Source organism: Zootoca vivipara, chromosome 7, assembly GCF_963506605.1.
Source record: "Zootoca vivipara chromosome 7, rZooViv1.1, whole genome shotgun sequence".
Lineage (NCBI taxonomy): Eukaryota > Metazoa > Chordata > Lepidosauria > Squamata > Lacertidae > Zootoca > Zootoca vivipara.
The window spans coordinates 47,991,790-48,135,542 of record NC_083282.1 but is presented as its reverse complement, the minus strand read 5'-3'; the positions used below and the strand labels follow the sequence as shown (position 1 = coordinate 48,135,542).

Sequence of the window (143,753 nt, the reverse complement as noted above, 5' to 3'; positions counted from 1 at the left end):
CATTTGTACGTTACATACCGATCTTACAGCATGGAGGATATTACCAACACTTGCAAAACGTCATGTTGCGGAATCCATGGGACCAAACGATACTCTCCAAGAACCGCCTTCTGGAGACGGCTATACAAGTATGAGCAGATTCACTGGAAAGTAGTGCCCTTCACTTTCAACTCCAGAAGGATACAGTGGTTGATGGTATCACAGCAATTAAATCAAGAACGCCAAACATAAGGATAGTGAGATATTAAAGACATGGAAAGAGAGTATCACTGCAATGTTAAAAAGAGTCACTGACATCATGGGTCATATCCTAACACATTGCACTTCAATGGAATCTCATGATCTGATGTCAGAGGTGAACTTTGACACCTACAGATTCCTCATTCATCTGGTCACAAAACAGTAAAAGGAGGAAGTAGGAGTGCAAATAAGTTTGCTTTTTCCCCGCTAGGGAGAAAGAAGCCAGCCATGTTTATAAATCATATCATTTACTTTACAACTATGAGACACTTCTGGCCAAGTCCGACACCCATTTAATCTGCAAGAGGGATGTGGTTTATTAGAAGAGTGCCACCTTCTGTCAGTGCTGGTCATTTCTTAGTGCCTTATAATGACAGGATGAACACTGTGAGTCTGCTGATAAAAATAGGAGGAGCAATTTAGAGACAGATATTGGCTTGGCATTCTAGACATGGAGCAAATGGAGAACTGAACCTTTCACAAAGCCACAGAGATGGGAAGGCAACCCAGATAAAGGTAGAAAGGAATTTGGAGGAATTGGAGTGTCTTGGATGAATTAACCTCTCCTCCAAGAAGAAGCCTTTTTCCTTCCAATTACGAATTTATTCATTATGCATCAGCAAAGGCAACACCAAAACAGGGGGGGGGGGAGTCGAGACAAAGCAGTCCAGCCATTTTTAAAGCACTCTGCAGCAAAAAGGCCTACCATTTCAGAGGATATGCACAAGATGTAGCAAAGTTCTGAACAGTGCAAGGGCACAAGGCAGGAAGTGTTGAAAAGCAGGGTGTTTGGGTGTCATGTGTCATACTCAGACTGTGAAAGAATTGACCACAGCAATGGATGGCCAGTTTTTTCACATGATTATTTCCCCCACCCACCCACCCACCCACATTTTGTAAATACAAAGACCGTCCCTGGAAAATAAACTGACTTATTTATGGGGCAAATGTCCTTTTCAAAATAGATTTAGGAGCTGATATCACAGTTAATTTTGAAGGAGGGCCTGTGCAGGATTCCAGACCTTGGGTGCTTTACAACACAAACAAGGTATGAAGAAGAGCATATTTTGTTCTCTCTCTGTGCGATATGAGGTCATTGCCCAGACAATTTGCTCAGTCATGGAGCACGGCCAGAAAAAGGAGGACTACTGGGAAATGTAGACTATTAAAAGGTGATCTTGTGGACATAGTTTTAACTGAGGATGTGTGCCAAATGGACTTTTTTGGAGCAGAATGATGTTTCCACTAGAAAATACGTTTGTAATATTTTTATTTTTTAAATGATAAGATCAAATGAAATGTTGAATAATGCAGAGGTTACATTTGCATGGCAGGTGTTAGAATGCCGACAAGTCAGTGCGCTGAAGAGCAGCAGTCAGGGCCAGATGCAGCCAAGGTACGCAATTCAGGTCAAAGCCAGCAGTCAGGGTCAGATAAAGCCGAAGTACACAGTCCAGGTCAGTCAGATATGCTTAGAATAGAACCAACAAGTTATCGGATAGATACTCAAATTAAGGAAGATGGAAGTGAACAAAAATATAAATATAATATATTTGAGGGATATATAATTACTAAAAAGAATCATATTGAGGAAGAAACACAATGGAAGTTTCTTTTTATTGTGTGATATTTTCTTTTTTCTTCATTGTACTTCGAATTTGTACTTTCTTTTCTTTCTTTTTTCTTTTCTCCTTTTTTTCCCTTTGTATTTTGTATGTTTTGTGCTTTTGATTTGCTTGTTATCATTTTACCTTTTTGCTTTTTGATTTTGACCATTATATGTAAATTATTGTTATCTTATACATTATCATTTGTATGACTTTTTAAAAGAAGAAATAAAGATGTTTTTAAAAAATTTTTAAAAAACAATATTGTTCGTAATAATATCTTAGGCTCTGAACTTAAGGTCTTTTGTTCTCAAAGTGTTACTAATAGCTTTCTATATTTGATTCCTGAAACTTCTTGCATAAATCCTTTCTAGCTTTCTCACACATCTAATAAAACTCAGATTATTATTTTTTCAACCATTTAACCATTTTAAGTCATGCTTATATTATTCCTGGGGTTTGATGCCATTGTGAACCCATTTTCCTGCAATCCAGAAGTCTTAATGTATCCTGTTAAGTTTTTCTAATAGGAAAAATTGTACTCTTCCCTAGAAATTTCATTTTGTAAAACTCTTGCAAAGTTTTTTTTTTAAAGCATGCTGGACATGGTTTTTAGGGCCTGTAACCAAACCATGGTGGTCACCAACCTTGAGGGCCCATGTGGAATTCTGAGAAAGTGCAATGGGCACCATCACCAAATGGCTGCCAAGTGGGCGTGGCATATCTCAAAATGGCTGCCACATGTAAATCATAAAGCAAAGTCCTGGTATACTTAACTGCAAAAGTGTAAAAACCAACAGGGAAATAATATGTACGTGTTTATATGGCTGCCTTTCTGTGTGCTCCCTCTGTATGTATGAGCAAGTGGGAAATGCCACAGAGTGGGGAGTAGCCAGGCTGAAAATCCCTGTACAGTGGTACCTCTAGTTATGAACTTATTTCGTTCTGGTGGTCCGTTCTTAACCTGAAATTGTTCTTAACTAGAGGCGTGCTTTTGCTAAGGGGGCCTCTTGCTGCCGCTGCGTCGCTAGGACACAATTTCTGTTCTTATCCTGGGGCAAAGTTAGCAGAGGTTAGCAGAGTTTGTAACCTGAGGCGTTTGTAACTCGAGATACCACTGTATGCATGTATGTAGCCATCATTATGCACAATGGTTACCTGGAGAGAGAGAGAGTTAAGAAGAAGACCAAGGCAGTTGTGTCAGTTAGATTTCCACTGAGATGCGCCCCCCCCCATATCTATGGGGTAAGACTGTGTTCAATATAGCACTTTCTGAAGAGTTACGGTTATGTTGTATCCACAAAGGAAATTTTGAGAAACAATGCCACATGATAGTTGAGACACCTCATGCAGTAAGTTTCATGAGAAGGTGGAGGGGAAAAACAGAGACATGTTGTTATTTATAGCTCAGTCATTGGGCTATCTGTGCCCATAAATAGAAAACGCAGCAAGTTCTAGTTTATGGAAGCGTTTCCTATACAGCTGTGACCTGTAGGCATAAGAGTGGGATTAGAGTCACTGTGGTCATGAAGGAGAATTTGACGTGACTTTGTCATGTGTCTGGAAGACACCACAGAGAAGCTAATTTAGAGTGGTTTTCATGACCACATGGGTGTTAATCTTTGCATGTTTTTAGATCACTATAGCACCCATTTCCTTGGGGCTGTTGAACAAGATCATCAGGTGACATACAGTATGCTGACTCTTCACAAAGTATGGTTACCGCATGATGTGATAGGAAGCATCAAAGCCACAATGGAGATTCCTTTGCTGTTAGGAATGTGACTTAGATAGGTTTCCTTTTAATGGAAACCTATCTAATTCACAGTTCCAGAAATAATATACAAACAAAAAACTCAGCTAACCTTGAAGCTTCACACTTCTCTGAATTTTGCGATGCAATTCTCCAACCAAAAATGTTCACAAAATTAGGTATGCTACGGGAAAGTGTGCATAAAAAATGTATCTATCAGTGAAAATATACAAATGCATTATTTTAGGGACAATTGCTTGCTAGAATGTGCGTATTTAGAGACATGCACACTAAAATATTGACAAATTCTTCTGAGGGCCTTTTAAAACAAACAAATAAATCACAAACTGATGCGAGAATGTGGCAAATTGAATTGGATTAGTCCTCTCCCATCTGCTATGCTCATTTTGTTCAGAGCACTTCAGATGGAACTGCCCAAATTTGGCAACAGCATCTAGGTACCCTGAGACCTGTTCCTCCATGCCTTCTGCAAGAAGGGAGAGAGGTCACTTCCTCCCCGGTATTTTTTCATTGCTCCACAATAGGACCTGCCCACACAACTATTGCATTTGGACACTGGTGTTTTTTGCTGCCCAAGGAGAGATATGGCCTACTTATTGCCCAGCACAGAAAGCCCAATACTCCCTCCAGCCAAGATATACTATTTCCAGATGACTGGCAGGTGTGGAAGGCACCTTTCCCCTTCTGGCCTGGTCTTGTTAACTCATAGGAGTGCTGATCACAACACAAACACTCCCAAGAACTTTCTGTAGCACAGCTCCAGGCCACCACATATGCCACCAACCCTGAATGTTCTCCATTTAGATAGAATGCAGGCAACTCCCTGAGTTACAAAACCTCCTGGTTTTTGGCAGAGGGAAGCAGCAAGTATAATATTCTAGGTCTTTGCTCAGTAGCATCTAATGGAAGCAATGGGTGCATATGACACTGTGGCACCCAAAAGAGGAAGAGAGAACAAAGACTAGACAAAAGCATGAAAGGGTAGCGATCCCAAACTCATAGCCTGGGTCTGCTTTTTACAGCAAGTATGCCAACAAAACAAGTCCCATCTTGTATCTGCCATAGAATCAGAAGGAATCCCTATTGTATTATTGTAACTCACTCTACGTGCCCTTGAGACGGACCCAGAAATTCCAGCAGGTGCAGAATGCTGCAGCAAGACTCTTTACGGGGTCCTCACCGCGGGATCACATTCACCTGGTGCTATACCAGCTGCACTGGCTCCTGGTGGAGTACAGGATCTGGTTTAATGTGCTGGTTTTAACCTTTAAAGCCCTATACGGCCTAGGACCCTTGTACCTGCAGGCAGGGCCGGCTCTACATAGACCCCCGGTGGCGCAGTGCACCACGGCGGGGGGCTGGCAAGCTGGGCGCCGGCCTGGCAAGGAGGGCGCCGCACGGCGAAGCCACGCAGAAACCAATTACGCCCTGCGAGGGCGGGGCGGGCGGCGGAGCGATCTCCGCCCCTCAGCACCAGGGCGCGCGATCTGCTCAAGACGGCCCTGCCTGCAGGACTGCCTCTCCTGGTATGTCTCAAGGAGGACCTTACTGTCTTCAAATAAAAACATATTGGAGATCCTGGACCACAGGGAGGTTAGGCTGGCCTCGACCAGAGCCAGGGCCTTTTTAGCCGTGGCCCCGATCTGGTGGAATGCTCTGTCACAAGAGACCAGGCCGGGCCCTGCGGAACTTGGACATCTTTCCACAGGGCCTGCAAGACGGAGCTGTTCTACCAGGCCTTTGGCCAAGGTACAGTATGACCCCCTCTCTCCTTCTGTAATCCTCATAGAACTCTAGCCCTATGGTTGCCATTAATTTGATTCTGAATTGATTTTAGAATGTATTTTAATTAATTGACTGTGTGATTTTATGTACACTATGCTATTTTTACTTGCTGTTAGCCGCTCTGAGCACAGCTTTGGCCGGGAGGGCGGGATATAAAGAAAAAAATATTGTTATGGTTATCGTTGTTGTTATTGTTATTGTTATTATTACCAATGTAATCATTATCCTTCTCCTTCCAAGGTAGTCAGATGCTTTGGAATAGGATATGTGCACTGCTTTAGCAACATTTCCCTAGGCTCCGTGCCCAGCTACTAGCTGTCGGATCTTATTCCCTCACTGTTCATGATATGTAGGTGGAATGTGGGAGGTGGAATTCCCCGTTTAATATCTTTGTAACAAATATCTTCCTATATGCCAGAGGAACTCTGCTTCCTGCAGCACCTACTCACTGCTGTGTTGTAAGTTCCCTGTGATGAGCAAGTCAATTGCCTAGGGTCAAGTCTAGGAGGAAGAAGAATAGTTTGAAACCACAATGGTTTTGCGAGAGAGAGAAAAACATCAGTTTCCGAACTCAGCATTTCTGCACTTTGGTGTGCCTTTAATTCATTTGTATAATAGCTTCTTCTTTCACAGTATTGGGAGTTTCACAGACCATGGAATGATCTTGCAGGAACTATACTGGTGAAGGGACTCAGAGGGGCAGAGGCGGACTTGGAAACAAACTTGACCTTGCTAGATCCTGCACATTCCCTTAACAAGCAAAGAGTTAAGTCATTAGATGCATCAAAAACTCGGTTTTAGCACTCTGCTAAAGAAGTGGGTTTTATACATATCTGCTCAGGTGGAGTTCATTGTTGGAGTGTATGGAAATGCATCCCATTGCTTAAGGATTCATTTTTTCCTGGACTTCAATATAAGTTAGCACAGCATCACAGTTATATACAAATGCCCAACTCCTCCAGGAAATATGTTCAAATGATACCACATCTATACTGTATGTTTAAATCAGTATCATTACACAGATGGTCACAGCTTCCCGCAAAGTATTCTGGGATCTGTAGTTTGTTAAGGAGACCCCTATTCCCCTCACAAAGCTGCTGTTCCCAGAGTTCCCTGGGAAGAGGAATTGACTCTTAAACCACCCGGGAACTGTAGCTCCGTGAGGGGTATAGGGGCATCCTAACAACTCTTAGCACCTTAACAAACCACAGTTTCCAGGTTTATTTAGGGGAAGTCATGACTGTTTATAAAGTGCTCTGATAGGGCTTTAAATGTAGCCTATACTGAGTCTGATACTGCAGCACAAACTGAGCCTCCACTTTATACATCTCCTTCTCTGAGGCTGGTGACTTCATCACAGCTGTTAGATACGGGTGAGGAGGAGCTGCAGGGTGGAGTTTCTCTTAAAAATCTGGCTTAACTCCTCAGGGTGGGAATTGGCTTCAGAACAGATTGTTGTTCAGTTCTAATAGACCAAGATTTAAAGCGCTCAGGGAACATACGGGGATGGAAATATCTTGGCACCTGTTATGATAACAGGAAGAGAAACCCTTAATGGAATGACGGTGCTTAATATCACCCTCTTTACCAGACTGTAAACACTGACATAACTCACCCTAAGCCTTTGGGGAAGCTGGACTACGGTATCAGTATAGACATTTTAAACAAGTCTGCTAGGCTCATGTGTTCTAGCTGGCAATTTCCCAGCTCTGGATTTGGAATTTGCATACTGTTGCTTCACAGCCTGTCTCAGGTTATCAAATTCTGATATAAGTACACAACAATTCCTCAGCAGCACAGAGGGGGCTTTTCCAGACTGCACACAGAAGTCACAAACTGCTTTGTACGTCTTGGTTTTGATGTGAACTCTGTGCAGCTGCTGATTTTTTAAATGCATTAATGCTTTTTACTTTATGATGATCTTGCAAGTTACCTTAAGGACTCAAGTCCAAAGGCAGGAGAGATATCTTCTAATTGTATTACCAACCACCTATTTAGTCTTGTGTGCCTAGCCCAAGGTCCTCTGGTTACAGCCAGAGATGTACTGAATGGGGCAGAGACGGGGAAGGTGACTAAATCATACAGATGCCGCTGTGTTCGCCTTGTCCGGCCACAGCACTGGGAGCAGGAGGCCAGACCCTGGGCATGGTGCAGATGGCTGATATAAACAGCATTGTTTGCAAATAAACAAGCAGCTCTGGAAAACAGTTTGTCTTTGTTTGGATGCTATCTAAGCCAGCAAAGTGCCCTGGAGAGCTTATTCCTCCAAGTTGTGCTCTAGGCTCCATTTCAAGGAAGGGTGGGATATAAGAATAAATTACCACTATCATCACCTCGATCCTAGTCCACTCCCTGCTTACAGCTCAACAGCCTCATGTATGAAGCCGTCCGAATATATTTCACTGCCCATGGCAAGGAACAAGATGTCACCCCCAATTCCATGTAGAGAAGCTGATTGGGCTGGCAGTTGGATGAGTTGTGAGGCACCTTGCTGAACTTCTGAAAGCAGGATTCTGCATGAGAGGATCCTGCGCTGGCACATCACTCAGCCCCATCCTGACCCGAATAGTGCAATCACACCAATTCCATCCTCGGTGTTCCACAAGCTCCAGGCATAAACTTAAGGGAGCCACATCTGAAGAGATTCTTCACCACTGCAATAAAGGGAAAAGACATTTAAAGGAGAGACCTAAAGATAACTGACTTTCCAAAGAGTGCATCCTGATATCTGGCTGCAAAGCGTGAAAGCATAATGTGTTTTCTGCAGCAGCAGCAGCATCAAAGCATGAAGAGAATACGAAAACAGCTGGTGGAACATCATGAGGGAGGCAATTAGTTTTTATAGTGAAAGGCCTGAAGATATTTCATCTTTGCCTTTGGATCAGGTGTGCCCCTCTCTGCTCCCCACACCTTTTCAATGGTTGCATGACAGACAGAAAGCAACAGGGCAACTCCATCAGCAAAAATGAAAATGCAGATCTGCATTTATTTATTAGATTGCTGCCTGCCATACTGTCTTGGCGGAGGGGGGACAGGGACTACAGCACCTTTAGCAGAAAAGAAAGAAAGAAAGAAAGATGACAACTCTTCCTTGAACTGCTCTATTTCCTCCCTTGACATAGTTCACTGGCTTGCATGTGAAACTCTGTCAATCTTCCCATTGCCCTTTAATCGTAGTAACATATAGGAAAGTTGGTAGAGAAAGCAACACAACATAGTAACCAGTCTTGGCTTCCTCATTTTTGCAGAGTACCATCAAGGGCTCCCTTGCAGCTTCTGCTTTTAATGGGATGTGGAGGTCATCACAAATGACCTCACTGAACAGCTACTGAGGAATCCTTTAGAAGGCAAGCAGAACATGGTTTCCTGGACAGCAGACATATGCACAAGCTGATAGACTTCCCCTGATTCATAGTCACGCTTCTCTTTTCATATATTTTCCCCTGTTTTACATGGTTGTGTCAAGAGGTCAACCTTAGTAACAGGAGCTGCAATGTTTAGCCAAATAAATGAATGGATTATTACTTATTTTTTATTTATTAAATTTCTACACTGCTCTTCATCCGAAGATTACCGGGCAGTTACAATATAAAAACACAAAAATAAATCCCATATTAACAAACAAAAACAACACACCCACCCAACATGTCCCTTCATTAACATCTAAAAGAGAGAGAAAATCAAGTACTTAGAAAAATTGTATGTGGTAGGCACTACCTTAGAAGAAGACATTCCCATTTCTCTCCTACATATTAGGGCATATTTCTCCAAAGATGGGGCCTGATGTGACATGAACATCCTAAAACAAATTCCCACCCACCTTGTGAACTATTTTATGTATTAACTGGTTGATTAAAAAGTCATTTAATCAACCAACCAAGGTTTCTTAAACCAGCTGACAGCCATAGCTCATAGCTATATATAATGATAACTCTCCCCACTACACACACACAGCAGGCCAGAGATGTCTTAGGATGTGGTGCTTATTGGGGATGTGAACATAAAACATAAGAGAAGGCCTTCTAGGTGAAATGCTGGATCCATGTAATCCAAACTTCCCCAACCTGGTGGCCTCCAGAGATGTTTTGAACAAGCTGCCATCAGCCCCAACCATGGCCATGCTAGCTGGGACTGATGGGAATCATATTCCAAAAGAATCTAGAAGGCACCAGAGTGGGGAAGGTATATTTAGTCCAGCATCCTATTACCAACCATACCCAGCCAGGTGCTTCCAGAAAGCCCACAAGTTGGACAAAGGCAACTGCCCTCCCACATTGTTTGTCACTCACCAACTGGTATCTGGGGTTTTTCATTTAGCTATCATAAAGCATAGGTTCCAAAACTGTGATCTGTGAATCAACAGAGGTCTGCAGACTTCATTTAGGTGGTCCACAGTGTGTCTGTGGATTTGTGTTTGAAGATGGGAGACAGCAGCACATCCACCACATTGAATATTTTCATTTTTATTCTTGCAGTTTTATTCTTATTGCTTCTTTCATTTATGTTGCATTTTATGGTATATATTCTATGGAAGTACAATTTCTACATAAGGCAGAAAAATCATTACATGGTCTGCCAAGGCAGCAGATGGTTGCAGAGTCTCATAGCTCCACCTGTATGGGCAGCAGAAAAGCACAAAGGTTGTACAGGTTATTTTTTTTCTGAGGAAGAAGGGGATCCCACATAATCTTTGTTAATGTAGATAAATATAAATTTTAAAGTTAGCATTCTAAATATTTCCGGAGGGACCTGCCATCAGATTTTCTTCTTTGGCTCGCCAAAATCGTAGTTTGATTTCCTTAACATTAAAGTCGGCCCAGCTATTTTCATGCCCTGATGCATGACATTTCCTATTATTTTCCTCAAAACATCTGACATTTTAGGAAACAAAACATTTCCTGTCATATCTCTGCCTGTCAATGTTATCTTTATTCAGCATTCAATGTCTTGACTCAATGGAAGTTGCTGGCCTTGATAACATCTTGTGGCAGTGGGTTCCACAAGCAAGTATCCGAACAAATAGGTTCATTCTTTCCCGTACCCTTTCATTGAAAAGCCTCCTTGTATTCCTGCACTGCATGCCTTAAAAGCAGAAAGTGCGTAGGAGGACTCATTTCATTAATGAGTTCCCTTCCTTCCTCCCCTCCCCTCTTTTTGCTGCGTTAATGTGGGAGCTCAGCATGACTTAGCACTGAGCTATTTCTGGAATGGTTCATGCAGCCTCCGAAAGCTGCCGAGGCTTCTCTGTTCAGAAATAACTCGCGCTTAAGAGCTAGCAGGTCTCAGTGCTGTCATTGTTTTGCACTAGTGAGCACAGATTTGCCAGGATGGCTGCGTCAGTTTTGCAGAGGAAGGGTGTTTAATTTTACTACCCATGCTGCTAAGTGCATGAAGAGGCAACTGACAGGCAATCCTATGGAAGGCTGCAATGCAAACAGGCCTATGCGAAAGATAAAAAATCCATTCTGAGGATATCTAATATTGATTTCTCTCCCCGGTTTGTCTCAAAAATATCTGCACTAAATATTTGTGCGTTGACTTTTTCAGCCAATCAACACATGGTGACGTCACAATGCCACATAGCCAATCAGATACAGCATTGTGACACTATTGAGGGCAAATGCAGCCAGTTCGGAGTGAGGGCAATGCTTCCCATATCACATTGCCCTCATTTTGCAGGGATGTTTCAAGAGAGTTTATTGGTGATGATTTCAGGCAGGATAGAGAGGGAATTTCCTCGTAGGTATGTTGAGCAAAACTTCACATGCCCTAGTACAGGCCTCTCACCGAATCATAGTATAGGCCTCTTCTCACCAAGCCCTTTTTGCTGTCATAACTGATTGAGTTCAGCCCTAAATCTTTTAGGGAAAGGGAAAGGGACCTCTGACCGTTAGGTCCAGTCGTGACTGATTCTGGGGTTGCGGCACTCATCTCGTGTTATTGGCCGAGGGAGCCGGTGTACAGCTTCCAGGTCATGTGGCCAGCATGACAAAGCCGCTTCTGGCGAACCAGAGCTGCGCAATCTTTTACCCCGACCTATAAAAGACAAAACATTTATCAGTTTTTATAAGATAGATAGATGATAGATAGATAGATGATAGATAGCAGTTGTAATTGTTATATTTTGCTTGCTTACAGGTACCAGGTGGAAACATTCCTCTTTTCTCAGGTCTTTGGCTAATTAAACAATGTATGTAATGGCTTTTTAAACTGGGGTGTGTGTTGTTGTTGTTGTTTTGTTTGTTATTATGTTATATATTTTTGTGTTTTCATATTGTAAACTGTCATGTGATCCACAGTGGTGGAGGAAGCCGCTCGGGCACCCAGAGCGGCAAACATGATGTGCACCCTGGGGTGGGGCGTTGCAACATAGCGCACATGTGCGTCGTCGCTACGTACAACGCATGCGCAGTACGTGGCAACGCTACACAAGCGCGCTACGTAGTGGTTTGCCAGTGGTGCAGTGCTGGGATCCTATGATTGTGGCTGCAGCCGCGAACGGAGGATCCTCTACATGCAGCTGCGGCGGCATGATGGCTGCTTGCGCCACTGCGACGGAGCACCACCTTGTCACCGCCGGAGATGTGGCACCAGGAGTGCACTGCCCCCCCCGCCCCCCCGTTGTGACGCCACTGGTGATCCATGGAAAAGGACGGTATATAAATTAAATAAATAAAGCAAGCAAATTATAATATAATATAATATAATATAATATAATATAATATAATATAATATAATAATACCGGGTATAATATATAATATTCACTGCTATGATTTACAATCCCAGGGCATGGAAGCTGGGCAGACCTTCGGAATGTGGGAGCTGAGGGAAACTAGCAAGCTGAGATCAGTGGCCGTGGTTTTTTTTATGTGCTCTCTGCGGCGAGCAAGGGTGTCAAAAAGCAAGGGACTGTAACCTTTTCCTCAAGGTTCAATGGGGTTTTTGTGGGTGCCAACTACAAAAATTACCTTCTTCCCGTTAGCTTTGATGTATGTTTCTTTTTTAGTTTCCACATTGATGTCATTTGTGCTAGATAAATAGTGTGGAACACATCGTTTACTTTGAGGGGACATTACGAAGCACTTAGCATTTTGTCAACTATAGACACTAGAAGCACTATTTAGATTAGAATAACAGAATTGTAGAGTTGAGACCCAAAGGGTCACCCAGTTCAACTCCCTGCAGTGTAGGAGCCGCAGCTAAAGAATCTCTGACAGATGGCCACCCAACCTCTTCTGGAGGCAAGGTGCCACTGCAGAGTAATTTTCTTCGGCAATTGCCACAGGAAAAGGTTTAGGAAGGGTGAGAGGTCAGGCCTTAAGGGAAGAATCCTTCCTGTTTGAGTAGTGGAAAAGGCTTACAACCAGAAGACCTGTGAGAAAAGAAGAGAAGGAAGCTCTGCCAGACCGGGGTTGGGATTTGGAGGAGCTACCGTACTCAGGCGAAATACAACCTTGTCCCGATTCCGTGTAAGGGAATACGTCCCCATCATTCTGCTTCATCCTAGGTGAAGGAGGAGCTGCACAGAATCAGTTATAGCCTGTGCAGGCAACAATCCTCACATATGGTCCCCAGCTTTTTACACATGCATGGACCCTTGTAGCGGGTAGCAGCAGCAGGGCCTCCAATATCATACCTCCAGCAGATCCCATAAACCTCCTGGGTGGCTCTGCAAAGCTGGCCACAAGGGGGGCAGGCACCAAAAGCCGTCCTGGCCCAGGGCACTATTTATTATAGGGTCAGCGCTGTAAGTAAGGTCTGAAGGAACGTGAAACAACAGGCTTGCTGGAGCTAAGCAGCTCCTGAGTTTTTTCAGTGCCTAGGTGGGCGACTGCTTGACAATCATATATGTACCCCACCTTGAGTTCCATGATGGAAGAAAGGTAAAGATGAAATGCTTGTATAACATACAAATTTCACTCCATGAGATGTGCTGATTAGGTTTCGGCAAGTATATCTAGGTATTCCTGTGACATCGAGACAGATCTTCCATGTTCAGAAGTAGTCTACCTCTGAATACCAGATGTTCAGGACACATCAGCAGAGAGCTGTTAGCTTCCCAGAGACATCTTGCTGGGTGACCACTGTTGAAAGCAGGATACTCAGATTTCATCAAGGAGGGTGTTTTATGTCTTCATATTTAAAGAGTAGAATATACTCAAGACATATTCAGCACTAATTAGTGTCAGCTCTGCAGGTTATTTTGCATTTTTTAAGGGTGCTGTTGATCCAGAGGACTAACTTTAAAGAAAAACAAACAAAAAACACTGCAGCATTTCAGAAGGACATCCTGTGCCTGCATTGCAAAGGGTTATTTGTGTTATTCACACTGTCCTTTGGGATGTGTGGTTGTGCCTAAGAGGAATGTATGGTCATTAAAACAGAAAGTATATTCAATGGGGAAAATACTTATGTTAGCACAAGGTTATAGCATAAAGTTAATATAATTCACATAGCCCGCAGCAAGGAAATGCAAAATTGATACAAAATTGAGCAATTGCTGAATGATTTCATTTTGCTCTGAAAAACCCTCCATATGTAACATATATGACTGATAAATCATTACATAACATTATTGTTTAAATCAAGGCGGGAACAGTATCCACCCCTCTCTTCAAGAGCATTGGCTATTCTTCTACAGTTCTCCACAACATATTTTTGTGAAGAGGGATTTTCAACTCTGACAAATATGAAAGATCAGAAAAGAGAAAGGGTTTTTTGTGTTGATGAGGAGATGAGAGCTTGTTTGTCTCAAATTAGACACAGTGTAAATGAGATTGCCCAGAAAAAGCAAGCTCACACCTCTCACTGAGTTTGTACACATACTTACGGTAGGGTACATATGTAAGAGGCTTGTTTGTAATTATATTTTGAGAATGATTCATGTTCTTCTGTAGCTGCATTGTTTTATACTTTTAGGATGTCCCATGATCATATTATAAAGTAGTTGTGCTTTATGTTATAAATCAAGCACTGCTAGGAGTATACAGTAAAGGGACCCCTGACCATTAGGTCCAGTCGTGGACGGCTCTGGGGTTGCGGCGCTCATCTCGCTTTACTGGCCGAGGGAGCCGGAGTACAGCTTCCAGATCATGTGGCCAGCATGACTAAGCCGCTTCTGGCGAAGCAGAGCAGCACACGGAAACGCTGTTTACCTTCCCGCCGGAGCGGTACCTATTTATCTACTTGCACTTTGACGTGCTTTCGAACTGCTAGGTTGGCAGGAGCTGGGACCGAGTATTTTAATGGCAGATTCCTAGCTCAGTTACACATGTTTGTACAAGTTACAGGTAGGTAGCCGTGTTGGTCTGCCGTAGTTGAAACAAAATAAAAAAAATCCTTCCAGTAGCACCTTGGAGACCAACTAAGTTTGTCATTGGTATGAGCTTTCGTGTGCTTCTTCGTGTGTATCTGAAGAAGTGTGCATGCACATGAAAGCTCATACCAATGACAAACTTAATTGGTCTCTAAGGTGCTACTGGAAGGAATTTTTTTATTTTGTTTCAACCTGTTTGTACAGTCTTCTACAGCAAGATCCTTTCCACTTCATGGTCTTCTTGCATCTTGCATCACTAAACAGAGTCAGAATTTCTCAGACATGCATAGGTGGTACACAGAAAGGTCTACAGGCATATGCATTGGCAAACTATAGGACCTTGTTGTCCAATGCATCTTTCAAGATACAAGAAAAAAAATGACATGTTAGGTAAGGAGACCTTAAGAGCATGAGTGCAATAAGACTGGGGAGATAGGGACTAAGGACTCTAGGAGGGCAATACTGGCTGATTCTCCTCCCTGATGGCTCCACCAGATCACATGCCAGGACAAGGAGCTGTAGTACTGGCTGTCCCAGGAAGGTGCCTTGTACCCCTGGCTCAGCAAATGCCTTTCTCTAAACAATAAGCGGAAAAGGAACTGATGGAAACCAGGAATGTCAAAATAAACATGGCCAGTCCAAGAGAACAGCAGGCTTGGGATGGCTGAGGCAATACCCTAGTGAGAAAGTGGCTTCTTTGGATTTGCATGGCTGATTTTCACGCTGCCAGCAAATATATATTAGGGAGAGCACACAACTCACTGAGGCAAATCCCTGAGAGACAGGGCATTTAGATGGTGTAACTTCCATCCATTCTTGAGACGCACATTGTGGGTTTGGAGATCTGGGCGAAAGGTACACTCGGCAAACCCCATCATTACGCCTCTACGCTTCTCATTCCCGTCTAGGATAAATGCCAAGGCAGCATAAGAAACCACTGGCGGAACAGGGCCCCTTTGCACAGTAAGTGCCTTGCGGTTGGTAGGCTATCTCAATCTTTTTGGAGCAACAACTCGTAAGGACAAGATGACAGAGCCAGAGGCTAATTTCTTTCTCATTTTTTCTTAAAGGTGTTGAGACTCAAGCTTCATCCACATTTAAGGCAGTATCATCTGCTGAGAGGTGCAGAAGGGCTGCCTAGTGGTCCAGGAACTGATGTTGCAGCCTTGCACCTGCTCCCCCCCCTCCCCACACACAGAGAGAACATGGTGTGCACGGTAAGTGGGACAGATGTGAATGGCCTCTCTAGCTGCCTGTTGTCTAAGCCTCTGCCTCTTAAATTCAGTTAAAGAGTTAGTATGAAGAGTAGAATGCTGTAAGGACAGGAAGTAGTAGGAAATGACAACAGAATAAAAGTCCCATATATGGGGCAATTCAGTGCCGGATTTACACTTAAACTAAACAAGCTATAGCTTAGGACCCCACTCTCTTGGAGGGCCCCCAAAAAAATTAAAGGAAAAAAAACCTGGATGTACATTTCCAAAATATAAGATAAAAAAACAAATAAAATAAAACCTACATACAGCAAAAATGTTTTGTGTTGTGTAGGTTCCTATGATGTAAGTAATGGCCCCTGCCTGCTAGCCTGCCCCCTAAAATATCACTGGTTTGCTCATTTCTATATATAGGGTGCCTACATTCTGCATGGACTGGTTGCATGGCAACATGTGCAAATGGCTTTAGATATGGTACCTATTAAGTCAATAAATTACCATATAGCATATATTCCACACACAAAAATAGTGACATGTTGACAAAGGACAGCTGGACATATATAAAGGGCCCCATTACCTTCAGTAGCTTAGGGCCTTGTCAAACCTAAATCCGGCCCCGAACAATTGCAGATTGCCCTTTGATGGCAGGAATATCTTTGAGCTGCTGGACAGAGGCAGTGGGCTCGTGGGTCAGAGCAGTTGCTACCCTGAGTCCTTTCCAATGCTCTGACTAGCCACATGACTCATTAGTTAGTGGTAATGCAAGTCTTGTGTTCTAACTACTGATTACCGTTTTCCAACAGCTGTGGGTCATAGCACTGTTTTATGCACCGCAGATGTCTGTAAAAGGCAGCATCCTGACCGTACCACGGGATGGAATTGGTTTCTCTGGGGGCATACTAAGAATGCAATTTCTATAAAAAACAAAACCACGTGATTTATGGCTATTAGTCTCATTTCCTCTCTTTGACTTAACTTTGCCAGCTCTTTGGAGGGCTGCTATCCTGACCCAGGGGATTTCTCTGACTGCTCATCAAGAGCCGCGACACGCCCTTCAGCCTGCTCCTGCAAAGAATGAAAACTACCACTGTTGCTCTGTGGGTATCGAATGCTCTCTAGGGATAGGCACAATGGGCACGAATGTACCCTGAAGGCTTGCTTGGTCACATTGCAAGCCTCTAGCACGGTAATTGTGTGCTTTCTCTTGCTTACAGAGAGATTTTGCTTATAAATCTTGCCTGGTCTTGCCCAGGAATTGTGACCTAAACCCACTTACTTAGCTAATAGAACCTATTCCCAAAGATGCTTGTTTACAGATGTGCCTCTAGGAGAGGAATTAAAAACAGACAAGCCGAAATGTACCACAAACATTGATTGTAGGCCTTTTCTTTCTTTCTAATGCGAAAATACAGGAATGTATTCGATGTAAACTTTAAATTGATTGACAGCCCAGTCTGTGGAGTCACTTCAACAGCTGTGGTGCAAGATGGGGCTGAAGTGGCATCCTGTTCAATGCAAAGGAGAAAGGACCTAAAGCTTTGTTTCACTTGCCTCACATTCCTTAAAAATCCCCCTTTCCTGTTAGAACTATAAACTGCACTGACCGCAGAGTTCACTGGGGTACTCCAACAGCCCTTCAGCCCCATGTAAGGATTATCAAACATCAGCTGCATGTAGGAATGGGGGAGAAATTCTATCCAACCCACATTTAAACTCCAATCTACCTAATCCTCACTTTCTGAAACAATACATGAAGAGAAATACAGACATCCTTTCTTCAGCCAATTCATGTGTACAAAATTGCATATACTGTACAAAGGGAAAGTTGGCACAAAAATCACATCTTTTTTAAAAGAGCAATAAAAATGCATTATATTACAAAACATGTGCGTTACAAAAATGTGTTTATCAGGTGAGATGGCATACAATAATGTGCTCGTGTGGAGAAATTCGCACTAATGAAATTTCATGAGCACTTAAAAAAAAAAAGCAACACACCCCACAAACTAATGTGGAAATATGGACAGCCAAATTTCAGACTGACAAAACCAAAAATGACAAGTTACCCATGTCACTTAAAACTGTTTCTTAGAAAGAAAATAGAAAACAAAACATACACATTGATACATGCTTAGCTGTATACAAAGGTTTCCCTATGAACAGCTGTTTTTAAAAACATTTTTAGACAAAGCTATCGTTTAAACTTGGGGCTTCTAACATGGCACCTTCAGACAACCCCCATGGTACCTTTCCATTTTCTTTTACAATGAATTTGAAGGGGGTGGCTGTTTAATTGCAGCTGTATGCCTGTTTTATTTTTATTTGTGTTTCATTTGTCTTGGAGTACGTGTCAGTTTTTTGCCTGTTGTTTGGAGGGGGGGCAGAAGAGACTTCTGAGCATTGTCTGTTTTACTTCTGTGAAATGGCGGCCATTATAGCTTCTAAGATTTCAAAATGTGCCCCTGCCCCACCAAAAAAAAAAAAGTTTAAACAATTTCCATCAACCAAACAAACAGACAACATTTACCATTTTTTGCAAAGCTGTTCTCAGTTCTTTCAGACACACAGTTGACCTACAGATAACCACCTTCCCTATTCTTCCTCGCTGCTGGCAAACACAGGTAGGCATTTCCTTCACCTTTGCCAGCTCCCACCAAGTATCTCCTTGCTTAGTCAATTCTGAGCTTCCCTTCGCTGACATTGGTACGGTTAAGCTTCAGAGGATCAAATCTGACTTCCAGAAAGAACAAGCTTCAGTACTTGAAGTCTTGTCATTACCATTTGCTCCCTGTACCACCTGAAACTCAAGAGCAGCTGAATAGTCACATTTCACAGGGCTGTCTATCCCCAGCAAAGTTAGGGGGATTTTTGGTGACTTTGTAATGGTGGATTGGCAAATTTTGAAAATTCTGTCTTATCTTTGAATTTTATTTAAAAGTTCTATTCGATTAAATTTACACCCTGCACCCTCCTCAAAAGGAGCCCAGGGTGGCACTACAATGTGGATATGTTGAGTGTCTCTTCTTTCCCCTCCCTCCCTCTTCAAAAGCCTTGCCGCTGTTTTAAGTGGCATCTTGGCTGTTCTTATCACCCCAGGCACATTTTCAGCCCCCCTCTCCCCGGGTATCTCATCCCCCCACTTTTTTTTTTAATAGGAAGTGGGCATCTCAATTCCTGCTCTCTTCAGACAAGTCAGAATGGACCCTGCACACACCTTAAAAATTCATCCAAGAAGTCTTTTCTTTTTGACATCCTGCATCTCCAGGCATCTGGGAGAGTAAAACTGGACTTTCCAGAGCACACAGACTGATTTTTTTCCCCTCCCTTCCCCACTCTACCAAGTAATATATGCCCTCTCCCTTCTGTTTTGGAGGATATACCGTAAGTGTTTTAATATCTACTTTTGCCATTTGATCCCCCTACATTAGTAGTTATCCAGCAACCAGCATGAGCCCAGTTTCTACATTTTCTTCCCTCTTTCTTTTAAGCTTTAAAAAAAAATCAAGTACGCCATGTGCTGCCTTAGCCCTGTATATCCCAGGTTAAGTGAGGGGTTTTGGATCACGATTTGAGTGAGCAAGTGTCTGCCGGATCCGACTCCAGGGTGGGAGAGCACCATTTGCAATCCTGAAGTTTGTGGGGCTCTCTTGAGATTGGGAGGAGCGATTAACTCTCCACCCACAGCTTCTCCAACTCAAATTTCCCTCCCCCCCCCAATGGATTAGAACATCTCCTCCAGAAAGTCCCTTTGCAGGCAATGCAAATGCGCTCCTCCCTCTGCTTGTAACTTCAAAAGCAGTTATGATTTTTCTTGTAGCCAAACAATCCAGAATGAAAGAGCTGCACACAAAAACCTACCAGGAACAGCCACCTACTGGGATGGGCTGAGCTGAGCTTCAAATGAACAGGAAGTGAACTGGGAGGATATAATGAATTAAGTCTCTACCTGTGACATGGGTGGGGGAACTTTTACAACCCGCCGGCTGCGTTCTGTTCTGGGCAGCCATCCAATGGCCACAGCCAGTGGTGGGCAGAACAACAAATGTAAAATTTTAACTTTGTACGGTAGGCTGCTTTCTACACACACCTTTCTATCCTCTATCTAGGGAAGTAAGAGGTACTGTTAAGGGGTCCAGGCTGGGGAAAGCATTCAGAAAGGGTACAGAGCAAAGTGTGGCCTGGGGAGACTCCGGAGAACCAGGCGGAGAGACTTGGGGGGGCCACATTTGGTGCCCAATGGGAATGGTATCATGGCACCCTCCCTACAAGCCATTCGGGGGGGGGGGGGGAGAGATGGCTGCCTGCACTGGCCATAATGGGCATTTCTTTCCCAGACATAGGTCTGGGCTGCAAACCACAGATTGAAACAATGGCCGAGGTGGCTTGTTTTTGTTGTTAAAAATAAAACACTCACATATTTAAAGGTAAAACAAGCATTCTCAAAACTCACCCCGTCCCAAACAAGAAGATTAATCCAATATCTGGTAGTGTTTTTCCCCTCCATCCTTCCTGAAATTTGCAAATAATAATAATAATGTTGGAATGAATGCTTCAGCTCAGTCTTGCAACATCTTAATTTAAATCACAGTTTGCTATTGTGGCACCTGTGCCTTCAGAGGCTTTGGATAGCACCCACAGGGCCCCCTAGCCCACTGAAATTTTTCTTGAAAGAAGCATTCCATTGTAGCCAACAGGATGTCGTGGTGTGTGCTCGGTTGCAATGTGCCCAGTTCCCATCGCAGTTTCTTCTGTTTAAATGGGCGCTAAAAGGTCACTGAGCCTTGGCATCAAAGATTTTGCTGTTGCTTTCTGTTTGGGTTATCTCCTGCTTCAGCACTAATTGCAAGCAAATATTCTGTTCTCTGTTGATAAAACTTGTACTCATACTCTTTTCCTAATGGGAGAAACATGCAGTGCAAAATATTTTCAGTTGCCTCCTCACCACAAATGCATGTTGAAAATTGAAAGCTGGGTTGCACTTGTCTAAAACAGCGGAGGGGTGGTTTTTTTAAAAAAAGAAAAATGTAACAAATCCACTAATCTTCTCAAAGAACACTTTGCAATTTTCCAGAGCATGCTGAAATGTTGCCAGTACCAGAGTCCTGCATTATTACTTGGCAATAAATATAACTATCTCTGCACCAACACATTCCTTAGCGAATTTCCAAATTGAAAGCTATTAACTTAGTTCCAATGAACAAATTTATAGGGAGAATGCAGTTGGTTCAAATGAACTGCTTTCTGGCAGCAGACAATCAATCTGGGGAATTTTGATTGAAATTGTTCACATACACATAACCCCAAGAACTGTGGAAATGTTGAGGATGGTAGGAGAGGATATGTTGATTAAATATTATCCTTCCTCACTCATGCTACAGAGCTTGTAGTAGAGCACATTTCCTTGTACATAGCAGGAAGGTAGATGATAGATTTGTTAGAACCATTTGAGTTAAGCAATCCAATCTGGCTTGTCCAGATTGAATTGTTCCTGGTAAATCTCCTTTAAAAGGTAAAGAGACCCCTGACCATTAGGTCCAGTCGTGACCGACTATGGGGTTGTGCGCTCATCTCGCATTATTGGCCGAGGGAGCCGGCATACAGCTTCCAGGTCATGTGGCCAGCATGACAAAGCCGCTTCTGGCGAACCAGAGCAGCACACGGAAACGCTGTTTACCTTCCCGCTATAGCGGTACCTATTTATCTACTTGCACTTTGACGTGCTTTCGAGCTGCTAGGTTGCTAGGAGCTGGGACCGAGCAACGGGAGCTCACCCCGTTGCGGGGATTCGAACTGCCAACCTTCTGATCAGCAAGCCCTAGGCTCAGTGGTTTAACCCACAGCGTCACCCGCATCCCTAAATCTCCTTTAGTTCCCTCTAAAAACAATAATGACACAACAGTCTTATTTTAGAAAGTAATAATAAGGGTTACTTACATTCAGTTCACAGTATGGTCCCGAAGGCAGGCTTTAGCTTGTAGTTACAGATACAGAGAAAAGTGTGAGTTCATCTTCTTGTGCGGGATGAGCCCATGTGCTGCTGGCTGAGAGCCAGCACACAGTAAAAGCATCAAGATGGAATAAGGTGAAAAAGCAAAAGAAGAAGAGGAGGATGGCTGCGTGACCAGCCCTTTTATGGGGTCTCCCGGGGTCATGCCCATCTACCTGGTCACACACAGGGGGAGGATGCTCCAGACCAGGTGTGACAGGAAGTCCTCTTGGCTGGAGCAACACTCCCCTTTGTGTCTAATCTGGGCAAACAGGAAATGTTGTATTTGACTGCTTCAGTGATGTTACATCCCACAAGACAGTCTGTGGGCAGGTAGGATCTCAGCCTGAGTACCAGATGGAGCTGGTAGACAGCTGCCCTGGACACAGAATTGACCTGCACCTCCATGGACAGCTGTAAGTCCAAAATTACTCCCAGGCTGCGCACCTGGTCCTTCAGGGGCACAGTTGCCCCATTCAGGACCAGGGAGTCCTCCGCACCAGCCCACCCCCTGTCCCCCATGAACAGTACTTCTGTCTTGTCAGGATTCAACCTCAATCTGTTAGCCACCATCCATCCTCCAACCGCCTCCAGACACTCACACAGGACCTTCACCACCTTCACTAGTTCCAATTTGAAAGAGAGGTATATCTGGGTATCATCCACATATTGATGAACACCCAGCCCAAACCTCCTGATGATCTCTCCCAGCGGCTTCATTAAAAAGTGTGGGGGAGAGGACGGAAGCCTGAGGCACCCCATGAGTGAGAGCCCAGGGGTCTGAGCACTCATCCCCCACCCCTACTTTCTGGACACGGCCCAGGAGGAAGGAGTGGAACCACTGTATAACAGTGCCCCCAGCTCCCAGCTCCTCCAGACGGTCCAGAAGGATGTTATGGTTGATGGTGTCAAAGACCGCTGAGAGATCCAGCAGAATTAGGAAACGCAAAAGGCATTCTAGAGAAAGGAATCAGAAGAGGGTGAAGCAATAGCAGCTCGAGGCCTGTACTTTGCTTTCCAGTGCACCAAAGTTATTATAAAATTTGAATGTTCAGAGGAGCCCATGCAGGAAGAGTAGGAGATGTCCAGGAACATCACTGGAAACCACAGCCATAAATCAACTGCCTTGGAGCTCTTCTGAGACTGATTGATTAGAAAAGGATGTCCCAAAGGACAAACATTGAAAATTGAGCAATGGAATATCTCCAGAGAAAACGGGACTCTTTGTATTGCACTTCCTCAATTACAGAATTACATTAATGCACTTGCCAGGAGACAGGCTTCTTCTTCCTTCTTTGGAGTAGTGGCACTGCCATTGAATTGATGGATTATTGTGGCACAGGTACTCCATGTTCCGGGAGCATTAGATCCACTCAACAAGGTGACTTTCGGTTTCCAAACATACGTCACCTGCTCTCAAAGCCCAGGCATACTGTTTGGGAATCACTAAGACTGAGTGGTTGTGTATGATCTCAAGAAGCGAACTGGCTATTTCTGTCTATGTGTTAATTTGTATACATTCCTGCTTCTCAGTATACACACATGTGTGTGTCCACACCATTTGAAGATTTAACAATGGGTGAACTGACCCCTTTGTAGAGGGTTGATGTAAGATTTTTGTTCTGTAAACCTGGATGCAGTCTCTCCTTTTTTCTGAACTTTCCTAATCATGGCTGAATGTTAGTGCTAGTGCACTGAGGACATAATGGACGGGAATACCTAACACACCCCATCAGCAGAAATTCTGTGCAAGGTTTTCCACTTGCAGAACAAGGCCCCTAAGTTGGCTAATGGAGGGGGGTCCTCAAGAAAAAAACCCAGAACAGCTCGGGGGGAGAGAGAGAGAAGAGGGGCAATTGTTCCATCTGGCAAGCTACAATCCTTGTGCAAATGCAATGTTCACAATAGTGTGACATTGAATTCCACGCAGTGGGTTTGATGTCGTGTCCTTTTTCCACCCCAGAATTTTATGATGCAACATTCTCTCCCTAGCTATAGCCACATCTATTTTGTTAACAAATGATTGACATGGAGCCACAGGCATCAATTTAGAGGGAACAAATGGCAGAGGAAGCAACCACAAGTCGCCTGCAATAAGGCGCAGTTCTGATAACAATTTTGGCACCTCAGAATCAGGGCTTATCATACATGCAAATATTGTCTAGATTTGTAAAGTGGATAGACAAATGAACTTTTGTGGCTTCACAGCTTAAGACAGACAGTTCTTACATTCCATCAATGTGTATTCATTGGTCCATGTCATTTTAGGATACGGTCCAGATTTAAGTGTCCTCCAGCTACAGGTCCCATCGTAAGTCACTTGCAGTGAGAGCTGCTTAGTCAGAGTTCCCAAGATAGACAAGTTCATCATTTCAGTATTTCTCTCCGTTTGTGAATCTGGACACATCTCTCTCCCCCCCCTCCCTTTTCCTGCCATCACATCATCAACTCAGCTGATAGTGAGTGGAAAAAGTTGATAGCAAATGAACCTACACCCTCCCTAGTAACCTTCACCAGAAAACCCACGAAGTCCACTCACACTGGAAAAGAAGACCACAGCAAACAACCCTTTCCCCTAACAACCAATCACATGGGTGTAGGCAGCGGATGCCTGGTCACTGGCAGTGATTTTGACAACTGGATGAGTGTTGTGCTGTGTGTGTGTGTGTGTGTGTGTGTGTGTGTAAGGAGTGGGCAGCAGGGTGTGGAAGACTCAGAAATCGCACAACCGTTGCCAAGGCAGAGCTGAGAATCTTTCTGACCTTTACAGTACATGCCCTCTTGACCTCAATACTATGATTGTGTTGATCACTGGTGCTGAGCTCTGTGTGCCACTGTTTATTTATTAAGATTTATACCCCACCCTTCAAGAACATAGCATCATAGAATTGTAGAGCTGGAAGGGACCACAAGGATCATCTTGTCCAACCCCCTGCAATGCAGGATTTTTTTGCCCAATGTAGGGTTCGAACCCATGACCCTGAGATTAAGAATTTCATGCTCTACTGGCTGACATAATCAGGGCAGCTTAATGTTTTGTTTTTTTGTTTTGTTTGTTTATAGTATAAAATAATGCATAAAAGAAGCTAAAATTGTATGATCTATAACATTATCATAAAATTAATATCATAGTATAAGACATTGTCAAAGTTTGAATGCTGATGGCGGGAAGTTTCTGCTCTTTCAGATTGTGTGCCAAATTATTTCATTATTATTATTATTATTAGTAGTAGTAGTAGTAATAGTAGTATTGCAGAAAGGGTAGCTAGTGTTAGTTTGCCTTCTATAGAGACGCTTATGCTGTCCGAGCGAGGAAAGAGAACAGAGGGAATTGTCGCAGATCCTTTGCATCCTGGTCATCATCTGTTTGATTTACTTCCATTTGGACGTTGCTACAGGACTCTATACACAAAAACGGCTAGGCACAGAAACAGTTTTTTCCCTTGTGCCATCAAGTTGTTAAATTTGTAGTTGTGTAGCGGAAGGTGAGGCTAGTTATGGGTGGGGTTCCTTTGCTGTGCTATTGTATTGTGAGTGGAACAGTGTTTGTATAAGGTACATTTACATTGCATAATTCCAAGTATGTTTGGTACTTAGCCAATAAATTATTCCCTATTATTATTATTATTACCAGTATTATTATTATTATTCTCCTGCCAACCTAGCAGTTCGAAAGCACGTCAAAGTGCAAGTAGATGAAAAGGTACCGCTTCAGCGGGAAGATAAACGGTGTTTCCGTGTGCTGCTCTGGTTCTCCAGAAGCGGCTTTGTCATGCTGGCCACATGACCTGGAAGCTGTACGCCGGCTCCCTTGGCCAATAAAGCGAGATGAGCGCGCAACCCCAGAGTCGGGGGGGGGGTGGAAAGAAGGTGGAAAATTTGTTTATGAAAGTGTTTCTTTTATATATGTTTTTTTTTGTAATCTGTAAAATCAATAAAAATTATATTATAAAAAACGACTGGACCTAATGGTCAGGGGTCCTTTGCCTTTACCTATTATTATTATTATTATTATTATTATTATTATTATTATTATTATTATTACCATCATCATCTCACCCTTCCTCCCAAAGGAGACCAAGGGTGGCATACACAGCATTGATAAAGCATTTCAAACCACAATGTCCTTCCTTTTTACCCCCTTTCACTTCACTCACTTTTTTCAACTGTGAGCCTAGGGGCAGGCAATTGTCCTTTAAAATGCATTGTGGAAAGCCTGGTAATTTCCCAAAGCCTTATAAATTAAAGGGAATGGCAATTATGAGAATACGTAACCAAGGAGATGAAAAACTCTATGATCCACAACCAGTTTATGGTTCTAGGAACATAGGAAGCTGCCTTTTACCAAGGGCAGACCATTGTTCAATAGAGCTCAGTACTGTTGGCATCGGAGATCTTCTGCAATGAAAAGCAGCTGCTCTACCACTAAGATGTGGCCTTTCTGATAATCTTGGAATATTACTTAATAAAGCTTATGAGTTCAGCAGTACTGGCCCTTTAAGACTGCAGAAAGGAGAGGGCTGCATTGAGCTTTTGTAGATCAATTTGGAATGTTCAGGCAGCTGAGTAATTTGAATGATTGAATCCAGGCGCTCAAAGTGGGAGGGTGGAAAGAAGCATAAGAGTTCTATGTAAATTCCAACACCTGCCCCATATACTGTCTTTCAGGGCCCACACCTTTCAGTGCCTCTTCAATTGTTGTTGTTGTTGGGGTGGGGTGGGGGGTGATTCCGAATCTTTCAATGTGTTGGATGGTTAAAAAAATATTATGTTAGATGCCACTTAAATTACTGTTTAAAAATGAAAGTAAATAAAAAGCATGCAAAGCTTTCTGATTCAAAGGAGAGTTATTTAGATCGACAACATGAAAACACTTGCAACATACAAAAGGATTACCTATAGATGCAGACTTTGGACAAACATTTTGATCTCTGGAATGAGTTTATACAAAATGTATTAGGTTATTCACTGCAGGAGGCAGTGGAAGACAGGAGTGCCTGGCGTGCTCTGGTCCATGGAGTTACGAAGAGTCGGACACGACTAAACAACAACAACAAGTAGGTTATTAGCAACCGTATCTATATGAGGATAATAATATCACATATCTATACAATCCATAGAAAGGAAATTGATTTTATTTACTGTATTACACTGTACTTTTCACATGGTTTTTCTTTTTTCTTCTCTTTTTCACATTTCTTTTTTTCTTTTATCACATTATTCCTTCATAAAAGAAAACTTTTCAATAAAATATCAAAAAATAAATAAAAGACTTGTAAATATTTTTTGATTGAAATGAGAGTTATTTAGATCCCCATTTTTATGACATGATATGAAAACTCTGCTGTGATTTTAAAAGCTGCTGACTTCACACACACACACACACGCGTATCACATACTCCATCTTTCCTTGTTCTATGTTCAGGCTGCAGAGCTACAATTTCATAGGGGTTGATACAGAAGACATTAACAATGCAATCTTAACTATTTTTCCTCAGAGGTTCCATTGAAATTGATGGGACCAGCGGCAGAGGAAGCTGCTCAGGCACCTGGGGCAGTGTACCCAGTGGTGGGGCAAGCCGCCCATAGGGGCGGGGCCCTCTGGAGTCCAGGGCAGTCTTGAGCAGCTTGGCCGCCCTGGCGCTGAGGGGCGGAGATCGCTCCAGCGCCCCCACCCTCGCAGGGCGCAGCATGGTTTCCGCGCGGCGCCCTGCCTACTGGCGCACCGCGCCACCGGGGGTCTACCTAGAGCCGGCCCTGCTGGAGTCTGCATCCCTCCTCTCACTCAGCCACCCTACAGCTGGGGGGAGGCAGCGGGCGGACTGTTTGGGCAGCGCAGAGCCTGTACGCGCCCAAGCCACCACATCTCTCCTGGGCGCGCTGCCTAGAGACGGCCCTGCTTCAGAGCAGGGGAATTTCGTGTGAGAGAGTTTAGGGGGTTCATTTAGAGGCTGCAGCCGCCGCCGCAGAGTCGTTGGGCCCGCTGGCCCTGTAGCCCCGCCCACATTCCCACTTTGCGGCCCCTCCCCTCCCGTGCCTTGGCCCCGCCCCTGAATGACCATGGCTTGCCCCCCCCCCCTAGTTTTGATCCTGGGTACGCCCATGGGCCCCGCGATGAGTGCCACCCAACATTTTGTCACCCCCTCAGTGGTGACACCTGGGGCGGCCCACACCCACCGCAACCCCTTCCTCTGCCCCTGGATGGGGCTTACTCCCAGGTAAGTAGAGGAGAACTGCAGTCGTAAGTCATAGCATTTTTCTCTCCCCTGACTTTATATTGTAGGTGACAATGGTGTACTAGAAATGCTGCTTTAGTGGTCATTTTGCCTCTCTGCCCATGTTCAGATGGACTGCCAACTTTTTTTTAAAAAAAAGTGCTACATATACATTCATTCATTCATCTATTTTTGCAAAACTTTGTTTATAAAAGCGTGATCATTTGTTAAAAATTATTGTGAAAGCACTTGAAAGATTACTGGGAGGTGGGTGCATCACAGCCACAAACCAGTCAGACAACTAGCTTCTGCAGCTAATTGGTTCAAAGGGATCTCCCCCACCCCACCCCGAGTTCAACTCCATTTTATTAAAGCTAGAATTCAATCTGTCAAATAACATTACCTACAGGACTGCAATCCTATTTGTCTCCCTACATTCTGTAAAATTTCCACACGTATGGAAACACGAAATGCAGAACAACCCCCACCCACACACCATCGTGCATGCATTCCATTCACTCTTGTAAGCAGTACGTCCATTGCAAAAGCACACTCGTGCACCACACCAGATTCTCCAAAACTCAAACTGGATTTTGTGTAGGAGTTTTGCCAATGTCAAAAATGAAAAGAACAATTGTGACACTCCTATTATAGTGCATAAGTGTTGTGGTGTTGTCAGCACTAAAATGGAGAACACAGATTTCATCTCATCTTGCCATCACTGCCCTTCAGTAGTGGGCCTTATTTGCTTCTGCTGTATATAAAAGGATGTAAATTGTAAGGAACTGACAATTGTCTATTTGGCTACAAGGAAAGTATGTGTACCGTAAGGTAAAGGACCCCTGGATGGTTAAGTCCAGTCAAAGGTGACTATGGGGTTGCAGCACTCATCTCGCTTTCAGGCCGAGGGAGCCAGCATTTGTCCACAGACAGCTTTCCGGGTCATGTGGCCAGCATGACTAAACTGCTTCTGGCGCAACGGAACTCCGTGACGGAAACCAGAGTGCATGGAAACACCATTTACCTTCCTGCCGCAGTGGTACCTATTCATCTACTTGCACTGGTGTGCTTTTGAACTGCTAGGTTGGCAGGAACTGGGACAGAGGAATGGGAGTTCACTCCATTGCACGGATTTGAACCACTGACCTTCTGATCAGCAAACCCAAGAGGCTCACCACAGCGCCACCCACGTGCTGAAAGTACATGTAGAAGTACAAGATAAATATAGCGGCATAAGATGATTTCAGCTGGTGAGAAGTGGACCACTAGAAGCTTACTTATCTTTTTGCTTTTAACAAATGTAGTTGAAATTGACATTGCTAAAAAGATTCATAATACACCTCCATCTCATTCTTCCAATATTTACTATACAGGAAATGATTGGGTGTAGAATAGACAGGTGCAACAGGTGGAGAAGGTCAGCGATATATCAACCAGCACATTGGACCTCCATCAAATTAGCTGATGTGCAGCTACTCTTTGTAAAGGTATTAATATGACTGCTGTTTTCTAAATCTGTACAATTTGTTCAAGACAACTTTTGCTTCATTTTGTTTTAAACAGATTTGAAATTTCTTATTTATACATAATAAATACAGGCCCTAAATAACCCCCCTACACTCTGCGGGAATCTTCTGCACAGTGAATTTATTGAACACATAGAGGGCTTCACTATAAATGGATGCAACATATCTGCTGGAAATTCCCAGACCTGTTTCCTTCCTGCAACTGGAATTTTAATATGGGGACCAACCACCACATGTCATTGTTTCCACAACACGAATCAAGTGGCAGATGCCCATCTTGACCCATTTTCTGACTTTTGGTTTTGAAGTGCTTGCATTTCATAGTGTATGACATATGGCTGCCCTGCAGTTTCTCAGCTGGAAATAGAACCCCGCTTTTTATGTTTAACAGCACAAACTGCCCCTCTTTGTCTCTGCCTTCAAGGGCTATAGAAGTGCCTGTCGTGTTTCTGGTTTAGAAGATGGGCAAGCGCAGCTTGGATGGCACAGCAGCTGGCAGTTGGTGGCAGAGGGGCTCAGGAACATGGGATGGGTCCCTGACACTCACCCAATGATCACCTGCGCTTTTTAAAAAATGACAAAAGTGAAGTGTGTGAGAGAGTGACTTACATCCAATGCTTGTGTTACGCCAGATTAAAAAAAAAAACCAATAACGCCGGCATGCAAAAAAACAAATATATCAGAAAAGACAAAACCATTACTCAAAGACATGTGCATTTAATCCAACATGGCCCAAGGTGTTACTTTGACAAGACTTGCTATTAACCCTTCTCTGTGCGGTAGGTAGGCCACTATTACCCTCCTTTTACAGGTGAGGTTGCAGGAGCGTGGCCTTAACTAAACGGTTATCGGGCTGCAGCCACCGGCCTCTCTGGGAGCAAGCCCCATTGAACTCAATGGGACTTACCTATTGGATTGCGTGGGGAAAGTCTCCACTGCAGCAATTCGGGATATACGGATGGGGCTTGGCAACTTCTTGTTCCCACGAGAGAGGAGATGTCTTTGCCAGACTCGGGACGTCTGGGTTAGTTAGGGATAGGAAGGAAATTCCCAGGTGAACACACCCACCCGGGCATCGCGATGCGGAGGAGGCCCGTAGTCTGGAGAGGCGAGAGGGGTCGAGCAGAGGCTTCTTTAAGCGCTTCGGGTGATTTCGCAGTGACAAATCTGGGGAGGGGACTAGAACAGCGCAGGGGAAAAAAGAGAGGTTTTTGTGTGTGTGTGTGTGTGTGTTTTTTTACAAAGTGGGGGAGGGCCCGTCGAGAGGAGGGAGCGTGGCGCCGATCCAAGGTGGTTTCCCGTAAACCACATGTTCCGGAGGGAGCGCTTTATAAGGCCGACGAGCCAGGCAGGCAGCACTGCGCGGACGGAGGCAGCATTTCCTGGGCTTCGCGCGAACTGAAAGCACACAGTCCCAACCCCCTTCGCCGGCCGCCGCCGCCGCCGCTGCAAACGGGATTAGCCTGCAAGAGGGGGAAAGAAGGCGCCTCCGCCGACGCTGTTTTCTCGTCAACCCGGATCTTAAGGCGGCGGATTGGGGCGTTTTCGGAGCGGGCTGCGTGCAGGGCCAAGGTAAGGAGGGAGCCAGACACCCCTATTCGCGGAAAAGCGGAGCCCGTCCGGAGCGGACTGCCTGGGTCTCTCCTCTCTCTCCCTCCTACAAAAATATATTCGAGTTGATAAGACTAGCAAGATGGGCAGCAGCGCGAGCCCCCCCCCCCCCGCGCCGAAGTAAGGGGTTCTGCCGGTCTGGAGTTGCCAAGGGCGCAGATTCCAACCCCCCCCCCCATTGCGTTTGGGAGACGGGAGTGGCGGGCGTGCTTCCTCGCGAGTAAGTTCGTGACTGCATTTTCAGCCGCGCAGCCTGCTCCTCCGAGGCGTGTGGGCTCGGCGTGTTTACGCGGCGGTTTACTCCGCAGCAAACACGAGGAGGGCCGCAGGGCTTGGCGCAAAGTTTGCAGCCAGGTATTCCGCTTCGGCTGGAGAGGGCTGCTGACGTACAAAGCCCTGCTTCTGATCCGTGTGTGAGAAACTTTTCTCATCCAAGCGTCTCGGGGCGAAGGGGTCTCCCCCCCCCAACAAAAAGTTGTATGGGTGAGCCCCGTCATGTGATCGATTATGCAGGGTGGAACTTACCTGCCCCCCCCAAATATTTTATTCAAGTTGGCACCCTTGGCATAGGGCGACTCGGTTTTGCTTTGCGCCCACCCGCTGCTTGGATCCAAATATTGAGGCTTCCCTTTCCCTGCGTTGTGCGCCGCCGCCTCCCCACCTCCCTTTCACGCCCTCCTGTCATTCTGCGCGGCCGAGGCTGCAAGCTGGTTAAGAAGGCTTCGGAGGCGGACGGGGTGGAGGTCTGACCCTGCCGTGCAACTCGGACACGTGTTCTCTCGGAAGTAAGGCCCGCGGCGTTTTAGATGCTTCAGTTGAGATTCCTGCTTTGCAGGGGGTTGGCCTAGATGACCCTCGGGGTCCCTTGCAGCTCCACGATTCTATGATTCTACTCCCCGAGCAAGCACAGGGCTGAATAGCCTTGCGTAGTTACAGTGCAATCCTATCCATGCCTACTCGGAAGTCAGCCCCAGTGAATTCAATGGAGCTTACTATCCGGTAAGTGTGGTTGCGATTGCAGCCTTAGTTGCCTCTGGCATGATATTTCAACTTGCCGCACTGTCAATACCTCAGGTTCCTGTATCATTGCCATCTGCCATGAGACATTGACAGTGCAAATATTGGCTGGAGTGGAGCTGCCCACATGATCCTTGTGGATTACTGTTCTCTGGTAACAAGTGTGCTGGCTTTGCAGCTCTGCCTTTCTATGCTCTAGCTGCAGAAAAAGCTTTATGATGCTCATATGAGGGTGGGTTTCACTGAGATCTGGGTGTGAAGCTGGGCTCGGCCTCCTGCAACACAGAAGCACCAGGTGCCCTCTAAGCATGTGCAGATTGTTTTCCCTTGCTGCAGATTAATAGCCATCTCCACTTCTTTGGAGTGAGAGGAAGGGGCATTTGGTTCAGAGGGTGAGACTCCTAGGAAGACTTGGCTTCCAGTATCCCCCAATGCAATTAAGTGCTCCCTCTTGGTTTTTAGGCTGAACAAGCAGGGTCAGCCCTACCAGTGGGCAGAGTGAGGCAACTGGCAGCAGATGTTGAGTCGCACTGAAGTGTTCGAGGGCAGAGCTGTGTGTGTCATACACGTAGCATCATCTGTGCCCTTAGATGCAATTGAGGTTAAGATCCTAGCGATGAAGAAGATTCAGGTATCAGTCTGGTCAGCATCTATGCAGAGTGTGTGTGTGGGGAGCAGAATATTGTCCTTCTTCCCTGATAGCAAAATGTCTTGACTCTGAGCAAGATGAGGATTACAGTCTTTCGTTTTACACTGAAATACTGGGGGAAGTCCTAATGTGCTCTGCATGTACTCACCTGCTGAAGGGATAGAAACTTTAATCTCCAGAGCTTTCTGTGACTGGGCAAGGTTAAATAAACAAAGCATGGCTCTGAAGCCTTTTCCAAACCTTATGTGTGATGTTTTCATTATTCCCTCCTCCCCTCCTTTTATGTTTCCTGTTTTCTGTGCCCAGCGACTGGACCAGCAGCTAGGTGCATTTGAGGGACTTTCCCAGTAATGCTTTCTTGCTGATGGATGTCATGGCATAGAAGGAGTCTCATGTGAGCTTGGGAGCAAAGTTTCTTTTGTAAACTGTGGAATGGAAGAAGCCAAGGAAAACAGTGGGTGGACATGCAAGGACATGTCAGGGAGAGACTATGTGCTTGAGAAGGAAGGAAGGAAGAATGAAATGCCTGGGCCAGCCTTTCCTACCCCTGTGCCCTCCAGTTGGCTGGGGCTGATGGGAGCTGCAGTCCAGAACACCTGGAGGACATCGAGTTGGAGAAGGCTGGCCTGGACTAGCTGAAATGAGAGGAGACTAGGCAGAAGGTGGGTGTAGCGATCAGCATCGAGTTAGGCCGGGTTAGTAAGGGTTAACAAAATAGAACAGGGAGTGGGCTCTGGCTGGGTATAAAAACCCACCCCTGGAGGGTAGTCCGTTGGTCATTGGTTGTTAGTTGAGAGTTAGAGATAGGGCTGGTTTAAATACTGAGGGGAGGCATAGGTGGTGAGTTAGTAAGAGTTAGAGATAGGGCTGGTTTAAATCCTGAGGGGAGGCATAGGTGGTGAGTTATTGAGAAGTCAGGTTAGACTCGTTAGAGAGTTTGAGTGCTTTTACTTACAGAAACATTTAGTTGACTTGAGTGGTATTAGGCCGGTAATATTCATAATATAGGAAACATCTGTTATATGGAACGTTAATAAGAGTATTACTGAAACCATTACGCATATGTACCTACAATAAAGCAGCATATTTTTATTTCAAACAACATCCTGGTCTGAAGTGATTAACAAGTGCCAGTTAGAATACTGGCAGCAGGTATTCCACTTGTCGTTGGCGCAGTCATCAATAGACCGTTAAACGTCCGGGGGTGCTGTGCAGGTCAGGGTGACCGTGACAGTGGGTTTAGTGTCTCACTAAGGTGGCACCAGAAGCTTCACAGCTGTTGCTGGAACACAAAGTACAATTGCTTGAGAAGTGACAGGGAGGCAGATGTAGGGGGGGGGGGAAACCCATCTGCTAGTCTCTTATATCACACACATCCTGACTCTCTCTCTCTCTCTGTGTGTGTGTGTGTGTGTGTGTGTGTGTTGCACCCAAATTGGGCTGGACAACTGGTTTTGTTCTGTGCTGGATACAATCCACAGTATTAAAAGTTCTACCTGGAGTACACCTGTTTAATGGACCTTTGTTAGTCATGTCCATTATTTTTTCTGGGTTTGTAGTTCTGCGTAGAACAAACAATGGTTGCAACCCCCTTTAGCTATGGAGATCTTGTCTGAGTTTTCCCCTGGAAGTTATTTGCAAATAACTCTCCTTGCAACAGAACCACAAGGAAGCTGGAGAAGGTTACAAACTAGCCCCTTCTGCCTGCCATAGGATACCCACCACATTGTCCCAGGCAAAGCCTTCCTCGGGAGGGAATTCCAGAGACTGGTTGTCTCTGTCTTGCCGCAGACAATGAGCAGGACCTCGGAGGCCAGTATCAACATCACGTGGGCGAAGGCAGTTAGCACTCTGGTTAGCAGACTGCTGAGTATCATCCAAGTGCCCAGCTGTCCAAGGGAGCTCCTGGAGATGAGCTGCCAGAAGTTCCCTTTGGCGGGGAGAGAAATAGCGAAACAGAGGCAAAGTTCCATCTATGGCAGTGGCCAGTGTCGGCTGCTTTGGGGGAAGAAGGAACAAAGCACGTGACACTTACATAAAATGACCTCAAGGAAGTTGGTGGATGCTTGAACCCAAGTTAGACTACAGCCCTCCACCCTAGTTTTGCCCTCTGTCTGAAACAGTTGCACAGCCTGTTAACGTGAGCACTGAAGTGTCTCCTGGCACTGAGCTCCAGAACTGAATGCATTATGGAAGGAAGAAGAGATAAATGCTTCTTCAAAAAAAGAAAAGGAAAATGCCTTCATGATCTGACGGAATGGCCAAAGAGGCAAAGGGGGCAATTCCAGGTGGGAAGGCTAAAAGGTGACAAATGAGACTTTCTCTCTTCCAGTGGCACCTTATTTCAGGCCATATGACCCTTGCTTAGAAAAATTGAAATTGGTGCTATGGAAGAAAAGAGGATTGGGACAAAGACAGCAATGAAGGGAGGATAAGATAATTTGGAAGAGGAAAGGAAGGCTGATTAATCGTGAGAGAATTTGAGCAATAAAATCTCAACACATTGTGGAAAACCAAGAGCTGTTTTTGTTTCCTTCCTAGGGGGAAAAAGCCAGTGCTGTCACAGACTGGCAAAGCCATATTTATCTGAATGTGCAGAATCCAGCTGAGGCCTAAGAACTGGGAAATTCCCAGCTTGGCTACAGCTGACCTCTCCTTCTCCTAATAAGAAAGAGGAAAAGGCGGTGGGGTGTGGGGAGGAATGGGAAAGGAATGCTTGCAGGCCAGATTTAACTCTTCCGAAGCTGCTGGGAAGGGTCCTCTTTCTGTTTTTATTCTTGCACACAACGGGAGCATCCGTGGCGTAATAGGACACCTCTGTGGTGCAGACCCCATACATAAATAGATGCCCAAGGGTAGCGCTTTCTGCAGGTCACCATGGGTGGCAGAAGGAAACGGTTATCTTTGGAGGCACGCCCAAAGTGTGGAATTGTCATGTAGTTATTTATTTTATATAATGGCAGAGTCCCAGCACCAAAAAGCCTAGTGGGAAAGTGCAAAGCGTACAAGTCTCGGAAGGAAGTAACAAGATGGTAGTTAAAGCCTCATCTCTCTTCATTTAAAAAATGTGAGGTGCAGTCATAGCTATAAAGTCTCCATCCAGAAGATGTTAATAATTCCTATATGTAGCAATTAACTCAAATCCCCTATAGTAAGATGTCTTGGCTAGATATTCGCAGTGGCCGGGGGGGGGGGCGCAAGAGTGAGAGGACAGAGTTGGGGGAAGTGACTGATTCTCCAGCAACTTGTGGCTTGGAAGGATAATGTGTGGCAGACCACACTGCAGGGGAGAAAGCGCTGGGTGCTCTTGTAAAAAGAGTTAAGTAAATTCTGCAACACTGTATTATATCTAAAAATAGCAAAATAGGCACATCCCTGGGCTAGCCAGACATAAATGCTTTGGGGTGCGTTTTTGCAGTGTAGTATGGATTTATGCTGAGCAGAAACAGAATTTGAATGAGAGAGGAGAAAGCAGATAGTGTTTTCTTTCCCTTCTCATAGTGCTAGAACAAAGGCCAGCCAACAAATCTGAATGTTGGTAGTATCATAGAATTGTAGAGTTGGAAGGGATCCTGAGGTTCATCTAGTCCAACCCCCGGCAATGCAGGAATATGCAGCCGCCCCATATGGGGATCGAATTTCCAACTGTGGCAGTTCCAGCACCATGCTGAGCTATCTACGTTGACAGGAACCCTATGGCCCTTAGCATTCCCAGGCGGTCTTCCATCCAAGTACTAACCAGGCCTGACCCTGCTTAGCTTCCAAGATCAGATGAGATTGGGCGAGTAGATTCATGACAGGGAAAACTACGGTACTTCTTCCCTTAGTGCATATGTTAAATCATGGGATTTGCTCCTGCAAGATGCAGTGATGGCTGTCAATCTGGATGGTTTAAAAAGGGTTTGGACAAATTCATGGGATGTGAGGTTGGCTCCTAAGCATGGTTGCCCTGTTCTACCTCCATTATGGGAAGTGGTATGCCTCTTAATACAGTTTGCTGGGGAGCAACTATGGGGTGAAAGGGCTTGCACTCGGATCCTGGTTCTGGGCTTCCTATAGGCATCTGGTTGGCCCCTGTGTGTGGTGGGAGGATGCTGGACTAGATGAGCCTTGGGTCTCATCCAGCAGGGCTGGATTCGTATTTTCGTATTTTCTTAGGTTTATGTTTATGTCCACGAGGCTAGAGGGTGCACGAAGGTGCAGGCTTCTCCCATGTTTAATCCTGACACTGTCTCATTTGTTGCACAGAAAAAGATGATCTCCCATATTGCAGCGGCCTTTCTCCTCCTTGCGGCCTGCGCGATCCATGGAACAGAGCAGAAGGACAGAAGTTGCAGCCGCTTAATCCATGATGTTCACCTCAATCGCCTGCTGGACCTGGTGAGTTGCTTTGCAATTAGTACAGCAAAGGTGGCAGGAAAGAATGGGTCAGAAGATGAATCACCTGGTTCTTACCCTGGGCAGAGGCACCTCTCCAGACAAGCCACAAACCATAGCCAAGGGGGAGACAAACTACAAGCCTGGGTTCAGGCCCAAAACAAAATATACATAGATCTCGTGGTGATGGCATAAAGTTACCATCTCCTTTGGTCAACAGAAGACAATGCCCCTGCTGTTTGTTACTTCAGCCTGACTTGGGATGCTGGATGATCTTGTTCAGTTTGCCTTTTTAAGCAAATGCATGAAAACTTCTAAAAATCAACAGGAAATATATTAATCCATCAGTGCCTGGAACTGTTTGTTTCTTCGTTCGCAAGCTGTTCTTGCCCTAAGGGCAGAAGTTGAGAAAGGGGAAGGTAGAAAATGAAAGTAGAGAAGAGATAGTGGAAGGAAATGGAATGACTGCTTTTAATTGGGGATAAATAGTGCCATTTTAATTGGGGATAAATGGAGCCAATATTGTGAGGAGGGAGTGTTAACACTGAGCATGCTACTAAGGAGGAGGTTCAGCTGGATGCAGCCTGGACTGTGCTGTGATTCTGCAGGCTAAAGAGCTTTTAGTGCAGCTGTGTGCATGCGTGCGCACTCTCACACACCCATTTCAGCGCTTCCCCTGTTGAAGACATTTAGTAGCTAAAAAGGGAGGTGCGGCATGGGGACCACTCCACAGATGCTTAGGAGGGTAATAAAGCATAGCTCCAGCAGGAAGTGCTAGTGCAATGATAGAATGGTAGAGTTGGAATGCACCATTCTAGTCATGGGGAGAGCAGGTTGGGGTGATTCAGAACCACAACATTCTGGGAACAAGTGCCTGGAATTTTCCCGACTTGATCCTGCCTGGATCACTGGGGAACTGCTGGGAGGTCTCTGCCAGTGGTTAACTGTCAAAGGTCCTGGCTTTGATCTTGCCTATAAGGAATTCTGTGGGCTTCAAGCAAGATTCTTTTCCATTGTCAGTCACAAGTGATTGTTGCAGCAAAGCATGATAGTTGGTTAGGAGAACTAGAAGCAACCAGGAAAAGAAAGTTTCACAGGACCAACTCAAGGGCTTAAACATTGGGAGACTGTGGCTCTCTGTGGCATCCCGATTAAGGATTGATAACTTGAGAAAAGTGTGTGGAGGTTCTGGCAGTTATGGGAATGGGACCTGCTGGCAGTTTACTTCCTGCAGAAGGTTAGGAAGACCTCAGATCCTCCATCCCCTTATCAAAATACCCTCATAAGCAGGCATCCCCAAACTTCGGCCCTCCAGATGTTTTGGACTACAATTCCCATCATCCCTGACCACTGGTCCTGTTAGCTAGGGATCATGGGAGTTGTAGGCCAAAACATCTGGAGGGCCGCAGTTTGGGGATGCCTGCTCATAAGCCTTGCTGCCCACCAAGGCAGTGCGTGGTATCTGATAATTGGTGTAACTATATTGAGAGAAGGCTGGAGTGGCTTGGGATCAAAGCTTACAGTTCTTGTACCTGCAGCATTACATAGAATTCTCTAGTTGAACCCTCTTCCATTTCCTAGGTTTGCATAACAGCTTGCTCCTTCTGTAGCCCAGACATGCATTAGGCACTAAGTTAATAGCCTTGGTTCCAAAGATGCTGATCGAGAGCATCTCCCTCTTCCCTCAAAACTGCATAGAGTGGCACAAAAGCCTGAGTTGGTCCTCCAAAAAGATCCTCTCTCTGAAGTCTTTTCACCTGCCACAATTTCTTGATTTGTGCCACCTTGACATCCATGTGGCTAACAAAGTGCAACTCTTGAACTGCTTCATGCTTAGTAAGACATTAGTCAGCTACCTTAAAAACCTTTTCTTGTGTTTATGGAGAAATTCAGAAATTAAATGGCGAGATAAAATTAAATGCTTATATGCTGTCCCCATCCTTTTGCCTTTGGGAGATGCCTTCTGCAAAACTTGTTGCTATGAGTTGCTAGTACATGCAGGTCCCACTACACAAACACTTGTTACAGAAAATTCGCTTATCCAAACGTGAGGAATTAGTACCCAAACCTTGCTATACATAATGCAGATTCAGATACCCCAACAGCTGGACCTGTGTGAAGTACTGTAAACAAATTAGTAGTAGTAGTAGTAGTAGTAAGGTAGTAGAAATCCCATCTGACTTCATTGCCCCAGCCACTCTGGGCAGCTTCTAACAAATTAAAACATTAAACACAGTAAAACATCAAACATTAAAAACTTCTTGTACAAGGCTGCCTTCAGATGTCTTCTAAAATTAAGATAGTTGTTTGTTTTCCTGACATCTGACAGGAGGGCGTTCCACAGGGCAAGCATGAAGGCCCTCTGCCTGGTTCCATGTAACCTCACTTCTTGCGATGAGGGAACAGCCAGAAGGTCCTCAGAGGTGGACCTCAGTATCTGGGCTGGATGATGGGGGTGGAGACACTCCTTCAGGTATACAAGGCTGAAGCCATTTAAACAAGCCTTTAACTTTTTGTGTTTTGCCGGTCAGTGACAGCTGTTTTGCCAGAAACCATGATGGGAGGGAGGGAGGGACAGAGGGAGATCAGACAATTAAGAGAGCATTTTGTTTCCTTCCTTGTTTGCCTTTTGCAAGGTTTCCCTGGTTTTGTTTTTTTTTCATCATTTGGGTGTCGAAATTCTGTGGTTGGGAACACCTTAGAAATTCCTCCACAGGAGTCAGTGGAAATCTTCCGCTTCTTATGTAAATGCTCGCTTCACAAACAAATTCCTGAGAATGCATTATGCTTGAATAGCGAGACCTGTATGTATTCTCACTTTCCAGGATTCAGCTCTCTCCCCTGGAAAGCTAATTTCTGGCTGTTTAGATGGGCACATTCTGTCTCTAGTACACAAGTTGAGGAATGCTAAAGCACCATGCAGCGCACAGCTTGCCACTTAACCCACTTCAGCTGCTGAGGTATATCAAAGAGTAACTATGCATTTCAAGTACATTTTTTAGGTTATAGCAAATCGCTCTCTTGCCATTTCCAAGCAGTGGAGGTGGTCAGCTTCATTGCAGAGTAATTAAGGGGTTTTTACTGCCATCTACAATGTGTAATAGTCAGGGTGTGGGGTTGAAGCTGAGTTTTGGTGTGAGATTAGGGGTCTTAAAATCATGCCACTAATTTCCCCTCTGAAGATGCTGGAGGAGAAAGCTCTAAAGCCTTAACATTACTTAAATTACTATGTAGAATCGAAGACACAATTGGTACTAATTATCTCTTGTTTGAGAGTGATAACACAGTGTCTGACTTGTACAAATAAACTTCTCTTCACAAAGTCTCTTCTGGGCTAAAAGTAATTTGATATATTTGGTCAAAGTTAACATTTGATCACTGCTCTATGATTGAGATTCTTACTTAGCTGTAATTTGGGCTTGCAACCACCAACCATTAAATGATTTCCTCTTTAAAAAAAAGAAGCTGAAAAAAGTAACTCGGTTTTTTGAAAAGCTTTTTTTTTTTACTTTTGGTGTGGTTTGCTTATCTTAAAGGGGCAATAAACTTTAATTAGGAGACTAATGAATGAAGACCTAGATATCTTGTAGTTCATGAGGTGAAATGAAAATAGTCTGTTCAGATTTTAGAAAATGCTCAGGAGAGAGCTCTGCTGTAAAATATGTGGTCTGGATTGCAAAGTGCTGGAATTTTTCTTTTTCTTTAAGTTTCTGCTGCTGCCCCTTTAAGTTTCTATGCAAGAAGCCAGGATGCAAATCAAAATGTTGTACTGCCTGCCAAGGATTAGGTTGTTTAACTAGCTGTTGCTGTGCTGACCCCGGAACTGTTCTTCTTGGTTCTATAGAATCCAAAATCCTGTGATCTCTTGGCCAAATGGAAATGGGATCACCTTTGTACAGTAAAACCAAAACTGAAAGTGAGATGCTCCTACTGCTGCATATGCCTCCCTCGTCTTTTAGGGCAGTGAACCTAAACTTTGCTCCCCCCCCCCACATTATGCTTGCTTCTGCCTGGGCTTCTCTGTGATGAATAAATGTTGCTGGCGGCTGCTCTCTCCAGATAATGAAGCAATTGTTTCCAGTTCGACATGCCCTCCTGGCAGTCCCATCTCGCCTTGGCCTGGCGCAGAAGCTCCAAATCATTCCCTGGTGTTTTTCCCTGACGGCACTGAGCTGAGATCGCTGGAGAAGGTGTTCTAAAGTGCTGAGTCAGCACTTGACTTGGAAGGCACAGGGTGGTAGACTCTTGACTTCTGCCTCTGGGCAAAGAGAGCCAGCTGTTTGCTTTGGTAAGGATTAGCATAGCTCAGAGCTGGCTCAATGGCCACCACATGGTTCTTGCTGGTTTGTAGCATGCCCCTGGTGCACTGACACCGGTCAGGGCAGAATATGCTTGTGCACATGCTACCACTACTGCTCTAATGTGCAGTGTATGTTTTCTAACAAATTGCAGTTCAGAAAATAGCAGGGTTCACATTGCAGGTGTCCTCTGTGATCTAAACTATATGCGCTCTGCTGAGTAGATGTGATGGGGGGAGCCCCCACTGCCTCAGCTGCTTAGTCAGACGAGATGCTGCAAATTTACCCAGAAACTTTTGGGGAGAGTTTTTTTGTTTTTTTAAAGAAGCTTAGGTATATTTGCAGCATCTTAGCTGGCCAAGTAGCCACGGCAGTGGATTGATTCCCAGCAAAGTGATGCAGCTGGCTGACAGAGTTGGCACTTGGATTATCAGTCCTGCAAAACCGTAAAAAGAAGAGGGTTCTTAGATACTCAAGCACACATTTCTAAATCGTGTCATACTGTCACTACTTGGCTGCCCCTAATCTCCGTAAACTACTTCAGTGCAGAAGGTAGAAGACTGTAGTCTGGCCCTTTGCGGTAAGCAGAGGGATGTCATCCTATACCTCCAGAATCGTCCCCCCTCTTCCTCACCCCAACCTCCCAGCCCAATAAAATATTCCTAGCAGTGTAGCCTGGTGGGGATATTCCTTCCTAGATGAAGGAAACTAAAAGTCCACTAAAGTTGCTTTGACTTGACTGTGCCTTTTTGTTACAGGTTGATAGCCAGATGATGAAGCCCTCTTGTGAGCTGTCCTTTGAGTATGTGGATGAGAGAAAGCTGGTGAGTTGGAATTGTGAGACATGCATCTGATGTGCTGCTGACACCCCTGTGGGACTTGGTGTGTGTTTGCCAAGGAATGCCTCGTGTTTAGACGGGGGGGGGCATTTTTCATCCCTGTTGGGCAATGTTCTGAGGACCACATACCACTGCTGGGGGTGGGAAAAGTGGGAAGGGCTAGACATACATCACTCTCCATCTTCTATCAAGGTAGTTGCATTTTAAGGCCACATTGCAGCCAAGTAGCATCCCTGGAGGAGGAGAACAGAGCAGGACAGCGAGGGATTGTGGCCTGGGCTGGCTCCCCACCCCCAATTGAGAACAGTGGCTTTGAACATCATACCTTCAGGGGACACCGTGCGCTATTGCACTGTTTGTGTTTTTAATACTATACTATGCTTTGAACATTATGAGCCTGTAAAAGCCTTAGGTTCATGTGCTTTCCCTTCACTCCCCACCTACATACACACCTCCCTCCTTCTTGTACGGTCACAAGTACCTTGGAAGTTTTCATCTCTGGTTGCAAACCAACCACTTTTATGTTGAAACCCAGGGGAATTGTGGTGTGGTGAAGATCCTGACTTATGTTCAAGATCTTAAGAATCAAATGATGGCTTATGATCCTAGTTGGTTGTCTATTCGTTGCTTAAACTAAGCAGACTTCCCCTGAATTTGGATATAAAAGAGGAACTTTGGTCTGGAATCAGGTGCTTCCAATCTCTTCCTTGGCCATTCCAGGTGAGGAGGAACTGTGCAAACACAAGCACATAAAACACTAAACCATACTTCAACTGTTGAACTGGGCCACTAGCTTAGCTGAGGAACCCCTGTGTATCTGCCAAATAATTTCATTTTGTTGTAGATTATTCTGGGCCATATCCTGGAACAGACACTCTTTTCCTGTGGGATTCTGGCTGGGGCCTGTTGAGATTTAAACACATGCCTGTGCTGTAGTAGCACAGCTTGTTGTGGTGGAAATTTGGTAATGGCAGAAGATGTGTTGCCTTTCCAGCAACTTGTCTCTCACTCCTGATCTTTGATGAAGCTTCTGAGGAACCCTGAGTTCACTGATTTAGAGAATGTGTGAGCTAAAATCCTGCATAGATGACCTTGTGGCTAAGTCACCAGTCATGGATTTGGTAGTCATGGAGTATTTCATCCTGAAGGACACTTGGAGAAATTTCTCTGCTGGCTTCAGGCTTTGGGGGAATTGTTTTACAGCAACCCTTGTTTGGGGGTTCCTCAAAGCTGCTAATGCCCATTCTCTTGGCCTGTTCTTCTGGACCCAATCCAATTACTCAGAGGGAGAAGCTGCTCCTCTTTTTCACTCTAACCACCATTCACTTGTTGGGAGAGGGAAGGGGGAATCTGCAGCACCAACAAGGAGAAGAAGCAACTGCCTCTGGGGGCTGATGATGGCAGATGCCGTGCATTGCTGATCTTTGACACCAGCCATGAGTCTTTCTATGATGGACACCTGTCCCTGTTGCCTTCTAGGACGACCCCAAATGCTTTCTCAGAGCAGCATACTCGCCTCTAAGAAACATCCTCGAAAGTATTGAATTCAAGCGCAATACTCCAAACTCTAACACAATGAAGGATGTAAAGGACTGGCACTTAGAAGTTGGAGACTGCATGGACATTAATAGCAGTGATGAAGAAGAGAGCAAGGTAACCTCTTACTTATCAGACTTGTCATTCTCACAGATGCTAACAGATCTGTGGTGAGACTTAGGAGACTAAATGGCAGCTGAAACGTGTGCTCTATGATAATACTTGTGTGACGTATGCACTTGCTCTACTGGCTAGGGTAGAGAACCCTCTGGCCCTTTTGATGTTGCTGGACTACAGCTCCCATCATTCCTGGCAGTTGCCTATGCTGGCTGGAGCTGATGGGAGTTGGGAGTTCCACAACATCTGGAGGGCCACAGCTTCCTCATCCCTGAGCTAGAGCACTCTCTTTGAAAACAGCAGTCTGTTAGGGCTGCTCTACACATGATGCTACTCACTTCTTTAGCTCTGGGGTGCATGGTTTAAAAAATAATAGCTGGTGCAGGACTCCTTGAGTCAGATCATAACCATGATGTAGGGGAGGAGTTTTAATCCATGATGCCTCCATTCAAATTACTGAGCCATTATGGTGTTGTGGGTGAAGTGTTGAAGTAGGACCTGGGAGACTAGAGTTCAAGTCCCCATTTGGGCATGAAGCTCACTGGGTGACTTTGGGCCAGTCACTGCCTCATAGCCTAATCTACTTTACAGGGTTATTGTGGGGATTAAAGGAGGGGAGAGAACCATGTACACACTTTTGAGATCCTTGGAGAGAAGGTGGGATATAAATGCAGTAACAAAAATTAGGCAGCACCTATGCTGGTTATCTGCAGCTGGAGGAAAACTGTTGACGGTTCTAGCAGCATCACAAGTGATGCAAGTTCTTCTCTGCACTACTGGGACCTCTTAGAACTCTTACACTGCTGAGTTCTCTCCAAATGGGGTTCAGAATCCATCGCTGAGAATTCAGAGGTGCTGGAAGCCTGCTTCGTGTAGTCAGATAGCCTTTGCTGGGTCACAGTGACTGCCTCTTGCTGCATATGCTGCCTTGGATATTTTTTTATGGTGGCTGTTTGGTTCTGGTAGATTCAGATAGTGGCTCATTGATTTCCACACACACACACACCTTTCTCTTTGTCTCTTACAGCACTGCACCAAGCCGTTCTCCCAGACTGCAAGGCAGATGCTGAAGCTGGTGCACGAGTACTTCAGCAAAGCTAAGGAAATCTTGTCCGAAGGAAATTTCAGCCATGATTGCAGCAGTGTCTTTGAGAAATGTTCCGACTCAGAAGGGAAGAGTGCAACATCTCCAGGTAACAGAAAATTCTGGGAGGTTTTGCATCTCCTGGCAGCTGCTGGGGAGCATTTGAGGAGCAGGAGGCTTCTAAGTTAAGTTGGCTTTTCCCAAACTGGCGCTGTCCAGATGTTTTGGGCTACAGCTGCCATTAGTCAGCCCTAGCCATCTGGGGGGTGTCGCTGCATGGGCAAAGGCTGAGGTACATGGAGCATTCCAGGCTGGGAGGGTATCCCAGAGCTGCTATTTGTGCGCATTTGTTTGTGTGCTTCTCTGTGTATTTACACTTGTTTGTGCGGTTACTAACTGCTAAAGCCTTAAGTCAACAGAAGTTCCATGTTTTTGAAATGAGCATTATCTCTTTGATCTGTGGCAAGGGCAAAACTGACTATGTTAAGAGTACAACAATCAATTCACGGCTCTCTGCATGCTCATCAGGACACAGTGGGACTTTTAGCATAGAATGTGGTGGTGCTTTCTCATACTTCAAAGCTGCAATGGACAGCTTTCACACACACACCCCAGTAAAATAGGTATTTCCCCCACATGGCTTAAGAGAAAATTTGAAATGTGTTGACAAAGGCTGTTCAAAGATCCCTTCCGAAGGGTTTCTTCTAACCTTGGAAGTTCTTTGCTCATGCAAAGTACCCTCTTGATGTACCCTGACCTTTACCAATAAAAGTCTTGTCTGCTTGTGGAAATCCCAGAAGTGGCTTGGCATACCATGTCTGTATGTGACCTGCAGAAATGGGATCTTCTGATGTTAAGGCCAGGGCAGAGATTTGGAGATGTCAGGCTTGTGGTGGCCCTCAAAACAGATTGGCCAGGCAGGGAGGCGCTGGGCTACGCAGACAAAGTTGAGAAGACACTGCATTGCTGTTGATGTTCTTATGCACATACATGCAACTCTCAGAAACAGCCTTAAGAAAAAGCCACCCTACTGCCCCGCCTTTTAGAAGATGCTCACATGGTCAGGCTTACTGCTTTGGCCTCAAGTGAACCACTTCCTAGCTTGGTTTGCCTGCTCATCCAGTCCAACCAATAGGCACAAGGACGCTGCCTGTTCTCTGAGTGGTGCTTGGTTGTGCCGGTGTGGAAAATGCCTGTCTTCCCCTTGAGTCCATATTCTATGTTCTGTCCCTGTGTGCACATGGCCTGCAATGCTGGGAAGGACAGTGAAGTAGGAGCACCATGCTCCCTCCCTTGATTCTTGCTTGATCAGCTGCTTCTTGCTTGACCAGCTTGCTCCTTCTGCTGTTCTGCTCATGGAGGCATGTGCAGAAGCTGTGGTTGCCCTTGCTTTGGCTTGCTGACCAGCTAAATCTTGAGCTGATGCCGTTCTTCCAGGGTTGGTTCTCTGGCCTCTTTGGTATCCTGTGTGCTCTCGGTAATCTTGGGCTGCATGTGATGCTCTGGGGAGTTGCTGTTCCTAGCTGACCTTGCAGTGTCTCGTTCCATCCATTGGTCCCTTGGAAGCCTTGTGGGTGCCTTGCTCCCTCTGCTTCATTTACTTGTTTTGTTGCTTTTTTGGCACTGGTCTGCCCCGCCTTAGCATGCTGGCTTTTGAGGGAAGGGGCTGATCTCGGCTTGAAGCATCCATTCTGTTCTTCTTGCTGGTTACTCTATGGCCATTCTCTTCTCTTTATCTGGATCTTTCAGGTGTGGTGACTGACCAGGATTGCCCGTGTCCAGCCACAAGCCCCATGAGTGGCAGAGGCTCAGCTTCTCTCCTTCCAACCTTTGAGCCCTCCTCTTCCATTGCAGACCGGCTGGACAGCAAAGAGGCAGCTGCCAGCACTTTCCAGCTCTTTATGCAGCCTGGCACCATGCAGACTCAAGGCGGGTCACAGGGTAGCACCAGGCCCAGGATGCCTAGGAGCACCCAAAGGGGCCAAGCAGCTGCAGAGCCCACGGATTTCGTAGCTAGCACTGAGGCTGTCATGTCCTCGCCGCCAGAAGAACTAGCGTTGGCAGCTCTGTCCACGAACATTGCATCCTTCCTGGACTCAGCCGTAACCCTTGATTCCTGGTCCCCCAGGCTCAAAAACATTTCTCCTCCTCCTTCTAGCCAACAAAGCATTGCGCCTATGGGGACAGGGTCTCCTCTCCCCGGTTCTGTTGCTGGCAGCAGCCAGACATGGCCCCATGAATTCCCTTCCCATTCTTCTCCTTTCTCTGGCTCAACCAAACCCTCCCTCAGAAAGCAGTGGCTTCGATCAACTGAAATGGATGTATCTGGTTGGGCTGTGACTGACACAGGCAGCACATCTGGCCTAACTTTGGCGTCTCTTGCCGGTTTGGACTCTGCAGAGAGCTCAGGGGTGCCCTCCAGTGGCAGTGGGGCAACCCTCTCGCCCAGGGACCCCCCACTCTTCCCTGTCTCTGAGGATCCTCTCTCTGCTGCACAACAGCTTTCTAGATTGGCGGTCACCACAAACAGTCCATCATCTCACAGGCAGGTACCCCCAGAAAGCTACTCCTGGGGGGCGGAGGGCAGCCGAGGTAGAGCCCCAGGAGTACTGCACAGCACCCAGCTCCGAGAGAGACGAGCGGAACAAGAAGAGGGCCCAGCCAAGGGCAGGGAGCCGGAGGATAGCATGGCAGGTCCCAGCTCTGATCTGAGCTTCATTCCTCCGAACACAGACAAGCACAGTGAGAAGCCAGAAGCCAGAGATACCCAAGGGATGGCTGTGACTTATGTGGTGGTGCCCAGTGTCCTGGGAATCCTGTTGGCCGTGGGTGGCCTGCTCTTCTACTTCCATAAATCCAGGGTAAGGTCCAGTCCTGACTTAAAACTGTTCTCCTTTATACTCTTTGGGTTGCAAATGTGGGGCATAGTGATACCTTGTGAATACGTCAATGTAGAAGGCGGAAGTGGCTGAACTCAAAGTTAACTCCCTCCGCTCAGGGTAGAACATTATTGGATGTGAGCAATCATCTCTCTGCATTTCTTTTATTGGGATGAGGGAAAGATTAGCCAGCTAGGTCTTAAGGGGCATGCGTGTCCCGGTGCATTCTTCCCCTGTCGCTGTGCCCTGCAACTGGATGTAATCCCAGACAATCCAAGCAGTTCTACAGCCACAAGTTAGATCTGTTTTTGTTTTTGTTTGATGGAGAAAACTCTCCTGTGGCTCTGCACCACAAAGTCTGGAAGAGTTCTTGGCAGTGAGAGCCTAGTGCTGGGGGTGAATGCTGCTGTCCTTGCTGGGTGATGTTGAGCGGATGAGTTCTCCTTCCTATGACATAGTTCTCTCATCTGTCTAAAGTAACAATGGTCACATTTTCCAGCCTAAATGGACTGAAAGTCTTCTAGGAGTTGAAAGTGATGCCTTTCCCAACAGGAACCAAATGGATATGTAGCAGTGGACCAGCGAGGTCCATTGTACTTCATCTTGGCAGTGGTGACTGACCACCTCTTCTGGTTCTGCACAGGGCTTAACCATTCTCACGCACACGCTTGATTCATGCCCTCTGCTTAAGAAGTCCTATAGGAAACTGAGAGCATCTCTTGATTTGTGGAGCTGCCTTGCAGTCAATCGATCAATAAGCTTTATTTGCATAGCTGACAGCCATAGCAACAGAATACACGCAATATACAATTAAAAACAACATGGATAAAAGGACCAGTCTTATGACTATGATTATCGATTAAAAGATAGCCCTTAGTCTGTGTATCGTTTAAAAGATAGCCCTTAGTAAGTGTATATGTTCAGAAGGTCGACTTATCGCTAATGTTAGGAGAGGGGATGTAGTTGTTTCTTGCATGCTAAAATATTTGTTATGCTTTCAGGCAGGTAGTCCTAATGGCAGCTTTCTTTTAATGCTGTCTTTATTGTTCACCATCTGCGGTGAGATCCCCGTCTCATGTAACGGCAGAGGGAACATGAGAGATTTTTTTTTTTTTTAAGTGTAGGAAGAGTGTGGTTGAGATGGCGTTCATGGAACTCTTATGGGGAAAAGTAGATTTAAAAGGCAAAGTGTTAAAAATGGTATGGGAAGACAGGGCAGGAACCTGGTGGCATATCCTCACCTGTGCCTATGACGCCAGTTCTATGGGTGCTAATGGCATTGGCATAAATAATAAAAATAATTTTATTTGTATTCTGCCCATCTGACGAGGTTGCCCCAAGGAAATTCCAGTTATGCTTGGGTTTGGGCTTTGGGGCTTGGGGTGGGCCTTTACCAGCAACTGGTAAAGTTGTTAGTTAATGGGTGAACTGATGGCCTACTAGCCCTCAAAACTACAACGAGAGCTTGCTGGGGCAACATGCCTGCTTGTCCTCCTAGGACAACCATAGCATCTCAAACGGCACAGCCAGTTTGACAATACTAGCCGTGCAACCTCACTCTTGCTTCATATCAACATTCCTTATAGTAGTAAATATTTCCTTTCTTCCACGCAGATGCTAGCCAGGAGGCGACTGCAGAGAAATGAGAGAAACCTGGAAAGACAAGAAGGAAGGTAAGAGGGTGGAAGGTTTGCATAACTCAGATGTATAACTAGGGTGAAATAGGCCCCTTGCTCTCAAATAGCTAATTCCTTGAGATTCCATCAGCCTTGGGAGGTTGCAGTGAGTTGTAGAGCCCATGTCTGAAAACTTAGTCTGTTCCCCACAGAATGCAGTTATTGGGTACACCAGCTATTGTTGAAAGAAAAGATGCCAGATGGATTTCTACCATATAGAGGGAGATGTAGTCTCGTGATGTATCAGTTCTTGCTTTTAGTCTTCAGTGCTGGACTTCTAATCCTTTTCTCTCTCTCCTCCTTTCCCCCCTAGGCCACTGAATAGAGGGGAGGGAGACCTGGAATTGCAGATACAGGAGGAGGAACTATGAGGTAAGAACAGGTTTTGATCTGATTCAGTAGGGCTACCCACTCCCTCATTCTGCATCTGCAGCAGCCAGCCAGGGTTCTAGCAGTCACGACTAGTAGCCACTCATAGCTTTATCCTCTGTGAATTTGTCTTAATTCCCTTCTAAGTTGCGCTACATCTTCTGGAAGCGAATTCCGTCGCTGTAACTGCACTGCATGAAGAATTCCTTTCATTCTGCCTACCTTGAATTTCCCACCATGCAGCTTCCCTGGATGATCTCAGGTTCTAGTACTGTGAGAGAAGCTCCCTGTCCACTCTGGCCCTCTTTTCCCAGAGAAGGTCTATTTGGAGGGGTTGTGTGTTCGTGGATGGAGCTGAGGCACATCCTTGTGCCACAAACAAATCTGGATGGGCGTGGGGAAAATGGGAGCTTTAGACCAGGCACCCCCAAACTGCGGCCCTCCAGATGTTTTGGCCTACAACTCCCATGATCCCTAGCTAAGAGGACCAGTGGTCAGGGATGATGGGAATTGTAATCCAAAAGATCTGGAGGGCTGAAGTTTGGGGATGCCTGCTTTAGACTCAGAGGCAGCTTTCCTCTGATTCCCAGCTACTGGGGACAGACCGAGGGCAAGGTTATTACCTTCTTGCTTGGCATGTGGTGCCTTGGCAGATGCCTTGGCTGGCAACTGCTGGAAATGGGATGTTGGAGTAGATGGGCCTGTGATGTGGTTCGCCATGGCTCCTGTGCTTTTTGTGTGTGCGCTCTGAAATTGGTTTATTGACCAGCCGAATGCCGTTGGGCACATGCAACCTGCTACCTCCTTTCTGCGTAGGGACATGTTTCCCGCAAATGTGTCTAAGTGCAGTGGAATGTGACTTTGTCCTTGGGGGCAGCCGCAGATAAGGATCTATGCAATTTGTGGTGCATTCTTGGTTTGGGGGTGGGGACTGAGGAACGGCTTAGAAAACTACCACTTGCTTGCAGGGCTTTGCTGTTGTTGTTGTTGTTGTTGTTACGTTTGGAGTCACCCTTGTGTAAAATGTGGGAGCAGAATGTGGCCCTCCTAGGATGTGTCCGAGTCAAAGCTGCTGGTCGTTAAAACCTGCCCTGTTTCAAAGACTAGATGAGTCTCATTTGAAGGTCTGCTGCCGCCTCCTCCCCACATTCCAGTTTAAGGCTCTTGGCCAGATGCAGACTTTTGTTGTTGCATCTGAGATCTACGGATGAAGGGCGGTTTACAAATTTGATAAATGAATGAATAATTGACCAAATCCTCTCCCCTTTCCAGAAGAAAGTTCTGGAGAAAAACTATACCTTTATTAGGTCAACATACTTTGGTTGACCTAATAAAGGTATAGCTCTAATAAGGATTTTGGAATACATTTTCCTGAAGTTCTGTGATTTCCCATGGCTACATTTAGATCAGCCACACATGACACTAGGCTCAGCTCAGGGCTTGGAGGGGGGGAGAGGAAGGTATAACTCAGGCACCCCCAAACTTCGGCCCTCCAGATGTTTTGGACTACAATTCCCATCTTCCCCGACCACTGGTCCTGTTAGCTAGGGATGATGGGAGTTGTAGGCCAAAACATCTGGAGGGCCGCAGTTTGGGGATGTCTGGTATAACTGCTCAACTTTCTCCTCTCCTGTTTAAAAGTGCACTCCCAAAGCTGCCTTCCCATTGGGGGGCGGGAGGTAAGAAAATTCCATACTCATCAAGAGGCAAAAGAAGAAAAATCCTGTGAGTTAAGTCCTCCATTTCATAGAAACACTGAGTAAACTCTTTAAGCAAGCAAAATTTGGTTAGTAAACTAGCTTAGTTTTGAACTGTGTATCTGGCAATATTGCTGTCAAAAATCGGGCTCTATTTAAAAAACAAACAAACCCCTTTTGGTAGTCTGTCTTAGTGCTTTGATCCTTCCTATGGTGCTATTGTTGTTGTTGTGATTGTCAGCTGAGAAGGGATTTTTTAATATTATTGTTGCATTTTTGTTTTTGTTCTAAATATGAACTGTGTTCTATTCATAAATTGCTTTAATTTTCCCTGAAGAGGAAAATTATTAAAATGGAAATCTGCCTTGGTCGAGTCCTGCAAAGTGGCTTGGCCTATGCTTGAGCCTCACACACACCCCTTTGTGGTTAGACATTGTGTCATTGTAATGCTTGTCTTCTTCTTTCCAGCTGGACCCCTTTCCCTCTGGGATGACAAGCCACGTGGGGACTGGGCAGTAAGCCCCTCTTTTTTTAAAAGGACAGCCCTCTCGTTACTACTGGGAGAAATTAACACAAACTGGACTCTGGGAACTGAAGCAATTGCAGTCCCTTCCCGCAAATAGTGTTTTCTCTTCCCAGACATGTTTTAAATTTTTTGCGATGGAAAGGGATTCATCGGGAAATGGACGCTATATTTATTCCTGGGATTCAAGGTTGGCTTTCGTACTTAACTGCAAGCTGCCCTCTTTCTGCCAGTCAGACAACAAGCTGGAACTTGGTGGGAAGGATGGAAACTGTTTGGAAGCTGACTTTGGACTTCAAAAGGCCTCTTCTGATGGTGAGAGGGAGTTTCGAAGAACCACTGTGCCCTATTGCCGCCCAGAGTGGAAAGGGTGACATCCTCTCCAGAGGTGGATGTTGAGTCTGCAGTTTGAACAGCTATGTATCTGGGAAAGAAGACTCTCTTCCAGGGCTTCCAGCTCCTTTGGAGAAGACATAGAATCTTGGGCCTTATATCTATATATTTTCCTAGACATAACTCCCCATAGATATGAATAATGGCAAGTTGTGGTTCTGGAGAGAGAATGGGCACTCTCTCCCCACCTGCCTTTAAGCCATGTGTATAATGTAGCCCAAGGAAGGACACCCATTTTCCCTCCTCCCCTGCAAAACAGCCTCCATTTTTAACTCCCCAAATAGCCTAATCCATTAATCTGAGAGTTTGCTATCCCAGTGGCCTTCTATGTCTTCACTCCAGAGACCCCCTTTTATTAATCCCAACCTACAAAACGGGACCCGCTTTTAACTTTTTATCAGGACGAGCAGGGGTCACTTAATAAAATTTGATTTTAGTTGCACTTTAGGGCAGACTAGATAAGGAATGCAGCACAGCCTTATGATGATGACTCCTAGCTTAAGATGGCTTTTAGAAAAAATGGGGTTAGATAAATGTAGCACCATGCAACTGTCCCATCGATGGAAAGATTTCTGCTTGTGCAATGCCACCCCCCCCCCAAAAAAATCTGTTTTCGGGATCTCCCAACTCTCCAGTGCAGAATAAGGGAGAGAAGAGTGGGTAGTCAATTGCACAAATAGAAATCCTTGTTCTGTTGGATCTCTGTCTTTATCAGAGCTCTGCTGGATCAGACCCGAGTAGCTGGCAAGTGGGCTGTGAGCATAATAGTCCTTTCCTGCTGCTCCCCAGCATCTGGCATAGTGCTTCTGATACTGGGGGTGATAGATAACCACAACTTTTATCCGCCTGGAAAAAGTGACGTGTTTAAATCACTGATGCAACCCATCAACCGAAATCCAGTGTGTTACACACTCCGGTAATATTGTCAGAAAATGTAGAATATAACATCACTCCCAGTTCCCCATACCCCACCTGCATTGTGTCTTGACCCAAACAGGAAGTGATGCCTTGTAAGCCAGGACATGAACAGATCTGGCACTGAAGTGGTTGCAGCTGTAACTATATCCATAGGAGAGATGCAGCCTCTTCCAACTGTGTTTATCCACTTCCCAGAGCCTGCTGAACAATGCAGGGCACTGCAGGGAAGTTCAGCAGTACAGAAGTTAAATATATTGGCACTGTGCAGTGAACACCCCCACCCTCGGTGAGCTTGGCCCTTGGAACTGCCAGAGCTATGCCACTTTACAGAGATTGACACTAACACACACACACCCCGCAGCCTTGATCTCTTGTACCAATGGAAGGAAAGTGTTAAGACCCACCCCTCCCATCTTCCACAAATTAATTTAGGAAACTTGGGGACTTTGGTAATCTGTGTTCCCATGCCTACATTTGCCAAGTGAAAGCAGAAATGGTGGGGGAAACTTGCAGGGAAACATTGGAAAGTCGGGGTGTACATAACAACAACATAAACTTGCTGTTTCTCCTCCAAATGCCCCTGCAAGCACTATTCCTCCCAGCTGGGTTTACTTAGAATTTGAGAATATGGGTGGCGGGCAAGGGTTAAGTTGTTGTTTAATGGTGTGAAGGCATTTTCAGGGGAGAATCTAATGGGGGCTACCTGCCACCGTACCCGCTGCCTATCCCCTGCAGTGCTACACCCTCAATTTAGGATGCCAAACGTATCACGGGTTTGAGGACCACCCTGTGTTTAATGTGTATTTCTGCTCGTAACCTTAATAATTGCTGACCCGGGGGCTGCTACTGGAGGTTTTCTCCAAGAGGACGCACACTTCCCTTGTCCCCCTGTGCATCTCTTTCCATGTTGTAGTGGAGAGCTGATGCATAGAGGGCCAACGGGAGTTGCCGCAGCCCAGCTCTGAAGTGAAGTGAAGCTCTTGCACTTTGTATACTTAACGTGTTTTGCCTCCCGTGCGCTGAGAACATTCCCACCCTGGATTGAATGAGTGAGTGTCAACGAGTGAGTGCATCTGGTCCAGCCTCTTGCCATTCCATGCCTCTTCTCCATCCGCCCTCGCCACAACCAGCAGCCCTTATCTGCCTCACCTCTTGCCCTCCCCTGCTTTCTCCATCTCTGCTTGTAGCTGTGACGCTGAGCTGGCCTCAGGGTAACGATGCTGCCTTTCCCCATTTGTGCTTTAATGTAATGGATGAAATGTTGATAAAACTGTATTGGAGGAAGGTGTGGGTGCAACTTGCCAGGCTCTGTAAGTGGGTGATTGTGCCATGTATGTTGCTCCATTGATGTGAGCAGGCCTCCATGTTTGCACCGGACGCTGGAGTCTCTTATTATTCAATGTGCCATTGCATCATATTGTGCCTTGTGTGTGTGCAGCATTCTGAGACCCTGAGGGCATATGACCTGGTTGGTGTCCAGGGCTTGCACACACCAGTTTTGATCTTGCCAATTCAATGATCCTTGCAAAAGTGGTAGAAGTTGACTTATTTTATTTCTGCTTGCCCTTGTACATTGCAGCAAAGGGGGCCTTCAGTGAAACATCATTTGCCTCCCCTTCTTGGCTCCTAGTTGAGCTGCAGTGCTCATGAGCAGCTTGCTCACACCGCAGAGGCAGACAAGTTCCCTCTTTGTTTTTGGCAGAGACCAAGCATTAGCTGCTTTCATAGGTCAATGAGCCACGGCATAGGACTACCTTTTGACATGCATCAGATGAAGAACAGTCCCTGTTTGTTTTAGCACCCTGTGGCCAGGTTTGCAATGGTGTTTGGATGCAGCAGTCAGTACGTTCCATCTTGCACGCTTATTCACCAGCACAGGAAAACTTAAGATCTGGCCTTAATGCCTTAACAGCCACCCTTCCCTTGCCTCTTTTTATTAATATAGGAAAAACCAATGAAGAGGAGTTCCTTTTTTAAAAATGGAGTTACAATTCTGGTTCAGACTGTGTTCTTTTTATATATATATTTTTACAAACAATGAAATATTTTATATTAAAGACTTTTTTTAAAAAAATGCTGTTTAAATGTTTATTTAAAAATAGGAAAGTTTGTATTTAATAATAAAAACACGAATGTGTGTAACACTTTTTAAAGTTCTGTGTGAAGTTGTCATTTTTACAATTGGAGGGTTTGGAGAGGAGGAATGTAAAAAGGGTAAAGGGACCCCTGACGCGCGGTGTCCAGTCGCGGACATCTCTGGGGTTGCGGCGCTCATCTCGCTTTATTGGCCGAGGGAGCCAGTGTACAGCTTCCAGGTCATGTGGCCAGCATGACTGAGCCACTTCTGGCAAACCAGAGCAGCGCACGGAAATGGTGTTTACCTTCCCGCAAGAGCGGTACCTATTTATCTACTTGCACTTTGATGTGCTTTTCGAACTGCTAGGTTGGCTGGAGCAGGGACCGAGCAACGGGAGCTCACCCCGTCGCGGGGATTCGAACCGCCGACCTTCCGATTGGCAAGCCCTAGGCTCTGTGGTTTAACCCACAGTGCCACCCGCATCCCTTTTACAAGGAATGTATTGGGGTAAATTATTAAGCCATGCTTCCTGAGCAGCTTGGAGGCGGTCAGTCATCCAGACATTGTACAGGGCCAGAGCTGCAGAGCTTAAGCATCCAAGCATCTTGTACTGTCACATTTTCTGCTCTAACTAGCAGAAAGTACATGAATCCCAAGATGGAACAAGAGGTTCTAGGGATATAGCACCACATAGAGATGGACGAGGCATGCAGAGGGTGATTTCAGGTATGCACGAATAGAAAATCAAGGTCAGTAGGGGAAAAGGCAACTCTCAGGGAACAACAAGAAGTGGAGATAAGGAAGAGGCCTGATGGATTGTGCAGAATCCTATCCCCACAGCAGCCAGCCAGATGCCTCTGGAATGAGTAAATCAGCACCTGGGCATTTTTTTATGGCATATATTAACAGCATTCAGCTTTGTTGTAGCAAACATCGCTGTTAAAAGAAAAGGCATGTTAGTGATTTGAAGAATTGCGAAACATATCTTCCTCAAGCCTTGAACACATGTTCTCACTTTATGAACAAATTAAGTTCTCGCTCAGGGATGGGAAGCACAGATAAGGAGCTTGGGGGGGTGTCCCCCCATACACACACTTCAACCATTTTTATTTGGCCTTTTGAAGCAGAGCACAAAAAAACCATCTGCCTTGTACCAGGTGTGAGGCATTTTAAACACTGGTGCTTTTGGGGGGTGGGGGCAAAATACACAAAACTGGGCTGCAGTTTTGTCAGGTTTGCCAGAAAACATTCTGATTTTAAAAGTGAACACGCCTTAAGCATACTTCATCAGTTGAGAAATTTATTACAATTCCCTGTGGGGGTGTGAGGGCTGCTCTTTCCCTCCCTCCCACTTCCATGTTGTCCTCAAAACAACCCTGTGAGGCAGGTTAGCCTGAGAAGTTGTTGTCAGGCCGAAGCTCATGGTCTAAAAACCTCATGGCTGAGTGAGGAGCTGGGGGATGGATCTTGCCCAACGTTTAGCTGCTCCTATGCTGCAATGCAGAATGTCAAATGAGAAGCCGTGTGACACGCTTTCAAAGTAGTTTCCATCCTCCTCTAACGTCTTTAAACAAACACTTCAAATGAGCTTGCAAAATGATTAGGGTTATAGTCCTCCTTTCTTCTGAGGAGCTCAAGGTGGTGTCTATGATTCACAGCAGCCCTGTAAGGTAGGCTTGAGAGATAGGAACTAGCCCAAAGTCATCCATTGGCCCTTGTCCCTGAGTGGGGATTTGAACCCTGGTCTTGCTTGCTGGGAGAAAACTGCCTTTACCAGATCAGGTGCTCCGAGAAAGACCAAGATAACATGAAGACAAAAAAAGTTTGTATCCCAGTCCTATGCGTGTTACTTGATGAGAATGGCACTGTGTGCAACTTGGCTACTGCATGGGAAGCATGCTGACAACTGCAGTCCTGGCTTATATTAAGACCAGTGATGTGGGCAGCCTGCTTCCAGCCAGAGCTTATTGCTCTGTGTGTCAAGGCAGGGTGGGGCATAGAATGTGAACATTGCAACACACTGTTTTCCAGAATGCAACAGAAAGAAACTGACAATTCATTTATAACAAGCTGGAGTTGCAAAACGTTGCAAAATGAGAACTGGAGGCAGGGCCAGATTTACGTATACGCTAAACAAGCCATAGCTTAAGGCCCCACTCTCTTGGGGGGGGGGCTAAAAAAATTAAAGGAAAAAACCCTGGATGTACATTTCCAAAATATAAGATAAAAACAAATAAAATAAAACCTACATGCGGTTAGAGCTTAATAATTATTTCGCTATTAATATACTTCTTAATTGTATTTCAGTTCAACAATTACTTTCATAAAATACACATTTTGTTATGTGCAAATGGCTTTAGATACCTATTAGGTCCATAAATTACCATAAAGCATATATTCAACATAAAAAACTGACAATTTGTTGTTTACAAAGGATGGTTGGACATACAAAGGGCCCCATTACCTTCAGTAGCTTAAGGCCTCATCAAAGTAGTTTGATCCTAAGTAAATGCAGGCTGCACATTTTTAAAAAAATAATAATAATGCCAGAATGATTTTTGGGACCCTTTCAGATTAAAAAGCTGGCAGCGCTAGATTCTACCCCCCTTGCTGTGAGGCAGGGTGTTTGCAGTTTTGTTTTGGGAAGAAGACAGGAGAAATGTGCGGAGACTCCAGCAAAATGCCTCTCCCCACTTGCCATGGGTGTGGTAGATGGGAAACTAAATGTGGATTCCCACCACCTGACATGGTGACTGAGCAACATGCACTATACAAGGATGGTTTGGGCAGATACTTATGACACCCATGCTGAACATTGTTGGCAGTGTTAGCACTTGTTAGGACAAGGGTTGCCGATGGGTGCAATGTGCTCACAGAGGCCTTTCCTGGTGTCCTCAGAGGCCTTCCCTGGCACCCACAGGGTCCCCTCCCCCTGTTGAAATTACACGTAAAAGAAGCATATTGTATTGTAGCCAACAGAATAAGGCAGTGTTGTGTGCTTGTGTATGCATGGTGCCGAAGACAGTTTATGCAGCTTGCAATTGTGCCCACACAGGACCTGAAAGGAGGAGGGTGGGGCTTCAAAGAGCAGTTTGCTACATGGTTGAGTGAAGTGTCTCCTGTTAAGCCTTACTCGGGTGTGTTTAATGAAGACACTTCACAGCAACTCTCCACCCCAGACTCCATGACCTGGACTGTCTGTCCCCCAGGCTGCATGCTCTCTTGCTCACCTGCCTGCCTGCCTGCCCGCCATCTCTCACACTGCAGGTGGCATGGCCACCTATTTATGGCCGTGCTACCTGCAGCATGCTGACACCTTACATTTTTATGTCTATGGAAAGAAATGCCATGCAGCACATTTATTATTCATGACCGGACAGTCATCTTAAGTGTATTCAAATAGTGAGTTTACTATTTGAATGGAGGATGGAAAGTGTATTCAAATAGTAAGTTTAAATAATGCTCCTCTTTCCAAGTCCCTAGAGATTTCCATTCCCATCTTGTTTTAATCTGATTTAAACCCAAATTCCTAAATAGGAGCACCAACGAAAACGCCAACCGGCATACAAAGCAGAAAATTTACACTTGCCCACTGACTTTAGTTCAGATTTTGGCCAATTTGTTGTATGCTCTGAAATTCCACTTTCACATGCACAAAGCCATGCATCTCTCTGTTTTGGCTAATTGCACATGCCAGTGGTTCCAAACATAAAACAAACATCAATAGAGAAAGAGGGTGTTCCTGTTTTGTGCCGTTCTCTAAATATAATGGACCCAAAAGGATTCTACCTGTCCTTACTGGAGTTTAAGCTTTTAAAAATTCTTCAGGGAAATCCAAATCTCTCCAAAGTAACAAACATCAATTGACAATAAATCTTGTCAAATGCTTTTTTTGGCAACAAGAGAAATAATTGTAGCTGGATCCATTCTTTGATTATTCAAAACAAGCAAATTCACTTACCAAGTGGAGAGAAAAGAGACTCATAGCTGAGGATTATGATGTAGGAATGTCCTTTGCTGCCTGTGGGCATGGCTAATCTAGAGAGGGGAAAGTGGTCGTGGAGCTTTTTTGAAACAAGTGGATCAGATTTCTCCAGATGAATTCCTGGAACCCAGAGAAGCTGATAATCTATGGGAAATGAGCATGGCTGCACACCCTCATTCCCTGAAGCACAGTACCTTGTGCATCTGGCAGCAACACTGAGATGTTATCTTTAAGACCCAGTTCAAGCTTGTGAGTTCTCTAGGTTTGTCCTTGTAAGCTCTAAGGAGTGTCTGTAGAGCAAATTCTGCCCAACAGGAAAAGAAAGGAAATTAAGTGTTCATTGGGATTCGTCAGAGCTTCGGTCCTTCACAAACTACAACAATTAAGGAAGTAAATTATATTTCCAAAGTAGCATGTACAAAGATATAGCAGGCATTCTCTTTCTCTGAGGCTTATACCACTTCCTTACAGGTTTTTTTCCTGTAATCTGTGTGGCAGTAATGGTTTGAAAATTTTAAGAGTGGTTTAAGAGTAGTGCAGAGTCAGGTGCAGATAAGTTGCTGTAGCATCAGATAAGGGTCAGGAAACTTGAATGAGTCACAGGAAACTATTCTGATAGAAAACAATGACAAAGTATTCAATAGAGTCCCCATAATTCAATCTCTGCCACTAGAGAGCCATGTGACCTCAGTGCCCAGAAGAGCCCTTTTACCAGCTTTCATAGAATCGTAAAATTGTAGAGTTGGAAGTTTGACCACTGTTGTCCAGATTTGATTACTGCAATACGTTCTCTGTGGGGCTATCTGAAGTTGACCCAGAAGCTGCAGCTAGTGGAGAATCTAGCACCTCAACTGCTCACTGGGGCTAATAATAACTGTAAATATGATCTATTACTCACCCTTCATCAGCAATTCATTGGGTGGGTTACAAAAGTTTTAAATTCAGAACTAAACAGTTAAAACAGAGTCCTCAAAAGAGGCTGAAAATACATCTCTCAGTGGCAAAGGCCAGGATAGAAAGGTGTGTCTCCACCATCATGTTACACTGTTGTTAAAAAAAATTGCACCAGCTGCCAGGCTAAGTTTGAGGTCCTGGTCCTGGTGTGCAACGCCCTATAAATCTTGGAATCAGGTTACTTAAATGATCATCTCACTCCTTATACACCCAACCAACCACTGCTTTTTGCAGGAGAGGGCATCTGATCAGTAGATGCATTCCGTACAACGCCAGAATTGGCCCACTCTCGTGGCGCCACCTACGCTATGGAACGTCCTCCCATTGCATATCAGACAAGCACTGTCTCTATTGTCTCTTTGGCATCTGCTGAAGACTCCCCTCTTTCAGCAAGCTTTCTGAATGGAAATTCTTATGCCAGTGGGTATCCGTGTTGATTTTGAGGTGTTTTTTTTTATATCTGCACTTGTTTCAGCTTATTTATGCAGTCCTTCTATATGTACTTTTATTGTATTGTGAGGTCGCTTTGAGAGGTTTCATAGGAAGCAATTCGTAAACAAAACAAATAAATAGAAGCCCCAACTATTAAAATTAAAGACCGACGATCCAGTTAAAGACGCCATAATTTCCATGTTCTATGTCCATTTCACAACTGCACGTCCTTTCAATGTAGAGAATGGCCTTCTCTCACGCTGTCTTTATTTAAACTCCCTCCTGGTGTGTTCTGGAGTGGATCTGGGCAGCCACCTGGGCCTGCCTGGAGCCTGAAGGTTTCCTTTCTCTCATTTTCCACATGGCCCATGTTGGGAGGGCTGCCGTAGGCTAAGCTTCTGCCGCAAGTGACTTGGGAAGACAGATATGGCTCCCTGCCTTGAAGATGGATATCAGGTGTTTTCTTTTCTTTGTGGGCTTCTGCCTCTCACATATTTCAATCCAAAACCTGGATTCCAAGCTTTCAGTTGCCAGCAATATACATGCAAATCAGGAGTAGCTGCATATTTAATTTTTTTCCTGCTGCTTGCGCCTGGCTTCCCTCTCCATTTGCAAATTTGTTTGACTGACTGATATAGTAGTCCGCAAATAGACTGCAGATTCCGTAGTCTGTCTTCCCCTTCCTTCCCAGAGAGTATGTGGGGGGGGGTCTGCCATTTTTATTTTTAACTCAAGTGCCATGTTTACACTTACTCAATCAAATGTGTATTGATTCCTCACCCCTTTCTAAAAAAATGCAATCTTTAAAAATAATAACCATGGAAAAGGCACTTCAGGAAAGAGGTGGTTTTCCAGCCAATGAGTTCTATGTGCTCATGGCATCTGCTGAAAAACTCCCTTGAGTTCAGCCTGGGAGAGAAGATTTTATGCCTATACAAAACACAGGGACTGACACCACCACCTCTAATTTTATTATCGCCAACCAGTTTTCCCCTGAGGGGTCATCCAGTGATGTTGATGTTTTAAACTGGTCTACTGATGTGTGGTGCAGCTTGCCCAGGTCATTTTTTGCATAGGCTAACCCAGGAATTCCTCTGCAGCTTGTATTTTCATTTCAGATCCGAAATAATCTAATCATTTATTATTTTCTACCATTCACTAATAGACTCTGTTACCTCATATCTGCAACAACACACACACACACACACACACACACACACACGTTTAAGGCAGCCCTGTTTAGGGAAGCTTTTAATATTGGATGAATTATTGTATTTTTTGCTGGAAGCCACCCAGAGTGGCTGGGGAAACCCAGCCAGATGGGTGGGGTATAAATAATAGATTATTATTATAATCATTATATTATAACAAGATATATAGGCAGTGCAGGGAGGTAATAAATAAATACTTGGCCCTGGTGAGTGGGTCTAGGATTATATACCCATCAACAGTCCTGATTTGAATGGGACACCCCGGCATGACAGAAGCCACCCTGGCTTCTGAATGAATGTCCCGCTTTCAGTGCCAAGCTCTTGCGCAAGTCAACTGGTTCCTGCAGGAGCTTAGCACCAAAAGGCGCACGTCTTTCATATGCGCCCTTGAGTTGGAGGTCGAGGAGCGGCAACTGGTGGTGGTGCAGGCCAGGCAAACTACAGTTCCCAGGATTGGGGCGGGGGTTAGTGGTGGAAGTAATGGCTGCTAAAGTGGCACCACAGTGCTGTAAATGTGGATGTGGCACAATCGGACTGAATTTTAATTGCATCTCTCATTTCCCCACACAACAATGGATCACTTCCTACACTGAGGAAGTGATACCATGTTTAGCACCAGACTTTGGGGCACATTAAGTAAACCTGACCCACTTCTCCATTATGGCCCCAGTTGTCTAAAGGGCATCCACTTTTCCCCACTTTCTCATTTCCTGTTTCCATCCTTCTTTCATCCCCTGTGCTTGGTATCCTCCTTTCTGTAACCATTTCACATTTCTTGGCCCTGTACCGTTCCTTTCTACAATCCCACACTGCTAAGCCACTAACTGCCTGTTCTTGCCACAGTCCCCGACTTCTCAGCAATCAGACCTCATTGTGCTTCCTTTTCTCCTGCTTACAAGATCTTGAATCAAGATCTACACCAGAGCCATAAATCTTTAAAACTCCATACAGTTAGCCTACTTTGTAATAATGAAGTTGTTGGTTTATCTGGAACCTAGCTGGTGGTATATTTCAAGTGCTTTCTAGTTTGCAGAGGAATAGGTTTGCCAGACCTCCAGGTCTGACCCTATCCATTTAGAATGAAAGTTACGAAGCAAAATATGTAGGCAGCATTCAAAGCAACTGCTTTTGGGGATATGAGCCTGCTCACACCTTTCAGTCTTTTTAGCCAATGAATGAAGTCATTGTTACTCTGAGACAGAATTCCGCAAGGGCCGCTCCCTTTCCTGGCAGCAAGAATATAATGATAAATTAAATTACAAACAATTCCTCATGACACCCAAATTAAACTACCTGAGCCGGCTGCCTCTTTCTGCCTAACGGTAAGGCCTGCTAACATACATACCACCAACCTTGCAATCCCCTTGTTGCCAAGCCCCTTTTTATTTATTTATCCCCAGGCAATTCTGGATGTCTTGTAGCTGATCAGGTGTGGATGGATGCTTTAAAAAATGGGCTGCTGGATTTTAGGGATTACCAGCTTTGGGCTGCTGCTGCGATTCATATTGTTACAAGCCACTGCAATCTTCACTGAATGGCTTCACAAGATTCGGGAGGTTCTGGGAACTCATCCAGGGTTGAGATTCCATTGGGAAATCAAGATGCAGGGGAAACCTTAAGAAATATGGTTTATTGTACACATACAATTCACACCTGGGTCTACTTTGGAGAGAGTTGAGAGTATCACATCTCAAAAAGGGCTTGTTCCCCACAACAGTGCACCATTAGAATCCAAGGCATCCTGGACCTGCACGCCATCTCTGTGCCAACTTGCCAAGATGATTCTGGCCTTCGTAGCAGCACTTCACGCAGTTCTGCCTCCACCATTCTCCTTTCCAAAGACCCTTGCCAGAAAAAACCCCAGACACTTTTTTCCTGTGGGCACAGCCTCCCTCTCCCCTGTTTTCCTAGTCATGGAAGCTGAAATCCTAGACCAGGCATCCCCAAACTTCCCATCTTCCCCAACCACTGGTCCTGTTAGCTAGGGATCATGGGAGTTGTAGGCCAAAACATCTGGAGGGCCACAGTTTGGGGATGCCTGTCCTAGACCATTCTCTGTCCACGGTAACCATGGGAACTGCCTTCTCTGCCCTGATGATGGTTTTCATCGATGGGTTATTGACTTGCTTCCAGGACGGTTTTTGTCATTTTTAATGACTTCTTCTATCTCAGGTGAGGCCCTGGCCTGGAAAAGCAGCTTGGCCTGTATTTTTCAGTGGCCTGGAACCTTCCCTTCAGTACTCTAAACAAATATTATCTAAATTCTACCATTTACTAATTTCTAACATTCGCCCCTAAATTCTGTTGCCCCAGATCTGTAACAACATTGACCTAATATAGTTTCTATTGTACTGACTTTTATTGCTTCGATTGTTCACTGCCCTGGGATTCTAGCACCTCAACATTTACGAAATAAGTTAATACTGGCTGTTTCTATAAGGTGATCCCCTTGGACACCTTAAAAAGCCTTGCAGACAGCTGACAAGAAAGCCTGAAAGCTTGAAACAGCCAGGTTTGCACATCATGACACTGGTCCATGATAATGATCACAGCAAATTCTGAGTAGCTGCGACAAGCTGTTTCCAAGAATACAGCTCTGTGGTTTCCTCTGGAGACTCTCTGTGGCTTTACACTTAGTTATTTGCTTTTAAGGTGCTATCAGCTGACGTCTCAGGGCTTGCTTTGGGGTTGGAGGGGGGTGGGAAATAACCCATAGCTGTGCAGTCCTTTTTTTCAGAAACGTCCACAAGCTCATTTCCATACATGAATAGATTTGACCTCACAGGCCATCTTGAATGTAATTCCCCTACATTTCAACCTCTGAATTCATGCTATGTTCTCCTCCCTTTTTCTTTCCCTTGCTGTTTCAGACCTGATTCCAATGGCCATGGAGAAAATCACTGGTGGAGTGTGAAAGGTGACAAAAACCAAACGTTTTGAGTTTCTGGTCCATGGTCTCTCCTGGCTTCAGAAGTGCCCATACAGCTCCTTGCCCAAGGGTGCCAGGGAGCCTAGGTGTGCCTCTGAACAGGTTCATGGGAAGCGCAGATTAAAAAAAATACTTTGCATTCCTTTAAAGGACCAGTGATTTAACTCATTGCAGGCAGTTGGATGAGATGGCCCTCAGGCCAATTCTACAATTCTAATGTTGGAGACCTACTAAATGGGCCTTTGGGGTCCCCCTCTGTGCTTCTATTAGCTGCAAGATGGAGTACAGCAGATAAAGAGACTGCTAACACTGTTAAAATGGTTAAGTAAATTAACTGTTTGGTTTCATTATGTAAGCTGAAGATATTTCTGGAAGGTGAGCTGAAGTGGGCAAGTTCCCTGGCTGGAGAACTTGTGTGTGTGTGTCTGTGAAATGGGTCAAAAAGACAAAGAGCTGCCAGTCCTGGAGCTGGAAAGACATAGAGGCCTGATTTGCTTTTTTTGAGATTGCAAAGCTGTGGCTTTAGTGCCACCTCCTAGAAAATTAATGGTGAAGCAGGTTCAGTTAAAGCACTGGTACTGTGAATCTTCCATATGTGTAAATAAACCTCATATCACAGAAAATGCTATCCATCCCCAGTGACACTAATTTCAAGAAATCAAACCCAAGGTTTTCTTTTGGGATGCTTGAAATCTCTTACCACTCAGAGATTTTGTTGCACATAACATACCTGCAAGTCAGGTGGATCCTGAAAAGATTTAAGTGATTGAACCACCCCAGAGAAATAACTCTGTGTAGGACATCTGTACAATTGAATGACTTTTATTGATGATCATAAATCCTTTTTAACTAAAACTAATGCTAACACAAATGTCTTCAGGATCAGGAGCATGAATGGTACCTGGGCCTTCATGAGACCAAATGCAAAGGCTTCTTGTTGGTCAATAAATCAAAACCTGGAAAGGGTGCCATCCTATCCACCTTTACTGGTAGAAAATTTGAAAAGTCATAAAGCAATGAGGGAGGGCACTGAAAAGTAGAACCATGCTCAAGGAAGCTCATGTGACCACTTCATTTTCAAGACTGACTCTTCTCTGGACCTTAGATGTCTTATTAGGGACCAAGAGGCCTCTGGGAGCACCTGTGGCTTCTAAAGGACCAACACTTGACAGAAACTGTATAGAGAAGTGCAACATTGCCATCTTAAGGTCAGCAATGTAATGTCCAAGGAGATGTTTATTTCAGTACTGTATATTGTGATGTGTTTGCTCTTGACTACATATTCTCTTTCTTCTCAAGACCAGATGCTTCTGCCCTCAGGGCTGACCCAAACATCATGGTACCTCAGGTTGCAACCCTTACAAGGGAGAAAGCCTCAGTGTAAATTGCTTCTGAATAAAGATGCATAGGATCGTGGCTGATGACACACAGTGGATGTGCTGGACAATGTTTTGCCTCAGTAATGGACTGGATGAGAGCCAATAAATTGAAGCTCAATCCAGACTGAGGTACTGTTAGTGGACATTTCCCTAGACTAGATGGGAGGTTGCTGCTCTTGATAGGGTTACACTCCCATACCCTCCAACATTTCTCCAATGAAAATAGGGACGTCCCGTTCCACAATGATACTTTTACTATTTATACCCCACACATCTTATTGGGTTGCCCCAGCCACTCTGGGCAGCTTCCAACATTTATAAAAACATAATAAAATATTAAACATTAAAAAATTCTTTATACATAATTGCCTTCAGATGGCTTGGAAGTCGAATAACTCCATACCCTCCAACATTTCTCCAATGAAAATAGGGGTATCCTACCATACCCCCCAACATTTCTCCAACGAAAATAGGGACACCTTAAAGAAAAGCGGGACATTATGGGATCAAATCAGAAACCGGGACGGCTTCTCTAAATCAGGGACGTCCCTGGAGAATAGCATAGCTGCCAAGTTATCCCTTTTTTACAGGGATTTTCCCTTATGCTGAATAGGCTTCCTCGCAAGAAAAGGGAAAACTTGGCAGCTATGGAATAGGGACCCTTGGAGAGTCTGCACTCCCTGTGAATGAGTGGGTATGTAGCTTGGGGGTTACTTCTGGATCCTTTGCTGTTGCTTGAGGCTCAGGTGGCCTCGGTGGCATGGAGTGCCTTTCGTCAGCTTTGGCTGGTGGCCCTGTCGCTACCTGACAGGGTTAGTCTAACTTCTGTTACCTATGCTCTGGTAACCTCTAAGTTAGATGACTGCAACCCATTATACATGGGGCTGCCCCGAAGATGATTGGGAAAAATCAGCTGTTGTAGAATTCAGCAGGCAGCTTGAACATATAATGTGATTCCTGGCCCGACAGCAATGGCTGCCAATTAGTTTCTGAGCCAAATTCAGAGTGCTGGTTTTAACCTATCCAGCCTTAAATGGCTCAGGACTACAATATCTCAAGGACCACCTCTCCCCAGATGAACCAGCCTGGACCCTACAATCATCATCCAAGGTCCTTCTTTGTGTGACTCCTCCATGAGAGGTCTGGAGGGTGGCAACACAAGAATGGGCCTTTTCTGCAGTGGCTCCCCATCTGTAGAATGTTCTCCCCAGGGAGGTTCGCCTGGCAGCATCATTATATATCTTTAGGGACCAAGCAAAAACTTCCCTCTATAGGCAGGTCTTTGGCCTTTGACTGTCTGCGGCCTTTTAGAAATGGGTGGGATGTTTTTAATGGGTTTCTCTTCCCTCTTGGTTGTAATGTATCCATGTGGGGTTTATGTAGGGTCTGTCTGCTTGGTTGTAAGTTACTTTGGGTTGCCCTGGGCAAGAGAAAGCAACTGACAAATTTAATAAACTATAAATAAATGAATATGTATAAACAGTGTATGATCGCTTTTTGTACGATCCTCATTATTTATTTCATAGCCTTTAGAACATGAACAAGCATGGGGACGTCAAAGAGAAATGATTAAACTGGAAGAGTCTAAAACATTACATCTGGTCACATATATGTGTAAGGTGTTGGTGCTGGCGGGAGAAGGAACAGCACCCAAAATCCTGGGAAGGTGAGAGCAGAGTTCTCCTTAGTGAGTCCTTCCAACTGGATCCCTGATGCTCCAGAGCACAGATGCCTTTGACAGATGAGTTCATAAAAAGTGTGGCAACACCTGCCCTTTGGAACTTCCTGCCCAATGAGATCAAGCTGCCACCTTCATGGTACTCTTTATGGTGCCTGCTAAAAACATTTATGTTTAGAGAAGCCTATGCAGATGCTTAGAAAGTTGAGGTAATTCTAATCTGTATTTTAAATTTTGTATATTTTAAAGTATGGTTGTGAATTTCCCCCGATTTTATTGTTTTATCTTTTTTGTCAAGCGCTTTGAACTTCATTACAATCAAATGGTGTATACATTTTATGAAATAAATACAAATGCTAAATAAAAAGAGATAAAATGGAACAGTGTCCTTTCAAAGGCTTTGGGGTTGTGCTTGACCAGGAGTCAAGCCTCTGAAAGTGCAAAATTCCCAATGTGACTGTATCAGCTTGAGGAAAAAATCTGACAGCTCTTCCAGCCACTTGAAACAGTCATCAAACAGCCACTATTTAATTTTTAAACGCTATTACATTTAAAGTATTATTTAATATTTACATTTTTGTAAGTTGCTTTGAGAGTGCTTTTGTTGCTCCTTAAAGCAACAAATAAATTAATAATACACTATTAGCAGGGCCGGCCCACCCATGAAGCCACATGAGGCAATAGCCTTAGGCGGCAGGATCCATGAGGCAGCAGATCCTTATGTTGATGTTACTCCCCCCCCCTTTGTTCCTGATGTAGATCTCCCCTCGCCCCTTTTTTCTGCGGTGGCGAGGGGAATACCATTTTGGGGTCCAAGATGTCTTGGGCCGGCCCTGCTCTTAGGGAAGCACAATGCGCAAGCTACGACCAATTCGCGGCGCCTTCCGCCAGATGGCGCTGAAGCCCCCGCAAGGGAGACTCCGCCGCCAGATCCTTGCGTGAAGGCGTCGCGTGCCCGAACTGTGCGTGTGCGAGCGGCTCGTGGGCGACTCCGAGCGTGCGTGGTGACGTGTTCGGCCCCTTGGCCCCGCCCCTTGCTGAAGCGCGGCGGCCGCAGTCTTGGCGGTTGCAGAGGGAGGTCGCGGCGGAGCCGGTGAGAAGCAGCAGCTGCCTTCGGCCTCGGCGCCCGGACGCTTCCACGCTCGCCCTCACGATGTCTTCTGTGCCGGACGCCGCCGCCGGCGACGAACTGAAGCAGACGAAGGAGATGGAGGACGCCGAGAAGTACTCCTTCATGTCCACGCTCACCAAGGCGCCCAAGAAGGTGCGGGCCGGTGGCCGGAGCGGGGAGCTCGGGGGGCGCTTGCGGGGCGGGGCGGCAAGGACGGGGCTCGGTGCCTCAGGCCTTCCAGGACGAGAGGGGCCGGGGCTTGAGCCCCCCACCCCACCTGAAAGTCACGTCCTCTGAGTGGGAAACAGCCTTTCCTTCCCCTTGACGCCTTGGGGAAGGGGTGGTGGTGGTGGTGCGCTCTTGCAAGGTTCAGCGGGCGCTCTGCACATGCCACGGGGAACTGTTTTCTGTGTCGGCGTTTCTCGTGTCCCGGCGCTGAGACCTGACCCTGAAAACTGGCACGTAGACGTGATCCCCTCCGGCAGGGAGCGGGGACTGGGGAAGAGGAGGAAATAGGGGGAAAACTCCAGGAAGAGGAGATGTGGAGGAGTCTGGAGCCGGCCAGGGGACTGAGGGCCAGTTCAGCTGTGGCAGCGCTGGGCAGGTGTAAGAACTGGGAAGGAAGGTCCTTTAGGACACGGATCCTCAGCGTGGCAGGCCTGGGCGGTGTTCGTGCGAACACTTTCCTTTGCAGCTGAAAGGCTGGACCGCCTGCCTCGAAGGTCTCTATCCCCATGTCTGCCACTGGAAAGCATTTCCGTCTAGCAGTCACAGAGGAGATTGGACTCTGGTTCCCTCCATCCACCCGGCTAGCTAGGAACAGTGTGGAGCCCAGCATGCATATGTGATATCTGACTGCTGTCTGTCAAGACTGCTCCTGGGAACGAGGTGCTATGGATGCTGTGCAAGTTAAAAGTGGCCTGTAGCTTTTCCCATATCATTCTGTCTGTCTGTCTGTCTGTCTGTCTGTCTGTCTGTCTGTCTGTCTGTCTGTCTGTCTCTCTCTCTTTCACAAGTCCTCAGTATATTCTTCCAGTATATAATCTGTCCTAGCATAGCAGTACAGGCTTAATCCAGGCAGTCTTCTGGGAACTCCCACAAGAGTTATTGCTTGACTTGGGCAAATGTACCTTAAGATAGAGGCATGGTGTCTTGTGCTACCTGGAATATGCTCTCAACTTTTTGTTCGTCATTGAGAATGTCAATCCAGAGATCAGAAAACACCTTAATGCTATTCCGAAGTGCTGTTTAGTGGAAAGGGCTATCTTTGCTTTGTATTCCTACCTGGTTTAGAATTTTCAAAAACCATCTTCCTGCAGCCTCAGTGATTGTAACTGTTAGTAATCATTGCTGTTAGTGGAGCTGTAACTGTGAACTCTTCAGTTATACAGCCAGAAGCTTAGATTTCCTGTGGGAAGTCCTTCTGGGCTGAACATTGCGTTCTCCCTAGCTTTGTGTTGCATGGCTCTGAACTTAAACCTGAATGGAGTATGGGGCAAAAGCTCCAAAGACAGCAGAGCTTTTCTTGGGAGAATGGGCATTTCCCTTTTGCTGTCTGAACTGAAGCAGAATTAGACTTGTGAAAATAGTTTATTTCTTTAAACTCACATTTGAAACCTTTTGTACAGCCCAACCTTTCAATGACTAGCAGAAACATTTTGGTGCTAGTTGGAAGATCAAACTTCACACTTAGCAGATGCCCAAGGACCACACCTATAACATTCCAGTACAAAAAGTTTGCTCCCCCCGAATATAATGCAAAACCATTAGTTCCACCTCAGACTGTGAAATTTGAGAAACTAGAGATGTTATTCCTTTTGGCTTTGGCAAATTCTATTCTTAGATACAAAATAATCACAAGTGTGATAATAAAAATGTACATACTTATTTTGCTGTGCCCATGAACCCCAGCAGGAAGCATTCCTGTCCTCCAAAATCAACTGTCAGAAAAGGGATATGGTCACTTGTTCCAGACACACATCATCTCTGATAATGTTTCTGTAATTTGTGTGGAGTTGGTGGTTGGACTGTTGGTGGTTGGTCCTATCAGGACTGTTTCTGTGACCTTATACTTTTGATGATCGAAACATGGATAGAGAACTGCATATATGAGGTTGGCAGAGGGAGGACCACCTCAGGTGGCAGATGCTGGTGGATGGGGTCAGCAGCCTTTCGTTGGAGGACAGGGCTGTAGTTACCACGTGAACTTACCTCCACCTTCTAAACTACCCTGATATCCTCAGCTGTGGTGGGTGATGCTATCCTGTCCCTAGCCAATCTGTTCAGTTTCTGTACATGAAATGAGGCTGGGGCGGGGGCCTTGTCCTTAAGGTATCTTGGGCCAGCCCTGGACACATGCTCCCCCTGATCTGAGATCTCAAATTATGTTGTCATTTATGCTACTTATATGGGTCTCAAGAACAATTTGTTTGAAATATCGCTCAGAGAAATATAGAATGTGCAGCTAAAGTCTGAGACTCATAAATCAGAAAAGACCATTAAATCTTGGTTGATCTGGATATAAATTAATGTTTTCAGCTGTTGTTTATTCAAATCATAACCGGTATGTAATGTTAATAATGGGGTTCCTGTGAGACACTGTCCTTATCAATGTTTTTAAATGTAATAGAAAGGAGGTTTAATTGGACCTGTGAATTTCTTTCCCCTCATCTATTCCCAGAACCTTGTCTGTTTAATTAAGAAGATGTACATAAGGTATCTTTTAAAGTTTAAGCATAGTTTATTTATATGCCACTTTCCCACTGTAAACATATGCCCAAAGTGGTCTGCAATTTGAAAACAGTTTATTAGAAAACATATCAGGAAAACTAAAAAGTTAATTTAACCTGATAAGTTAGTATTGCAGTAGAATAGTCTAGACTTAAATTTGATATTGCCCTGTATATATGTATTTTAAGTAATAATAGGACTAAGGGACCCAGGTGGCGCTGTGGGTTAAACCACTGAGCCTAGGGCTTGCTGATCAGAAGGTCGACGGTTCGAATCCCTGTGACGGGGTGAGCTCCCGTTGCTTGGTCCCAGCTCCTGCCAACCTAGCAGTTCGAAAGCACGTCAAAATGCAAGTAGATAAATAGAAACCGCTACAGCGGGAAGGTAAACGGCGTTTCCATGTGCTGCTCTGGTTTGCCAGAAGCAGCTTTGTCATGCTGGCCACATGACCTGGAAGCTATACGCTGGCTCCCTCGGCCAATAATGCGAGACGAGCGCGCAACCCCAGAGTTCCTACTGTGATCCTTGTGACTTCTACTGTGTCACCTAATTTGTGTCTATTGGTATCAGGATGGATTATTGTCCATACATTGTTAGCCTGCCCAGAGGCTCAGTGATGACTACAGCTAGGATGTCGGATTGGTGGTATGGATGGCCCTTTCTTTATTTTCAAAAGGCTCATTTAAGGGGGTTTGTCCATGTTCAGGGAATGGCCGTTTCGTGGGTGCAATGCTCTGTATTAGGCAAGAGTTTTTGTTTCTGACTCCTTCGAACTCTGCTTTTATGAATTTAAATGAGTGAAAACTAGTGCTCAAATTATATTTTGCTTTTCATAAAATAAACAAGCCAAGGCTTACAGGTGCAGGCCACTTAAACTGCCAAGGGTGTAATTGAGAAGACTTGTTTAGCCAATGGGCTAAGGCACACTTTTTATATTACAGCAGTTAGAATGCTAATAGTATATTGCTGCAGCTTTTCCATAGTACAGCTTGAGTTCCTACATACAGACTGAGGAGAGAGGGTAGTATCTTAGTCACTATAAGTCTACAGTAGAGTACAACACCACCACCCCCATTAAAAGAGAGTTCCTGGGTTGCTATGGATGCCACAAAGCTCCCTCATGGCTGCTTTGATAGATTCAAGAAGAATATGTCCTTGCATTTCTTTCTATCTCCTCTCTCCATCTTCCTAACAGCTGGTCAAAGAAAGCAGAAGGTCAAGCATATTTTGCTCTTCCACCCATACCAAATATAGGATTGTTTCCTTTCATTGTAATGTCATAGTCTAGCACTCCTATACAGCCTGTTAAAATGCTTCAAGCTGTGGCCTATTCCCCCCGCCTCAAAGCTCTTACCACCACAGTACTGAAATCTCCCCTTGAGTCTTTGTGAAGTACATTCATATCACCAATAACTCATTCTTCAGATACTTACAAGTGGCTCATAGATCTTCTTAATTGCATCAATATTAGTCAATCCCTATATGCAAATTTGTGTTTCATTATTTGCTTTTGGAAAAAAACCAACCTTACCATCGTCAGCCTGGATAGCTCAGTTGGTTAGAGCATGGTGCTGATAAAGCCAAGGTTGCAAGTTTGATCTCTGTATGGGACAGCTGCATATTCCTGCATTGCAGGGGTTGGACTAGATGATCCTCAGGGTCTCTTCCATCTCTACAACTCTGTGATTAGGACACACGGTTGTGTTTTACTGTCTTACTCAGAGTAGACCCTTTGAAGTTAATAAACCTAAGTTAGTCATATCCATTAATTTAAGTAGGTCTAATCTGATTTGGTCTAGTGTTAAATACTAGTCACAGCTTTTAAAAATGTTAATATTTTGTAATAAAAGAAAAGAAAGAGAGGTTGGGTGTTATAAAAGAGAGATTAACTTTCAAAAAGAGCTTTAAGTTTTAGTCACTCCTTGGATTTCCACCCCCCCTCCCCCAAATTGTGCCGCTCATGTAGGTAGCAGACTGAGGCAAGTGGAGTCATGTACTCCCACTCTGCAGAATCCCTTCCAGTGACAACATGTTAACAAGTATAAAAACGTGTTACTCTTCCTCTCTGCCCACTTCTTTTTTGTGATTCTCAGTAATCAGTATTTCTGCTTCTCAGCTTCATTGCTCATTGTAGCCCCCTCCAGTACGTTCCTTATGCTTACATATACATACCGGACTGACACTTTCCACAGTGATGTTTTTTTCCCTGCTTTACAATTGTATACTGTCAATTTTGTAAATATACTTTTTGGTCTCAGAATCTTAGGTGAAGAATTTTAGCAGCAAGATTGTTACTGTATATGCACAAAGATGGAAAGATACAGCCCTACCTACTATAAATGAATGGTTGATAAAATTATTGGACTTAATTGAGATGGCAGAATTAATGTGTTTAATTAGAGAAAATCATTATTGACATTTAATAGGATTGGAAACTTCTTGTGGAGTTTTTGCATGCAAGAGAAAATCAACTTATAATATCTGGATCTGAAGATTGAAAAATTTAGCTCATAGAAAATAGACTACTTCAGTGTTAATGAGTGAATACTATATTTATCTGCAGGACAGAGAACTGGAAGTCTTTTTATCTTTATCATTTTCTTTTCTTTCTCTCTCTTATTTCTCTTTGCCCCTTTTCTTCTTTTTTCTTCTGTTCCTTTTAAGATTATATTTTTTAAGCATTTCATTTATTCTGGTGTATCATAAAAAGTTACTTTGTATTGGGTATGAACTTTTGTATATAATGGGCAAGTATCAATAAAAATAGATACAGTATTAATAAATAAAAAAGAATTTTATATGCCAGTTAATTTACCCTGAATGATATTTCTCTAGTACCATATGTGCACTACCACTGCAACAGAAAACTCAAACTATTTTTCTTAAACAAAGTTTATTTTTCTTTAATGAACAATAAGAAATTAGAAAATGTACAGTTTGTTCTGCTGAACAACCAGGAATCAGAATGTGACAATGCATATTTGTATATTTCCCCGTTCCTTCCTTCTTTTCTAGCATATGCTCCATACATGATTTGTCAAAGTCCCAATTCTGCAGAAATATTGAAGTTTGAATAAATTGCATGTATTTATTTTGCATAAATTTGCAGAATTCAAGCTCTGATGTCTTCTCCACGTTAACACAGAACATGGATATATCTACACATGCCATCTTGAGATATATCTACATATGCCATCTTGAGAAACAGATAGATTTCCTCTTAGCATGCAATCAGCTGCTCCAGTTTTCATTGGTTCTTGACCAATAGCTTATTTATATCTTGACTATATAGCAATATTCTCAGCCAAATTGCTTGGGAAAAGATTTCCCCCCTGCCTTAGTTTGGCCAAATGTTGTATGTGCATTGTTTCCCAATCCTACATTGCATTTCAATTATATATCCAAGAAGTAGCAGTTCTAGTGTTGCCCATGAGATTGTTGCTCACCCCTGCAGACCCACATTGATGTCAAACCATTCATTTCGATTTTTGTCATTCTTAGAAATTGTTGCTCAGAACGTCTTGCAGTGTGGATGGGTCTCTACTTTTCCTGGTCCTAATCTCTCAGCATAATTTTTGTGTGTGTGCGACTGTTCAACATTGTTTGGTTCTAAGCAGTGCTTTTTTTCTTTAAAAATGTTTAGGGATACTCTCATTTTGACTAAAAAAAATCATTTTATAGTTCAAATTGGGGAAAATAAATACAGTAAATGGACAAAAGTACAAAGATTCACAAAATGTTTAGGGGTATGCGTCCCCCCAGAAAAAAACCACTGGTTCTGTGTCTTTCAGAATTGGCCAAAAGCTGCCGCTGACAGGGTTGTTCATCCTAGAAGGTAGCTAGGCAACCTTTAGAAGTAGCATTGTAGAATACAGTGGTACCTCGGGTTACAAACGCTTCGGGTTACAAACTCCACTAACCGGAAGTAGTACCTCGGGTTGAGAACTTTGCCCCAGGATGAAAACGGAAATCACGCACTGGCGGCAGCGGGGGGCCCCATTAACAAAAGTGCATCTCAGGTTAAGAACAGTTTTGGGTTAAGAATGGGCCTCCGGAATGAATTAAGTTCTTAACCTGAGGTACCACTGTACATGGTACTTGCTTGCCACTTAGTGCTAAAGAGAGCCAGTGTGGTGTAGTGGTTAAGAGCAGTAGACTCGTAATCTGGGAAGCCGGGTTCGCGTCTCTGCTCCTCCACATGCAGCTGCTGGGTGACCTTGGGCTAGTCACACTTCTCTGAAGTCTCTCAGCCCCACCTACCTCACAGGGTGTCTGTTGTGGGGGAGGAGGGGAAAGGAGATTGTTAGCCGCTTTGAGACTCCTTCGGGTAGTGATAAAGCGGGATATCAAATCCAAACTCTTCTTCTTCTTCTTCTAAAATGTTTGTTGTAATGCAAATAGCTGTTAGAAAGGGAAAGACCTACAGTACTATGCTCCCCTTTCAACTTCCTGATAGCACACCCTGACATAGATAATCCAAGGAGTTCTACAGGTGGACAGATGTGCAGACTTAAAATGGACTTACTAGTGCTTGAGTTGATAATAGTCATTCAACATCCCTTAATAGAAGAAAGTTTTGTCATTCAGATTCTTTGGAGCAACTCTGATGGGTTTCCCAAGAGTCTCATTATAATAAGTGCTTCGGTTGTTGATGAAATGATCAGCTCTAGAAATGCTCAAGTTTGCATATCTCCTCTTTGTTGTTGTGTGTCTTCATAGCAACAATGGAGATGTGATTATTTTGCTGGTTGTGAGGTCTGTGAAAAACATACAGGAGGATGCTGAAGGGCTGTATATTTTTAAACAGCCTTATAACCCCCCCTTGCATTATAGAGTAGGTTCTAATGCTTCCTTTGGGCTTATGACAATCATTTTTTGGGGTTCCAGTTTGTGTAAACTTAGAGATCCTTCCCTGATTTATTGTAAATATTGCTATGGTAACTGCATCACAGAGTGTGGTTGGAACATAGCAATCTTGTTTATGTATATAGAAATTCTAGGTGTAAATTATTTGCCATCTATTCAGTAACCAAATGGGAACATGACAACAACAAAAATAGACTACTAGGTGTTCTTGGGATCCAGTAGCTCAAAATAGTTTTGTCTGATTTGAGAGACCCCCTTATACTGGCAGTATACTCCTCAGGTGGAGAATCTATTGTAAGCTTTAAGAATGTCACTTTTTCCATTCCAGGTGAGAAATGTGTGGCATAAATGATTGATGCAGATGTGTGAGCAGAAGGACTTGTAAAATATTGTAGTTGTAGTCATAGTAGTAGTAGTAGTAGTAGTAGTAGTGTTGCTGCTGTTGTAGGTTAGCAATTGTGCAGTTATTTCCAGGGCTGCTTTCATTGAATGCATTTTTAATAAGTTATATTTCAATTAATTGATTGAATTTTTGCTGATGACTCATAAGGTGCTAAACGTCTTCTAAAGTCATTGTAGCAAAAGTTCTAGTTTATGTTTGAATCCATTAGTTATTGGGGACATAGCAGCCTTCAGGGCTTCCCAGCATTGAACTTGCTATCTTTGGCTGCCCTTTGTGCTGTTCCATTGTGAAGTTTCCTCAACCAGAGGCCAAGTAGCTTTAAATGTTTGTTTTAGTGAAACACTGAAAGGTTTGTCTATAGTCTTGTAGCACAACTTAAAAACCCTTTCCTTAGGATGTATGCAGTTCAACATGCTACTCAAAACTGTCCCTGATGGTGGCATCATGAAAGTGATTTTGAAGAAATGACAGCACAAGGTTGACTTGTGATCATATAACTTGCTTAGAATGTAAGCCAATCCTTTTTTTAAAAGAATCTAGTGAGCAGCTTTTTAGAAAGGATATTTCCTGTTGACATGGTTCGAGTCTTAGAGCTCAGGAACTGCCCTTTCCCTTTCATAGTGAGCTAGTTGAATTATATTATGTGTTGTGATCAATACTGTGCCCTTGGTAACAGGCTTATTGCTGCTGCAGAATCTGTTCACTTTTAGGCTTGTAACGGGGCGGGGGGGGGGGGGAATCAACTAGCTGGCCATGGACTGGGTATTCTAATCAAGTTGGAAGCATGGTGGTGTATGCTGAGAATCCAGGTGTGAGTGTGGGACAGGATGCTCTATTTCTGCATACAGACGGATGATCTTGAGCTAAATATCTGGTACCATTGTTCTCCTGGCACCAGAGGTGGGAGGGCTGTCGTTCATAGATATCAGAACTGGAACTTGGGAGTTTGCTGTTAGAAATGGGCAGAATCAGACTTCTTGTTGAATCAGTGGGAATTCCTTCTTCACCTTCTTGCAAAATTCTTTATATAATTTGAACCTGTAATCTGGAAGCTTTCCCCTTCAGCCATTCATCCCCCCCCCACAAGAATCCTGGTCAGAATTTTGTGCATTCTTTTCCAGCCCCACAGGGAGAGGATTAATTTGGATCCAGACAAGCTCTAAATAAGAGGGTATTGCCAATTCTTATTAAAGTTGGATTGAATGACTGTATACATAACAATGCATGACCTTCCTCTGTCTCGATGAAGCTAATTCTCCTGTGTTCTCATTGCTGCAGCTGTGTGGGCTGAATATTGCATTTTGCAATTAAGCTGGGGCATGATTAAAAATATTTTGTAGTTTGTATGAGACCAACCAAAAATGCATTTTAGGGATTGGGTTTTGAAAAATTATTCATTAGATTTCTTACACTCACTTTACCGTGAGGTCCTAGGGCAGGTTAGAATAATTTAATACATTATTAAAATTAGTTAAAATAGATTACAGTTGAGAGATTTAAAGTTGTGCTTGAATCCTGCTTGCTGGTTTCCCACAGGCATGTGGTTGGCCACTGTGAGAACAGGATGCTGGACTGGATGGGCCATTGGCATATAAAAATTAAGCATATGTTGACTAATTCTGTGCAGATATTTCCTTTCCTGACTATCTGATATGTATAAATATGACTGAGTAGTTGCCACATTAGGCAATACATTAAAACCATACCATTTGCCACATTTTGCTGTATGTTTCCTTAAATTTAAGCTGCCTAAGTATTTGCCACAGGTGTTCAGTTCTTTTTTAGGATGGTTATATACTGTAGCAGACACGGTTGAACCATTTTCTACAACAGCTCTAAGGCAAATGTGCAGATCTGAAATGAAAGTATTAATACTCTTTCCTGGATGCTGAGAAACAAGAGCAAAGGGGTATGGTGGAAGGTGACTTTCCTGTACATGTTCACCTTGCAGCCCCCCCCCAAGCCTCTTCTGAGTGTTGGGGACCCTACTGAATGGGGTGAGCTCTGGCTAAGAAGGAAGGGGGAGTCACTGAAAATTGGCTGGAGTTTCATTCCAGGAATGGAGATCTGGCCACGGAAGGTGCCTCAGTTCCCTGCATCCCAACTAACTCCCATGTGCCACCCTTAATATAACAGAAACAGAAGGACAACCACCTCTCATAAACAGTTTGGCACCCTTTTGAAAAGAAGTGCCAAAAATCACCAAAAGGAGGAGGGAAGCATCTCACAGTGGTGAAAATGTTTGCAAAATCTGCCTCCTCCATTTCTCTGCTACTTTCAAACGTTTTGACTTCCATTTTTTGAATGAGCATAGCTTGTTGTGTCACCCAAAACCAACAAATGGTGGTTTAGAAGATCACAGAACATCCCTTCTGTCATTGTGTGTGTATTTTATTCGGATTTGTTCATGAGGTCCATAACTTTTAGTATATGTTGAAAGGGGTAAGTTCATCCAGTGTGCAGGAGTTGTGATCTTTTCAACAGTAAAGGATGTTTTGCTTTGTGTTTGCTACTCACCAAGTTTTTCTTAAACCTTGTTACCTGCTTTACAACCTGTGGCTGAATATGTAATTTTCATTAAGATCTTTGCCAAGAAACAGCTTTATCGTTCCCTCATTTTAAAAGCAATTAGCTGGTTTTTATTTAAGACCTTGGGGTAATTGCTGTCCATGCATCAGTACACTTAATATTAGTATGTTAATTTATAACATGGCCCAAGGGTTGGATATGCGGGAAATAATGGCAGTCTGGATCCCCTCTTGACTCTTCCAGGTGCTGCCCTTGGGTAATCAATTAGTATGCACCTTTATTGTGTCCAAATGCACCTTTAGAACAACCAAACTACCTTCCTACCCACCCTGTGTCAAACACTGTCTTTATCAGTGTCCCATTCCTAAACTTGTTCCTGTTTGGTATTGCCCCTGCTTTTAAATGATGCTAGGCCAAAAAGAGAGAGCAAAATCCTTGGCATGCCATGGATGGGAAATCATGACCTCCTCTTTTTTCTTGCAAACTATCAGGTACTGCAAAATGAACTATTATTTATATTCATTTCATTTCTGTGCTGCTTTATATTGTTAAGAAAACCCCCCTCAAATGTAACTATTGATGTGTAAACTTTGCTCTCAAAAGGGAAGGGGGTTATTTGGAACTCTGCTAAATAAGTAGTCTGAGGAACTGAACATATAATTTCATGTTGAAGCTCTGCAACTGACACATCAAGATAGCTTAAATTCATTTGATGTTTAAGCTAGTGGTGCCATGTACCAAGCGTGAAGGGGTGAGCTCCCATTGCTCTGTAACAGCTCCTGCCAATCTAGTAGTTCGAAAGCATACCAGCACGAGTAGATAACTAGGTACCGCTGCAGTGGGAAGGTAGAGGGTGTTTCCATGCACTCTGGCTTCCATCGTGCCAGAAGCAGTTTAGTCGTGCTGGCCCCATGACCTGGAAAGCTGTCTGTAGACAAACGCTGGCTCCCTCAGCCTGAAGCGCCACACCCCATAGTCAAGTTTGACTGGACTTAACTGTCCAGGGGTCCTTTACCTTTACCTACAGAATCAACAACCAAAAAATGAACTGTCAGGGATAGGAGAATACCACTGTGAATTCATTCAAGGCCTTGAAAACCCCAGTTCTGGATTCTGCAGTCTTTCTGGTCATAAGTGCTTCCCTTTTATAGGTATCCTTTGGCATTTTTTTTAAAAAAAGTGGGAGTTAATGAGTTGCAGAAACGATTCACCTTTGCCCAGCAGTATTTGTAAGGCTGTAATGTTCAGCTGCTGGACATGGGCAAATCAGCTTCTAAGTAGCCCTGCTAGAATTCTTGGCTGAAACTTATCAGTATTCTACCCTAATAAATTGCTCGTGTATTAACACAGTAACAGCATTGAAAGAATAAATGCAGCAACAGGAATCACTACTCCCATAGCAACTGTGCAACTCCCCCACTAATCATTACATTATCCTCTAGCGCAGGCATGTCAAACTTGCGGCCCTCCAGATGTTTTGGACTACAATTCCCATCTTCCCCAACCACTGGTCCTGCTAGCTAGGGATCATGGGAGTTGTAGGCCAAAACATCTGGAGGGCCGCATGTTTGACATGCCTGCTCTAGTGGCTCCCCTAGTAATCACATACAGAGCATGAGTCGTCTTCATGCTGCAGCACTGAAATTGCATTGCTGCCAATACTTTGCTTCCATTTTCAAGGGCCTGGACAAATCAAGGTTATAAGAATAGGGATCAGCAGCCATTCTCTTTGTTGTCTTTGGGCCTGACACTGTAATATTTGGGATAGAAGTTATGCATAAGGGAGATCTAAAAGTCTCCCCCCCCAACCCCTGATACTTTCAAAGAACTTCTCTACTAGACATGCAGCTTTTGTGAAGCTCTTGAAGGTAACTTTTCCCATCTTCCCCCCATTGCATGACAAGTATCCCCTCTCCCAGCACCATTTTGCTTATAGCCTAATGTGCCTAAGCAGCCAGGAACGTGTAATTTTAGAAATTTTGTATCTTGGGAAACTTTAAACAGTAGGTTCAAAATGGTAGAAATGTGGATATATGATGATATTTGCCTTCTTATAGCCATCCGTTTTCTCCATGTTTCTTTCAAAGTAGAATCATGCTTTATCAGAAAATTCTCTTTAAACCACACAAGGAATTATTCAGGTGGTTTAACTGCTGCCCTAAGGCAAGACTGCTCTGTGTCATCTGTAGACCTCCATCTGTAGATGTGTGGAGCTGTAACATCTGTCAGTACTAACTGGGATTTTGGGTGGGTTCTCTTTTGATAATAGGCAATTTAAGGCTGCCTACAGATAGTAACTTCAAATGCTTGATGTTGCTATCGTTGCCCATTTCACACACACATATTATTTCTGGTCAAACGTGTTTTGCGGGTTTTTGAGTGCTTCAAGGAATACTTTGAAAGAGCCAAAACTGGCTCTGAGCACGATGATCAGTACTGCCACAATAATATTTTTAAAAGTTTTTTATAATGCAGCCCCCCAGTCTCCCCCTCCACCTCATTTAAGAACATTTCCCCCCTTTAAAACTTAATTAGGGGTGGATATTTTTAGACCAGAAGCTGCTTCTGATGCCGTCTGGTCAATTTCACAAGCCATTGACTAGTACAGGGCTCAAGTAAGTGACTGGAATTAGAAATTGGGGGTTGGGGTGAGGCATTCTCTTTCTCCTTCCCCTCCAACTTCTGTTATTGCAATTGCTGAATTAATTGCAATTGGGTTACAGTAATAGTAAAGGGGAGATCTACACCCATTGCTCTACAGAAAAGTATCACAATGCAGCCTAAAATATGTGGCCTAAGCTAACTCCTGTTAGTCATCTCCAGTTTGACCCTGGGGGATAATGCCCTGCAGTTCCAGGTTGTCAGAGGAGCTTTCATGCTTTTGTATGACTAACACAAGCAGAACTGATGCATTTCCCCCCTCTCTCTTGAATCTGTTTTTTTAAAAATATATATGACAACTTGATTCCAAAAATAAATGAATTAAAACAATTACCACCCCAAAGCCTCTAAACTTACAAATGTTACAGGAGCTTACAAGGAAACAGGTCTAGGCTTCTAAGAGGAAATTCTGCTGAAATAATGATCTTTTCTATGGGGTAACTAATATTTACTGATGGCAATAGTCATTCAAAGTAGTTTGGGTCTGCGGCCTAAATTGTAGTAGTAAGGTTCACATTTAAAAAATAGTTTTCTGATTAAAAAGACTGTATGAAAAGTACTTATTTTATTCGTACTTAAAAATATTTATATACTGCTAGATTGTAGTAAAATCTCTAAGCAGTTTATAAGAAATAGTAAAACCATCAATTGTTGTTGTTGTTGTTTAGTCGTGTCCGACTCTTTGTGACCCCATGGACCAGAGCACGCCAGGCACTCCTGTCTTCCACTGCCTCCCGCAGTTTGGTCAAACTCATGTTCGTAGCTTCGAGAACATTTGTCTGGGTAGACTTACATAAACGAAACTTTCAAGCCAGTGGTGCAAAAAGTTCCCTGTGAAGACGAATTTCTTGTTAAAGCATCCTGGAAATTGTAGTGGGAGGAGAAATATTTAAAATGGCACAATACTTCTTTAAATGTATAATGCACATGGGACCTTACATTTTGTACTCTGGGAAGCAAAGTGCAGCATTTATGTTCACATCAATTTATTTGTCTCACTGAGTGCTGTTGACATATTTTTTAACTTGGGAGTTTATGCGCTGCAATTTCTGGGATTGGAAATTCTCACCCTTTCCTCCATTTTAAAAAATGTGCCATAATTTTAAGGAGAAATCACAGATTTTAGCAGCTGTGGCTTTTCATCTGGTTATGCAAGGTAGCATGCATGCAACTTTAGATAAGACTCTTTAAAATTCCATTTCAGCTACTCATATATTGCACCCACAAAAAGCTGTCATATAAGTGGCAAAACCATCGTTTACTTGGGCTCTGTCTTGGGACAATTGCTGGCTCTGTTCTGATAAAATGTAGAAGTCTCGTGTTAGAATGAATATGCTGTTATGAGCAAAAAGAACAGGTCATATTAGGACGTGCTGAAGCGTTTAATTTCTGTGGAAGCAAAAGAGCAGTGTGCAAATTTAGTATCCCCTCAGTGCAAGTGAGCTCCTGTTAGGGATCACTCTGTCTCCCACTCTGGGCCCTGGGCAAAGACAGTCGGTCTCTTCCCCCCCCCCCCGAGTACCTTGGAGGGGGTGCTACATGTGATTAGCACAAAGACTCCAGGCTGGTGGCTTTGCCTGATGTTTCCTGGGAGAAAGGAGAAAGCACTTAGTTGTTTTTGGACTTCAGTCAATCCTGTATGAGGGATGGTAGTGGAGAGTTTATTATCTGGTCTCATTTTCATGATTTCCCCCCTGCCTCCAGTAGTAAACCGCTGTCATATCAGGTATTTTAATTATTTTTAATAGATGTATTCTGAAATGTCGATCTTGACTTTCACTACAGTGAGCACTCAATTTAGTAGCTCCCTAATAATAATAATAATAATAATAATAATAATAATATATATTATACCTTGCCCATCTGGCTGGGTTACCCCAGCCACTCTGGGCGGCTTCCGGGTTCAGCGCCAGCGCCGATCGGCGGGGTCTCGTCTCGTCTCCGAGACGGCCCGTCCCTGCTAGGAGTGGGGAGGGCAGCGAGAGCGACGCTGCGCCCCTTAGAACCTCGGGAAGGGCGTCCCGGGGGCAATTTGCTCGGCACAGCCCAAATCCGGACTCCCCAACTCTTCGGTTTGCTCTAATAAGAGCTCCGGAGCGAGGAGGGTAGAAGTCGCGGGGGCCATTTTGAGCGGCAACGTTATTCTAGCAGGGAGAAGCTTCAAGCCGAAGGCGGAGAGCGCTGGATTCTTCCGAAAATAAAACGATTGGAAAAGATTGTAAGTAACCTCACGATTTGGATTATAAAACAATTTGGATCTGGGAGAGAGGGGAGAAAAGAGGAAGCCACCCCCCCCCCCACGGCAACAAAAGAGACAGTAAATAGAAACCCGAAGCCATAAACAGAAGATTTGCAATTCAAAGGATCCCTCAAAGGCATCAAAGAGAATCTCCCCTTTGATGCAGGGTGAGAAGGGGAGAGAGACTGTGGTTTATGACTGCCCTGCAGCAAGAGGTAAAGACTGAGAAAAATCTTTCTTTTCCTCGGGAGCCGGCAGCCCAGGCAATCCAGTGAGTTGATCAGGATTTATGAGTCAATTTTTATTTCATTTTGTATTTCTGGACTTTGTGGAATTTCTTTTCTGGTTTAAATGTTTGTGAAATGTGAGTTCGAACTTTATTGTTAATAAGACTTGAAGAATGCAGCCAGCTTGTTAAAATGGAGTCGAGAAAATAAACTGTGATCATATTCCACCCCACGTGACAAGTTTTGACCTTGGCAGGATTGAATTATGTCAACAAAAAAGTGTTCCCCTGAGTTCCAGCGGTCTGTTTTGACCTTAATGTGGGAAACAAGAATAGAGCTATGTCAAGAGGAGACACGACGGCAAGAGTTACAGGAAAAATTTCAGATGGTGATGGCAGAATATGATTTTTTAGGAGATGAAGCTTTTGACACTGAAAAAGATGAATGTGAGAATGACAATGATGATGACTGTGATTTGGAAGGAAAAGATGAAGATGAGGACTGTGATGATTCAACACAAAATGAAGCACACCACGAAAAAAATGATGACTTTACTCTACAAAAAGTTGGATGGAGTGCCCCGCTTTTGAGGGGGGCACGATTGGTATTATTGGAACTCCAGAATGCCCACAGGGAAGAAGGAAAAAATATGCAGAGAAGAGAAGAAATTCAGGGGCCCTGTATGGTGGCCTAGATGGCAAAAGACTGTAAACAGGGGGTGGGGTGAAGGGAAAGTGATGTTGTGATTACATGGATGGATTAACAGGTTTATAACTGGTCTGCTGATTATGGAATTTGCTGGATTGGGGGGGTGGAGCCGGTAATCGGGGATGTAAGGTTAAATTGAGAATAGTTATAGTTTTAAAAGTGAATGGATTTTGGAAAATGTGAAAATATGGAGGCTTATAGAGGGAGAAAAAATTAGGCATGGGAAGATAAAATGGGAGTTTGATTTTTCAGTGATTTGAAGTTGTATAAGATACAAAGGTGTATTTCTATAAAGTAAGAAACTGTTGCAGATGATAAAAAAGGGATGAAAACCGGGGAAGGGGGGGGAGGGGAAGCCCACAAAATATGGTTTTACAATCATGAATGTAAGAAAATTTTTTCTGTTTTGTATTGTTTTTTCTCTTTTTTGCCCTTTCTTTTTTTTCTTTTTTCCTATTTTTATTTTTCTCTTTTTTTTTGGTATGACAATAGATGGTTGGATGGATGGCCTCCTGCGTACTGCCCTGGTTTGCTGGAGCTCCCTTGTGGCAGGGGGGGGGGGCTTTGGGGTCAGGGGAGGGGGAGGAGGACAGAAATCCAAGCATAAAATGGAACATCTCTGACTGTTCACATACATGGGATACTTCTGTGGCAGGGGAGGACCCATGTGGGTGGGTAGGAAGGAGGTGGAAAAGGTGTTTATGTATGTACCGTTTTTTTTTGTTTTTTTTGTATTCTGTAAAATTAATAAAAAGTATGTTTTAAAAAAAAAAAACTCTGGGCGGCTTCCAACAGAAAAATAAAATAGAATAATCTATTAAACATTAAAAGCCTCCTTAAATTGCCTCCCTCACCCTTTAAATTGCCATATACTAATGCAGGCATGTCCAAAGTCCGTTTTGGGGGTGTAATCTGGCCTGCCGGTTGGCTTAATCCGGCCCCTGTGGCAGTTTATTTCCTGGGGTAAAATCCTAAAATAAGCTCAACAACTTCAATGCTAATAAAAAGTTAAACAACTTTGGTTGGCCCTTTGGTAGGCCCTCATGGCCCTTCACTTCATTAAATCTGGCCCTCTTTGAGAAAAGTTTGGACACCACTGTTCTAATGTAAGGGACAGAGAAATGATGGCCAGGGTACTTTGCATGTCCATAATCTTTTGACATTTACCGTAGGTCTAGCCTAATGCTCTTCACATACTTCAGAAACAAACATGCTGATACTTATATTCTGCTGACATGTAAGAGGTGCTCATAAGGGGGAAAGATACAAATTGGCATAAATTGAAATAATCCTGACTCCTTACCTCTTAATGTCTAGATTCTCCAGAGTGAGCATGTTAAAGCTAGGGATATGCAAATAAACTGTTCAAACCTTCTGACAAGCAATAGTATTGCTTCTAGAGTTGTATCTTTTGGGAAGTTGTGAATACACCGTTTCCTGTTTGCAGCAGCTAGTAACATGAATGAAATGTTTGTTTGATTTAGGAACTCTAGAGGTGGAGAGGAGTGCCATTCAGCAAAAATATAGAGGATCTGCACAAGGAGTTCTCATGCCTGCAAATTTCATTTCTGTCCAGCTTTGCAACCCAATTATTTATTCACTGTTCATGAGTATTTAGATTCCTACACCAACCTTTAAAGCAGTCTTCAGTCACACACTGTTTATTTGCTAAGTTGCTTTTTCTTTTTATTATGAATGGTGGCTGATCTTACAGGTCCACCCCTACCTTATTGTCTTAAGTTAGCTGGCAACTGGGATTGGCTCTCCCAATTTGGATGAGATTGCAGAACAAGTTAGTTCACTTATAAATTGCTTCCCACAATAGAGTGTCTGGAAGCAACTTACAAGCATAGAACATGGTGACACAATTAAAAAAACAAAAACCTTATGCCACAAAAGTTTTTTCCTCTTAAGGAAAAACACTGGCATGTTGCGCAATCTCCATGTCTTTGCCAAATGTGCTAGGCAGGAAAGACTCACAAAATTGCACTAGCAGATTTAGAACATGCCATTATCCTGGTGTGTGCCTGTATTGTGGGAGGAGCAGATCATAGTGCTCTGTAGGTGGGGTTGTACCTCTTTGCTGGAGTCAATATTTAGTCACCTTGAGTGACCAGACTGCAGTCATGGCTGTGGGGCAAGAATAACCAAGAAAGTTCAATTGAGGAATGTTGTGTGCTTATCTTCATAAAGCCAGAGGATCTGTCACTCAGCTTTGATGAGTACAGAAGAAAGTGAGTGGGGTTACAGGAACAGTCTACCCATGTCCTCTGGGGGGCAAATGTTGCAGTGTTTGGTGGGATAACATTATATGGCACCATGTGGAACAGCCTTCCCCAATCTGGTGTCCCCCAGATGTTTCAGACCAGCCTTTCTCAACCTTTGCACCCTATATGTTGTTGGACTACAACTCCCCTCACCCCTGGACCTGCTACCTAGGGATGATGGGAGTTGTAATCTAGCAGCATAAGGAGACTCAATATTGAGAAAGGCTGTTTTACACTGTAATTCCCATCAGCATGGCCTGTGGTCAGGGACATCTGGAGAGTGGGCTGAGGCGGGCTGGTTTAGAGAGTACAGCTGAGGCTACAACCATGGGATGTTAGCTTTAGCTTTTGACATCCTCATGCCTCTTCACTTCTGTTTGGTATCTGCCACTTTGCAGGATCAGGAATTTTGACTATTTCTACAGTATTTTGGGTGATATCCCTACTCCCTACTCCATTGTTGAATTTACTCCCACATGGTTCTCTCACCACCCACTTGGGTTCAGATGTGTTCTTTTTTCCTATAAAAAGCAATTTAATGTGTTTAGATGAGTATAGTAATCTCAGGTATGCAGAGAACAATTTTTGTGCTGAGCAGCAATAATTTGCATCCTGCACAGCCTTTTCTTCAGTTTGTGTTTTTAAAGGATCTGGAGGCCTGTGAGTGTTTTATTTTATTCCCTCGGTTCTTAGCCAAGGATTATCTTCAGGAAAAGATCAGGAGTTGGGCCTTAGGTTTGTGCACCCTTTTAAACATGAAAAGAAGTGAATGACCAAATTAGGAGATTTTATTCTGAGGGTTTCATTCTCTTTGATCAAGAACTATTCTACATTCCAAAATGAGGACCTCCCAATTTATTGCTCACTTTTCCCTGAGATAAGGGAATGCAAGAGCCTGTGCAAGACCAAGGCCTACCGTAATTAATTTCATTCCTGGAGGATAACTCATCCAAAGGCTGGGATGGGAATAATGTTTATGCAGGCCTTGAGATGTCCATGCAGAAGTTGCTCTTTTTGTGCAGCAGTGGCAGGTCAATAGTATAAGGATCCAAGCTCTAGAATGTAAACTATTCTTCCCCATCTTTATCATGGTCATGGAAAAACTTGTAGAATAATTGTTCTTGTAAGTGATATTTTACTCTCAGGTAAATTTATTAAAATGATAAATTTGGGTTGTGATTCCCTAAACCACTTTAACAGAGAATACTTCCAATTAAATGGTCAGTTCTTTTAAAATGTAGATTTCTCCAGCTGTACAAATCCCCACCCCTAGAAAAAGGCAAATGAACTCAAAGGTACTCTGTTCTTGGCTTATACTCCTTATCAGTGGAGTTTTTGCCATAGAAATCACTAGTTATTATCTGCTATCCATTGATGATTTATTTTTTAATTTGCCCTAGACTAACAGGTGCAAAAACTGGAGTATACAAAGATGTGACGAAGTATTTCCTGCCCAAAGATGAAAGTGAAGAAGAGGAGGTTCTGGCCCCCCAAAAGAAGGGAGTTTTAAATACAGTTTGAGCAGTCTGTTTTAAAAATGGAAACTGAGCACATTCTATACATATATATTTGGTGTACATACCGTTGGTGACACTACCTATCATTTAAGGGCTTAATAAAACACATATGCCTAAGATGTCTACTTCCTCTCCCCTCATTTTTCCAACTGCACAGTATCAGCTTTCCAGCAGCACATTTTTCAAACTCTAGATTTTGTGCCAACTGCACACTAAAAAAAACCTTTGTTAAATTGTGGTTTTGGTCCTACCTGAGGTAATAAAACTAAAACCTGTGGATTGCAGTCATAAAACTGCAGCTATAACTTTCTGAAACAAAAGGAAGTGTCCATCTTGGATAAAGTTTATCTGTGAGAAAGGGTCGTAATTACAATTGTGTTTCCTTGACTCTATTTGTAACACAAGTGGTTTATAAATGTTGGTCTACCATACTAACATATTACCACGCTGCAATGATGGCAGTAGTGCCAACAATATTAGATCATCACCTCTTTGGGTTGAGTAGCACTTGACATTGCTCCTTAGAATCCATCTTCCTGCCTCACCTTAAAGGAGGAACACAAACTCTTCCTCTTGACATAATGTACTAGGGTAAGGGCTGATCTATTTACTGATGCGTATAATATGGTACAGCTCTCCTGCAATTGTACCAATTCAGAATGAAGGTGTGGATAACATGATTAAATGTACTCAATGTTAAAAAAGCTTTTCAGTGTAGGAAATTAACTCATGAGTTAGGATTTGAGATATACTAGCTTTCCTTGTCTCCGGAATGTTGTAGCTTAGTTCTTGGGAAGCAAATTGGGCCTTAGGAGAAATATGGTAGCTGCAGCAAATCCCTTGCATCAGTTGGCCAGCTACATATTAATGCTGGAATCTTAATCCACCTATCTGGGAGCAAGTCCAACTGAATTCAGTAGGACTAACTTCTACGTGAATATGGTTAGGATGTGCTATAAGTAATCATTGATTAGTTTCCCTCCCTTCTCCCCACAAAAGCAATTAAAGGCTGTAGAGTAATAAATATTGAGCCATTCAAATAGCCTGCAATTAAAATTACTGCAGCAGAATGTGGTAATTATACCATTTCCCCCCCTGCAGTAAACATGTATCATTCTTTCTTTTTGTAGGAAGAGACTCATGAAGCAGTTAGTTATTAAAGAAGTTAGTCTAAATAGCCCCAGGAGTAGCTTTTTGGAACACCGAGTACCTGAGATCTAGGCCAGTCAGATATCGCATTTTTTTGTGTTGCACTGGAGACTATAAAGTTTAGCATTGGTTTTGGTTTTTATATATGTTGTTTAACTGAGTATGTTGGTGGAATGCACTGTCAATCTTGCTGTCAGGATTAAGGCCTTCAAACTTGGAATTTTTTCAAGGCGTTACAACAAATGCAAGGTGAATTAATACGGTATTGGGGTTGGAATATGAGAGGCAGGGGGACTAAAAATGGTCACTAAGAAAATGGGTTGGGGGCTAAGTGAGCAGACAATTGCCCAATGGGAGTTACCGGTATGTCCAGCTCTCTTGGCTTCTGAATTGTCACCAGACATAGGATGGGTATTTTGGAACTGTTCTTGCAAGTGTTCATGCTGGAAATGAGCTTTAAAAAACTGCAAGTATAGAGACCTGCAGGTATAGGGTGGTATATAAATTCAGTCATTCAATCATTCAGTGCAGATCCAATTCCTTATTTGTTTTTTTTAAAAAAATAATCTTTATTAGGTTTTCAATAAAAAGTAAACACGGTACATAAGTAGAGTACATTATCTGTTGAATGCTGATACTATAGTATTTCCCTCACTCAGCAAACAAACATACACAGAACTATTATAAAAAATTCAATTAATTAGTTTAATTGAGGCAAAACTAAATCCCTCTTCCCCCAACTAACAGACTTTTTCGTTCCAAGTATCATAAGAATGTCCCATTACCCCTCAACAGGTAAGTGTAGCAAAGAAATAGGAATTTACATGCAAATAATAATACATACCAAAAGAGCAGTTTGGGTCAAGATGGCCACACCCTCATATAATGTGAAGAAGGAGAGAAATAGTTTTATAACTAACAAAGGTGATAAAACCATACCACTCGTCCACAAAATAAACATTCTTTGCTTGTCCCTAATGGCTTTACAATTATTATTTTTAACACATTCTTGAGCTTTTCATATTTCAGTCTTCTGCTTCCCCACTCCTTTACCTCTTATTTTTCAGTATTCAGCTGGAATATGCTTAATCTTTTTCAAACTCCCTGACGTGAATGGGTATTTAAAGTCATACTGCATGGCTTGTAGATGAGAAACTTAATTTTGTAAAAGTTCAGTTGTCAGGTCTATATGTCATAAGCCCATGCAGGCACATCCCAGAGGTCAAACTAGGGTAAGTAGGTCCTGATGCCATCTTATAGACTTGAGAGCCAATAGTCTTCCTAACATTTTTAAAAAAGCATTTAACAATTCAGGTTTCACATTAGAAATTCATTTTATATTGATCATGTTAGTAACTCTCAGTTGATATTAGGGGTAGTTTGTTTTAATAGTAATAATGCTTGGTTTGGTATTAGTCTTATAGTTAACCTTTGTTTACAAAGTAAGGGCGATGCTGACTTAAGTATGTATGAGCTTCATGGATTAAAGGTCGAGGGGGAATCTAAACTGTTTCCCCCTACATGGTGTTGAATTATTGGGATCTAAAATATTTTCTTTGCTGCTAAATACTGTGCCACACCCGGTTAGGAAAGCAAATTCCAGCAGCGAAACACGTGTGAGTTCCAATGAAAATATGACATTGTGAAGATTGCTTTTGGCTTTGGGAAAAATTAAGTCTCTACCCATGGTGAAAAGGGGCAGTTTTCTGCTTTTCTGGGTGAAGTCAAACTAGCAGGCCTCGAATATAGCAAGCTGTCCAGACCTTCCCCAAAACACGTGCTTGGACATCTACATTCCACAGCTGTGTGTGCAGGAGACACTCTGTACCAGTCAATATTGGTGTCAGAGAGATTTGAGAGAGGATTTTCTTTTTAATGTCATCTAGAGATCACAGCACATGAACAAAGAAGATGATATTGTGAGGTCAACTGTTGAGGTTGCAGTTGGGTCCTGTCTTTTTCCCAGGGTTGTATTCCAGCCCCATGTCATACACCATTTTGGTTTCAGGCTAAGTTTGAAATTGATTTAATGTTGGAGTAATTCACTTCATTAGTAAGCTGCTTGCCATGTTTGATAATATTTTTAGACAGGACAGATTTTACTAAGCTGCAGAGTTCAGATGAGCGCCCTTAAAGCCGGTTCAGGGATTACAGTGGTAAATTCAGCAGTTGATTTCATTAGCAAGCAGTTTCCTAGATCCAAATTGTCCTTTTTAGAGCTTAAAAGCCAGATCCAAATGCAACTTGTTTGTTCCTCTTTGTATTCTGAAGAAATAGTGGTGACAAATGGGAGCACTGTCCAATTTTTAGCAGATGAATCTTTGCTCTGGATAAACAGGGACTTTTCTTGGGAGTAAATGGGAATCCACTGTTCGTCTGGAGCATTGGGAAAAGGTATGCTTATAGTTTCTATGCTTTCTCAACATAGTGGGAATTTGTTTTGACATATTTGCGAGCTTTAAAATCAGTTTGTTACCAATATGATAAACTGTAACCTGGATTATTGATTATTTTTGCATGATGTCTCTTGGGTTTTGAATTAGAAGTTTGACTTATGGTGGCTGTCCTGAATTTTTTTTTAAAAAAAAGTCTCCCTGATTTGTTTTTAAATAAATGTTACATTTATGGTTTACAGCAAAGACATAGGAAGCTGCCTTGTATTCAGTCAGATCATTAGTCTGTCTCACTCAATATTGTTTACACTGACTGGCACTTTCAAATGAGACAGTTTCTGAGGACAAACCTGGAGATGCTGGTTATTGAACCTGAGACCTGTATGCAAAGTAGATGCCCTACCACTGGGTTATGACAGATGTCTGACATACTAACCACCTGTTAGGACTTGCACATATACTAGGGTTGCCATATTTCAAAAAGTAAACTTCCTGACACCCACAACGTTGTTGAACTTTTTTGGGAAGCCTCTCCCCAAAATAGTAATTTTAAGCTTTTGGAGCTGTTTCCGCTGCTTTTCTCACCACATTACCATACATCTGGATTTTTTCTGACATTTTGCCAATTTGGCAAAATTCCTCCGATGCCATTTTTACACCCGAAAACCAGGACATGGCATGAATTTTCCTAACGTATGGCAAGCCTAACATATACCAAATGCCTCTTGCTGGAACTTCATATTAACAACAACATTGTTACCTCTGCCACCCACCTTAGTTTGTTGCCCTTTCCTTGTGCATTTCTCAGTTCTCAAAGTTTCTGTTCTGCTTTTAAGGTAACCCCCTTTGATGTATTGCCACATATATAAACACCTTCATTCTTCAGAGGCCCCATCTAAGCCTAGATTAACATCTTGATTTGCAGCAAATAGAGGAGTCTGGATTTTCAACTTTAGGTCTTCTACTGACCACCAAAAATCAGCAAACCTGCATCAAACATTGTGTTGGTCATCCAGTCACTTGAAGATAGCTTTCACTACCAATACAGTAGTACAGAACATAATCAGCGGTAGATCCCTTCAGACACTTCTTTGTTGCTTTATAGGATCAGAACAGTTATTCTGCCTTATAGGGAAGAAAGCAAGGGTTTATTATGAAATTTCATATTTAAGCTGCTGTTTCTCAAACTGCTTATACAGTACCGGTAGTAGTATCGCCAGTCTTCCTGCCATTGTATCTTGACACCAACTTCAAGAAGCAGACTGTACAAAGGTCACTAGTAAGTTTTGTGGCTAAGCAATGAATTGAATCTAGGCCTTGCTGTAACTGCAGACAGCTACACCACATTGAGTTACTGGCTAATGATCAGGTTTCCTTATAGATGTGCTGATTAAAAGGCCTTTGCTTGGATGCCACAGAATAAAAGCACCTGAGGTATAGCTGAAAAGAGGTGGTATACACACAGAGAGACAGACACACAAACAAACAAACAAACAAACAAGCATGCATGCATACAGCAGGCATCCTATCGCCAGTGCTGAGAATGGATGTAGCTGCCCTGCCAGTTGAGGACACTCCTTTTCTGACATTGTTCTGTAGCCCCCTTTTTCTTAGGAGAAGAGGGTATTTTCCTCACATGCACAGCTATCGCTTGTCTGATTAGGTGGTTGCAGAAGGGAGGCTTGGTGGCTCTTGGGGCGGGCAAAACAGCCTTTGGCATCAGTTCACAGTTCCCTCTTAATTGCTCAAAGCTTTGTGGTCTGTGTTACATAGAGTTCACAGGACTAGAGTGCAGCTTTACCTAGCCTGTAAAATATTGTTGAAATCTCATTTGCATATTTATTTATTTATTTATTTATTTAGCAAACTTTATGTAGCACTTGATAATAAATAAAACCTCTAAGTGGTTTGCAAAAATAAAACAGACATTAAAGTTATCTACAAAATAAATCTGTATCTCTGTCAACTTGTCTGTACTTATTTTATACTCACTGTATTCCTTGAGTCTTTCAGCAGCTAAATTTCTAAGGACTTCTTGGTGGCCCCAAGTGGTTATTTGACCTCTCAGACCTAATGCAGATATCTGCTCCCTCCTCCACTCTCTGCCTCTGGTGCAGTGGCAAAGAGGAAACCAGAAACAGCAGTTTTCATTTTAAACTAACTACACATTTGTTCTGTCCAATTTGATTAAATAGTTTGAAGAATAGCAGTCTTGGGAGGAAAATCCATCTTCTGGTACCACAACAATTGAAATGAAGTGAAGTTTGTGTTTGTGCTTAAATTGTGAGTGATTTCATGGTTGAGATGCCCAAGTGGTTTTTAGGTTGTCAAAGATGCTTCATAGTTTTGTGTTGCTGAAATTCCACTCTAGTTGGTAATGGCAGTAGTGGAATAATGTAAAGATATTACATAGAAGCTCTTCTGAGTAAAAAGGAAGCTGTAACAATTAAAGCCCTTGTGAGCCACTTTCTTTAGTTGGGCCACTTTCCATCTTCTCAGAGGAGAACTGGTTTTTCTGTGTGGCCTCTAATTGTTGATAGCTAACCTTCATGTTATAGCTGATGGCTTTTCTGGTAGTGCTATAGAGTACAGTTTGTATTCCTGGTGCTGTTCTGACTGAAAGAAATAGTATTAATTTACCAGTATATTCCTTTTGGTCTAAAGATCTTCACAATTCTGACTGCTTCAACATTTACAGTTGCTGACTTCTACTGAAGCCTTGAATACTGCCATATAACATGCAATTAATGGGACTTGACAATGCAGTACTTAAAATGTCAGAGGCCAATGAAGCTCTGCCTTCACAAGAACAAATTCTTTTGCTCCCTGTGGTGGTACCCTTATGGTGATAGCAGTGGTAGGTGATGTGAAGTGAGGGAAGCCTAATTTAGGCGGATAATTTTGAATGCTCTTTCATCCATTTTGGTATCTACTTATTGTGCTTTTTCCATTTTTGAATGTCACAGCACTTCATTAATCCTATTCGTCATACTTTTGTTCTGAGGGAAACATAGCTCCTACACATCAGCTGTGGCAAAGAACATGCACCTTTATTGGGCTAGTGAAAACAGCTCAGGGGGCCCGCTGGACAGGGGAGCGGGAGAAACATGGTAGATTGAATTCAATCAAGCCAATGTAAACAGATAATTTTAAATCACAAAAGAAAATAGACTTTCTTTATTTTGTCCTATTGTATAAATCAAATTAACTAGTTGCTGTAGCATACTCCTTATAAACATAGAAGAATAATCCCAAACAGTTGGGTGTTTAGCACACATGCTTTGTGAACTACAGGATCATCTCCTTAGGGGCAAATTTGGCCAATTGTGAAATACACTTCTACGTATGCATAGACCCTAAGAAAGAACACTTGAGTAATGGCTAAATGCCAAATAACTTTTCATAGGCTGGGGTTAGTAATTACTGGGCAGATTAGTGTTTCTCTGTGAGGTGAAAAGTAAGAGAATTGCCCAGCAAAACTTAATTCTCATTTAATTTTATGGAAGAGTAAATCATTGAATTAATACTCTCCCTTTTTTCAGTTAATGGTACTTAAAACTTGGTTGTCCTGTTTAGCTGACATTCTTCAATGCTTACACTCTGCCACAGTTAATACATACACAACTGCATCAGTATAATTCTTGATCAGAGCCGCCCACCTTAAATGGAAAGCAAACTTTCATTCTTTCTGTTGTAGTAATTAATGGATTCTATTTTAAAACGTTATGTGAAGTTTTGTTTGTATTATAGTCAGATTTCATTTTCAGAGACACTAGATTTGAGTTTTATACATTCTGAAGACATGTGGAGCATTGTCCTCTACTGGATTTGGCTTTCATTCTTCGTTGCACTAATTCTTTCAACAGTTGAACAGGCCGAAACATTAAACTTTGTTCAAGCTGGAATACTTCTCCCTTCGGGTTTCTCATCCAGGGTTTGATTTGCTGGGTATCATTCATTGATAAGATCTGAATGCAATGCAAAGTCTCTGGTAACTCACCAGCTAAGTGTGATAAATTGGTGTTTAGCATGGGAAATACTTTTGATCCTAGTTTTTATTGGTTGGTCTTATCAGTGAAAGTTACAAAGCTCTATGCTAGGCATTTATTAAATAAGGATTAGACTGAAATAAAGCAAACAGGTTTATGAAGAAGGGAGTTCAGCACAATGAATTGCTTACTAAATCTCACTCATAAACATACTTCCTGACATGGTGAACAATGTGCTGTTCCTATAGGACTTAAAATAGCATTTGACACAGTCTGTAGGGATTGGTTTGTTCAAAGTTCACTTGTTTTTGTTACTAGACCTGGATGAAATCAGAGGGCAAGGTTAAAGTAGGCTCTTGTTAGCACTCTTTTCAGCAAAGGAGGGTTTACTTTTTACTAACTTACTAACCTATTTTTTTTACTACTAGGTTTTTAGTTAATGGCCTCCCTTTTGTTTTTGAATTGTCACTAGTTATTTTGCTACTTGACATTAGTGAATTGTTTCAGATATGACACTACTAAGCTATGGTGGGAATCCATTATTTTTTGCCAAAGACATTGTTAAAGCCTGCATTTGAATAAAAGAGAGAGAAATGGGGGGGGGGCTGCCATAATTTTTACTATTGAAATAATTTTTGTGTATTGTGAAGTTCAGAGCTTAGAAAAGCACCCTTCAGGCCATAATGGTTGAAAGATAAGAGGCAAGCCTTTTCCATTATATCCAAGACTTCTGTTTTTCCAGTTCTGGTTCTTGGCAATCCCATTGCTATCATGATGTTCTTAAGGCCACACAAGCAGCACATGGGGCTGGTTTGTTGAAATAATCAAATAACATGGTGAGAACTGTTATGATCCTTGAACTGTGTGCTTTGTTGAATTCAGAGCAGGTTCTATATTTTGAATCAGTTGGGGTTTTCAGGTTCTATTCTAGTTTTATGTAACTTGCTTTATGAATTAACTAAACTATAAATGTACAAAACAAGCTTTTTTAATAGAATTGCTAGATGACATTTTTTTATTTGTATCTTGGTGAGTGACAGGGGCTATCTCAAAAACAATACAGAGAAGTTTTGCAGCAAATATTTGAATTGTCAGTAGTGTGTGGGCTCCAAGAGAATATCACTCCACTTTGCTTCCTTCTCTCAGCCTCTCTGATTCTGTTTTCTCTTATTGTTTAACCACTTCCTCCTGGGAGGAGGTGTTCCCTGGTACAAATTCTTTGTTTTCTTGAGTTTTAGAAGTACTTGGAGGTTTGACCCACTTGATCTAGAATTTTTGTAATAGTAAACTAATTGCAGCAGTAGTTCTTTTTTTGCATTCAAATTCACATTTTCAATAGTTTTTCCACAGTGCCATTCTAATACTACATGTTTCTCCTCAGCCAACCAACCAAGGTGCTGCATGTGTTTAGTGTATCTTAGTTGCAGGTGGTACAATCCAAACAGTTCTCTTCTCACAAAAAAACTGAGGTATTGTAAGAGAACAGGTACCAGGTTTTACCAAGACGTGTTGTGCTGTCAGTTGTGAGCTGCAGTTCTTGACTGTATGCCATTGTCAAGATGTTCTAACCCATAGCTCTTTCCTGGTTTATCTAAATTAATCTAGGGATTTTAATGTTGAATAGCTAGTATATTTGGTTTATTATGATTACATTGGTTTTCATTACACACTTCGAATACATGATTGATTGACTTGATTAGCAGTATTGTTGTTGGCGTATGACTTGGCTGTAGTTTAATGATTTAAATGTTTTAACTGTTCTTAAACGATGTATCTTTGGGTTACTGAAGAGGGGGAGGTAAGATATAGCTGGTATTCATCAAGAAAGTAGCATGAAGCTTGTGTCTAATGTAACCTTCTAATAGCACAAGTATGTGGGGGTGGGGGAGGGAAATTCACCATTTGCACAGAGAAACTGCAATAAAAGAGCAAGTCTTTCTCCTAATGGGTTTGAATTTTAGCAAGCAACATTCTTCCCTGGATTGCTTAGTTGTTTGTCTTAGTAGAATGTGTGGAGAAGTGCGCCTGCTGAATAAAATAAATAAAATAAAGTGGTTTAACTATGTATGTCTTATTATTCCTTTGCATTTAGCAAATCCAGTTCGCAGATGATATGCAAGAGTTCAGCAAATTTCCAACCAAGACTGGTCGCAGGTCTCTTTCTCGGTCCATTTCACAGTCTTCCACTGACAGCTACAGCTCTGGTAAGTGCTTTTCTTTTCCATACCTTTTATTTCCTGTTAGGCTGATATTTTGAGCATTAACCCTGACCCCGGACTTAAAGACAATTGCTAACTTTCTTTTTGACAACCTCATTCAAGATTTTCAAAAGTATTGCAAAATATTGGAATACATGACAGCTGGCAGTGCTAGCCTTACAGTTAAACACCATTCTCTCTCAAAACTTTGGCACATTCAGCTATGAGCTACAGTGGCTGCCAGCTCTTGTTCCCTTTCATGGTCTCTTGGAAAGCAAAGCCCCTTTGTATATCTCTGGTTTTAGTGATTACAAGTAATCACCTTTTCCTGTTCAGTTGCATGTAAAGCTTGAAAGAGCCCTATAGTATCCCTTGTAGCATCCCGTGTGCATGTATAAAATACTAGCCTTTTATACCGTACTAGCCTTTTAGTTCTGTTGTGTTCTATGGTACTTGACATTAATGGATTTAACTAATTTAATTCCATTGATTTCAGTAGATCTACTTCGAATATGACTTCGATGAATATCACCCCATGTATTTATGCACTGCTTTACCTTTACTGTAAACCACCCTTGTAAGGTGTTTTAAGGACTTGGTATGTTAGAAAGGAAGTATATTTTTTAATAAATAAAAAATAAAAATCTGCCTGCCAGTAATCTTCGAATGATGTTGATATCCTGCAGTATTTGAAGCACACACGGTGCCACCTTATGCCAGTGTGTATAAGCCAAGAAGTGAAAGATTTGCAACAGGAAACCAGATTGACCAGGACACTTCCACTGTTTTAAGATGAATGATCAGAATGAAGTTAAAATAACAGATGGTAAAATGTCAGCCCTTTGTAAGAAATACGAATTGTCTTAATTTCTTTTGCATATACTCCTTTCTTACCAAACACTTCTGTTTTGTTCTCTAGCGGCATCCTACACAGATAGCTCTGATGATGAAGTTTCCCCAAGAGAAAAACAGCAAACCAATTCAAAGGGCAGTAGCAATTTCTGCGTTAAGAATATCAAGCAGGCAGAGTTTGGCCGCCGAGAGATAGAGATTGCTGAGCAAGGTAAAGAGTGAGCTGCTGAAGCTTCCTTCTCCTTTGGGTACCACAAATTATATCCTGTTCGTCAGCAAACCCCTAGGTAGTAGATTAGCTGTGTCAAAATGTCAGCAAGCAATGTAAACTTAAAACAAAAACAAAACCTCTCAGGATTGTTTCAACAGGTGTTGCTAATGATGTCAGTTGCAACTGTCTATGTACTCAGTCTTGTGAACAACAGCTGATGGTCAATACATGAACAGTCCTTTTTTACCACTTGTGTGTTAGGGACAAATTAAAAGGCCTTTATGTTCCTTATATTCCTTTCCATTTAGGCTGCACACATGACAACTTCCAGTCTTTTCTGACTGCAGTATCAGGTTGCCAGCATCCTTCACTGACATTCAAGACAGTTGCCGTTACTGATCTTTGTGTTTCTAGACCTTCTTTTCTCTAGCAGGTCTTCACATATATAGATTTCTTTGAGCTGACTTACTATGGGAACCCAATAGGATGACTGGCCAGTGGATGGCACAAGTTTCATTGAAAACTTCTCTTCTGCTTTTGTAGATATGTCTGCACTGATTTCACTTAGAAAACGAGCTCAGGGGGAGAAGCCTTTGGCTGGAGCTAAAATTGTGGGATGCACGCACATTACAGCACAGACTGCGGTGAGTGCTCTGCAATTTGCACATCAGCTGCCTTTCATCTTAACTGCTACCTATGCCACTCACCTTTGTCCCTTTCTGAATAAAGAGATGAGTGGAAAGGTCTCTCCATTGTCTAAACAAGAGCGTTGTTGTTGTTTTGTTGTTTCTCAACCATCCTGATGTGTCTGTACATAATAGTGTTCAGCAAAGACATTTGCTGTTATGACAACTCCAGGATTCAAGTTGTCAGCAGTATCCGCTGGGTTTGGCTGATGGCTGCAATGTCTTGCATGGATTTGGGTATGCCTGATTTGATTGGGGGTTGGATAAGCTATAAATTAAATAATGTCATAACTCTGGGCTGGTATTGGCCAAATTGAGCCAGCCATTTCTGCTTCATTTTTGGTTGATTATGCCTGCATCACCCCCAGGTCTTGATTGAGACGCTGTGCGCACTGGGAGCTCAGTGTCGTTGGTCTGCTTGCAACATTTATTCAACTCAGAATGAGGTAGCTGCTGCCTTGGCTGAAGCTGGTGAGTACACGGCAGCGACACAGAGATTCGGTATCAGAATTAGAAATGCAAATTCTGTTTTTATTAGGGTAGCACTTATTACTTCTGTCAGACTATTCAGTACAGATGAATACATGATGTACCGAGAATATTTGGCTGTGTTTGAAGCTCTGCTATCAGATTTGTACAGCTTGTCACTAACGATGGAAGCTTCTGAACAATTCAATTAAAACAAAATAAGACCAACTTTGTTTCAGGTAATTATATAAGAAAAGCCCTGCTTGATCACAGCGGTCAACCAAAGGCCTATAGGAAGCCCACATTCCAGGCAGCTGGCATTCAGAGGCACACTGGCACTGATGGTGGAGCAAGAACATAAGTCATCATGGCTAGCAGCCATGGGTGGAAGCATTATTTTTGACAGAAGGACCAAATTACTTAATAAGCAGAAAATTTGAAGCAAAATTCCTCACCGATGGAATAAGTGCAATCTCATTTGAAAGATGTGTAGTTGGACATAGTCTATCTTTATGTACATGGTGGCCTTCTGGAAAGATCTTTGGTTCTGTTTATAAAATCACAAGTTCATGCTTTATCTGTGGATCCATCGATTAGTCTGCTAGTAGACTTATACTGTATGTACAGTACTTTATTAGATCTAAATGTATGGAAGTAGCCATGTTGTAACAGTTGCACTTGCTTCATGTTAGAAATTGACACAAAGACTTACTGCAGATGAGTGGTTTAAGTACATAGTTATGTGGATATAAAACACAAAAACTGGTGGAGACAAGAGAATGAAGACAAATTAACTGTTCTTTTAAAAAAGATTTCTAGCATTTTTCAGTCACTGCTGAATATTGTAAGCTTGTATAACTCTAACCCGTATGTCAGTTTGTACAGAATTCAAGGAGGGAAATACTGTTGCCAACTTCACTGTCCTAATATTTCTGTAAATTCTCTGCATGCCTGAGTTGTTGGGTATTTTGCAAACCCTTCTCAGAGAGATATTCCATAGCCAGATGGACTCCGTTGAACCTGCTGGGAGAACCTAGATAATGCTAAGAGAGCTTGTTCGGCTTTGCTTTGCTTTACTTTAATATGTTCTGTGTGTATCTCTTATCTAATGAAACGTCTATCACAATTCATTTCTTATGCTGAAAGTGCCACAGGACTTTGTATTTATACTGGCTCTCTTCCTGCATATTCTGCCAAGAATCCACTCTGATAGACAGTTTAGAACTAGCAAGCTAGCTACAACTGCTATTACATGTATAGTTTCAAGAGATCCCAAAGTAGATTTTAGATTGTACAGAAAAATTGCTTTAATGTAGTCCATTTAATACAATATAATTCTTAACTAGGATGTGCTTTAACTTAGTTACAATTCAGTGACCAGAGAAAGCCTCCGGAGATCAGTGTCTTGTTATTTATGTGTTGTATAAAGATAAAGTCTTTTCAAATAGCCTGGTCACTTAAATATGCTAAACAGATGACAAAAAAGGCAATCCGGAAGAAAACAGTGGGGCAGCTTTCAGCATAGGTTAGATAAAATGGGGGCTTGGGGTGCTTTCTGCCAGAACTCTGCTTATTTTGAGTCTGCTTCAAGAAGCTCTGCTATAAGTGCTTCTTGCAAATTCATTTTCTTTTGCTAGGTGTTGCTGTATTTGCCTGGAAAGGAGAATCCGAGGATGACTTTTGGTGGTGTATCGATCGCTGTGTTAATGTGGATACCTGGCAGGCCAACATGGTAATGGAACATTCTCCCAGGTTTCCCATATTCTCACACATTTGTTAACTTCTCCTTTGGAAGTGTATTTGGTGGCATCCAAAGAGGTACTTTAGGCACATCCAAGGGTTTTGACATGCCATGGGGAACTTCTGACTTCATCCCTTTCACCAGACCAATGTGTATTTTTCTGTTTCAAGAGAGGTTTTTCACATGGATGTGGAGCTAATGTTTTTTATTTTGTTTCGACTACGTCAGACCAACACGGCTACCTTCCTGTAACTAACACTGTATTTAGTGTTCATTGTCCAGCCACGTTCAACCCCTTTTCAAGTTTTATCCTCCCTTCTCTCTTCTCTATTCAGTGGGGCTTAGCTGAAAGAATGTGAAAGCGTATTGTGATTCAAAACTAGTTAATTTCTGTCCATATGCAGCTCAAATTGGAGGGGTAAGGTGAAATTCACCCTCCGAAAACAGACAGCCGGTTTGGGTAATATGATGGGGATTGCAGCAAAATTACCAGCAGAGTCCTGGAGTGGGCTGCTTCTTCTTTATTATTTTGTTCCTCCCAGTTGCAACAGCTCCTCTTTCAGCCCTGCAGCCATTTTGTTTCCCCCAGAATGCCTTGGGCACACTGTGTGTGTTCAGATGCGTGCTTTCTGCAGGGTGTGTGTGTGTGATTCATGGCAGCTGCATTCTTGAGGGTGAATGACCAGGCTGCTGGGAAAGGAGCTCAGCTTTTTCTGTCACAAAAAACCTGCCCTGGGCTCAGTATGGTGAAGGGTAGGTTTATAAGTATAATTAAATAAGTAAAGAAAAACCTGCTACTTGTGGTCAGTGCCCACCCTCCACAAGCATGGTGGTGAATTTCACATGTATCAAATCTGTAAAGTGCCACTCCTAAATTTACCACCTATAAATGGGGTATTTTATTTGTTGGCGCAAATTTGCAAATCTCAATAATCTTCACATTCATACTCTGTTTAAAGCACATCTCTTTCCCCAAAACAATCCTGGAAAATGTTGTTTACCCACCACAAAGCTACAATTCCCAGTACCCTTAAAATAAAGTTCCCAGTCTTCTTTGGAGGGAAGACCTGTGCTTTAAATGTGTATTGTGAATGTGCCTGGTGAACCAGGGGAATGAAGCACACTTGTTGGTTTCGAGCAAGTCACTGTATTGCAGTCTAACTTATCTCAGAGGTTTAGTTACAGGTAGGTAGCCGTGTTGGTCTGAGTCGAAGCAAAATAAAAAAATTCCTTCAGTAGCACCTTAAAGACCAACTAAGTTTTGATTTTGGTATGAGCTTTCGTGTGCATGCACACTTCCTCAGATACACTGTGTATCTGAAGAAGTGTGCATGCACACGAAAGCTCATACCAAAATAAAAACTTAGTTGGTCTTTAAGGTGCTACTGAAGGAATTTTTTTTATTTTATCTCAGAGGGTTGTTGTGAAGTTCAGAGATAAACAGAGCTATGTTCTCTATTTTTAAGAGAATGTGAGAATTGTCTGCCATATGTCCTTTGCAGCTACTAGAAGAATTACTTCCCATGAAATTAATTGCATGACTTGTGTCCATTGCTGCCATTATGCTTGCCCAACATATATTTTCTTATGCAACACAGCATATTGTCCTCTTCCCTGCAGTCCCTGAGCACCCTCAAAATCTGTTCCAGAGTGTTGGGGGACGCTCCAGAGCAGATTTGGGATGCATGCAAGAAGAGGAAAGGGGAGTGCTACTGCATGAGCAGAATTCCACATGTGCAGCATCGGATACAACTCTGTGTCTTTTAAATTTAGAGTACTGTCAGCAGGATCCCATACCTTTTGACTTGGTGTGCTAGATATACCAGATAAGCATAAATCTGTACTGAAACATTTTAAAGGGGAAATTCTGTGGTTTTCCCTTCCTAATAAAGTATTAAATTAGACATTAGTATACTCAATGACTTCTCTTTTTCATGTATCTACACTAGCTCATATCTATATATCAGGGAAAAGCTTTTTGTTAATAAACTTTGTAGTTACTATATAGCAAACCCCTTACTTACTTATTGATTGTTCTTTCAGGTTATTATTTTTTTAAAGATCATTGGCTATAGATGAGCATCCCCTATTTCTTTTTCTGTCAGGTCAATTATTAAAAAGGTAGATGATCTTTACTCTGAGTATACATCTTGCACCAGTTTCCCAGCTTCCCTTGAATTTGTGTGATAAAATCTAGTACTGGTTCTCTGGAAGCATACCTTGTAGAATAAATATTTCTATTTATATGTTAAAAAACTAGGCCAGGTTTGTTGCTTGGACAACATTGTGCACGATAATAATGGTTTGTGAAGCGATATCAGAGTTCTGATCCCTTAATGGTTATGTGTCTTAACAGTTTAATTGCCTAGAAGTAATCCTGCTTTGTGCCTTAAAGTGAAGTTAGATGTGGCATGCAGTATAAATAGCAGAATATCTTTGAGCTAATTATATTTATCTTATTTTCAGATCTTGGATGATGGGGGAGACCTGACCCATTGGGTTTATAAGAAATATCCAAATGTATTTAAGAAGATCAGAGGCATTGTAGAAGAGAGTGTGACAGGTGTGCACAGGTAATCAACCCCAAAGGATCCTGCAAATCTTTGTCTGTCCTTATTCAATATGAAGCTTTGGGAAGTTGTAGGGCCTCCCCCATATCTGGTAAGCAAGCATCTAAAAATTAAAGCTCACTTTTAATCATGATGACCCTGCGGGATGGTAATAAGGATGGGGGAGGAATAAATAACGTCATAAAAGAAAGGTATGGCTGAGCTAAGGCAGAACCTAGGGCCTTTTCTACTATTTTAGTTCCCAAATTGTTGAGCCATGGGGCTTCTCAAGTTTAAGCTCAAAAGTTGACATGTTCTTAATGCAACATTCCTCTGGTTCCCCTTTGCCACATCTTATGTTTATAAAGAAGGAGGAATGCATTTTAATGTCCCACTTACCATTCTCTTTGGCCCGACTATTCTTCCCTATACTTTGGCTGCTCGTAGAAACTGCATGAGCTGCTGCTGCTTGTTCTTTTTTCTCCTTTCCTCCTCCCCCCATGGGCATTTCAGTACCCAGTACTTGGTATAGATGCATCCAGTGCTAAGTGGTCATGATTTTCAGTATGGTTTAAAAGAAACTGGCTTTTGAGTCAGACCATTGCTCCATCCAGTTCCATATTCTCTACCCTGAGTTACAGTGGCTCTTCATGGTTTCTGATAGGAGTATTTTCCCAGGCCTACCTGCAAATGCCAAGGATTGAACTTGGGACTTTTTATTTATTAGATCATTTACTGATTTGTATAGTTTACCGCTGAACTATAATTTCACAGTTGAATATAATACGGGGGAGAAACATGTTTTCTTCTCTCTCCAGAAATCAAGAGGTGTAGTCACTTTGGCTTACTCACTGATGTGAAGCATTTTACAGTATTTTTATTTTGCTAATTACACATATGATGGCTGTAGGATGATACTAAGGGTGCTATGTACATCAGGCCTAAATATAGCTAAATTCACCTGTTCTTTAAAAAAATATAGAATAATATATTTACTGGAAGCAGAAGATGTTTGGGGGACTCAAGTGTATATTACAGGAATTGGTACCATACTTCTGCTGTTGCTTGAAGACAAGATGCAGAGCAGACCTGGTTAATATGTGGTCCTCAGGATGTTATTGAACTCTTAACTCCTGTCAGCCCTGCCAGAATAGCCAGTGGTCAGAGATGATTGGGATTGTCATCTAGCAACATCTGGAAGGCTGCAGATTAACCACAAATGTGGAGCTTGGGTGTTAGCCCAGGGAACAAATTAATGTTCTGCTGATTACCCTGTTTTTTCTCACCATATTCAGTTCTGAAATCTTCTCTTTCTCTCTTTTAGGTTATACCAGTTATCAAAGGCTGGGAAACTTTGTGTTCCAGCTATGAATGTAAATGACTCTGTCACCAAACAGAAATTTGATAACTTATATTGTTGCAGAGAATCCATTTTGGATGGGTGAGTCTGGCACACAGCTTTGGGAGTTGGGAGTTAAAACCCTCAGAATCAGCCCCCAGCTTCCATATTTTTCCTACTCAGCTTTTTGTGTTGTGGAGTTGAATACTGCTGTGATTGTATTATCTGGTGGTCACATAGGGTCATACTACTGCAGAATTAAGAAACATTGGTCACATTAGGGCATCTCAATAAACCACTCAATGAACTTCGGCAAGTTTTCAGCTCGCATTCTCCACTCTCTCCTCCTCCTCCTCCTTTATGACTGGGAGGAGGACTTCATAAGCATTTGTTTTTGGTTTCAGCTAATTGCAGCTTCCCGTTTAACCCAAAGATCTGGTTTACACTCCAGATAGTTGGTTTGCACAAGCCTATATCATGAACTATGGCTTGAAACTGGCTTGTTCTTGCCAGCCATAGTTCCATAAACCACAGTTCCCAGTTCAGATGAAACAGGAAGGCTCAGTTAGTTAAAATCAAAAGTATGTAAATGCTTCTGAAGTCCTCTGGCCCATGCAGGACAAGGAGAGGCAAGCTCCAGATTTCCCGTGGCTTGTGCACGTTACAGTTTGTTGAGACAGCTAAGCAAAGCTATTGTATTGAGTCAAGCATGCATTTTGCATGTGGTTAACTTCTCATAAATGGTGTATTTCTCTCCCACAGCCTAAAGCGGACAACAGATGTGATGTTTGGAGGAAAGCAAGTGGTGGTGTGTGGCTATGGTGAGGTGAGTTGTAGCCTGGCTGATTCAGCAGCTCTCGGTAGTGTACAGTAAAGAGTTACCTTTGCTTTAGCATTCATTACCTTCTGTATTCATGATCTACCTTTTACTAGTAATGACTCCTTATGTGATTACTCTAAGGAGCCTTAGGAACAACTTGTGTTGCAGCAGAAGATTATGCATCTAATTGTAATGGCTGTCACGGTAATTGCAAGCTGATGATACTAGCAAGTGTTTTCACATCATTAGAAGAGTCTCTACTCTCATCTGCATTTGTGCAGTAAAATCTGGAAAGAATTTAAGAGGTGATTAGGGCACACATTATGCTTCAAGTGTGCTGAAATTTGCACAGATAACAGTGCTTCAACACGGGTGCTTCCAGCAATATAGGAATAACACAAGTTGAATTATGTATGTTTTAGGACTAAACTACATGTGCCGCAGCAGTTTTGTATGCTAACCGATTGGAGCTGCTCTAGTCATGTTAATAGGCCTATGGGGTGGAGGGAGGTCTGATTTTAATGGCAAAATGAGTTCTCTAGTGTGGAGTGGAGAATCTTTTCACAGCTCCTATATTTGCAGCTGAACCTCAGTACAGTATTGAAGTTACGTCTGGAATAAAAGCACTTAGGGAGCAGGATTGTGTAAAGGGATATTTCCAAGTTAGGGAGAGTTCTGAACTCCTCTTTTTCTTATTAGTGCTTATCTGATTCTTTCCCAACTTTTCATATAGAGAGACAGGAGCCATGGAGCTATCCATTTTTTTAAAAAAAAAGATTATTAGGCTATAATTTGTTTTCTAGTGTCATATGTGTGTAGCGTGGAGCCCGGGAACTCATTAACAGTCAACCAGCCCTTTGAGGACTGCAGCTAGTGGTGGGCATGAGCAGTGTGTACTTAAAATTGCACACTCACTACATCCAGCACACAAACCCACCCACACATGCCCACAGACACTTACAGACATTCAAGTGTGCATGCAGACACCATTTCCCCACCCAACCACCCTGGAAGGATAAAAGCTTTTAGAAAGTCATCCCCATTACACATACAAATGCATGCATGTAGTCCTCACACACATACATTCACTCTGTTACATACATGCACAAATTGCTCTCTTTACAGCAGGAGGAAATGCTATATTTTACTCTGTGAAGAGTAAAAGACAGCATTTCCATTCCTGCCTATTTGGCTCTGAGATAGGAGAGGGGAGAAATGCTGCCTTCTTACTCTGCATCTCTAAAAAGAAGACAGATAGCTTTATCTCCCAATCTTAGCACTATGATTTCTGCCTGCTCTTTAGAGAGTGATTCTAAAGAACAGGCAGCAGAGATTTTGTCTCCCGATCTCAGAGCTGATTGCCACAGTTCTGAGATCAGGAGATAAAAGGCTATGTCTGCCCTTGGAGATAACTCTCCAAAGAGCAGGCAGAGCGCTGTATTTATTTGTTGGCTTGTTTACTTATTCCTCTAAACATTTAAATAAGAAAAAAAGCAATATGGTAATATTTCATGAAAGTTAGATAGAATAAAAAGAAAAGTATATATGTGACAAATATAACTGAGCATTATACAGAACATGGATTTAAAAATTTAGTAAGGCTCAGGGACCAGAAAAGCTTGGGTAAACTTAAGTTTTATTCTCAGTGCTAAGCTATAGCTTAAAGCTACAGCTGCAGGAGCTGGTGGGCCACTTCCCACAGCTTACCACGCTGGATCTGGGCTGTGGGTTAGCCAACCCAGCCATAGCAGCGGGGGGGGGGGGAGAAACTAAGGGTGGAAGAAGACCAAACCTAAAACCAGAATACTACAAAGCTAGTCACTGGTGACTGCCTTACTGTAGTTGAGTATAAACAGAAGTCAGCAAACTTTCTAGCATTTCCCATGTGATAAACTGGTCTGAATTCACCCTGTGCATCAGTGAATCAACTGACTGTATATATTTTAAGATATCATATACTGCACTTCATGGTCCTTTGGCTGCATTGCTTACATTCTCTCTCTCTCTTTACACATGTGTGTGCTTGTGTGTATGTAGAAGTGGGGGAGAAAGAAGACAGAGATGGGCTGTACTCCAACAATGTTTCTCGATAAATCCTGTGTTTTTAAAACACTTGTATTTGCTTAGATTTTGTAGTTGTTTTTGTGTATTCCAGGTTGGAAAGGGATGCTGTGCAGCTCTGAAGGCCCTGGGAGCCATAGTTTGCATCACAGAGATTGATCCTATCTGTGCTCTTCAAGCCTGGTGAGAAATGAGGTGTTACAAATGCTGCTGTCTGAGAGAACAAGCCATTTCTTGTATTGCTTGCTGTTCTTTTTGGGGCTACTTCAAAAGGTTAAAGTTAGCCTACTAAAGAAGAGCCTCTCTCTACCCAAAACTTCACAATCTGAGGCTATACATGCAAGAAGGCATAAATCTTCAGGGAATCTTCCATTTCCTGTGCTCAGGCATTAGATTCTCCTTTGTGGGTTCCACAATTGATTGTGACCTTGTACCTCCATATGTAAGAGTCCTTTCCCTAAGTTTGACACTGTTCTGTTAATAATGGCTAATGAATAGTTTGCCGAAATGCGTTTGTCAATAAGAAGAATATTGGGGCCGGGGGGGGGGGATAAATATGTGAATATCCTCTTAAAGAAGTAGTAGATGCTAAATACTAGGATAGTCATCAAGAGCCCCAGCAGCACTAATCTGATGTAAGATGGAATAATTGTGAAACTCCATAAGATTAATAGAAGCAGTAAAAATTAAGTGGATATGCCATTTGACTACTTTGCAGGTTTTTCTAAAAAGTAGGATAGAATGTCTACTTTAAATTTTGAACTCATAAAGATTAATAGCATGCTGCTTTTAATAGATCTTGCGGAACTTCCTTTTTTACCTCTGAACACTCTGATCTGTCTGCAGAAAGCCCATTTCTCTTCAGACTGTCCCACACAACTTGTCCTTTTTCAGAACTGCTTACAGGTATCAGGAAATGTCGAAGTTATTTCTCTAGTCCCTGCCTACTGTGCATAGGAAGAGCTTCGGTGTCCAATAAGGCAATCTTCTGTAACTTACCCTAAGATCAGCTGCTCTTGACTAGTAAAATGGCATATCCTGTTTCTCTTTATTTCTTCTGTTGCTACTGTTGTTTCAGGCAGTGTCAGTTATTTCAATAATACATGTGAAAAGGATTAATTTATTGGCAGTGGGTAAAAAGAGGGGTGAGGTATAAGTGAAACATCTATATGAAATGTTTGAAAATATCAACCTTAAATAAATCATGTGTTTCTCCCTCTGTTTCTTCCAAATATAGACAAGGAGATAATGATCTCCATTTTAACTGTGTCTTGCTTTTAAAGAAGCAGAGGTCCAATTATTGTAGAATGGATATCTAGCAAGTTTTATTATTAATAATATAACTTGAAGTTCAATAAAATGAAAATGCACATTAATGACCCCTTTCTTCAAAAACTTCACACCTAATAGCTGTTCAAAGCTTAGCTGAAAAAACACTTTTGAAAAATGTATTGGTGAAAACTGCAATTATTGTTATTTCATGAAAACAAACTATTGCAGCAGTTTTTGTCAAACAGCTATATAGGAATGCATGTACATAACTACAGTGTGACATTGACAGTGGATTCTCTAAGTATCAATCAGGTGTTGGGGAACAGAGTTTGAGGTTTAAAACTTAAATAGCCAGAGCAGCTTGTTCAGTTTCACGTTGCCATGTTTGATGTCCCTTTAATTTCTTACCTTCTCTTTGGCAGCATGGATGGGTTTCGGGTAGTGAAACTCAATGAAATCATTCGCCAAGTGGATGTTGTCATAACTTGCACAGGTAAACCAGTCTGGGAAGGACTGTGCACGTGTTTTGTTCATATTATTCCCACCCACCCGACTTGCTGAAATCATTCCGATTTTGTCTTTTTTCTCAGTAACAAGTAGTAGTATTTGCCCACTCAAACTTGAAACCTGCAAAGGATATAAATAGGACATAAGTTGTATCGCTTTCTATTGTAGGTTGTATCCAAATAAGTAATTGTGCAAGTGGAATGAGTTCCGCTCATGTAACCCCCTGCACCTTTACCATAGCTGCTCTAAGTTTCTCCCCACAAACCCTCTGGAGCAGATTTGGAGGAAGGCAACATTTGCACGGGGAAGAAGAGGGATGGGAAATGACACTGTGCAAGTAACTCATGCAATTACTTGGTGGGATTCAGCTCACTGTGTTGGGATTAAAGTTGTAGCTACGGATAAGGGGAAATTTGATGGCTCACCTGTCTGAAGCTTGCTTTAGCTGCCTCTTTTTACTGCAGGAAACAAAAATGTGGTGACTAGGGAGCACTTGGACCGAATGAAGAATAGCTGCATTGTATGTAATATGGGCCATTCCAACACTGAAATTGATGTGGTGAGTGTCTGTTAATCTTAATTATGCTTTCAGTCATCTTAATAAATTCTAGTAGTTGATCCCTGCCTCAATCTCTCCTAGGCTAGTCTTCGTACCCCAGAGCTGACCTGGGAGCGTGTACGTTCTCAAGTGGATCATATAATCTGGCCCGATGGCAAGCGAGTTGTTCTCCTAGCTGAGGTATGTTGGTGAAGGCCTAAACAGAAGCCTTTATAGGGTTCATCATAAGGAATTGTGTCTCTTATTTTCAGGTTCCCAGGGTATTGGAAGGCTAATAGAGTGGGCGGCTAGCTATGTATCAAGGAGAAGCTGTTCTGCTGGTGAACAGAAGAGAAGATGGTGCAAGTGTCCTTTGGGTAGTTCTCAGTTGTTGTCTGACTTGAGCTTTATAGCAGAGTTCCAAAGCTAGACAGACCAGTGGGAATATGAAGATCTCAAAGGGTTTTGCTAAACAGATGTTATCCTCCTCACTGCAAAATCATGTCTGTTCTTTTCAGTTCATCATAGATCTTAACTTTTCACCAGGAAAGGAACCATGTCAGATGTTAACTATCTAAAAACATCAGTGGTTATTAGTCCTGGTCAGGCCACACTGCTCCTGGTTCAAACTGTGTAGTTATATCCCAAGTCTGCTGGGCCTGAAGTGTGTAGCATTGCACTTGAATCTGAAATATTGTATTTCTGTTTGATGGTGCTCTCTGTGCACCAGAGGTGATTTCTCAAAAAGTGTTTTTTCTCTCTCCTGTCATTCTAGGGAAGACTTCTGAATCTGAGCTGTTCAACAGTTCCAACCTTTGTTCTGTCCATTACTGCTACCACTCAGGTACATGATTTAGCCTGAAGGTTCCCCTGCCTTGCTTGACGCTGTATTTATAATGTGTTTGTAGGGATGCAAAATATAAGATACCATTATTTATATTCGTTTTCCAACTCAAGTCTGAGGAAAAGCCTAGTTAGAGGATTTATTTGAACTGCATTTTGCCTGTTCATTCTGATCTTTAAATAGAGGCATAGTATGAAAAATATTTTCAGCTAGAGTTCTAGAGAATGCTATGTGCTCAAGACAGGTAATGCAGAGCATATGAACTTGCATATTTATTTGAAGTATTTATCACAGATGAAATTAAATAAAATGTGGATTTTGAAGCAAAGGCTCAACTAGAAGGGAATGACATGGAGAACTGAGCCAAATGATCAACTGAGCTAATGAGGGAGCAAACGGGTCACCATGGGAGGAAGTTGTCTCCATTGCTGAAGCCCCACCCCTTTACAACTTGAAGCCCTGCCTAGATCTCCCATTCATTTCTGTACTTTTCCTGTCTTATTGCCTACATGTGTTTCAGGTTTCCCCCCCACAATGAAAGATCAAGGTTCTCAAGATCAACAGATCCAGTGTCCTTTCATAGTGAACCTATAAATGAATGAAATACTTACAATTGCTGCCTCTCACTTATTATTATTATTATTATGGCTCCTTCAGTTTTAAAAAAGCTGCATAACTGCCCACTATTTTGGTATCTGTTTATGCCTTTGAAAACAGAGTTTTCAGTCTGGAGAGGTTAAAATCTAAGGAAACAGAGGAGATGAATTGTTTGTTCAGCTGAATAGTGTTACACACATACAGGGGAGATTGGCCGTTCCCCTCAGTAAAATGCCTCTATGTACCTTAGTTTGTTTAGGCACTAGGGTGTGTCTTAATAACATTTTAGCATGTTTACATTCTCTATTTTTGTTCCTACTGGCTCAGCAAAGATACAACACATAGATTTCCTTTTCACTAACTTGGTGTATTCTGTACCAACAAGCTCTTTGCTGCAGTTTCAAAAAGGAAGCTAGATCCACAGAACTGTTGTGTCAATTATCCCAAAAGCTTGGACAACCACCTCTAAGTTCAATGTCTGAAGTACCGGTGCTGAACATACAGTAGACTAATAGGTTAGCCACCAGGCATGTCAAAACTACAATGATAACTTTTCAGAGTGTGCTGGAAAGAATTGATAAAGCCTGCAGTTGTTACTTCCAGCATCTCTCTGATCTTCACAGGCTCTGGCTTTGATTGAGCTTTACAATGCTCCTGAGGGACGATACAAACAAGATGTGTACCTTCTGCCTAAAAAGATGGGTGAGCAAACAATGGTAGAATTTTTAGCTGCTGCTTGTTGATCAGTGAGCGGTAGCCTCCTCTCTTGGAACACCAGGCTAGCACAGCATGTACCATTTTAATAAACATAGTTTCTTCACCACATGTTTGTGCTGGGCCCAGCCATGCTATGAGAACAGGAAGGAAATTTTAAGAACTTTAGTATATCGAGAACTTTTGTATATCGAGGCCTTATGGGCAATGTCCACCTATTTCATGTCAGCCTCCAGAGTTGAAATTTAGATGTTTTTAGATAACTGCCCCCTTTGTCTGAAATAGCTATATTTTTATTAGTCTGTTTGCTGTGATTGTAATCCTGGGTATATAAGCTAGGGATGTCCCATTTTGGGGATAATACTATCAAAAGATGGGGAAATAAACCTTTTAAAAAAATTTTTTAATGCCAGGGGTCTGCCAGTACCAAAATACAAAATCCACTAAAAGGACTACATTGAATTTTAACATTATTCTACATCGTATGGTTTATACTTTTCAGGGGGCATATATTTGTTATTTCTTTCTACATGTACATTGATTGAATGTCTTGAATATGAAAAATACAAGGCAGAAGCATCTACTGTACCCTCTGGCAAGAATTGTTAAATGAAAAACACCTGTTAAAGATTGAGCTGAGATTGAGAGATTCCAAGGTCATTTCACCTCTTAGGTTATAACTTGTCTCATGATTGAATTCAGGGTAAAAATGTTAAAACCAAAGTTCCAGCAACACACAGCCAAAAATATACTCCCCCATTGATACCCCCCAATTGACTGTCTCTCTGCCTCAGTATTCATGTAATTGCTGATATTTGTCCATCGTGTGAAATAATTATAAATGAGCTTTGCTATACCTGTAAGTGGCCTTCCTTATTGAGCCTAGCATTGGTGGGGAAAGCTTTCAGGAGTAACTGGTTAAAGATGTCTAGGCGCTATAAACAGGACCTTAGAGGTTCTAACACGTCTTCCTGTATTCTTTCTAGATGAGTATGTTGCCAGCTTGCACCTGCCTTCATTTGATGCCCATCTGACAGAACTAACAGATGATCAAGCGAAGTATCTGGGGCTTAATAAAAATGGACCCTTTAAACCAAACTATTATAGGTAACCTTCTCCATTGGGGGAAACTGGGAAACATAGAGGGACTTGCCTATAATTCAGATACGACAACATGAATTGTAATTTTTTAAAATAGTTTTGTTAGTGTGATGAGCAGGGTAGTTGTGAGGCTTCTCTGAACATCCTGGAAGGAAGATTGGGGTTCAAATAATAGTAATAAATACAGGCAAAATATAAAACCCTTCTAGCTTAAGTGTCTTGAATGAAAATGCAAACATCTAGTGCCAGCTAATGATGGATTTATACACCAGGCAAGGGAAGACTAGAATTGGACTGGCAGGACCAACAGTTCTGATAACCTAAGGCAAGAGTGCCTCCACTTGATCCTGTGTCTTGGCGGTCGCCCAGTGCTTGACTTTGGATTTCTTTCTCCTTTACTGCAGGTACTGATGGACCATAACGCTGAAGGACCAGACTACATAATCTACACAAGAGCTTTAGCAAGAATATTTTTAAAGAACATATTTTTTGTGTTACTTCTAAAAACTTTTTTATTTTTTATTTTATTCATGTGATTTTACTGCCCTCTCTTATTCTCTTTAATATTCCTCTGTCTTTGTGTCTGACTTTACAGACAACCTGGGATTTCCCTGCTGCATCACCACTAAAATAGTACAGTCTCAGCTCTATTACTAAGGAAAGGATTTCCTTGGGTAATGAAGGGCATTCCTGTCCTCTGGTCATTTTATTTTTTTAATTTAAAACTTTCTGGAGCACCTTAGTTGTAGTTGGTAGAACTGCAAAATATTAAGAGTACTATTTTTTCTGTGTGGAATTATCTACAAATTCTAAATTGCCTTAACGAGCCCCAATTTATTAGCTGCTAGATCAGTGCTTCTTTTCCTGTACTGGAACAGAGTTATATCTTGTGGCCAGTTAGGTGTATATTCAACAAATGCCTAATATTGTGTTGTGAAGAAAACAGTGGGACAATTTCAAATACTATTTATTTTTAGTTAGGCTATTTTTCCTACATGAAATATGTAGCTGCATGCCTGATTACACCAATCCTAGGTAGATTTTAACATTCTTTTTAAGTTGCTAGGGTGCTAATCTGAATTGAAATGACTATTGACTATCCACTGTCTTCACTTTTCCATAGCTTTTATATATTATGTTTTTTCTTTCTTTAAGTGAAGATGTACCAGAACCATATTTTAAAACGCAATGGGTGAGAATTCCTTTTCCTTCGAGTTTGGACATTTTTAAAGTAGAATCATAGAATTCTATGAAGATATCAGTAATACATTGCAGAATTGGTAGGGGCCACTAAGAACCAAATCAGTCCTTCTGAGCTGAGATGGGTATCTCCTGTGCTCCATCCTTTCATTTGTCCAGCGCCGGAGATATTTGGATGATGCAGTAGCTTAGCTTTTCATATCTTACAAAGCCAGTGTGGGGAACCTTTGGCCCTACCAGATGTTGCTGTACTACAACTCCTATCAGCCCCAGCAAGGGATGATGTGAGTTGTAGTTCAGCAAACAATTGGAGAGCCAAATGTCCTCCCTCTGCTGCCGCCCACACCTGCTATAAAGAATTATTCATTGTGTAAAGCACCTTCCCTCCATCTTCAGGCTCCATTTGTAGCAAATGAATATTGAAGGTGGAATCCCTTCCCATTGGCACTGCTGTTTTAAGTGCTCTGCTGCTTTAATTACCTTGGCTTAGGCTAGCCTATTCTGTCTGGTTATCTTGATGCACTGGTACCTCTCCTGCGAAACTACGGTGCAGCCAGATTTCACATATTAGTGCCATGAAAGAGGAGGGAGCTCATCTTTAGAGAGGCAAACATCAGGCTAAGGAAGGTGGTTCAGGCAAATACTGCCTGCATCTGATCACTTCAGACTAAAGTCTCAAGGGGCAGTGATGAAAAGCTAGAAAGTACTGTGAATCATAGTGAATATATGATCAACCTTGAATTTCTGTGGCTTTTTATGTAACCTTTGCAGAAAACTTGATGTAAATACAGATTACATTCCTAGTTCCATCTTCTTGAAATCTATTCCACTATTGTATGGCATTGGCTGTGGTCCTTCCTGATATCCTTCACTGAGGAGAATAATTTAACTGTGATTTGATGAGGAGTCTGAGCCACCAAACCTTTGCACGTTCATGCTTGCTCTCTCTCTTTCTCAGAGCCCTAGGTGACCTTTCTCTTGTACCTATGGCCCCAGATAGCTGTCTGGCTCCTTTCTGGCAGCTACATGGTGGCCACTTGGCCTTGCAGAATGGTTGCAGGCCATTGACTGACTTGAATGTGAGAGATCCCTTTGCCTCCAGCTCCTCCTGCCCACCCCCTTTTCCAGAATCTGACTTACATTTGGCCAGGCCAAATAAACTCTGTTCTTCCTTTTTGTTGAAGTGATCTCAGAACTGGCTTGGGTCCTTCTAAGCCAAACAGTGTGCGCTCCCAAATGTCCTCCATGAAGCTCAGGGAGGGCCTCTTCATTCCATTTGTCTGCCTCTGTGTTGCAGTGTCAATAGATACCTTAGCTAAGGGCTTCATCTCTGTATAAGCCATGGAATAAATTCTCATGCCTGGCAACACCTCAGTTCAGTCAGAGGGAGCATGTTATAGCATCAACCCAGGTGGGGATAGGTTTATTTTGTATATGAATGATTTTTAATGAATGCAATATTATTCCTTGCAGATGAGCAATAAATCATTACGCAAAATCTAAATAAAATGATTAGAAAAATATCTCTGGCTTGAGTTTTTAAAAATCTAATATAGGGATTTTCTAAATCAGTGCCACAGTTTGTGCTGTCCAAGGAAACACGTTGCCAGCACACTTTCAACTGCAAGATTCCAGTTTTATTCCATCCACATAGCAAATCATTTAATTCACTCTGAGTACATAGGATGTCTGTGGGTTGAGAAGGTATACAAATCCCTGATGTCAGAGCACAAGGAAGAGCTTGGTATCCCTGCTTCTCTTCCTCCCCAAGTAGACTTTACAGCAGGGGTGGAGAAACTACCCCGTGTGTCAGATGTGGCCTGTAGTTGGCCCTTCAGGGGTGCTCAGTGGGAAGCAGCTTGAGGGGTGAAATGCCATGGTTTTTTTAAAAAAACATACACAAAACATACCACAAATGTACACTATGCAAATATGGGTAAGTCCTAATAAATGGTTTTCAATCTTTATGAGAAAACAAAATTCTGTATAAATTAAGTAGGGTAAATGCTTTTGTTGGGTAAAACGCACACTTTCAAAATGTTCCTCTGAAGTAAGATCTGTTGGAAGAAAATCAAAGTAAATTTTTAAAATGTTTCAGCAGAAAGGTAAATTACTGTTCCTTGCAAAGAATGTCCAGGCAGTCTGCAGTTGCACTCATGCAATTTTCAGGATGCAGATGCATTTTGAAATTTTAGGCTTCAAATAGCTATAAGACACAGCTTTGCAGTTCCTCTGTGCTTTAACATTGCTTGCATTTCTCTTATGGAATTATTGATTACTCTTTGCCTTTTGCATAATTAGCATAGAGACAATGGTGATTAGGAGCTTTACTCTTTTAAAACTTTTTTTAAAAGCTTATGGAGAAAATGGAAAGTGAAATCTGAGTGGAGTTGCTAAGAAAAAAGCCCCTTGTTTTCATAGGAAATACCATTTTGTATGTCTCTGTATATGTTAAGAATGGATTGGCATGTTGATATGGCCCCAGTCCTACTTTTTAGGAAGGGAATAACTGCCATTAAGTTAGCATTAGAAACTCATTGTTGACATATCCAAGCTTCCAGAAGCAAATACACTTCTATGGCTGTCTAGCCACACTGGATGCAAAACAAACCTAAGCTTGTTCCCATTGCTAATAAAATAGTGATGGTGTTGGGCTTTCCATGCAAACTTTAGTTGTTGAGTTCACATTAACATAACCTACACTGAACTATTTGGTTTTTAAAATAAATAAATAAATAAATGGTACGTAACATTATTTCTATCCCTGTAAGTCCACAGTCAGTAAAAGAGTGTATGGATATACCAGACATCTTGATCTTGCTTGCTGTAGTCCAAGAAACTCTTCTCATTGTGGTGGGCAGAGGCAGTTCATATTGTTCCCTCATTTACTTCTTTCTTGTGAACACATTTCACATCTTTAATGCTTTCTATTTGTTAAATTGTTGTAACTGAATATGGCCTAAAGCATTCTGCAATTATCTACAGTCCTTTTCCTCAATGGGCCATCCCTGATTCCATTGGACCCCCTCAATCTCAGATGTTCCTATTGCTACTACACATTTCTGTTCTGCTTCTGTATGGCTACTAATACTTTAGTAGCCTGGTCATGTGCATACTGGTTGGAGGTCCCCAATATTCCCAAGTAGTAGGCAAGTGAAATGCCATCCCACCAGCATTTCAGTGGTACATCACAGATATGCCAGTGATGCTATCAGAAGTGTATATTTCAAGCATTTGTGGCTTTTGCCAATGTTTTGGTAAGATTGTACAGTAGTGCTTTTATTAATGTCCTCCTTACAACTACCCTACTGCAGGTTTTTTTTGTTTTTGTTAAAAATAAGCTCATTAAAAGATTGAACAAGCTGTAGGTAAAAGTGATAGGATCCACATAGTGTTCAAGAAGGTTTTCTTTCTGCACATGAATAAATACTAGCATGAGCTGGTACGTAGGGCTCAGCTTGCAGAGTGTTAATAATGAATGTCCACGGTGTCTCCCTCTTTCCAAGTTCAAGATGCTGTTAAAGATACGTAGTAAGCAGGCAGATGTTAAAAACATGCAGCAAACTGTTAACACTGACTAGTGGCTTGCTATGGAAACTATTTAAATACAGTGCTGCATTGCAGTGTTAAAAGCACTGGTGACCTATGTGTTTAGAGTCATAGGAATTTTGTAAGGAGTTGTAAGACTACACTAAGAAACATTAGGCCTTTTAAGCCCTATCTCAAAGGCACATTGTTCTATTTAAATAGAATGCATGGATAATCGTAAAATCCTTATTGAGCTGCTTCACAAGTGCAACCCTAGTTGCTGTAATAGATTTTTCCAGCACGTGCATGTGGGAGTGAGCGATCCAGAAAGTGTGTCGCAGATCTGGGTCTGGGAACCTTTTTGAAATGTCCAGTTTCTCTTTCTTGCCCTTCCTTTATTTAGATGCATAATTTTCAGAGCGCTAGCCAAGTTCCAACGAGTGTCTTGTGGCACATAACGAATTTATTGTGCCTTAAGCAGTTCTATTTGAGTCTCCTCTGTCAGATGCATGAAGTGTCCTCAGTTGGCAGGAATATATGCGTAAGTGGGGGAAATGTGAACAGTGGAATCGAATGACAGTGAAATGCAGGAAGTGCTTTCCTGTATTTCATTGCCGTTTGATTCCGGCGTTCACAATTTTTTCTCTCCGCCCCTGCGCACAGCCTGTGTTTCTTGCACCCTTGTCAATCATGAAGCTGCTGGTTTTGAGAAGATGACGATTTGAGAGCTAAACCCAAGTTCTGCATAAGCGCGCTTCACTTACACCGTCTGCCGGACTTTACGTGACAGCTCCCGGCTATGGCCCTATGAATCAAACGATCCTCCGTTGCCTTGGGAACCATTTCACAGACTTTACAAAAACCGGAGAAATGCCAGCTTTCAGGCAGCGCCTCCTTTAAAAAGGATAACGGCGACGCAACCAAGATGGCTGCCGCGCGAGGTCATCAAGAGCCCTTTGATCCGCTCGCCATTCTCAATCTGTTCCTGTCCTTTCCATGAAACAACCAGCTTCTCATTAGCCGCGCCCGCCGATGGCGCCCTGACGGCGCCGCCGGCCCATCCGCCACGCTCAAGATGGCGTCGCTTCCTGCGAGAACCTAGCGCTGCCTCGGCCCAGTTCACGCGAGAGCTGCCGGCGCGTAGAGATGGAGCCAGGCGGCGGCGGAGGTCCGGGCTTGCTGATTGTCAACAACAAGCAACGGGGCTCGGGGCTCGGGCTGGCGGCGCCGGTGACGCCGGGGGTGAAGGGCCGAGAGCCTAACCGCAACCAGCGCAAGGACTCGGAGGTCAGGCGGGGCGGCGAGGGGCTCCGGGCGGGGGGAAGGACGTGTCCTCGCCCACTCGCCGCTTCCTACCGAAGTCTCAAGGAGCCGGGAGGGAGGGAGAGGCTTCCGCTGGCTGACTCGGGCTTCCCTCACCTGTCGGGCCTTGCATGTCACCAGCGGTTTAAAAATAGAAATGAAATAGAGGGGGGTGGGTCGGGATGTCCCTGCGCTGACAGTGGACGTGCAATGTTTAGTCTCTACCCGAGCCTTGGCTTCCCTTTCCTCCTTTACTCACGCGAAGCCCTTTCCCAAATAAAGGCTCTTTACCATCCCCATCACGAAGAGGAGCCTGCCATGGTCACAAGGGAGCTGCTTCCTCCTCGTGCAAAAAGTGCAACTTTTGGAAAACCCTTGCATTTTTAAAAGGTGTTTGCAGCGCAGACGCTTGCTCAGAAGTAAGCTGCCCTGTGCCCAGTGGCTCTTACGCTCGGGAAAGGGTTGCCTGTAGGGTTGCAGCCCGGAAGATTATAAATCGGCAGTCCTATCTGTACACATTTACTTGGGAGTCAAGTTCCGTGGGTTTTTAAAAACTGAACAGATATTGTCCAGGTTGCACTGCAGTCCGCGAAACATGAGTTCCAGGCAAGCCTTAAAAGTGCGAAGTTGCCGAGCAATGTGGCAAAACAGGTTTAAGGGAGAGGAACACTGCCTTAGTCATTTGCAAGTTACCATAGTAACAGTGAAGCTGCGTGGGGAAAGTCGAGAGTCCTTTCGTGCTGAGCCTAACACCCTTAGGGGATTCTGCCTGGAAAAAAAGTTTTATTTTAAACTGTCCTCTTCTTCACCCAGGGCTATTCGGAATCTCCAGATTTTGAGTTTGAATATGCAGACACAGACAAGTGGGCTGCTGAGCTGTCAGGTAAATTATGACCTGCTTTACTCTAATATTGTGCTTTGTTTTGAAACAGTTTCATTTTATTATAATGGATGTTGCTACAAAGTAAAAATCAAGCCTATTTGAAAACTCAATGGATTTCTTTGAGTTGCTGCTTCCTATATTCATTGTTAGTTGTTTTCAGGTTTTATCTTGTGATTTATCTGTGTGAGGAAAGTTGTTTTGAGTGGAAGTGATATCCACATAAAAGCTCTCAGTTTATATTTTCCGACCCACCCTGGATAATTTTTTAATGAAGAGCAAGTTAGAAATGTTCTAAATAAAAAAATAATTCTGCTATAAATAAATAGTGTGTCTTCGATTTTGCTTTAAATATATATGTGTGTACTTTTGAATATTCAGTCAGTATTATGTGTTCCTATTTTACTTCAATAGGAGAGATGTGCAGACATTGCCCAGATTCAGCTACAGTATCATGTTCCGCTTGTAAAAACCCAGTGCAAGGACATTAGCTAGAGCAGTGGGGGTTTCCCACCTCCCCTGTGAGCCCCCTGCACCTTCCCAAATTCACACAGAAAGGTATCCAGTAATAGGAGATATCCAGTAACAGTGTAGGGAGAGAAGAGAGGAAAGATGGTTCCAGCAGGCAAGCAGAAATTCTTGCACTGATTGAACTATTTCCTTAGCACTATGCAGAATCCTACCCATTATGCTTAACCATTGCTTGTTTCTGTAACTACAGTTAAGTGTTGCTTGCACCTGAATACCTACATCATGGTTAAGGGTTGTCTGCAAACTACTTATGTTAAGTCATGGGTCTGAAGTAGGTTTGTAAACCATGTTTTGTATTAACCATGGTACATCTACATCAAGCATTCTAGTTCTCCCTGCATCTCCAGGATCTTCCCTTGCAAAGTTATGAGCACGCCTCATTGGTGTGGCTCCCACCCTACAGGGGCAGGGCTTAGCTTAATAATGCTCACCCATGGCAGCAATTTTCAAATAATGCCATCTTCTATAACACTTTGTGTTATGAACATGCTTCCACTTGTTATGACAAATAGTTGTCTCCAGTCATGTTGCTTTAAACTAGGCATCTCCAAACTTTGGCCCTCCAGATGTTTTGGACTACAATTCCCATCTTCCCCGACCACTGGTCCTGTTAGCTAGGGATCATGGGACTTGTAGGCCAAAACATCTGGAGGGCCGCAGTTTGGGGATGCCTGCTTTAAACCATGCTCAGTTATTGTATAACATATAACTTGGTAACTGTAAGATTTTGTGTATTTATTATCTCATGACAGAACTGTACAGTTACACTGAAGGTCCGGAATTCCAGCTCAACAGAAAATGCTTTGAGGAAGATTTTAGACTGCATGGTAAGAGTGATGTATTGTCTTTTTGCTGTCTTGTAGAGTTGGTTTGTGTGTGCTCTAGAAGTTGGTCTTACATTTTGAGCACACAAAGATCTTTCTCTTTGTGATAGAAATAAAATTCCAAAGATTGATTGCTAAATCAAGTATGTTCTTGCATCTTTCTATGAAACTGCTTTTATTTTAATCTATTATTATTATTATTATTATTACTACTACTACTACTATTATTATTATTAATTTGTATACATCCCTTCATCCAAAGATCACAGGGTGGTTCACAACATAAAAATACAAAATGTGAGCACAAAATACATAATAAAGAACCACAAAACAAACCAATAACCCCCCCCAAAAAAAAACCAACAACACATTTAAAAGGCTATAGAAATGTTTCAACAGCCATAGCCCTGGTTATAGAGAAACCTTTTCATCTGGTGCCTAATGATATGTAACGAAGGCTTTCAGGCAAACCTCTCCATGGAGAGCATTCCACAAATGGGGAGCCACTGCAGAAAAGGTTCATTCTCATGTTTCCATTCTCGACCTCTCATGGAGGAGGCAAACAAAGAAGGGCCTCAGGTGATGTTTGCAGGGTCTGGTATTGTGGTCCTGAGCTATTTAATAGTTTGTCTTTTAAGCAAATTTAAGCAAAAATTGAGTTTTTGGAAGCAATGGAAGCTTTTTAAGGTAAATGAGAAGATCCAGTCTCATAGCATAGGATCTTTATTTATGAATTTTCTGAATGTTCTAATGTGCTTACTATAGCTTTTAACTCATAAGAATTGTAAGGGCTTTGGGGTTCTTACGAATTCAGCCTGACCTCCCAGACTCTTCTAAAGCAAAGTTGCCCTGTGACTTGTGAGGCTAAAGCTCCTGTATCTTTGAGGGACTGTTTTTTAGTTTCAGAAAGCAGCCTTATATCAAACTGCTTGACTTTACAGTGCTGGATAAAAAATGGACAGAGTTGGACACCGATCAGCATCGCACCCATGCCATGAGGCTTCTTGATGGCCTTGAAGTCACGGCTCGGGAGAAAAGACTGAGGGTAGCCCGAGCCATCCTCTATGTTGCACAAGGTATACCTTTATTACTGCCAGAGGAAATTCTGAGTTATGAAATGTTTACTAGTTGCTGTGTAAGTCTTCATGGAATATTTGTTAACATGGTACTTGAGTGAAACCAAGCCTGTTTTTTAAGAAAGAAAGAAAGAAAGAACAGAGATGAAGGAAATTTGTTGGTTACTACCTTTATTACATAAATGACTGAGAGCAATATCCTACTAAATGGATCCACTAGAGCAGAGATTTCCACTTGTGCAATGAAACCTCCTCCCTCTCCGCCAAGTATGTGTGCCAAATCTGTTCCAGAGAGTTGAGGAGAAACCCAGGACAGATTTAGGAGGTATGCGAGGAGAGGGTGGAGAACTTCCGTTGTACAAGCGGAAATTCTTGCACTAGCAGATCTAGTTGGATACAATCCTTACTCAGTTTCATTTTTATTTTTAGTTGTTTGGGGCTAGATTCTAGACTTACAGTCACTTTTCATAGTAAACCAAGATGGTTGTCCATCTTTGCTCATAGTATGCCTGAACATCAGAGCTGACAGAGGCAGCAGTTTGTAGTTGACTATCATATGTGTAGATATAATTAATATGAGTAGTTGTTGTTGTTATTATTATTATCAAAGTTATATCCCACCCTTCCACTCAAAGGAGCCCAGGGCAGCAAGCACACAAATAATGAAACAGTTTAAACATCTAAAAGCAACTCCAATTGAAGTACAACCTGTAAAAGGCTTGTTGAAAGAAGAAGGTGCCAAAAAGACAACAGTGGTAGTCCCTTTATAATATTTAGCAGGAGGAAATTCCAAAGAGTGGGTGCCATGTCACAAAATACCTGATTCCTATATTTTGCAGAATGGACTGACACCCCCCCTGCTCAGTTAGTATTTGCATGAGGCCCTCACCTACAGAGCACAGTTATTTGTTGGGTAAATAAGGGGTGAGACGATCTTTCAGGTATCCTGGTCCCAAGCTGTATAGGGCTTAATGCACCAAAACCAACACCCTGAACGTAGCCCAGTAACTAACTGGCAGCCAATGCAGTTCTTTCAGCAGCAACTTAGCATGATGGCAATAGTCTGCTGCAGTGAGCAGTTGAGCCATCTCATTTTGCACTACCTGCAGCTTCAGGACCAACTTCAAGGGTAGCCCTACATAGAAAACATTGCAATAATTCAGCCTGCAGATTACCAGCGCATGGGTGACAGTGGCCCACTCCCAAAATGGCTATAGCTGTCGTATCAGGCACTCCTGACCACTAAGAGCGCTTGGGCCTCTACTGACAACTATGGATCTGGGAGCACTCCTGGACTATGAGCCTGCTCTTTAAGTGGGAGCACAACCCTATCCAAAGTAGGGAGTTGGCCAGTTATTGGGAACCAGCCCCCCCCCCCAAAAAAAACACTTCCATCTTGCCAGGATTCAAAGTCAGTTTGTTGGCCCTCATCCAGCCCACCACCAAGTCCAGGCAGTGGTCCAGAGCTTGCATGGTCTCCATGTTAGTACAGAGGCATGATACTGCATTAGTGACATATTTCCATTGCACCAAATAATCAGGCAACAGAGGTTGTTCGGTGGGATTATCCCTTGAGTTGTTGGTATGATCAAGTGCTATCAAGTCCCACTGGAAGCCATGTTTTTTTTTATAATTGTGTAACACTCTTGTTCTCTGTCCTGCAGCAGGTTCCAGATGCTGCAGGAAGCTGACATTCTAGCCGGTTGTTTTCATAGTCCTGTATTATAATTTTTGTGTTATTATAATTTTGTGAATTCTCTGCCTTTAGGCATAAGAATCAGGAAAAACATACCAGTTATGAAGAACAATAACATGCTTTATCTGTAAAATGGAGAGCAAATTGGTATGATTTTTGTTTTTGTGGCTGCAGGCACATTTGATGAGTGCAGCTCTGAAGCTGAAGTTCAGTCCTGGATGCGATACAACATTTTCCTTCTGCTTGAAGTTGGCACATTCAATGCTTTGGTGGAACTTTTGAACATGGAAATTGAGTGAGTTCCATGTTACTGCAGAGTTGGGCCTCTGAGAGGAATGTAGGCTGTTTAGATAGCCTGGTTATGATCTGCCCCACCAGGGTATATATTTTTACAGCTTGTGAATGAACAGATGCCAGATTCATTCTGGTATCCATCCAATTTTTATCTGATTCCATAGAAAGCCCTAGAGTTTAGGACTGGAGTATTAAGGCAGTAGGGTAACACTGCAAGTTCTTTTCACCTACCTTTCCAGTATCTGATTAAGAAATGCTATCTTTCTGGTAATGGAAATAAAACAAGTAATCTAGAATAATTTTATTTTTAATTATTCATTTATAATAATTGTATTAATATTATTAATGATACTATATTATTATACTTTGTAGTGCCAAACAAGAATCACTTACTTTTGAGGGTGGATTTGTGCTTGCAGCTAAAAACTAAACACGGATCAATAGAAAGATTAGTATATACTGGGCTCAGATGAATGCCTCTCCAGCCCACTGCTTTGATCTCAGTAGGATCAAACATGTTCCTACTAAGTTATCTTTAAAAAATGAACACCAAGTTGTTATAGAATGTCTAGTAATTTGGTTCTATGGAGCAGATGCTTCTCTCGTAGTTGAATTCAATCCAGTTTGTAAGATCTCATAGCAACTGTTTTGGGCAGCTGCTGTTGGATATGTGAAGGAATTAGAGCATGTGCAGAGTGGTGCCTAGCTGCGGAGAAAGACCACAGGATATGCAAACTGTACGCTGCTGTTTTAATGTTATAATCTTAATGTGACTTGTGTAAAAAAAAGCCTTTGAGCCCAGATTGTAGGCAGCAAGAGCTAAGTTGCTGTTGCTTCTTTTCTCTCAGCAACAGTGCTGCCTGCAGCAGTGCTGTGAGGAAGCCTGCCATCTCCCTGGCTGACAGCACCGATCTGAGGTAAGGAATATTGGCATATAAGCCACAGGTGTGGTGAGATTTCCCTGTAAGGGCTCATGAGTTTAAAAGAATGCTTTCCTTTCCTTCCCTCCACAGCCTTTCCTCTATTTGCATATTCTCTTGTGTTTTTTTGAATCATGGCATTCAGAGGTGGAAGGGACCTTTTACACCATATAGTCCAACCCTTGCTCATTGCAGAAATCTGCAACTACAGCATAGCCTTCCAGCAGGGATGGTAATATTTTTTTCAGCCTGAGGGTCACATGCCAATAGCGGACAGAGCAGAGGAAAAAGTGGGCAGAGCAACTAATGTGAATTTGTATACCTTCGTATACTAGGCAGTTTCTTCACACACATCCCATCTGTCTGCCATCCAGGCAAGCAAGAAGCATGATCAGAGTTCAAGGGACATATTCCAGCTAGGCAAAACACTCAAGGAGAGGCCAGATGAGGGGTATGGGTAAGGAAGAGACTTGAGTACCTGACAGAGAGGCCTGAGAAACTGCATGTGGCCTCAGGTCTGAGGTTGCCCATCCCTGCTTTCAGTATCTACTTGAATACTTCTCTGACATTTGTGCAAGAATCAGATTTATAGCTTTGATGCAGCATACTGTTGTGCCTTAAGCTGTCTGCATTGATTTAATGGACTTGGTGTTTTTTTAAAAAAAGATAGGTAACCAAACCCAATGCAGCTTTGAATGGCGTATGTTAGGAAGAAACACTCAGTACTAGCTAACACTGTGTGCTAGTGGCTGTGCACAGTACAATCCCCGCATCTGTAGTGAATCCTCTATAGCTGGAAAATGGCGAGATCTTCCAGGAGATACTTGTGGTTTATGTAAAGATACACCCACTAGGATGAGTGCATTTTTCCTTGAGAAATACAGGTTGCTAAGCAACAGTCACCTTGGCAATATAGACTGGGAGCAGGAGGAAAATGCTGGCTTTTTTTCAGTAAAACTTGTCATCTTCTTGTTGTGCCAAGCATATAATGTTGCTACTTCTGATGAAGCCAGGGGGATATCACTTGTGCACAGTTTGCTAGTCTAGCCCCTCTCTCCTACCTGCAGTTTTGAATAAGCTGAGCCATATTGTCAGAGTTTGCCTTTCTAACCTGTTTGGTCTTTGCAATCCATTTTGCAGGGTGCTGCTGAATATTATGTACCTTATCATAGAGACTGTCCGTCAGGAATGTGAAGGAGACAAGCCTGAGTGGAAGACCATTAGACAGACCTTTAGAGCAGAACTAGGTAAGGATTCTGTTGCTGCCCATTTACAGTGGTACCTCGGGTTAAGAACTTTATTCGTTCCGGAGGTCCATTCTTAACCTGAAACTGTTCTTAACCTGAGGTACCACTTTAGCTAATGGGGGCCTCCCGCTGCCGCTGCGCAATTTCTGTTCTCATCCTGAAGCAAAGTTCTTAACCCGGGGTACTATTTCTGGGTTAGTGGAGTCTGTAACCTGAAGCATCTGTAACCCGAGATACCACTGTACATGTGATGTGTTTGATAAGGCTGTTTTATAAGTCTCTTGATTTGAAAGTAAATATCAGTAAGCCAGGAAGGCGCAATTACTTTGTTGCAAGAAAAGCTGCGCAGCCAGGTATGGAAAGGTATCTTTTTTCATTTGAGCTAAATGGGCAGGATGTTTAGAATTAAACCGAAGCAGGGACAGTGTATACATAGACCAGAAGAAATACAATGGTTATGGACAATATAATGGCTGTTATATTGGACCTACTAGTGAATTGATGGCAGAAGATGGGGTTGGAATATATACAGCTAGAACTGAGGCATCTGCACATAACACAACCATCGCCAATATATTGCCTTTCAGGGGCACCTCTGTATAACAATGAACCATTTTCCGTGATGCTCTTTGGAATGGTGACCAAATTCTGCAGTGGCCATGCCCCACACTTCCCTATGAAGAAGGTGTTGCTGTTGCTCTGGAAGACTGTCCTGGTAAGAGATTGCTGCCTACAAATAATCGGTGTTTTAACAAATTGCTTCTTTTGCTGTAACTAAAAACTCTGTCCCCTTGGGATATAACCAGGTTACACAAGGTGACGTGGTGCTGCTGTTTTAATTTCTTGACTGAGATCAGTTCAGAGACAAGCATGCTTAGCGTTTAAGCTGTAGGATGTGCATAGGTCCGGAATCCTTTTTATTATTAAAAGCTCTATTGTAGCTAACCAATGCAGGTGAAACTCGGAAAAATAGAATATCGTCAAAAAGTGCATTTATTTCAGTAATGCAATTTAAAAGGTGAAACCAATATATGAGATAGATGCATGACATGCAAAGCAAGATATGTCAAGCCTTTATTTGTTGTAATTGTAATTATTTGTCGTTAGGCGGGTCAATTATAAATGGAGGTAATTAATAAAATGTAATAGCGATGTTTATTTTTGTTTATGTATTATTGTAACTATTTGTTTTATTATTGTGGAATTTCAAAAATAAAGCATTTATAAAAATAAAATAAAAAATAAAAAAAATAGTAAGTTGCATTACCGAAATAAATGCACCTGTAAATGTAAGCTACTACAAGGACGTCTGGGTGTTGTATGATAATATCCTAGGTTGAGTTCGTCACCACCATTGAGAGATCTCGTGGTAACAGCAGTGGGGTTTTGGGGGTGGGGATATTATACCACAGGCACAGGACCAGTCCCTTTTCATGCACCGTGCAGTGCACCTACAAGCTATGAACAGTGCTGGGTTGAAGCAGGATCTTAGATAGTGACTTGGGGGAAAAAATCCCTTACTGCTCTCCTCCATCACTGTTGACAAAGCAGACACACAGGAGAGCTGCTCTGTAATTTGTTGGGCTTATTCAACTCCTTTCATATATGTCCTACTAATGCCATTTGGCACATCCCTGTAGCAGTGTTGCTGGTTTCTTATGCTGGCTGCTGGTTGAGTCTGAGTATCCTCAGGGCTTTTTGGTTGCTTGAAAATAGCAGATGGCATCATGGATCCAAGCCTGAGCAAATCAAGCTGCCATTGACACATTGGAAGGAAAATCATTATTAACGTGAAACGAGGATTCTGGGTTACTTTGTTTGAACTAACAAATGTATAGATATTTTGAAACTTGGAAGAAAGAGATGATGAATATTTTCTTGCTAGCTAAAGTATCTTAGGAAGAGGTTCAGTTTACATGGGAATCCTATGACTGACAAAGAAGCACACTTGCTGGCCTAAATTTCAAAACCAGGCAGTCCATAATTTTATTTAATTATGAAATGTTTATCCCACCACACCAAATTGTTTAAATTTTTCATATTTAAATAAACGATTTCTGGATATTGACTAGTAAAGTATCTCAGGTTGGTTAATAAATGGACTTGCAGGGAACTAATGCACAATCTTTTTAAAAAGAGCACAGAAATAAAAGAAGTATTTTAGTTGGTGTCATAATAAAACTCATACTGCATAAATTTGGCTTGCTTTTTCTTTTTCTTTTTGAACTGCTGAAATGTATAGTTTTAAGACGGTGATGCTACAACTAGGATACTATAATATAATCCATTTGTGGTTGATGACATATTTTTCAGCTGTTTAAGACTAAATGATCATGAAATCAATAAAGTGCAATGTTATTGCCAGTTTTCAAAGGAACTGCTTCTGTGATCAGTACAATGTGGTCCAGCAGCTAAACACACCTATTTCAGATAAACCTAGCTGGCTTTTCCAGAGTTCTTGGTATTCCTCTGGCTGTTTGGCATCTGCCGAGTAAAGAGCATAATAGTACAGATACCACAGACAGGTATCATATGCTATTGTTTAACCTAAGGTGATCTTTCCACGTCAGTGAGTAGATGAGAATTGCCCAGAAGTCTCATGTAAGCCCTCTGAAATTCTTAAAGAAAGAGAAGGATATGTTAAATACAGTGGTACCTTGGTTTTCGAATGCAATCCGTTCCAGATGACTGTTCGAGTTCTGAAACGTTCAAAAACCGAAAACTCAATAGCCAAGAGCTAGGCCTCAGGATCCTGCACTCAGCAGAAGCTGCATGGCATGTTTGATTTCTGAGGCATGTTTGAAAACGGAAATGTTTGTCAATGGAGATGTTCAAAAACCGAGATACCACTGTATGTGTGTCTGCTAGGAATGTGGAGCTCTCAGCTTCATGAGCGAGTGTCTTTAACTTCATTTGTTTGAAAATTAGCTATGAAAATGTTTCATATGAGCACAAAGACTGGTTAAAAATGCCATGTTCTTTGGTCTCTGCTATGCCTTCCCATATACACAAATGGTTCTTTGAAGAATGATGGACATGCCTATAACTGCAGCAAATCCTCCATTCCCCCGTATTAGTTTACCATTAACAAACTGGTTTTTGAAGGGTTTATGAGTGACCAAAAAGATAATGGAAGTGAATGACCTGCAATTATCCTCTTGCCGTAGTGCACCCTTGGAGGATTTGAGGAACTCCAGGATATGAAAGCAGAGAAAAGGGAGATGTTGGGGCTCCCCCCACTTCCTGAGGATAGCATAAAAGTGATTCGCAACATGAGGGCTGCCTCCCCTCCGGCATCTGCTTCTGATTTGATTGAGCAGCAGCAAAAACGGGGTCGCCGAGAGCACAAGGTAAGTCAGGGTACAGTCTGGGTGGGAAGTACCCAGGAAGACACTGAACTTAAGGAGAAGGCAGTCTATAACATCATTTGCTGTGTGTGTCTTCTTCCAGGCTCTTATTAAACAGGATAACTTAGATGCCTTCAATGAGCGAGATCCCTACAAAGCTGATGACTCCCGGGAAGAAGAGGAGGAGAATGATGATGACAATAGTCTTGAGGGAGAGACATTCCCTCTTGAAAGAGATGAAGTGATGCCCCCTCCTATCCAGCACCCACCGACTGACCGACTGACTTGTCCAAAAGGTTTGCCTTGGGCACCCAAAGTCAGGTGAGCACCTATACAGGATTGTTTTATTTAAAGAGAATCCCAGAACTGGAAGGCTCTCATCTTCAGCCTCAAACCTCAACTACTTGGTTAGTGTGCCTAATAGATTTCTGAATGTGATAACTATAATGAAATACGTGCTCTGGCTTCTCTCATTGACATTGTGATGATGTTTGGGAGCCATTCTTATTTTTGTGTGTGTCTAGCATATAAAGGAACTTCATCTCTCCAGGGCTTTGTGGTGAATGAAATATGCAATAATCTTGAGGAGCCCTCAAGTTCTGTCTGAATTTTGTTCTCTTCTTTTTTTTTCTTCAGAGAAAAAGACATTGAGATGTTTCTTGAATCAAGTCGGAGCAAATTCATTGGCTACACCTTGGGAAGGTGAGTTAATGGAGCCCCAATTTTTTTGCCTCTTGTGCTTAGCTTGTTTGTAGGGGATCTCTTCTTACTATGCTGTAGGGGATCTCTTCTTACTAGGAGTCTTGGTAGACCACAAACTTGCCATGAGTCAACAGTGTGATGCAGCAGCTAAAAAAGCCAATGCTATTGTGGGCTGCATCAATAGGAGTATAGGAGTATAGGGAAGTAATAGTACCACTGTACTCTGGTCAGACCTCACCTGGAATACTGTGTTCAGTTCTGGGCACCACAGTTCAAGAAAGATACTGACAAGCTGGAATGTGTCCAGAGGAGGGCAACCAAAATGGCGAAAGGCCTGGAAACAATGCCTTATGAGGAACGGCTTAGGGAGCTGGGTATGTTTAGCCTGGAGAAGAGAAGGTTAAGGGGTGATATGATAGCCATGTTCAAATATATAAAAGGATGTCATATAGAAGAGGGTGAAAAGTTGTTTTCTGCTGCTCCAGAGAAGCGGACACGAAGCAATGGATTCAAGCTACAAGAAAGAAGATTCCATCTAAACATTAGGAAGAACTTCCTGACAGTAAGAGCTGTTCAACAGTGGAAGTGTGGTGGAGTCTCCTTCTTTGGAGGTCTTTAAGCAGAGGCTTGACAGCCCTCTGTCAGGAATGCTTTGATTGTGTTTCCTGCTTGGCAGGGGGTTGGACTGGATGGCCCTTGTGGTCTCTTCCAACTCTATGATTCTATGCAGTTAATGTGTTGGGTAACTGGCAGCATAGACTTTTTCCTGAATAAAGTAAAGACATCAAGCTGTTCAAGCTTCGTTATATTTTTAAGCATTCACATAATCGTTTCTCATCCTGTGTTATGCCACTACTGCAATACTGTTCAGACACTGAGTTCTGCTGCCCATCTTGTCAGCTCTTGAAATCTCAGGACCGTGCATGCAATCATACATGCATCTCAAAACTATAATTGCAGCTGTAATATTTTATGGTATTGTGCTGTAATTTGAGTAACCAAAAGGACTAAAATACTTAAACAACAAAAAATAGGTGTGCCTGTATACACAAACACACATGCAATATTGCTATGGACAGATGAAGAATAGGACCAGAAAAAGACTTAGTACACCTACCATGTGTAGAGTTGCTAAATAAACTAGCATATCAAGTGGTAACAGACATTTTCCAGGCTTTTGGCTGGTACAACTAAAAGCTTAATAGGAATGGTGAAAACTTGCTACACTAAGTCACAAAACCATATTGCAGAGGGTACATATGAACCAGAGATTGAATCCAGATAACCAAACTTTATTGGTGCTTCATTTTAATAGGAAAAAAATCTTGTGTTTTAGATACATCCAATTAGATCCTCCTATTTATTTCAGGTTCTGTTCCTGGTGCTTAACTAATTACACAAACTGAACATTCTTAAAAATCTAGCATGCTTTTATATTTTAAAGTTGAGAGGAAGGTTCCTATGGTTTCCAAGCATTCCTGTTTTTTAGGTTGCTAGGTAACCTGAGAGAATCATATCTGAACCTACTAATGAACAATTTTTATTGACTCAATAGGAGCAGGAAGGTCTTGCACAAATGAAAGAGATTTTTTCTTAGACAATTTACCAGGACATGCCTAGCAGGTATTGTAAGCTGCCCTGTGATCCTTGGATGAAGGGTGGTATAGAAATTTAATAAATAAATAAAAATAAAAAGGTACTGTTTGAAAGCATTGCAGAGAGAAGAGTGAAATCCCTTAATCAGATTGACTAGCTTCCTGTTCACAATTTTACCAAAATAGCTCATTTGTATCACTTACGATATTTACTCGCTGACTGGTTTTGCTTTCACCCCCTCCAGTGACACTAACACAGTTGTGGGATTGCCTAGACCAATTCATGAGAGCATCAAAACTCTGAAGCTGGTGAGTACTCACTGTGTGGACTTCTTAATTTGCATGTGTAGAAGACATCTCATCTAACTGGTTACTGCTTGCCCAGTATCCTAAGCAGGAAAACTGCTTGAATTTACAGTGCTGCCAAGATGATGAGGTTAACTTTCTTTGCCCGGTCTCTTTATAGCACAAATATACATCTATTGCTGAGATTCAAGTACAAATGGAAGAAGAGTATCTGCGTTCTCCCATGTCAGGGGTAAGTATCATAGGCCAAATGTTTAAAAGGGGGAAAGACTTGTGGTTTAAAAAGCATCTGCATGAAGAAGTGCAAGGAGAAAAGTGTGAATCTCTCATTTGGAACTAGCATTTGGCTGTTCTTTGCTATCTGCATATGCTGTGAGTTGGTTAAAGAGTTGATCTCTCCTGATTCCTAACCTGCAAGTCAGATTATTGGCTGTGATCCAGAGTTCCCATGAGCAGAACTCTGCCCATGAGACACTCTCATTGGAAAGAGAGACTCAAGATCCAACCCTTATGTGGTATGGTATGATGCTGTGCAGCCTGCCTCTGGAAGGAGTTCTTTCTTCAGGAAAGTTTTGCTGAGGTTCTGGATGAATGCTCATAATATTCAGACTAACTTAGCATAACTTGAGGTCGCAGTGAATAATGCTATTATCTCCTTGTGTTAATAAAGGGGGAAGAGGAGGTTGAACAAGTTCCTGCCGAAATCTTGTACCAGGGTCTACTTCCTAGCCTGCCACAGTACATGGTGAGTTATCGTTTCCTCCTAATGTTCATTCCCAAGGCTTCAGCACACCCTTTTCTCATGTCATAAACTCTAGCCTCTCTACCATTTTCAAGATGGGAGAAATAGCTAGACTTGGTTTGCATTTCACTGCTGGGCTTATGCAAACTCCCATTCTGATAAATAACTTTTTTGCTTACCAGTATGTGACAAGCTATATCCTTCGATACTTCATGTTAATCTCTTCCCGGTATCTGTGTTTTTGAGTTTCCTTCTCCTCTTTCCTGTACTTTGGCACTTCTAAAAGCCTTCTCTGCTTCACACAACTTTCACCTACAGATTGCCTTGCTGAAGATTCTGCTGGCTGCGGCACCCACCTCCAAGGCCAAGACCGATTCCATTAACATCCTAGCAGATGTCTTGCCAGAGGAGATGCCGTGAGTCTCATTCTTAGGGGGAAAGCATATGGTGAATGAAGGGCAAAGACAATGAATGGATGTTTACTTGACATTTAGTGGTTGGGCGTTGAGTGGGCAGGCTGACATTTATTTGTATATTTAGACATTCCTTTCCTACTGTTCTTTATAAAAAGAAAAATTCAAATGCTTTTCATACGGTGGAACATTTGATTGTCTTGAATCTTGCAAAATGATGTGTGCACTCTAGAATTAAGAGATCTGGTAGCAGAGAAAGAAGTGTTTGGACTGGACCTAGAAAGCTGTTTGAAAATGGGTCTCCTTAGAAATAGCAGGCCTCTTAAGTATGGAGGGGGAATGTTAAGTATGGAATGTTAAGTATGGAGGGGGAATGCCTCTTAAGTATGGAGGGGGGAATGTTCAACAATCTCGTGAGAAGCTTCAAGGCAGTGGTGATGCTTGTGCTTCAATAGAAGATTATTATTTTTCCTGAATTTGAATGTGTCATTAATACATGCACAGTACTTCATGTCTGGAGCAACAAAGATTTCATAAGAGTGATAACTAGGTTCAAGGCAGTACTTTTTTCTTTTAAACTTTTGTTCTGCACAGTACACCCTGAAGTGCTTATGTTGGCAAATGGAGCCACACACAGCTTGTTGAATTCTTCATTTTATTGACATATTAAACAGAGTCAGGAAGGGCTTGGAGAAAAGTATTGAGGAGTTGCCCATCTCTTCCTTGATCACCCCTATATTAACTAAAATTAAAGCAAGCTTCTTCACTGGCCTATAGAAGATAGAGACCAGAAAGTGCTACTTAAAGGAGAATTGCACTAAAGTATAAATAGTAGCACTAAGCATAGGCAGATCTGCCCTACCACAGTCACCATCACAGGCCATAGAAGCTAATACTGCTGCTTTGCCTTCCAGAACAACTGTGTTGCAGAGTATGAAACTAGGCGTTGATGTGAATAGGCACAAAGAAATAATTGTAAAGGCCATTTCCGCTGTTCTGCTTCTACTGCTTAAGCATTTTAAGCTAAACCATGTCTATCAGGTAAGTATGAAATGGCATGAGCAATCAGCATTGGAATTGAAAGAGAGATTGAAGTGAATCTGGAATTTGCTTGGCTAACCATTCTTATCACATCTGTTTCCTGCTTCAGTTCGAATACATGGCCCAGCACCTAGTATTTGCCAACTGCATCCCCCTTATACTGAAATTCTTCAACCAAAACATCATGTCATATATCACTGCCAAGAACAGGTAGGTGGGAATATCTCTAGCACACCTGTATCCCAAAATGCTATGACAGGAAATGGGACACACTATCTTTGCAGTGGGGCACCTGGATGGTATCCAGATGGGATATCTAAGAATAATGAGCCATCCTCCACAATTTTAACTTGCAGAAAGGAAGATGTTTTATCCCACTGATAAAAAAAAAACCTGCTGAGAAATCATTCACCTCTACTTGTCTGTTAAATGGATAGCTTTAAAATGTGCTTGTTTGAAAATACATTGAGTGACGTTCATGTAAATCCCCTGGCCATGAGTTTTACTGGACTCAACAGACACCATTGCTCTAGTGGGCTGAAACATTACTAAGCAGCCTGTTGATCTGCTTATTTTTCTTGGCAGTAGAGTGGTGCCTCGCTTAACGAATGCCTCACACAACGAAAAACTCGCTAGACGAAAGAGTTTTGCGTTGCGCGAGGCATTCGTAAGATGACAAAATTTTCTATGACCGCTGCTTCATCTTACGAAGCGCGGCCATAGAAAGCGGCAAAGGAAGATCAGCTGTCAGCGCGGGAAGCTGACAGCTAATCTTCCTTTGCCAGGGGGGGGACGGAGCCGAAACGCGGCGGTGCGGCGGCTGCCCCTGCCTGTCTTCCCCTTGGCTCGGGGAAGACAGGCGGGGGCAAGCAGCGCCCGCTGCGATTCGACTCCATCCCCCGCCGCCGCCTCTCGCCTGCCTCCCCCGACACGGAACGCAACTTCGGAGACCTCCGAAGTTGAGCTCCGTGCCGCCGGTGCGGGGTGAGAGGCGGGGGCGGGAGAAGGTCTTCCCCCGCCCCCGCCTCTCGCCCCGCACCCCCGGCACGGAGTGCAACTTCAGAGGTCTCCGAAGTTGCGCTCCGTGTCGGGGGAGGCAGGCAAGAGGCGGTAGCGGGAGAAGAGAGCTTCTCCCCCCGCCGCCTTGCACACAGCCGACATCGGACGGGGCTTCGGAGAAGGTCCGTTGCATGCCGCTGCCAGTCCCCCAGAGCCTATAGGAACACATTGATTAAGTTTCAGTGCATTCCTCTGGGAAACTGGGACTCGCTAGATGAAAAATTCGTTACACGAATTGACCTGTGGAACAAATTAATTTCGTCTAGCGAGGCACCACTGTATCTGGGTTAGGTAGATATGGAAAAAGATGTGCATGCACTAAGCCTTTTGGTTGTTGTCAGCTGAATAGCAGCGGGTGGAGATGATGTCACAATCATTTTTCTCATATGTTTGAACCTGGCAGGGGTAACCATTTTGGACATGGTATATTTGACTAGATGGGTCATCCATTCTGATCAGTTTGGGGTGTTTTATGTTTTTTAGCATCTCTGTTTTGGATTACCCATATTGTGTGGTGCATGAGCTGCCTGAGCTGACTGCAGAGAGTCTGGTGAGCTAAACTACCTGGACAGAAACATATATTGCCAAGGGATGGAGATTGCATTGTCAATAAGGGGCAATTTCTCACTTTCCTTAGTTGGTAATATTTCCTTTGTTTTGCTTTTTTCCTATAGGAAGCTGGAGACAACAATCAGTTTTGCTGGCGAAACCTGTTTTCCTGCATTAATCTACTTAGGATACTGAACAAATTAACAAAGTGGAAGCACTCAAGGACTATGGTGAGTAGAAGGGCCTCCTCTTCATAGTGCTGTTAAGGCTTTATTGAACATGTACCATCATTTTGGCCTTAAGCAAATGGTTGATGACCAAGGCACAGATGAAGTCTTAGAAAACTGAGAGTGTTCCTTTGTTTTCTCAGATGTTGGTGGTATTCAAGTCTGCACCCATTCTGAAACGAGCCCTCAAAGTGAAGCAAGCCATGATGCAGCTTTACGTTTTGAAGCTTCTCAAAGTTCAGACCAAGTATTTGGGGCGACAGTGGAGGAAGAGCAACATGAAGACCATGTCAGCAATCTACCAAAAAGTGCGGCACCGGCTCAATGATGACTGGGCTTATGGCAATGGTATGTCCTGGATCTCTCTCTCCTCTTTCCAACCACCCCAAGTCTTTCATAAGCCTTTAACTGCTATGCCAAGTCAGTTCCCTTAAATCACCCACCTGCCTTCCTGTTAACAGATCCCATCAGTAATTGCTAGGAGCGCATGGTGATGGCTTCGCTTATCCTAAACAGAGCAACCTGAGGAATGTGCTTCCCCCCCTCTAAATTGGTGTTGCTTGATGGACAGTGTGGTACAGTAACTATAGTGTTGAACTTGGACTCAGAAATCTGTGTTCAGATCCTTGCTATGAACCATACAGTGTAGTCTTGGACAAGTCACTGGGTCTCGGACTTAAACCTATTTTCTACAGTGGGACCTCGGTTTTCGAGCATCTCGGAAGCCGAACGATTTGGAACACAAACACAGAAAACCTGGAAGTGATTGATTCTGTTTTCGAACGCGCCTCAGAAGTTGAACGGCTTCTGCTGCATGTTTTTCCATTTTTTTCAATGGATTTTGCCAACCGTCCATTGATACTCGGTTTTTGAATGTTTTGGAAGTCAAAGAGTCTTCTGAAATGGATTACGTTCAAAAACCGAGGTTCTGTTGTACTAGAGTGATCATAAGGGACAAGATGGAGTCACTCCATACTTCTTCATAGAAGGTTGGAATACAAATGTGAGATATTATTTATGTCTATGTCTGCTGGGAAGTCCCTGTGCATCTCATCCCTAGAAGTTATGTTTCTTAAAGATCTGCCAAATGGGATGACATAATGCTGGACTGCCTGTATGACATTGTATGGCATTTTCATGGGGGGGGGTATGACTGGAGCCCTTCTGCTCCGTTAACTGATTGTTTGCTTCATTGCTTTTTCAGATCTGGATGCACGTCCTTGGGATTTCCAAGCTGAGGAGTGTGCTCTGCGTGCCAGCATAGAGCGTTTCAACTCTCGCCGTTATGACCGGGCACATAGCAATCCTGATTTTCTACCTGTGGATAACTGTTTGCAGAGTGTTCTGGGCCAGCGCGTAGAACTGCCTGAAGATTTCCAAATGAATTATGACTTGTGGCTGGAAAGGGAAGTTTTTTCTAGACCCATCTGTTGGGAAGAATTGCTCCAATGACGTTTGACAAGAGGGAATCAGAGCTAGTACGTGTGCCCAAGGACAAGGCAGCTTCTCTTCGGTCAACCAGGCAGAGAGAGAAGAGATAAAACTGGTTTTTCATATGGCTTGTAATCTGCAGTTCTTTCCTTCTCCTCCAGGTGGCGGCATGGATTTATACTGCTCTCAAGGTCCTAGCAAATATGGCTTTCCTACATCTTTTGGGCTGCTTCAATTACTGATTGGTTTAGAAGGTGCTAAATGGATTCAGAGTAGTTCACTCTGAGACTCAGATCAATTGAAAAACGCTGAGCAAAATATCAGTGTCAGCATTGATTGTTATTCATGTGCTCCTTGTTGGGCTTCTGTCCATTGTCATTGGCCAGCTGTTCTGTTCCAAAAGTAGTATGGCAGCTTTTTTTTCTGCTATGCTCCCACTCTTAGCCCAAAAGGACAGAACCCTTTCTCTGTTAGCTTCTAGGATGGAAAACAGTATCATGGTGGTGTGGATGGAAGGAGAAACGATAGGTGGTGCATACAGTTGTTCATACTAATAGGAAAGGGAGATATCTGGAGTCCCATCTAGTGCATGTATAGTTGAGAGGATCGGGAGCAGGGAATAGGGTGTGTTCATAGCAGCTGCTTCCACTCTCATCTGGTGGATTACAAATGGCTTGGCCCTTCACAGGGAAGGCAATTTAACTGGATCAGGGATGTTACCTTCTTTTGTTCCTGTAGTGGCACCAAACATCTAAACAACTGCTGATCATGTCCCAGTATAATTGAATATTAATAACTATTTCTTTCCATTGAGCAATCTTCTGTTTTGAAGGCTTCACCAGGGAAAGAGAAACTCTTGACATTTTTCTGTTTCCATCAATGTGCCATTCTTTCCTCCTTCGTTTGCTTGAAAGCCTCGATTTTTGAATAGCTTTGCTGCACAGATGTGCATGCCAATGTAGTTTGCTTAATTTGACCCCTTGCCAGGGCACCTTGTTTGTGCCTGCCCTTCTTGGTTAAATGTCGCATAATCCTAGTCTCCTCAGTCTGGATGTTGGTGACCCAGGCAAGTAACTCATCCTACCTTGATGCTCCATCCCACTCTAGTTCTCATAAACAGAAGGCGAAGTGGCAAGCCTGTGTCTGGGCTTTCCCACTGCAAGTCACACCCACAGCCACCTGAAATAGTACTGTCAGTCCAGACAAAGGTTTGCCACTTCAAATGATGTTTTGTAAGAACCTAGTCTCTGGGTTCCTGCAAACCAGGACTGTGAATGTGGTAGAAGTAAGGGCATTTACTTTAAGTAGATAAGTGGACCTGACAATAAAGTAGGTGCTTTCGCTTCCCTAGGAGATGGTATCTGCTCTGAGAAAACTCACAACCAAATCTAAGTTTAGCCTGTTGTGTTTATAAACATTCAGGAACAGGCAAGTACAGTAGGTCATCACCAGGTGCAATACGGTAGAATGCATTTTCCTATTTGTTTGTTTGTGCTTTGTAGTCTGGTTATATGCTCAGGCTACAATTCTAACATTACTTATTTGGAAGAGAGCCCCATTGAACGGGCCACCTAAGTAAATATGGGGTGCCATTAAAATGCTACTGTTGGAGGGGTTGAGACTGCTCCAGCACTCCACATTGAGCCTCGATTACTTGTACCCAAACACTCCCGCTGTTTAACTTTCATCACTGAGGTTACAAGAGTGTCTGTCAGGCAGACAGCAGCAGGGACCAAGGCACACAGTGTCAGTTTAGAATAATCAAGTTTTAGCAAAGCCAATTCATTTATTTTGAGCAAATGTCATCAGGCAGGCATTTGCTCACAAATTGTAATGTAGCTACAGATGCGGCTCCAAGCTTCTTCAATGTGTAACATACTGAGACCGTAGGGCTCTCCCCACCCCATCTCTGCATTGTTAACAGTGTGATGGTGACATGATCATGCAACAGAAGCACATGGTCGCATAAAAGAATGAACAAGCATTAAAAGCAACAAAATGCCTATCAACTTACAGTGGCTACTTTTGTGTATGAATCCTGAGATCTGTACGTATCTCCTGGAAAGAAAGCCAGACAATTTCTGCTCATTGGAAATTAGGGACTTCAATGGGTGAGTACAGCATCTTTCTGGCTTTGCCCTGCTACCCACAGACTTCATAGAGCTTGGTGGCAAAATGAGCACCTGGGTGGATGTCACCTCTTGAAAGATGCAGCAGATAAATAACTCTTCTTCCCTGGGTTCAGTCAACCTGGCTCTTGGCTTACACCTCAGCTAGCTCAATTCCTCCATAAAGGGAGATAGAACTGGAGATGGGGGCTGATTAGCCTTCCTGGGTTGAATTGGGAGTATTTGGCGGAGGCCTGGTTGCATGGTGGTTCCTTGATATGAACTTGCTCAGCTTATCTGTAAAATTTCTGATACCGGCAAACATCTGGCCTTTTTTCCTTCTGGAGCGCTACAGTATTGGATTTTGTTTTTAAATTACAGTGAAAATGAAATCCAGCTATTATGGATAAATTATTTACTCTGTGAGCACTTGCTGGTCTGTGACACAGCTGATAGGAACAGTTGCATGGTTGGTACAGACTGCAAACTTGAAAGCTTCCTTCCTCTTCCACGAGTGCATTGATGGAAAGGAAGGATGCTTGCACTTTCCTTGGTCCTTTCAAGCAATCTGGGTTATGTACTACAGAAATGAACCAGGAATGCAGGCAGTTAAGATCCCTTGCTGTAGTAGATTTGTTGACTACTTAAAGTTTTAATAGAAGACTCTAACCAGGTAGAAGAGAGCTTTCCAAACTTTTTATGTTGGTGACACACTTTTTAGACAGCTATCCCTTCGCGATGCGGTAAATTCATTTTGCATCATTTCGCAACACAGTAATTGTTTTCCTATCAAGCTGGAGGTTAAACTTAACCTCTTTTCAGTCTCGGGAGCAGCGTGGGGATCGTTCACGTGACACACCAACACACTGCAGCCAACACACCAATGTGTCGCAACACAGTTTGGAAAGCTCTGTGGTAGAGTAAGGAATTGCAAACTGTATCCAGCTAACATTTCTACTTACCCCCTGCACATGCCCTGAGGGGGTTGCAGAAACCCTTAGAACATATTTAAGGGGCACACAAGGGGAGGAGAGGGGAGATCTAATTGTGCCAAGTGGAAATCCTTGTGCTAGAGGGTTATGTTACACAGGGTTACTTTAAATATCCCAATTTTTATTATTTACTCCTACTTATTCCTAAAAAAACCCACCTCAGG

General features: G+C 43.0%; 3 protein-coding genes across 6 annotated transcripts; all 3 read left to right on the top strand.

Annotated features, from left to right (window-relative positions):
* The first annotated feature begins 30,954 nt into the window (after window positions 1-30,954).
* On the top strand, window positions 30,955-55,800 carry CSF1 (colony stimulating factor 1). 2 transcript variants are annotated; one of them, XM_035123179.2, is made up of 9 exons: window positions 30,955-31,236; window positions 37,190-37,321; window positions 42,375-42,440; window positions 43,935-44,108; window positions 45,136-45,301; window positions 46,942-48,053; window positions 49,686-49,744; window positions 50,061-50,119; window positions 52,282-55,800. In XM_035123179.2, the coding sequence occupies exons 2-8, from the start codon at window positions 37,196-37,198 to the stop codon at window positions 50,116-50,118; spliced, it is 1,761 nt and encodes a 586-aa protein (XP_034979070.2). In that variant the 5' UTR covers window positions 30,955-31,236; window positions 37,190-37,195; the 3' UTR covers window position 50,119; window positions 52,282-55,800. The 2 variants fall into 2 exon arrangements, with proteins under 2 accessions (XP_034979070.2, XP_060132967.1); XM_060276984.1 differs by having other exon boundaries at window positions 30,969-31,236; window positions 47,926-48,053.
* A 13,528-nt stretch (window positions 55,801-69,328) lies between these two features.
* Window positions 69,329-118,098, top strand: AHCYL1 (adenosylhomocysteinase like 1). Of its 2 annotated transcripts, XM_035122278.2 has the most exons (17): window positions 69,329-69,556; window positions 99,174-99,285; window positions 100,199-100,342; window positions 100,886-100,986; window positions 101,397-101,499; window positions 103,134-103,228; window positions 105,704-105,810; window positions 107,111-107,227; window positions 107,888-107,951; window positions 110,101-110,189; window positions 111,701-111,771; window positions 112,250-112,344; window positions 112,426-112,524; window positions 113,099-113,167; window positions 114,388-114,466; window positions 115,465-115,585; window positions 115,984-118,098. In XM_035122278.2, exons 1-17 carry the CDS (start codon window positions 69,446-69,448, stop codon window positions 115,988-115,990), a joined length of 1,584 nt encoding a protein of 527 aa, XP_034978169.1. In that variant the 5' UTR covers window positions 69,329-69,445; the 3' UTR covers window positions 115,991-118,098. The 2 variants fall into 2 exon arrangements, with proteins under 2 accessions (XP_034978169.1, XP_034978170.1); XM_035122279.2 differs by lacking the exon at window positions 115,984-118,098 and having other exon boundaries at window positions 115,465-115,589.
* A 3,337-nt stretch (window positions 118,099-121,435) lies between these two features.
* Window positions 121,436-142,498, top strand: STRIP1 (striatin interacting protein 1). 2 transcript variants are annotated; one of them, XM_035122899.2, is made up of 21 exons: window positions 121,436-121,594; window positions 122,423-122,492; window positions 123,773-123,847; window positions 124,786-124,920; window positions 126,791-126,911; window positions 127,765-127,827; window positions 128,971-129,077; window positions 129,665-129,792; window positions 132,245-132,427; window positions 132,528-132,745; window positions 133,061-133,126; window positions 134,967-135,030; window positions 135,188-135,259; window positions 135,698-135,772; window positions 136,088-136,185; window positions 137,097-137,223; window positions 137,333-137,433; window positions 138,766-138,832; window positions 138,957-139,061; window positions 139,202-139,406; window positions 140,263-142,498. In XM_035122899.2, the coding sequence occupies exons 1-21, from the start codon at window positions 121,454-121,456 to the stop codon at window positions 140,508-140,510; spliced, it is 2,469 nt and encodes an 822-aa protein (XP_034978790.2). In that variant the 5' UTR covers window positions 121,436-121,453; the 3' UTR covers window positions 140,511-142,498. The 2 variants fall into 2 exon arrangements, with proteins under 2 accessions (XP_034978790.2, XP_034978789.2); XM_035122898.2 differs by having other exon boundaries at window positions 127,759-127,827.
* Window positions 142,499-143,753: the final 1,255 nt, after the last annotated feature.

Coding starts and splice junctions, on each gene's coding strand:
- CSF1 (XM_035123179.2), top strand. CDS start 37,196: ATGATCTCCCATATTGCAGCGGCCTTTCTCCTCCTTGCGGCCTGCGCG. Junction 37,322..42,374: donor TCAATCGCCTGCTGGACCTG/GTGAGTTGCTTT, acceptor TTTTTGTTACAG/GTTGATAGCCAGATGATGAA. Junction 42,441..43,934: donor ATGTGGATGAGAGAAAGCTG/GTGAGTTGGAAT, acceptor GTTGCCTTCTAG/GACGACCCCAAATGCTTTCT.
- AHCYL1 (XM_035122278.2), top strand. CDS start 69,446: ATGTCTTCTGTGCCGGACGCCGCCGCCGGCGACGAACTGAAGCAGACG. Junction 107,228..107,887: donor AGAGAATCCATTTTGGATGG/GTGAGTCTGGCA, acceptor TCTCTCCCACAG/CCTAAAGCGGACAACAGATG. Junction 110,190..111,700: donor ATCTGTGCTCTTCAAGCCTG/GTGAGAAATGAG, acceptor TCTCTTTGGCAG/CATGGATGGGTTTCGGGTAG.
- STRIP1 (XM_035122898.2), top strand. CDS start 121,454: ATGGAGCCAGGCGGCGGCGGAGGTCCGGGCTTGCTGATTGTCAACAAC. Junction 126,912..127,758: donor CTTTTGAACATGGAAATTGA/GTGAGTTCCATG, acceptor CTTTTCTCTCAG/CAACAGTGCTGCCTGCAGCA. Junction 132,428..132,527: donor GGGGTCGCCGAGAGCACAAG/GTAAGTCAGGGT, acceptor GTCTTCTTCCAG/GCTCTTATTAAACAGGATAA.